The 144,179-nt window shown below is 41.7% G+C and overlaps 2 protein-coding genes across 5 annotated transcripts; one reads left to right on the forward strand and one right to left on the reverse strand.

Annotated features, from left to right (window-relative positions):
* The first annotated feature begins 24,922 nt into the window (after positions 1-24,922).
* LOC139562186 (transcription factor COE3-like) lies at positions 24,923-99,262 on the forward strand. 4 transcript variants are annotated; one of them, XM_071379606.1, is made up of 16 exons: positions 24,923-25,636; positions 25,892-26,048; positions 26,324-26,387; positions 26,656-26,711; positions 28,393-28,466; positions 30,149-30,217; positions 68,637-68,718; positions 70,706-70,823; positions 75,608-75,738; positions 75,941-76,067; positions 89,652-89,740; positions 94,861-94,926; positions 95,027-95,198; positions 95,325-95,510; positions 95,776-95,943; positions 97,523-99,262. In XM_071379606.1, the coding sequence occupies exons 1-16, from the start codon at positions 25,506-25,508 to the stop codon at positions 97,552-97,554; spliced, it is 1,722 nt and encodes a 573-aa protein (XP_071235707.1). In that variant the 5' UTR covers positions 24,923-25,505; the 3' UTR covers positions 97,555-99,262. The 4 variants fall into 4 exon arrangements, with proteins under 4 accessions (XP_071235707.1, XP_071235706.1, XP_071235709.1 ...); XM_071379605.1 differs by having other exon boundaries at positions 24,924-25,636; positions 75,605-75,738; XM_071379608.1 differs by having other exon boundaries at positions 24,925-25,636; positions 75,605-75,738; positions 95,776-95,865.
* A 16,038-nt stretch (positions 99,263-115,300) lies between these two features.
* mgmt (O-6-methylguanine-DNA methyltransferase) lies at positions 115,301-132,981 on the reverse strand. The gene is made up of 5 exons (XM_071380114.1): positions 132,891-132,981; positions 131,139-131,278; positions 123,510-123,676; positions 118,211-118,350; positions 115,301-115,901 (listed from the first exon to the last, which is right to left on the reverse strand). Exons 1-5 carry the CDS (start codon positions 132,897-132,899, stop codon positions 115,773-115,775), a joined length of 585 nt encoding a protein of 194 aa, XP_071236215.1. The 5' UTR covers positions 132,900-132,981; the 3' UTR covers positions 115,301-115,772.
* Positions 132,982-144,179: the final 11,198 nt, after the last annotated feature.

Below are 144,179 nucleotides of genomic sequence, written 5' to 3' on the forward strand. Positions count from 1 at the left end.
AAACCAGAGGTAAATTATTTCTGGATTTTAGGACTACAAGTTGGCGAGCTCTATTCATAGTCCTTATAGCCATAGCAGCCCTCATATAGCATACAGGCCATTTAGAAAGATCAGTCTAAAACAACGTGAACAACTTACTGTCTTAATTCACATGTGACTGGGTCAGTATGTATTCTAAGCATCAACTGCTTGTGTACCTGACATTGTATTGACTCATTGAGGAACTTTGCAAAAACAGGGAGGACCAATCAAGACACTCTTTAATCTTTACAAACCCATTATTTCTATGAAATGTTCAGATGAACAGATTACACACATGCAACCTATACATTTGGTTTGATCTCACTTACTTCCAAGACTATTTTTTTACAGGGAAAATGCAAACTTGTTTCTAGTGTTAACAATTATTCAATAGGATAATTACCTCTTTTTTGTTTCACAATCAAAATTAATATATATGAAGTGAAGATAAAACAAATATATCTTTGCTTACATTTTTCATGAATAACACCTGAATAGGCCATTCCCTGGCTTATTGGAATCCTTCTGTTATAACAACAGATAAGAGAGACAAAATTGCACTTGGATCTTCTCCTCTTCCTACAACCATGACCTCACTCTGGGGAAATGGTGGAGACTGTGCGTACCCCGACTCTCAATAAAGCTGGACAATGAAGCATTGGCTCATAACATGCCACACTATAGGACACGTTTAAAGGGCTTAGTACCTAATAAAGTACCAAGTCTTCAAATCAATGTCAGAAGATCAGGGGGCCACTGGGACCTTTCATAACATGTGTATGTGGAAGTTCAATTGCAGTGTAAAGGTTACACTTCCACATAGAACTGGTCCCTTCTGATGAGTTCATGTATGCCACAGATTTCAAGACCACATTTCTGACAGGATTTCAGGGAACAAACACTTATTTTGAATGGTTGTTTATTGAATAAATGCAGCTTTGATAAATCTGAGGCTGCAGGTGTTCGAACTTGAATATTTTCTGTAAAGTACAATAAGTTGCACTGTTAATTTGCCACCGATTTACTTAAACAAATAATGTAAATAACACCAATGTAAATATGTCACAGATGTTATACAGTTTTAATAATGTTGCTAATTGAATTCAGTAGCTTCAGGAGCACAAACACACTATCTCAGTAATGAATTACAGTTTCTCTGTCTGCGTTTCATAAACGCTGTCCCTCCCTCTCTGGTGAACGTCCTTTACTCGAACACAGACACTACTCCAGCATTTCCACCCACTTTGTTTGTCAGTCTTTGATCCACATGATTCCAGTTAAAGTTACACCCATGTGCCGCAGGTTGAAACTTTCATCGTTGCTCAGGGGAACCTTATACCCGTGGCGCCTTGTGCTCTTATCCTTCCCTTAAGCGGCAGAACTCTCCTATGGTGCGGGACAAAAGACTACTCACGACAACATGTTATGATCTCGGTGATGAAACCGTTTCTTTCTCCTAACATGTTACATAGATCTGTCCATTTAATCCAAGATGTAAAAGTCACAGCACCAGATACAGCATTCACATTATTTGTATTGTGACATGAAACAGCTACAGCAGCCTGATAAGTACTTCATACACTATGAATATTATAATTGAAAAATAGTAATCCAAAACAACCTGTGATTGTGTGTGCGTGCGTGTGCGCGTGGTTTGAGATAAAACACACAGACATGAGGCGTACAAAGCAGGACTAATGAGTTAGCCCGCTAACTTACTTAAATATTCTGAAATAACTTTACATGTTTTAGAAAGATACGCTTGAAATGGGCACCGTCTTTCCTGTAGTTTTTGTCTTGTCAACTTAGTGGTGCGCACACTAAACAATTTATCACAGAGGGGGATCACACACTACAAGATTCTTCAATTGGTCTTGACGATTCTCGATAACACGCTGTCTCGCTGAAACAATGATGTGATGATATGATTATATTGTTAACCTAGCTAGAACGAGCTGTGTCTCAAAGCAGCCTCATAAAGGTTTTCAGTCAAACATTCACGCTTGCCATACAGAGTTGAAATATCCAGCAAACATTTTGAACATTATGTAATTAGGTACTAGGGGGTAACTAGCCCCCCCCCCCCCCCCCCCCTGTAACTCACATTAAGACCACAATATGTCACCAAATTATTTCTCCAAAATTTTCATGGCTGCCACAGCTCTTACTCAACAAAAAATGTCCTCTGTGTCATCACAACTTTTGGAGATATTTCAACAAAACGATTTTGTGGTAAATTGATCAAATTCTTTGACATTTTGAAAAAGTTATATATATTCCAATGAAGTTAGATCTATAATAATATATTTTTTAAATATACAAGTAGGAAAGCCTTAAGATAAATAAACCATTTGTTTAGAGAGATAAATTGAGATCATTTTTTGTAAAGTAGTAATATGTTGGATGAGTGTGTTGGGGGAAACTTGCCCCCAATCTACCCCTTTAAGGTTATTAATGAGGAAAGCCATGAAGTGCTTTGAAAGGCTGGTCATGGCTCACATCAACACCATTATCCCAGAAACCCCAGACCCACTCCACTCTTGAATTCTGCCCAAACAGATCCACAGATGATGCAATCTCTAGTGCACTCCACACTGCCCTTTCCCACCTGGACAAAAGGAACACCTACGTGAGAATGCTATTCATTGACTACAGCTCAGCGTTCAACACCATATTACCCTCAAAGCTCATCACTAAGCTAAGGATCCAGGGACTAAACATCTCCCTCTGCAACTGGATCCTGGACTTCCTGACGAGCCGCCCCCAGGTGGTGAGGGTAGGTAGCAACACATCTGCCACGCTGATCCTCAACACTGGAGCCCCTCAGGGGTGCGTGCTCAGTCCCTTCCTGTACTCCCTGTTCATCCACGACTGCGTGGCCAGGCACGACTCCAACACCATCGCTAAGTTTGCAGACGACACAAAAGTGGTAGGCCTGATCACTGACAACGACGAGACAGCCTATAGGGAGGAGGTCAGAGACCTGGCCGGGTGGTGCCAGAATAACAACCTATCCCTCAACGTAACCAAGACTAAGGAGATGATTGTGGTCTACAGGAAACGGAGGACCGAGCACGCCCCCATTCTCATCGACGGGTTTGTAGTGGAGCAGGTTGAGAGCTTCAAGTTCCTTGGTGTCCACATCACCAACAAACTAGAATGGTCCAAACACACCAAGACAGTCGTAAAGCCGACAAAGCACGACAAGGCCTATTCCCCCTCGGGAAACTAAAAAGATTTGGCATGGGTCCTCAGATCCTCAAACGGTCCTACAGTTGCAACATCGAGAGCATCCTGACTGGTTGCATCACTGCCTGGTATGGCAACTGCTCGATCTCCGACCGCAATGCACTACAGTGGGTAGTGCGTATGGCACAGTACATCACTGGGGCTAAGCTGCCTGCCATCCAGGACCTCTACACCAGGTGGTGTCAGAGGAAGGCCCTAAAAATTGTCAAAGACCCCAGCCACCCCAGTCATAGACTGTTCTCTCTACTACCGCATGGCAAGCGGTACCAGAGCGCCAAGTCTAGGACCAAAAGGCTTCTCAACAGCTTTTACCCCCAAGCCATAAGACTCCTGAACAGGTAATCAAATGGCTACCCGGACTATCTGCATTGTGTCCCGCCACCTGCCACCCACCACCCGCCAATCCCTCTTTGACGCTACTGCTACTCTGTTTATCATATATGCATAGTCACTTTGCCCATACCTACATGTACATACTACCTCAATTAGCCTGACTAACTGGTGCCTGTATATAGCCTCGCCACTGTATATAGCCTTGCTACTGTTATTATTCACTGTCTTTTTAACTGTTGTTTTTTTTCTTTACTTATCTATTGTTCACCTAATACCTATTTTTTACTTTAAAATGTCACTGTTGGTTAGGACATGTAAGTAAGCATTTCACTGTAAGGTCTACACCTGTTGTATTCGGCGCACGTGACAAATAAACTTTGATTTGATTTAATGTGTTTCTACCTGTCATTTAGACAATGCATAGCCCAGTTAACGCTAGTTTATGCTAACTTGCTAGCTAGCAACTTCACTAGCAGTAAATGCTAGCCAGCTAGCTAGTTCGCATAATCTGCTAGGAGTGCTAGCTAGCAACCTTACTACCAGATCGTCTTGAGGTAAAATACATTAAAAAGATAATGTAACTTAATTGCAGTTGTTAATGTTTCTACTAGTGACTGATAGCTTTACAGTTAATGATACTTTATAGTCTTTTAGCTATTTTAAACAGCATTTTATGTCATATACAATTGAAGTCGGAGGTTTACATACACTTGGGTTGGCGTCATTAAAACTAGTTTTTCAACCACTCCACAAATTTCTTGTTAACAAACTATAGTGTTGGCAAGTCGGTTAGGACATCTACTTTGCGCATGACAAGTCATTTTTCCAACAATTGTTTACAGACACATTATTTCACTTATAATTCACTGTATCACAATTCCAGTGGGTCAGAAGTTTACATACACTAAGTTGACTGTACCTTTAAACAGCTTGGAAAATTACAGAAAATGATGTCAGGGCTTTAGAAGCTTCTGATAGGCTAATTGACATCATTTGAGTCGATTGGAGGTGTACCTGTGGATGTATTTCAAGGCCTACCTTCAAACTCGGTGCCTCTTTGCTTGACATCATGGGAAAATCAAAATAAATCAGCCAAGACCTCAGAAAAAAAATTGTAGACCTCCACAAGTCTGGTTCATCATTGGGAGCAATTTCCAAATGCCTGCAATGGATGCTTGCAAGCCGAGGAACACCATCCCAACTGTGAAGCATGGGGGTGGCAGCATCATGTTGTGGGGGTGCTTTGCTGCAGGAGGGACAGGTGCATTTCACAAAATAGATGGCATCATGAGGCAGGAAAATTATGTTGACATATTGAAGCAACATCTCAAGACATCAGTCAGGAAGTTAAAGCATGGTTTCAAATGGTTCTTCCAAATGGACAATGACCAAGCATACTTCCAAAGTTGTGGCAAAATGGCTTAAGGACAACAAAGTCAAGGTATTGGAGTGGCCATCACAAAGCCCTGACCTCAGCGTGTGCGAGCAAGGAGGCCTACAAATCTAACTCAGTTACATCAGCTCTGTCAGGAGGAATGGGCCAAAATTCACCCAACTTATTGTGGGAGGCTTGTGGAAGGCTACCCAAAATGTTTGACCCAAGTTAAACAATTTAAAGGCAATGCTACCAGATACTAATTGAGTGTATGTAAACTTCTGACCCACTGGGAATGTGATGAAAGAAATAAAAGCTGAAATAAATCATTCTCTCTACTATTATTCTGACATTTCACATTCTTAAAATAGTAGTGATCCTAACTGTCCTAAGACAGGGAATTTTTACTAGGATTAAATGTCAGGAATTGTGAAAAACTGAGTTTAAATGTATTTGGCTAAGGTGTATGTAAACTTCCGACTTCAACTGTAGCTAAATAGCTAGCTGCGTTTTTAAGAGAGAGGTATTCAATTGATATCTCTCCCCCTCTTTTCAGTCACAGAAGGGGACTGAATTAGGTGTGAGCAGTGCAGGAGGTGGGCTCATGAGTTGTACTCCAATTGTACTCCAACAACTGTATACACTAACGTTCAAAAGTTTGGGGTCACTTAGAAATGTCCTTGTTTTTGAAAGAAAAGCAAAAAAAATTTGGGGAAAATAAATGGTGGAAAACAATTGGAACCATTTCCTTGTTTGACCACTAGGTTTTATGAGTATTATGAATGACTCATACTGTGGTACTCTATATCTCCAATCAGGAACAAGCTAGAATCATGTGACTCAATGTACAGTCGTAGCCAAAAGTTTTGACAATGTCACAAATATTAATTTCCACAAAGTTTGCTGCTTCAATGTCTTTAGATACTTTTGTCAGATGTTACTATGGAATACTGAAGTATAATTACAAGCATTTAATAAGTGTCAAAGGCTTTTATTGACAAGTACATGAAGTTGATGCAAAGAGTCAATATTTACAGTATTGACCCTTCTTTTTCAAGACCTCTGCAATCCGCCCTGGCATGCTGTCAATTATCTTCTGGGCCACACCCTGACTGATGGCAGCCCATTCTTGCATAATCAATGCTTGGAGTTTGTCAGAATTTGTGGGTTTTTGTTTCTCCACCCGCCTCTTGAGGATTGACCACAAGTTCTCAATGGGATTAAGGTCTGGGAGGTTCCCTGGCAATGGACCCAAAATATCGATGTTTTGTTCCCTGAGCCACTTAGTTATCACTTTTGCCTTATGGCAAGGTGCTCCATCATGCTGGAAAAGGCATTGTTCGTCGCCAAACTGTTCCTGGATGGTTGGGAGAAGTTGCTCTGGGAGGATGTGTTGGTACCATTCTTTATTCATGGCTGTGCTCTTAGGCAAAATTGTGAGTGAGCCCACTCCCTTGGCTGAGAAGCAACCCCACACATGAATGCTCTCGGGATGCTTTACTGTTGGCATGACACAGGACTGATGGTAGCGCTCACCTTGTCTCCCCCGGACAAGCTTTTTTCCGGATGCCCCAAACAATCGGAAAGGGGATTCATCAGAGAAAATGACTTTACCCCAGTCCTCAGCAGTCCAATCCCTGTACCTTTTGCAGAATATCAGTCTGTCCCTGATGTTTTTCCTGGAGAGAAGTGGCTTCTTTGCTGCCCTTCTTGACACCAGGCCATCCTCCAAAAGTCTTCGCCTCACTGTGCGTGCAGATGCACTCACACCTGCCTGCTGCCATTCCTGAGCAAGCTCTGTACTGGTGGTGCCCCGATCCCGCAGCTGAATCAACTTTAGGAGATGGTCCTGGCGCTTCCTGGACTTTCTTGGGCACCCTGAAGCCTTCTTCACAACAATTGAACCGCTCTCCTTGAAGTTCTTGATGATCCGATAAATGGTTGATTTAGGTGCAATCTTACTGGCAGCAATATCCTTGCCTGTAAAGCCCTTTTTGTGCAAAGCAATGATGACGGCATGTGTTTCCTTGCAGGTAACCATGGCTGACAGAGGAAGAACAATGATTCCAAGCACCACCCTCCTTTTGAAGCTTCCAGTCTGTTATTCGAACTCAATCAGCATGACAGAGTGATCTCCAGCCTTGTCCTCGTCAACACTCACACCTGTGTTAACGAGAGAATCACTGACATGATGTCAGCTGGTCCTTTTGTGGCAGGGCTGAAATGCAGTGGAAATGTTTTTGGGGGGATTCAGTTCATTTTCATAGCAAAGAGGGACTTGCAATTAATCTGATCACTCTTCATAACATTCTGGAGTATATGCAAATTGCCATCATACAAACTGAGGCAGGAGACTTTGTGAAAATTAATATTTGTGTAATTCTCAAAACGTTTGGCCACGACTGTACACATGCTCAGTTTAGTCCTCAACCCTCATGCGAAGAAGCAAGACCTTGTGATAGACTGCAGATTTTATTGACAAAAATCCGATTTTGAGGTGAGAAAGTTCTTTTTTTGATCAATTTTGTTTTTGTGACGGCATCACCTGCTTTGCAGTTAGATTCACCAAACCTATATCAGGTTTATAACCAGTGTGTGTAGATACAGTGTATTTGATGTAAGTTAGCAATGCTAAAGTTATAATATGTAGCTAAAATTGAAGCTAGCTAATGGCTACAAGGGTCTGGGTTAGTTGTAACAAGCCTAAGGAAGTCTAGAAACAATACTGGGAATGGAAATTATTGGCCCACCAAGCCTGTACCCCAGAACTACCATACCACTGTCACAACTGTGACTCTGATTGAGCGAACATGTCCAACATTCACTCACTTACACACACACACACACACTTGTATTGCTATCCTTGTGGGGACCAAAGAATTGATTCCCATCCCAAATCCTATTTTCCCTAACCCCTAACCCTAAATCTCACCCTAACCCTAAACTTAACCTAACCATAACCTTAGCCTTAACCCTAAACCTAACCTTAACACCAAATCCCTAACCCTAAAACTATACCTAAACTCTAAACTATAACTAACCCTAACTCCTAACCCTAACCGTAATCCCTAACCCTAACCCTAACCCTAACCCTAACCTTAATTGTAACCCTAATTGCAACCGTAACCCTAAACCTAAATAATACTAAGGTAAACCATAGACATTTCAGCCCAAAGCTTGGTGAAACCAAGGTAAAAGGCAGTAACTGACGTGAGGAATGGCAGTTACTGCTTTTTTCCTTGGTTTCACTGTAACTTTTTGCAGTCACTGCAAACATGACCTCCCATTTTCTCCACAATGGAGGCAAGATATTTGTCCACATGATAAAGCATGTATGTAATGTATCAAAAACTCATTTTTCACCAAATGTGCAGTTACTGCTCTTTTGCTTGGTAGGGCAGTGTAGAGCATGCTCTCCTGAATGCTATTCCTCCTCTTCCCATATCCCTCTTCTACTACTGCTGCCGTCGAAAGTAGGCCAAGTGAGCACCAGGGCGTTGCTTTTTTAAGATGATCAGTTTGTCAGTGTGTTTTTGTGTGTGTGTGCTCAGGACGGCTATTCATGTGACTTGACTCTGTAGAACAAAGAGAAGCATTATACAATTTGCACCACTTCCAATAGCAAGGGAAAGGAAGAGATTGGACAATAGGTACTGAGCATGGATGATCCAATAAAAAATTGGGTTTTATTCAGTTCTTCAACTGTAATGTGTGATATACTATTTTCTAGCTCTGAGTCTCTACTTTTATCCAATGTAAAAAACACAATTTCAAATTTTGCTTCATAAGCCCGAATCGAGCCGGTCAGTCACATTTATGTTTGAGGCTTTACTGCTTTACTGAGCCGGTCAAACTTCTCTCTTCGACGAGCGCCTAAGCACTTCCCCAGTGTTTCTCCAGATCAAGTATGCAGACATTTGCGCATCTCCAGTCAGAACATAACTTTTTTCCCCTGGCACATTTTTCGGCTGGCACCTGCTTTGCATTCATTGTTGTTTTCCTTACTAATGATAACTTTGGACATGTTTGCCTTCCTAACAAAGTAAATACCTTATTATGTTATTATTATAGTTTCTGTATATTGTGTTGTCGTTTCTACTGTTTCTACTGTATGTATGTATGTATGTATGTATGTATGTATGTATGTATGTATGTATGTATGTATGTATGTATGTATGTATGGAGCATAATGTATTTACTGTTTTATTCACGTTTTCAAGTACTGATGACAAATCATGCATTCTCATTCTTGTATAGATTGTAATTGACACATATGATGCGTGTAAAATACTTTTTGGAATGTTGTATTGATTATGATGAGCTAATGCTAAGCTAAATGCCAGCTATGTGTGTTGCCTGTTTGTTGACATCATACAATGCATTGTGGTTGTCACGTAAATGTCTGTCAGACCAAAGATATCATAACAAAACGATGTGAAGGGATGGTTCACTTGACTATCGTTAATCAGGATTGCCAGCTCAGACCCCCCTTCCCAGGGATGACATTTTTTTAAACTCGTAAACTACTCCTGTGTTTGTCCCCTATTTATTGATAAATCCCCCATCATAGTAATATTTCCTGCATCATATCCCCCCACAATACCGTCCCCCATTTCTACCCCCCATGGACTTGAAATCACCCACAAATGAAATGAACCCCCCACAAACCCCCCAAAAATGGTTTTGTCTAAATCTGGCAAGCCTGTTTAGCGTTAACGCTATGGTTAGGCTAGGCAGTAGGCTTGTATTTGGGGTGATGATCTGTGGGGTGATAAAAAAAATGTGCTTTGTGATTTGTCAAAAACTGTAAACGACTTGTCAAGTCATGTGCTCCGGTTCTTGTATACACTGTAACAAGTATATAGAAGATTTGTAAAATGCTGAAAAGTGGCCAAACTAAGTTAATATTTTTCAGGCAATGGGCGCAGCCATCTTTGAATTTGACTTTGTTTATTTGCGTTTTTAATGAATGGTATTCTGGGATTAGGGAATTTTCGCTTGTCAAACATAAACAAAGATGGCTGACATAATAAAGAATTTAGCTGTTGTTACCTTAACTGACACGCATCTCTTTTCTAAACAATGTTACATTTCTCACTTATGCTCACCAAGATGTGATACATTGTAAACAACTCTAACTGTTAGGTCGCTAACTTACGTTTTGTGTTTTGTCAGCGCAACCTGTTATTTAAACTGGTTTATGGAATGAGTTTGGCTGTGGATATGTTCCGTGTGATGCTTGGATGATGAAGTTTGCTATAAAAGGTGAAATTGAGGAATAAAATTGTGAAGACCTTTATTTCCCATCAGAAGCTTTTCAGACAACAATGCTGTTTAGACTCATTTGTTGCATCATACTTTCTGTTGCTACTGTTCCAATCACATATGTGACCGACCGGCTTGTTGAGGAACAATGGGAAAGTAATTCTGCTTTGAAAGTTGATAAACTTGTAACCTCACTTTTGAGAAAATGTCCCTTGAATTTTTGGTAAACCTACTGGAGAGCTATTCTTTGTCTACATCCATTCAGCATCGTTCACACCCTCTTAAGCCTTAGTCCCACCCATCTCTTTAAGGATTCACGTGTGAGGCTATGTACTAAACAACTAAAGATTTCAAGACTAAAGGCTGGTTTATACTACGGGTTACAACGTAAATTCAATCTGGAGTCCCAGAGTGCACTCTGGGCGTTCGTAAACTCAGAGCGTTGTCAGATTGTCTGTTCGTAAATTCAGAGCGTTTCCCTCATGGAGCATTCAGAACGCACACTGGACGCTCTGGCCGAGAAGTAGGGTTGATCCAAGCATTCTGACCTAACAACAGCAGTCAAGCACCCAAGCTAACTGGCTACCATTGGCTAGCTTGCTAGCTACTTCCAGACACAAATGAGAGAACAGCTCACTCTGACCGTTTTACTCACCCTAGCAGAGCTGGTTAGGCTGTTTTTATGTTATCCTGAGCGTTGGTGACTGTGATTGTGCTCCTGGCAACAATTTAATTCCGCTTTTTTTGCCAACGTTTACTGACACGTGTGTTGAGCGTTCTTAAATTCGTCAGTTATTCTGTGCTCTGGCACACTCATATTAAATCGGAGTAGATAGCCAGAGCGAATTTACCAGCTACGTCTATCAACAGTTGTCGCAGTGACATCTTGAACATTCTATTGAAATAGTTACTTGCATAGTGGAGTCTCTTGTTTAGACATGTAGTTAGCTAGCTAAACAAACTCATAACATTACTACGCTGCATGAATCTGCAGGTAACTAACCAACCAGGTTCAATGTTAGCTAGCTTGCTATTAATATTACTACACAGATCATACACGTAACGTTAGCTTGCGAGCCAGCCAGGTAACGTTAGCTAGCTAGCTTTAACTTGAAATGAATGTGACTTCCTGACAAAATTAGAAACGTGCAATATCTGAAAATGTAGCTAGCTAGACTATCTGGATGGATGCTTCTCCCCCTTTGTCACAGATGCCATGGTTGCCCATAGTTTGAAGATGTAATCTGGAGACAGGTGTTTTATACAACAACAGCCTTCTGTGTGTTCTCTTTCCGACTCGCTCTGCATATTTACAATCAAACACCAGAATTTTCTCCATCTCCTTAGCTATCATACTCTAATTCCACTGTTTTCAAAACTCGGTCCACCAGAAAGTGGAGAGCAACACTTTTGCAGTTCTACTATGTGATATCTTTCAAAGAAGCCGCATTAGAAAGCTCATGTTATAGGCAGAAGCGTGCTACATGGCAGACCGATCGTAACTCGTCTCTCGGCATGTCCGGCCCACCATTATCTCAGCTAGCGGGAAGGTTCCTGTCTTTTCCGTGGCTAAACCAACTAGGCCCGTAATTTAACCATTTGATTTGTATTTACAAATGGCATGCAAGTTTGTTATTAAGTCACATGAAATTCACATGTTCCAGAAGGCATTTCTGCCAAAAAAATGCATATTGATAAAAAAAATAAAGTTTACGTTCAAATGGCTCTCCTGTGAAGTAGTTATGTGTGACATATGCCTAGTTTTCTGAAACGAGTGACAAATGTGGTTTCTACTGACAATTGAGATGTACAAACTATGGCATAAGGGAATGATGAGCGGATAAGAGGCAATCCGTAATTTTGATTAAGACATTAATGAGCGAGCTAAGACAGACGTAGTCAATATAACTATTTGTTCAGCACTTTTGAAATGTACAGTGCTAGAATTCAGAACATGGCCCGTTCTTACAGTATTCTCCATGTACACCAAGTCAGAATCGTAGGATAAATAAAGGGGGCATAGAAGCAGAAAATGAAAGCTCTTACAGAATTTGATGATGACATGTCTATAAAACAGGCTATAGGCTACATGTGCACCACAAAGTCAGAATAGTAGGCTAAGTTATGGGGGAAAGGGGGAAAGGGACTCAATTATTAGAGTGAGGCACATGTACTACTAACAGCTTACTACACAACATACACTTAGCATTACTTTCTTAGCTACAGAATACATAACTCCCTGGCCTATTACATAATTTTTGCAGCAGCATACAATACATTTTTTAACTCAACTTTGTGCTGTGCTCACTTGAACAGGAAAGTGGCCTGGCGGTCCCTCTTGTGGGCAAATTTTGTCATGAAACTTTATCATCAAAGTCTAGCATTCTCTAGATTTATGGTGCTTTCAAGACAACTGGGAACTCTGAAAAAACAACATTGAATCATGACGTCAGTGATCTTCAGGTCGGGGATCTAGAAAGAGGCCCTAATACCCAACTTGGAATTCTGAGTTGGATGATCTTTGAAAACATATTTTCCTAGTTGGAGCTAATTTTTTTCCGACTTCCCAAGTGCCTTGAACTCACTGACATCTGAGATTACCCAGTTCCGAGTTTCCAATTGTTTTGAACGTGTCTGAAGTCATGCTGGATTGACAGCATGGCCAATGTATTCAACCTTTTCTGGCCCATGGAATGTTTATCCTTTTAAGCTTGGAAAAGAGACCATTAAGCCCTTGGACCACACATCCTCTCCACCGAATAGCAGGCAGGGGAAGCAAAATAGTGATTGCTTATCAACGCTTGCAGTTAGCCACTGATTCCTTCCAAACCATTCATTATTGAATTTGCGATTCCCAACTTGTTGTGTAATGTTCATGTCCAATGGCCGATAAGCACAGATACTGTACGTTTTATCTATCATTTATCTTCATATGACAAGGATTGAAAAGGATTTGCCAGTAGATTGTGGACTTGATTTATGATGACTGCTTGTGTAGATTGCTAGCTAAGATTTTGAAAGTATGATGTTGACATGATCAGTCCAATCAAAGCTGTAGATATAACGTGATTTGACGTCATTTTATCTGTGGCCAATGACCTTGATCTTTCTTGGATGGGCACTTCTAATGTAAAGCACCCAAGGGGGTTTGAACTTTCTAGCTTTCCCTCTAGATTTTGCAGTAATATTGTGTCCCCATGAGTAACAGAACACTGAGCCAAACACAGCGCAACTAGAGAAGATTACCAACCCCTATGCTCTGTATTTTCCGCTGGCTGCCCCTTCACCTCAGATAGACTTACTCAACAAAGCAAAAAAGAGACCATGTTTGTATGCAGCTTTATTAACTCAATACAATATTTTTTACATTGTTTGCAAACTGGTATGTGACACGTATTAATGCCAAAGTACCATGCAAAACAGGCAACAAAAAATAACAAATATATACAGTAGCAGTCAAAAGTTTGGACATACCTACTCATTCCAGGGTTTTTCTTAATTTGTTACTATTTTCTACATTATAGAATAATAGTGAAGACATCAAAACTATGAAATAACACATATGGAATAATGTAGTGTTAAACAAAAACAAAAATTTGATTTGAGATTCTTCAAAGTATCATCAGATTCTTCAAAGTACCCTTTGCCTTGATGACAGCTTTGCACACTATTGTCATTCTCTCAACCAGCTTAACCTGGAATGCTTTTCCAACAGTCTTGAAGGAGTTCCCATATATGCTGAGCACTTGTGGAGGCCAGGTCATCTGATGCAGCACTCCATCACTCTCCTTATTGGTCAAATAGCCCTTACACAGCCTGGAGGTGTGTTTTGGGTCATTGTCCTGTTGAAAAACAAATGATAGTCCCACTAAGCGCAAACCAGATGGGATGGCTTATCGCTGCAGAATGCTGTGGTAGCCATGCTGGTTAAGAATGCCTTGAAATCTAAATAAATAACTGACAGTGTCACCAGCAAAGCACCCCCACACTATCACACCTCCTCAGCCAAGCTTCACGGTGGGAACCACACATGCGGAGATCATCCGTTTACCTACTCTGCGTCTCACAAAGACACAGCGGTTGGAACCCAAAATCTCAAATGTGGACTCATCAGACCAAAGGACAGATTTCCACCGGTCTAATGTCCATTGCTCGTGTTTCTTGGCCCAAGAACGTCTATTATTTTTTATTGGTGTCCTTTAGTAGGGGTTTCTTTGCAGCAATTTGACCATGAAGGCCTGATTCACGCAGTCTTCTCTGAACAGTTGATGTTGAGATGTGTGTGTTACTTGAACTCTGTGAAGCATTTATTTGGGCTGCAATTTCTGAGGCTGGTAACTCTAATGAACTTATCCTCTGCAGTAGAGGTAACTCTGGGTCTTACTTTCCTTTTTTTAAATGTTTATTTAACCAGGCAAGTTAGTTAAGAACAAATTATTATTTACAATGACGGCCTACCCTGGCCAAACACTAACCCGGATGACGCTGGGCCAATTGTGCGCCACCCTATTGGACTCCCAATCACGGCCAGTTGTGATACAGCCTGAAATCAAACCAGGGTCTGTAGTGACACATCTAACACTGAGATGCAGTGCCTTAGACCGCTGTGCCAGTTGGAGCCCCCGGCGGTCCACATAAGAGCCAGTTTCATCATAGCGCTTGATGGTTTTTGCGACAACACTTGAAGACAATTTCTTAAAGTAATGATGGACTGTCGTTTCTCTTTGCTTATTTGACCTGTTCTTGCCATAATATGGATGTGGTCTTTTACCAAATAGGGCTATCTTCTGTATAACACCCCTACCTTGTCATAACACAACTGACTGGCTCAAACGCATTAAAAAGAAAGAAATTCCACAAATTAACATTTAACAAGGCACACCTGTTAATTGAAATGCAATCCAGGTGACTACCCCATGAAGCTGGTTGAGCGAATGCCAAGAGTGTGCAAAGTTGTCATCAAGGCAAAGGATAGCTACTTTGAAGAATCTCAAATATATAATACATTTTGATTTGTTTAACACTTTTTTGGTTACTACATGATTCCATATGTGTTATTTCATAGTGTTGATGTCTTCACTATTTTTCAACAATGTAGAAAACAGTAAAAAAATTAAGAATCCCTGGAATGAGTAGGTGTATCCAAACTTATGACTGGTACTGTATGTACAGTATTTGTTGATTCATCTACTTCTACTTTATGCCTTTTGTTAAGTTTTACGATTGTGTTTTTGTTTTCGTGCATTCTGCGCTTTGAAGATCATTCAAAAAACAACAAATGTTGAAACGTCCCATCTTATTAGAGGGATGATTCGTGAAAATTTAACCTGCACCCCTCTCCCCATTCTGTTCCATCATCCTTTTTAGATCTGCTGGAAATGGATGATGTGTCCAAACCTTTGACTGGTACTGTATATATATTTGTTTGGCTAAACAGGTGGGGCTCAAAACAGCTGCCCTGAATGATGGGTCGCCACTGGGCCTGTGTATGTCACATAGTAATCGTAGCCTCTTTTCCCAGAGCCTTCGTAGCGATAAAGGGCCAGTGCAGTTAAAAACGTAATTTTCCTGTTTTGTTTTTGGTGATATTTCCACACTATGAGGTCGAAATTATACTTAGACTGATGATAAACAAAAGTATACACCTCACACACATTGTTATGGGCTTAAAAAAATAAGACACCTGTACCATTTCAGATATAGAGTTGGAATGTATTCAATTTTGAGTTTGCATCCCAATATTACACTTTATATACATCACAGAAGACTGAAATAAACAAAAGTGTTTGACATAGAAACAACGGCTTTTCATAGTTAAAAAATAATAATAATCTTTATTAATTATGAAATTATGGAAGATATTAATAATATTCCACCCATGATGCCAAAGAGGGCGCATATGGTCATTGACTGCAGCAAAGGGTTTTAAGATCATCATTAGAACCTTCTTACTATGAATCTTTAGTAGCCAAAGTGTTTCCCAGAGCCTTCCTTAGTAACTGGCTCTTAAAAAGCTTTGCACATCTATGAGTGATCCAGACCACTCGTAGAGCAGACAAAGTGTGTAGTTAGCTGCTTTTTTGCCCTTCCGCATCACTTTATTCACAGAAGATATCGCTAAACATAGCCTAAACATCTTGATTCTATCTGTCTGACTGTGACTGCCAAAAACTTCAGAAAGAGGTTGACTACAAATGCAAAGTTGCCAAAGTATTTGCAATTGTTACAAACAAGTGAAGGAAAAATTATGCTTCAAATGAAAACCGAGATGACTGCATTAAAAGATACATGCATACATATTGAAATCAATTTCATGTTAATTGAATTGAGTCATATTTTATGACTAGGCTGCCAGTGGCTTAATTAGGCCTGGTCTTCCGGGGCTACAGTCCAGAATTGTTTTGGTTCAGCCTTGAACCTTTTGATGGTCGAATTTTGAAATTGCAGGCTGTATATGATATGATATGATAATATGATACGATATATTATATAACTTCCCATCACAGCATATCACTTACATGCTAGGCGGTATGCCATAGAGAAAAACCGACCACCACTTTGTGACTGTCGTGGTTTCAGCATTACTTTACTGAAAACTGTGTGTCTCTAGCCCAAACTGTTCAAAAGATATGATACATTTTACCGAGTTATGATGTTTAATTCTATCGCGAATTTGCGGGAAACATTTGATAAATAAACCATGTCCAGGGCCATTTTAAAACTAGGCTACTAGCGAACAAACAAACGTGTTCAGCCATGTTACCTTAGGTAACAACCTGGTAACTGGACAAGCACAAATGTGGTTTAAGATGGTACATGGAGAAAGAAATTGTGAACCCAAATGTATGTTTTATCCTAGTGGGGGTAGTGGGAAAAAATAAATAGACTTAATTTGGGTAGGCTGTAGTCCTGGGTAGATTTAGGTTATGCCATGTTGTCTTCAGGAGATATTCTGTTTAATTTCTTTCTTTCACATTAGCTGATGTAAGTCAGTGGAACAGTTCCTATTCCTTATGATGGGCTATCATATTAGGCTATAGGTAAATAAGTGTGCTTATCAGCAAGAACAGTACTGTTATTCCTCATACTTATTTTATTATTCCTCTTTCTCCAAATTCTGCTGGCGTAACTACTTATTTGAAATCTAATATGGCTACTTACGAGAGGCTATGCATTTTTGTCGGCATTCACTAGGTAGGCTATGTATGTCAAGGACATGTTGATTGTAAGTTTTTTTTTAAAAGAAGGAGAATAGGCTATATTGAAATGCATATTAACTCAATTATTTTCTCATTTTAGTAGTGGGCACAAGCTGCTAGGCAGAAATGGCAAGGGAACTCCATCGTGCGCTATCGTGCATAAATGTATTTTGCCTCCCCACACCAAACGCGATCACGACATGCAGGTTAAAATATCAAAACAAACTCTGAACCAATGACATTAATTAGGGGACATGTCGAAAAGCATTAAACATGTATGGCAATTTAGCTAGCTAGCTTGCACTTGCTAGCTAACGTTAATTTGTCCTATTTAGCTAGCTTGCTGTTGCTAGCTAATTTGTCCTGGGATATAAACGTTGAGTTGTTATTTTACCTGAAATGCACAAGTACCACTACTCCGACAATTAATCCACACATAAAACGGCCAACCAAATCGTTTTTAGTCATCTCTCCTCCTTCCAGGCTTTTTCATCTTTGAACTTATATGGTGATCCATCTAAACTTTCATTGTATTACCACGACAACCGGCAACAAAGTTCGTCTTTCAATCACCCACGTGGGTATAACCAATGAGGAGATGGCACGTGGGTACCTGCTTCTATAAACCAATGAGGAGATGGGAGAGGCAGGACTTTCAGCGTGATCTGCGTCAGAAATAGGAACGACTTCTATTTTAGCCCTTGGCGTCACAGAGCTCGTTGGCGCGCGCGAGCAGTGTGGGTGCAATAATTGAATAACATGGATTTCTACATTTATTTTGCGACGCTCGCGCATGCGACGTGCCGGGTCTGGTCAGCATGTTAGCTGTTTACGCCCCCCCCCCACACACACACACAATGATGTTCCCCATCTGTGAGTTAGTGCATTATTATTGGGTAAGTATAATAAACCGACTGAATAGCCCATTTGGAGCCATAGGTGGTAATATCTCTCTAGGAGCTGATTCATTGTCAGTATTGTGGAATAATTATAATGTTAAGGTAAGATTTGAATGGAGGAAGCTGATCTGAGAGCAGCGCTGCTTTTCTTTCTTCTTATCAGTATCGACATGACCCTGGGCCTTGTTTCCCACAGCCATCGTAACGTTAAGATCATCACGAGAACAATTTTAAGATGTATCTTTAGTATCCGATCTGTTTCCCAGAGCCTTAGTTAGTAACGTTGCTCTTAAAAACCTTTGAACATTTATGTGTGATCCAGGGTCTCCTTTCCCAATTGCACTTTAACTTAAGCATTTCGATGATTGTACCAGTTGCATTTTTATTTATGTGCTAACTTTTTAAGAGTGTTTCCCAAACAAGCATGAATCGCTTCCTGGACTCAGGGGTAGAGGTAACATAGTGAATGTAAATCCGGGACACTCCAGTTAGTATGATATGTTACGCTTTGTATGGTATGTATTAATTTGTGGATTCCATCATCCATTTCGCATGATATGTTACGAATTGCAATTCGTACAAAATATGTTACAAACTTGCAAAACATGATATGTTATGAATTCCAATGTGTTGCAGCTAGCGTTAGCTAGGTGGCTAACGTTAGCTAGGCAAGGGGTTGGGAGTTAGGTTAAAGGGGTTAAGTAACCTATTTTATGTGACATATACTAATTTGAGTGTCCCAGATTTACTTTAAGCTACTATGTTAAGTCTAGTCTATATGGTATGGTTCCCCAAAAGCATCTTAAGGCTAAATTAATCGTTAAAACCTTCATAGGAGCATCTTTTAATCTCTGAGCTGTTTCCCAAAAGCCTTGAATTTAACGTTGCTCTTGAAAACGCTCCTAACGCCTGCTTCATACCACTTGTAGAACAGCTAAGGGCTTTGTTAGACGCTTCTTGCCCTCCTGCGTCACTTTATACACAGAAACAAATGGTTTATCCATCTCAATGTGACTGCTGATAACTTCAGAACAAAGTTGACTACAAATATACAAAGTTGCCGATGTCTTTGCAATTAAAACAAACAAGCGACTTGTAAAAATAAAAACCGAGATGGCTGCATTAAAATATCAACAGCAGGCCTAGGCTATTGGCCAATTTCAATCATATTGAAATACATCTCATGTTCAATCAATTGAGTTCTATTTTGTTTCTTGTAGGCTACTGTCTGTAATTTGTCTCAATATACTTAATGATGTGTAGCCTAACGTGCTCAATGATGTGCCAAATCGGTGATTTAGTGCATTCATTGGGTAAGCGTTATAATAAGCCGCTTGAATATTTCCAGCCATATGTGGTAATATCTCTCTAGGAGCTGATCCATCGTCAGTATTGTGAAATAATTATGATGTTAAAGTAAGATTTGAGTAGAGAGGCTGATCCGAGAGCAGCGTTGCTTTTCTTTCGATCCGATCAATATTGGTACATGGTTTGGTATATTGGTGTTCCAATATTGGTACAACACTTAAAAAGTTGGCTCGTAAATAATGATGCAACTAGTACAATCATCGTAATGTTTAAGTTACATCGCAACTAGGAAAGGAGGCCCTGGTCTGGTGATAAAGAGAGTACCCGAATAGACTCCTATTATGAGCGTTCATAGAGTGCCGTAAGAATCTTCCCTGAAAACTCTCAATTCCTTCCTAAAATCCTTGACAATTTCGCAGACTCCTGTAGGTGGGGCAATATCACCGTAGAACAGCTAGTCAATCAAGTGGCTCAATGAGCGAAACAAAGATCTCTAGATTCAAAGAGGGAACACTATCAATACATGGCAGCATCTCTTTGGCGTGAGGACTGTAAATTATTTGCTGGCATGCATTTATTTACATGTTCTCGATTGGCAATGGCAGTTACTATTGCCATGTAAAATGGTTAAGTCTGAGTTTTTCATTGTTTATTGCAGATGATTAAAAACAGATTTGAAGTAGGCTGGTACCTATATCATATTCATTACTCTTTATAAAGAAATCGAAATAACTGAAAGGTCAACTTTGTTGTGTGACAATTTCAGATGTAGGGCCTAGGCATATACTTCTAGTGATGGGGATTTTACAAGGGATTTTAGAACGGTGTAAATGGGGAATGGTCATGCTGTTTTTTTTGGCCTCAATTTCCAGGGGATATTTTAGATGTTAATAGCCCTGAAGTGGTCTCGGTTTCTTATTTAATTTATCTCGCCGTTTTAAAATGTGAATTGCCCGCAGACTGCGCCGCGAGGCTCTAACCGCGCAGCAACTCTCATCATTTCCAGCAGAATGGAAATGCAAATTGTGTGCGCGGCCAATGCCCTTGACAGAACTCACCATTGCATACAATTAACAAGACAACTCTCACTCAAGTTGGTGACGAAAATGTGAACTCGCTGTATCACTGTAAAATGCTATATAATAATAATAATAATAATAATTAATTTTACACTTAAATCGTCTCAATAAATTGCTCAGATTTTAGATTCAATCAAACTCGCAGTGCACATTTTACGCTCATGAATAAAGCCCATGTTTTCGCGTTGTGAAATAAAATTCTCAAATATTTTGGGGTGTTGAAATAAACTCCCCTTATATATGCCTCCATTTTCAGTAGTAAACAGTTACGGGCAATAGTTTGTAGGCTACTCAAAGAAAGACTATTAGGCCTACAAATAATGTAATCGAATCCATCTTCTTTTGCATACAATTGCCCGGGACCATTGGTTCAAACTCTTCTCATTCTGTTGGCGTGAAAAAATGTATTTTCGATTAATTTCATCACTGAGGAGAACAGATGCCCCCAATCGACAGAATGTCTCTATTTTAACCAACGAGGGGCGCTGTCTATCAACTCCTTTTGCGTCTCCACATGTGACTTCAGATACACTGAGTGTACAAAACATTAGGAACATAACAATGACTGACCAGGTGAATCCAGGTGAAAGCTATGATAATTTATTGAGGTCACTTGTTAAATCCACTTCATTCAGTGTATATGAAGCAGAGGAAACAGGTTAAATACGTTTTTTTAAGCCTTGAGACAATTGAGACATTGATTGTGTGTGCCATTCAGAGGGCCAATGAGCAAGACAAAAGATTGAAGTGCCTTTAAACGGGGTATGGTAGTAGGATTTGATTTGATTTGATTCGGAGGTGTCAGGCGCACTGGTTTGAGTGTGTCAAGAACTGCAACGCAGTTTCACGCTCAACAGTTTCCCGTGTGTATCAACAATAGTCCAGCACCCAAAGGACATCCAGCAAACTTGAGAAAACTGTGCAAAGCATTGGAGTCAACATGGGCCAGCATCCCTGTGGAACGCTTTCGACACCTTGTAGAGTCCACGCCCCGGCGAATTGAGGCTGTTCTGAGGGCAAAATTGGGTGCAACTCAATATTAGGAAGATGTTCCTAATTTGTTGTACACTCAGTCTATGTTCCTCTAATTTCTCTGTAAAATGCTGCATAGCCAATACTTGTTGTTGTTATGCTAAACTAATTATTTAAAACATTTGGGGAAACGGCTCAGAATGTGGTTTTCAAATGTCTGAAATGTATGCCTAGATGTAGACCCAATGCGTTTTTCGTTATGCCATTCAATGTATTTTTTTATGAGTACATTTTTCCTTGTCTTTCATAATATTGTATTTACGTTTTTATTATGATATCTGCCTATGTTACTCATTTGTGTCATATCATATTGACTTTTAAACAGTTGGTCTATAGGCTACATGAAGTCTACACAATCTAAGGCAAATAATTATGTTACAAGTGACATTTCTATAAAGAGTTTGATTCGTATGACCTATTTAGCCAATACAGCAATAAAGAACAGGCCGATGTGTGAACTCCTTGCAACTCTGAAACGAATTTTCTATTTCACATTCAGAAACCAGTTGATAAAGACACACATTTTTTGTAAAATAAATGCGAATTTTGCTTAGACTATATTTATCTTTCGAATCAAATTCATACGTGGGTTGTTTACTATATTTGACACTAGGCTTTTAGATCACAAAATAGTGCATGGCTTTTGTAAATGTGCATTAGGCCTATATTCATTTTTTATCATTAAAACGCTGAAAGTTCACAAAAGTGGCTTATCCGTGAATCAATAAAGTTAAAACATGATGTCTAATCAATGATTGTGATTATAATAGTTTTCCTAAAGTCCATAGTCTTCAGGACAGCTGGGCAGCGGGCGTCTGATTGACTTTGCCTTGACATCTGGGAGGCCCTCTGGCCTGTGGCATGCGCATCGGCTGATGTCGCCATTTACATGCAAATTTACGGAGATCATGAGGGCCTGGCCCTGTATATTCGTACAAAAAAGAAGACGTCACCATCAATACTGTGGAGACTCGTTCCTTCGAGACGGGAGGTCTTAGTCACAAGGCACAAAAGAGCCACGCGCCAATGATCTGAAGAAATTCAGCCTCATCACCATGTTAGTTTTTGGTAATCTAATAATATATATTTTTTAAATGAGAATTTCAATATGATCAAAAATATAGGCCATGATGAAGATGCTTGGGAGCAAACAACTGATGCACTTCCAGGAATCTTGTTTTCACTTACGTTCAATGTGGTAGGCCCATATATGCTACAAATAACTTTTTTCGATTAAGAAAATAGTTGTAGCCTATGTGGCAAGTTGATTAAGACCAATTGATTGATATAAATAATAGATCAATAATACATATCAGATTCTTCATCCGTAAACGTGCAGTGTTATCAAATGGGAGATCAACAAACAACATCATTTTATTTGGAACGTGTGATTGTAATATTCTCCAAATGATGGCGAGTGCATTTTCCACGCTGTATGCCCACCATGCAGATGATCCCGGAGAATGAGCCGAGACGGATTCAGGCTCCTCGCCTGTGTGTGGAGCAGCTGACTGCCTCTCGCCACGTCCAGATGGCTTCTGAACACAGATTTGCATTCATTTTCCTCTAATATCTTCTGAAATAGCGGGGCAGCTGCATTTGTTGTCAAATACGGTTTAAAGCCCCCTTTCAGGACAGCATCGTTACCTACGTGACGGGTGTGGAGATCCATTTTCCCTCTCAAGTCAACAGTATCAGATCTAAGAGGATTTGTCTCAAAGTCTCCTAATTTGATAATCAGATTTAAATCGAATTGGTGCGTGTAATTAGGGGTTAAGTTCTAATAAACGACTGAAGCCATGTTAAAAAAAACAGTATGGCTAGGTCAAAGTTCTGTAAAGAAAGATAGGTTGGCAATCTGAAATGAACAGACAAATTTGCTCCGTTCTGCTCCCCAGCCTGTTTTATATTTGCGTTCATAGAAGAATGACAGTAAAAAATAAAAATATTAACTGGTAAATGTGCATTTACTTGCTTGTCTGATCAAAATATGTACTGTCCATACATTTTAAAACATTTAATTTTAACGCATGTATAAGGATATATATCTTATTATGCGGAGTGGCAATAAGGCAATAGATCTTGAAAGAGGTGAAAGCAACAGCTTATTATTCACTTATCTTTGGCAGCAGCTATTAACCCTCAACACCAGATAGATTGCTGAGGATACATCTCTTCCTCTCTCCTCCCCCATTCCCTCCCCCCTCCTTCAAATATTCACCCTCAATAAGGGTTTTCTGAAGCCATGGCTCGGACATTGGCTCTCCCCCAATTAATCAAAACATTATACTACTTATGACGCCTACTGTCACGAGATGAAAATAAGACACGACACCTTATTGTCCCCGATAATGTTTAATACAAGGCAATCTGGATCTTGTTTACATTAGAGGTCAGGGAATATAAATGGAATGAAATTGCACTCATTATGTTTTCCTGATTCATAATATCATTTGGAACATACCCTAAATGAGTGGTGGTAATTTCCCAAACTCATTATCCACTTTCATTATTCTTGTCATTTTGTTTGATAAAAACTTTTAATATCTGCGTCGCAGTAGATTAATTAAAACACAGTCAGTTTACCTACTCGGCCTTATTCGAGATTCTTAGTCGATGTCGTTTTCGATTAAATATAGGCTACATTTGAGATTAAACAAAGATATGACACGAATTTCAATATTTTAATCTAAAACATGATTTATGTAGGCCTAACATATGGGCCTATTAAATATTTTCGTTAGCTTAGCACTCATTAGTGAATTCACTGCCGGCCATGTCAATCGTATGTGTCATAATACTCCCAATTAAATACCCTAATTAAAACATGAAAATGCTTAATTACAAATCTTCTGAAAAATATAATGTACCATAATTTAAGCAAGCGTTCACAATAGACAAATGACCATTACAGGAATAGCTTTTTAATATAGTGAATGGATGTTGTGTGACGGTCACACCTCGTTGGATTCATATCATTGAAAAAAAAATCAACTCACCACATTGCAAGAGGAAAGTAGAGCGAGTGTTCTCAGGTTGCTTCTAGGCTATACTCGTAGAGTATAGCGCCAAAGCATGACAGGAACCGTCAGAGCTCCATATATGGTAAAAGCTACGCCCCATGAGCGTCATATTCTGACTGAGCCTCTCCCGTGGGTTTAGAGTTTTGGCTCCCGGGAAAGATTTCAGTCCTCGGGGAAAGAGGGCTTAGTTTTGCATGTTCCCATCCATCCTGCACGACGCGAAAGGCCCCTTATCCACCTCTCCTGCGTACCGGGAACACCTCCACGGTGATCAGCTTCTGCGTGTGTTTGTCTTTTGGTGAAGCAGCACCTTTCCATTTCAGGAGTGGTTTATTCAACAGTGTCCTGAAGGTTTTGGATGTGGTGCTTCAGGGATGTCGCTACTTTGAGAGCATCATCCACACACAACAACCATCGAATTTTTTTTGTCAATAAGCATAACAAAAAGAAGGAACAATAGCCTAAAAAAATCATAGTCTGTTGAACAAGTCACTTTTCCGGTCTGTGGATACCACACCAACTAAGTAGAGTACTTTGAGAATTGTTCACATCGCTGCAACCCAGGACGGACTGAAGAGGGAGGCGAGACCTGAGGACCGGGTTTTTTCACCTTGCAAGGCTGATACCGCACTTACGACATCCCGTAAACCCTCAAGGATAACACTTTTGGACGTTTATTTACCCAATTTCACAGGAGGCTCATTGCACGTAAATTGTTCTAAATGTTCGGGATTCAGGAAACTATATCGCGGGGTGGGACAACGATGAAGGAGGAACCGCTGGGTGGGCTGAATTCAGTCCGCTCATGGATGCACACAGCTGGGGTGGTTGATGCGAACACAGCCGCCCAAAGGTACGCATGCCAAATCATCTGATTTTCTCACGCATTTTTCATATCGACCCTCACTACCCTGTATCAATTACCGTCTCCCAATGCCCCCCTTCGACTCTCCTCTCTTTCATTACATCATATTACCCTTATTGTAACAAATCAAGAAATCTCTCGTACTCTACCGTGCTTCCACGTCTTCACTGTTTTCATCAGCTCCATCATCTATCCCCCGTGTCTGATACTTAACCGATATGGTCTCTTGTTTTCTCCCCGCAGCGGTGTTGGCTTGGCGCGGGCACACTATGAAAAGCAGCCGCCTTCCAACCTCAGAAAATCCAATTTTTTCCATTTCGTCCTGGCACTGTACGACAGACAGGGTCAACCCGTTGAGATTGAAAGAACAGCTTATGTGGACTTTGTGGAGAAAGATAAAGTAAGCGCTTCATGAGAATATAATTTACTGAATTTCATAATCTGTACTTTGAAATTAACTTGATGTATTTAGAGATGTGTGTGGGTCAGTAAGGCAGGTCACGTGCAATATCGACGTTTTTAACCCCATTCGTCGATGACAGGAGAGTGGTTGTCAGAGCTAAATCTTATTTTTGACAAATTATACATTTTAAATGATGAAATATCAGACAGTTAGATATATAGATAGATGCTTTATTTTCAACTCACCATCATCTCATTGTTGATTGTTTTCAGGAACCAAACGGTGAAAAAACGAACAATGGGATCATTTACAAAGTACAGTTGTTGTACAGCAATGGTGAGTGAAACAATTATTTTCATCAATTCAGTATCACCCAAAAGATAAAGGCTATAAAAAATAATAATAAGGATAATAATAATTTACAAATAATTTATTTGCTAAATAATTATTTATATTTACAGGTAAAATGATGTATTATGAAGATTATAGTTTTAGAAATTGTCTCGGTTAAAAACAAACAAATAATTGTTTTGGTCATCAAATGTACATCTCATAGCCTATACAGCCCTACCTCTGTCTTAACTTGGCATATTTGTTCCCCCAGGCGTCAGAACAGAACAGGATATTTTCATACGGTTAATCGATTCCATGACGAAGCAGGTATAAGCTACTGTTACTCATATATTCATACAGCTTGCTTACGCTAGAGACTGCTTCTAAACTTCACCTGCATTCTTCACGCATGCATACTATAGGCTAGGCCTATTCACGAGAGCGTTTTCATTATGCAATCATGCATTGACTGAAATTGCATTATAGACAGCGTGTAGACAGACATATAGCATGTTTTTGCGCAACTCTTAAGTAAGAATTAATCAAGCACTAAGTTACCATAAGCTTAGCCTACAATTGTGTACCTATACAATATAAATTGATGGTTTGTAATGCTGGTGCTTTCTGCCGATACGGATAAAGTGTATCAATAGAATAATACATAAACGTTTGTTGTTTACATATGAGATATCATAGGCTATTGTGTAATAAAGTAGGCTATTTTATTGTGTTGGAGTTACAAGTAGGCCCAAGTCATGTTTACTTGTTGAGTCCCTTTTTCTAGTCTGTGACTTTTAGGCATGTTGCTAGGCTTGACCCATATTAGGCTAAACATAACTAGGCCTAATGTTTGGAAAGAGATTCTGAAATAGCTCGTATAGCTAAAGCATTTCCATTCTTATAAGAATTCTCGAAATTACACCCCTAATCTCCTTACATTAAGGTAACTACACATCTGTAAGAGACCTTATCTGATATTTTTCAACCATGGTGGTTGTTATTACTACTAATTTACCGAGGGTTACAGCAGATCATCTGAATAGAGCCGTTAAAGCTTCCACCACTCAGAGGGAAAATTCCTCTGCGAATGATCCGAATCAATGACGCAGAACAAGCAGTTTATGGATTTCTCTGTTTCTGTAGCTGCAAATGGCGACATAAATCAAATCAATATAGATAATCGCACAGTGCTCAACAAATAAAAACAGAGCCATCAAAGAAGTAAAGTGGGGTTCAATCCCAGTAAGAATATGACGTCAACATGTGTAAGTGTGTAATTGTGTATTTTTTCCTCCTAATCATATAGGCCCCACGTTTAATTCAAAATGTCTTCATTTAATAAGCAAGTGCTATACTGAAAATATGGCAAGTTACAGTGCCGTATAATATGCCAGGTAGCCTAGTTCACTAAAGGGGAGCAAAGTGTCTCTCTTCAAAATAGAGGGAGGGAGGAACCGAGGGAGCGAGAGCGGCACAACTGATAGCTGCACACCATCTGTTTCAGCCAATGCTTAAAAATTACTCAACCGTACCGCCAGACACCGCTTTCTATCCACGGAAAGATCATTGTTAGCAGCTCAAAATAAACAACAGATTGCCCATTAACACTTTCCCCCAAATATCCACAGATTATAACCATATTGATGACACTTCATTGAAACTTCCCATATAAAGCTTATTCACATAGGCTAATATGTTATTGCAAAAATATATAATAATACTAATACTTACAATGATAATACGTATTATTATCTGCTATTATCATTTGACAGACATTGTAACATGTTATCATTTTCGTGCCTTTGCAACATTACACTTGATGTTTTTTTTTCACCAATAACAATATAGCCTAGTTGTTTTTTGGACTCAATAGTTTTTGATTACGGCATTAACCATGAACCATAATGCCGTTTATATTTAGGCTACTGTAAAGTTGATTATATACAGTGGCTCATGTATTCAGATATTTAATGTAGACTACACATTTGTGTCTTTAATTTTTCCAAAGGCGATTATATATGAGGGTCAAGACAAAAACCCTGAAATGTGCAGATGTCTTCTTACACACGAAATTATGTGCAGGTAAGTGTTGCTTTTTTTCTCCACAAACTCAAAGTTGTTGAAGAAGTACAGAGTTATACATTTATATATTTTCTCCCCATACTTGTTTATTGTATTGGCATATGACACGGAGTAGGCCTACGAGGAGTGGAATACAAACAGACTGGTACCCGGCTAGTTGTAGCCTACAGGGCCTCTTAGTGAATCTATTAGTCTGATGCCAGCGAGTCTGCGCCTCAAAACATGGAGTCAAGTCTTGGTTGATCCCACCTATCATCAGTGACCAGCGAGCTTTTTAGCGTCATTTAACCACGCAAATCCAAGGTCTCATGTGTCATGTTCCTCTGCTATTCAACGGTGTCATTGATACTAAAATGAAAAACGTATTTTGTTGTTATTGTTGAGCTCAGCGTGAGCTTTGTGAGAAGTTACTCAATTCGGATACAATCGGTTAACCTTTCTTTTGTTGCACCGGCGCATTGTTAAAGTTTTTTGAGAGCAAGTGCACCGACCGAGAACTGAGAATGATTAGCCTTAAAAAACATTTTTTTAAACTCGTCACTCATACAACATTTTATACATGCATTTATCACTTATTTGTGACGCGTGGAATTTGGTGCGATCTAGATATAATTTTACTGTCAGTGTCAAAGAGAAAGTGTATTCTGTAGTGGGATGCAGGTAGCCTATAGCGTTGAGCCAATAACCGAAAGTTCGCTGGTTCGAATCCCAGAGACCACTAGGTGAAACATCTGTGGATGTGCCCTTGAGCAAGGCACTTAACCCTAATTGCTCCTGTAATTCGCTCTGCATAAGTGTGTCTGTAAAATGTAATAAGACTTACTGAAGGCTATCATCATTAAAGAGGCCATGGGGTTATAAGTAGCCTATAGGCCTGCTCCATGAGAGTATTCTTCTGATCCTTTTTGCTCTGGTAAAACATTAAGTTCATTGTTGCACTAATACGCAGTATTAGAGTAAAATACACTCAACCTATCCCTGTCTGCATGTTGTGGAAAATACACATCATGTGATTTGAACGATAGAATGAACTCACAGTAGCTTTTAAAATGCATTATCTTTCTTCCTTTGCCATATGGCGTTGATCCATCTCATTTAGACCTGTGGCCATTATACAAGTATACATTTTCATTTCAAATGGTAAGCAGCAGTATATTTGTGTTTGATTTCAGGTTTAATTCAATCTCCAATCAAAGAACTGGAGGTATACTATAGGTTTAGAGAAAAGATGGTGGAAACATGTGGTGGAGGATAGATTAGTGCTTTTGAGTCCATAATTGATAAATGCCCCGCAGAAATATTGGTTGAGGGTGGCATCTTGCATCTCCCCCAGAAATAGCAGCTTGGCAATTAGAGGTAAACAAAAGCTGAAGCTGTGAAAAGTGACTCCCCTGCCTCCTGGCCCAATCCCCCTTCTACTTTCCTTTCCCTCTTTTCCAGCGCTAAGGCAAACGCTGTACCACAAAATGTGTTTTTTTGCAATTTTAATTATCCATCAGAATCCATGACAGGATAGATTTAGTGTACTCTATTTCTCTATTATTTTTTGTGTTTGAATTTAACACAATGACGTGTTGCCTTAGAAGGCGGCATACATTTTGAAGGATCTAATATTTACTCTATGGTTTTATAAACAGTAACAGCCACTGTGGTGATCTCAAACACACTCTTTCTTCCCCTAGCCGGTGTTGTGATAAGAAGAGCTGTGGCAACAGGAACGAGACTCCGTCAGACCCTGTGATCATCGACAGGTAGGCCCTGCTCCATGTCTCCTTCATACTGCTGTGATTGTGATCTGTGTTAGATTCAGCTCTGTTGGGAAGTGAGTGAGAATTCCCCAGTGTTTGGGTGCCCAGGTGGGTTGACTCCAACCTTCTGGTCAACTCTACGGGAACTGTGGCTGATTGCTCTGTGAGCAGGTGAGGGAGGTCTTTCCTTTGCGCTCAGAGGGGCGGTCACCACCTGGAGAGGGGCGTTCAATCACAGGTGCATCACGCAGGGTATTCGTCTAATTAGCGAGGGGTTTATCATGATTTTTGTATCTCATCCATTTTGTTGTCTATTTAAGTAGTCATTACCCAGTGCTACGGTTGTGAGTAAAGGTGGTTAGGGCTCTGTTGTGATATAATAGGAGTTTGTGGCAGTGATTTTTATCATAACCTTTAGGTTTACAGTATGAAAAAAAAATATTAGAGTTTTTGGATATTCAGATAACATATTCAGTGAACATAAACTGCATATTGGCTACTTACATTCCTTACATTAAGTATTTCTGTTATTCAGACTCCTCTATCTCACGGCTGAAAAAGGAATATGCGTGCGTATGTGCGTGCCCCGTGTCTGTAGGAGGGACTGTCCTCAGCATTGAGCCCATGTAATTCTCACCATGGAGTACTGAGAGACAGCAATGCTAATGTTTGACTAGCCGGAATCACTGTTTGTTTAGCGGAGAATGCATGGTATCTGACAGAGGGGACAACTCTCTTATTAGTAATCAAATAGGGCTGAGCAGTTGTTGCCGCCACTCCAGAAGCTTCTCATGTATCAGGAAGTAGGGGCTGCCCAGGATGCCTGCCTGGCTGGATTACCACAGCTACTGCTTCTCTAGACACCTCTCTCTCTCTACTAGGAGAGCTGGTGTTCCTCTATTATGTAGGACTGAATGTAACATTACGTTGCGGCCATTATGTATGTGATTTATATTGAGCAGCTCAAGGCAACACTTATAATTCAAATAAATATATAAAGGGCTCTCATCATGTCCTTTATGAAGCTGATTGTATAATCTATTAGTATTTATTGGATGAAATGTTCACACAAAAACCTAAAGTATGACAGAGAAACATCTCACTTATTTCCACTTCTTTTAAGTTTGCTTTGTAGTACTGCCTTGCCGCCAGGGTTGGGGAGTAACTGATTAGATGAAACCAGTTACATGTAGTCTGATTACATAAAAAAAAAAAACGGTAATCAATTACGTTACCATCAAAAATATTGTAATCAGATTACAGGTACTTTTGAAAAACTAGATGATTACTTCTAGGATTCATTTTAAATTCAGAAAGGATGTTTGCAGAACAAAATACATTAAAACTACTTTTTTGTTTTGTTTAACGACATTCAATTTAGCATTGAAACAAGGTACAAGTTTGAGTTTGTTCTACCTGATTGAGTCTGACCACAAGTCAGAGACCACTATGATGACACACCAAATGCGTCAGACTTTTTGTCTTCTTCTAATGCCTCTTAAGAAGAATGTAATCCAAAAGTAACTGAAAGTAATCAGATTATGTTACTGAGTTTGGCTAATCCAAAAGTTATGTTACTCATTAAAATTTTGGACAAGTAACTAGTACCTGTAATAGATTACATTTAGAAAGAAACCTTTCCAACCCTGCTCGCCACTTCATTGCGTTGAGTTTCACACTCTATTATTCTTAATTCTGTGCAATAAAACATGTAACATAAGTACAATAGCCAAAATGAAAGCATGGAGAATTACCATCAAAGAGGAAAAAAGGAGAAGCGGATGGATATTGTAAATTCAACTGGCTCAGAAAAAAGGCTCAGATTTTCATTGTGACAGGAGTGAATGGGAGTAGAGTATCCTTTTCCTCACACAATGAGCCGGTCTGTTGAATCACAAAAGCATATGTTCCTCATTAGACCCTCCCATTGTCTCCATTCCATAACTATGAGCAGATCAGTTCACCCTCCTGGACCCACACTACTTCCCATTGACTTCACACTGACTAAAGGGGGGTGGCAGAAAGGCTAGTTCTGGAGTTTTGGGGTTTACACAAAATCACTGAAGTGTACTGTACTGGATGCACATGTCACCCAGTTTACCATCCTGATATAGTAATTTTCAGTGAACATATAAGTGAGATTTTATGGCGCCTCATTGTGTTAAACTCTCTTGTTACAGCTCTCAGTTTTTCATGCAAGTTGTGAGTAGCACCTGTGCTGCAGTTGCTTCTGGCTAAAAGTGATTACTTTCAATTGAAGAGACCTGAGAGTTTAGTATGTGAAAAACAGGAGAGAGGTCTGATTGTTAAATCAGTAATGTCTTAGGTATCTGCCTACATTACAGTATAAAACATATAGTTCAGCTCTGCCACATTTCCTAGAGAAACAGTAGCATTGCCCAACCGTTAAGAAACAGATTTGGAGTGAATCATGGACGGTGTTGCCTCACTGTTACATTTTCCCAGATGGTAAGAGGGGAAAGCGCACACAGCTAGCTGGCATGTAGCAAGATATTAACTGGCATTCCCATGGATCTGGCATATCCGACTGAGTTTGGGAAACTTATCATTCCAAATGTGTCCTATTTTCCTGTGGTCAAGCCAGACATCTGTTTACCCCATTTTCTCTCCCAGTTCGATGCAGATTTTCAGTAATTTTTTTGAAAGGAAAGAATTCTTTAAAAAAGTTTGTTAGATTTAAGCCTAACAGCTGTCACAGAGTTTCAATGCTGGTGGATCTTTAAAGCTGCAATATGTAACTTTTTGGGCGACCTGACCAAATCCACATAGAAATGTGTGGTATAGATCTGTCATTTTCATGGAAAGCAAGTCTAAGAAGCAGTAGATCTGTTCTATGTGCGCTATTTCAATGGTTCCCATTTTTTTGTTTCGGTTTTGTACACCAGCTTCAAACAGCTGAAAATACAAAGTTTTTGGTTTTGGAAAATATATTTCACAGCAGTTTAGATGGTACAATGACACTCTACACTATACTTGCTTGTTTTGTCACATAAACTGAAATTAGGCAAACTTTTGGATTTTTTGCAACCAGGAAATGGTGGAGAGATTTCTGCATATTGCATCTTTAAATATTTCAGATAACTTTTGATGTCATTGCATTATTCATATTTGTTTTATGGTGAAAGAAAGTAACTATTGTGTGTGTGAAGGGATGCTCTAAACTGCTGGGTAAAGGCTGGCCGTTTTCTGCTCTGACTGTACGTTTAAAGTCTATTGTGTTCTGTGTGTCTTTGCATACATACTTTTTTCTCTTCTAATCAGGAAATGAGAATGTTGGAAACTATGTTGGCCCTTGCAGAAACAAAAAGACGCTGACTGAATTTGGTCAATAATTGTATCACTATTGCTATGACTACAGTACTTCGCAGTTGGTTATAATCATATCTTCCCGTTAGGAAGTCAGTGGTGGAACGGATGTCACATCTATAAGCTAGTGGCGCCTTAAAGTGAGTGAGGGCGTGGGCTCATCCAGGCAGTAATTTGAGTATCGAGAGTTATAGTGATGAGGTGCCCAATATCTGATTAGCTGGTTTCCCCATTTAAAGTATGTGTAGAGCTGCGTGTGCCAAACATAACTCAATTTGTGATGACTCTCCTGCCCTGGTATCGGTCTTCACTCTCCTGCATATTGACTTTGTCTTCTCCTGTGTGAAAGATTATATACATGGTCCAGGCTTACGCGTGGATTTTGTAATAAGAAAGAGGAACATGCTGTTGGAAAAAAAGAGAGAAAATGACTCATTCTCTCTGTCAAAGTTCAAAGGTTGTGTGTATCACAGAGGAGATGCAGCAGATTAGGTGAGGATAGCAGAGGAGGGAGTGTGTTTTCAGAGCTCTGGCTGCCCATACATGAATTTTGAATCTAATGTATGTTCACACAGCTTAACATCCGTGTCAATTTACGCTCCCATCCAGAAAGGAGGACTGTGGACCAGACCAAATCATGTCAGCTCCGCTTATTCCAGCTTCAACTGCACTCCCTTTCACTTCCTGTCACAAAGGTCAAAGAGCGCTGACCTCTGGAGGCCGCTCAGCCACTGAATAATTCATGACATTGACTTATTATTTTTATTTTTTCAGTCATCAGCACACATGGTTGTGCTGTGGAAGGGTTTTATTAATTTAGCTCATTTATAAAGGCCTCCACACCTGTTCGCATGTTAATGCAATTACTTTTTTGGCCTAATGCAAATTTTGCACTATGTCGCTCATTAGTGCGCTGTATTTTCTAAATTACTGTGCGTTATTGTTCATTTGTGGAACACCTACGAGGTCATATCCCAGAGTGCAGTGCACTTGTTGTCGAGTTGTTTGTCAGCAACAAAAGACACCCGGGTCGGACCATCTCATATGTGGTTTCTCTTCTCTCTACCAACAAATACGAAAATTGGTGTGGTGGTGTGTTCCCATCTGGGTTTTGCAAAACCGTGATTAACTCCCAAGCTGAACAAATGCCAGTATTTATAAGGTCAGCTTTTTGCGTTGGAAATGCTATGTAAATGAGAATCAGCGAAAGGGGACATTAAGCAAAATTAAATTCATTGTCTCCTTTAATGTCATTTAAATTTTTGGCTAAGCCCTGGACTGTCAAAGAGGATTTCAGAGACCATTTTAATTACACATGAATAAAAGGGGGGTGTTCTCATAGAGGCAGTGTTTTGATAACCTGTAAAGAGAGGTCTGTTTATGATTGATTGATTGATGAACCACCTACAGTAAATGACATATTTCCACTGCATCTGCCAAGGTTTATTGCACCATAAACTGTATGTAGTGTTAGTTCACCATCCATCCACAAGTGAGAATTATGCAATGCAGAGGTGCAGAGCAATGCACAGGTTGTGTTGTTGTGTTCAATACTCGAGGTGTTTCTCATGGACTCTTTGTATCATTCAGAGGAGGAATTGGATTTGGTTCGGGGATGGTGAACATACAGTTTAGACATTCTAAACAGTGCAGTCGATTAAAGTAGCTGCCTTTGGGGAAAAACACACACACACACACACACACACACACACACACACACACACACACACACACACACACACACACACACACACACACACACACACACACACACACACACACACACACACACACACACACACACACACACACACACACACACACACACACTCAAACTTTTCATGTTCATGCCTCAACAATATTTCCATCTCCGTGTTTTATTTACGGCTGTTTTCAGTGTAATTTATTTGACAGATGTGAGTTTTTTGACACCCTGTGAGAAAGGAGAGAAGAAACTGGCCACTGCACCCTGGACTGGAGTGATGTTTGAGTGAAAGTGTCTCCTCTTGAGCCAGATTAGGAAAAGCAGGAAGTGTTGAGAGTGAAACCTGCACTTGGCAGCTCTCTGTTGGCTTGCACTTGCCGAAAAATGAAACCCAGACCCTCTTTGCAGCCTTGGAGCCAGAAACTCTTTCCCACTGTTCCAACATCCAGGATTGGGTAATACTGTTCACTAAGCAAAACATGACCTCAAATTATTCTGTTCTGTTTTTTATTCCCTCCTCCCTCATGTCGGTTTTATCACAGTTTGTAAATGTCAAGACATGTACAAAAACGCACAGTATAAATTATATTTTCCAAATGACGCTCTCATGTTTGGGTTCACATGAGTGGCGTCTGAAGGTAACATGGTGCCTGGCGTACACGGGGGAGACCCACCTCACTTGTGTAGGATTCCCCAGGGGCATCAGCTAATGGCAAGACTTGACAACAGCACAGAAGATGGGGGTGTTGTGTTTTACTAGTGCTGAGCAGGGGTGATGACTTTAACATGTGTGCAGAGAGAGCAGGAGATGTGTGTGTTTATTAAAGAGAGAGAGAGAGAGAAAGGAGAGAGAGAGAGAGAGAGAGGTGTGCTGTACAAGAAATAAGTCTGGACCAACAAAGTGAGGGATTCGGCTCCAGCTTGACTGCACTGAAAGACGAAACATGGTTCCACATGTGTTGAGAAAGAGCAGTCCATCTGTCCATGGAGACAACCCCTCTCCCCCTCTCCTTCTCTCCCCCTCTCTTCCCCCATTTTACTCCCTTGGTTCACTCCGTTGACAGAAAAAAGACCAGAGCTGGGGCTATGGAATGAAGGCATGGGCAAAGAGCAACACTGGACCTCACTCACACACACACATGCATGTGTACATATGCACCCCTGTGCACGCACACACATATTTTTGATTTATAAAATGAGTGATATTTTTTGTAACAATTTTGATAGTTTATATTTTCCAGCTTCGGTCAAGTTTCATTATCTCCTATTACATCCAATAACTCTGTGGAGTATCATGGTAACACTGTACATTAAGTTGCCCTAAAAGACGATTACAATCAAGCATAATATTTGGAAATGACTAAATAGTGTGATGCTGTAGAAATATAATTTATAAGTGTAATACAGTACACGATGAAAATGGTACTTTATTGAAAATGAAATCAAACCTAAATAAAATGTCGCTCCAGCTCCAATATTTAACAGCCGTCCTTTATAATTAGACTCTGTAGCTGTTTAGTCTTTGTTTGGTTTCTTAATGCGTTAATGGTACAAATGCTTTTTCAAACATCCTCGGATCCTATGATTCAAATTTAGGTCACCCGTCGCTCTGTTTTTACATGCTTCTTTTCCTTTAGAATTTTTTTTCCCTTTCTTTCTTTTGGCATGTTCTCACTCCCGTTAAATCCTTATTAGGTTCCCCCTAATTGTCAAACTAACTGTTGGGTCAACCTCAGTCGTATCTGGCCGTAAAACAGCACATTAGGCCCTGGTGAGGGATATATGTGGTATTTCATCGGAGATGGAGTAATGCTTGGGTTTTATGGTTAAGTACCAGTTCACGCCCACGCCATTTGTTTCGCATTAGGCTGGAGGTTTTGTAAATCAGATCAATATGTTTGCCGTGATGTGATTCCTCGCCGGGATCTCCTGAGTCGTTCTTTCCTCCACTACTTTTCTTATAGGACCGGTTGTCGATGCACACTCACTCCACCTACCCCTCCCATCCATCTCTCTCTCTCTCTCCATCCCTCCCTCCATCTCCACCTCAATCTATTTCCATTTTCTGAATGTAGCAATTTGTAGTGTGACATGGCTGAGATTAGGATGGGATGCAGTCGGAGGAGGATTGCATTGGACATGGTCCTGCTCCCATGGCGTGGGGTCACATGACAAAGATGGGGAATTGTGGGATGGGGTCATCAGTTACCTCGAGGAAACGAGCGGGTCTTCTGGTCGCTCCGATGGCCCCCAGGGGTGCCTGGGATGGATCCGAGGGAAAGCCCCAGAGAAAGTCCTGAACCAGTGTAATTTATTAAAAGTGACAAGTTATTTCTAAGTATAGCTCGTTTTTTGTTGTTGCCCTCTGTCCACAAATCACGTAGATTTGATAAATGTAAGGATGACCCCCTCTTTTTACATATACACATCTTCCATTCAGTCTGGGAACATTTGTATTCTGTTTAAGGAGCTAGTTCTTATTGTTTGAAATAAAGCAATCAAGGAATTATTTGACAACAGCTATGAAAATATTTCAATATGCGTTCAAAAGTTTGTTGTAAAATGTTTGTCTTTGTAAATGAAAACCATCTTGTTGCATTTAAAACAATCCACTTCAACATCTATTTTGGTGGCATAGTCAGATTCTCATAATTCTTATATTACTGTAAAGCGTAACATTAGATTTTCTTAAACGATATTATTGTATTCTACAATGAGCCTCCTTTCCCATGTGGAGTGGTGTGGTCCTTTTGACCCCCTCCCCCTTTACAGCCGGCCCCAACTGCGTTAATGATATATGACAGAAATTTCCTTGTGCTGGTTCAGTGGCAAGAAAGGTCCTGGCTAGTCTATATCAATCCATCTGTCTTATGTCCCCATGTCTTGAATTACCGCTTGATGGAAACCTGCTGCTGGCTCCTCTTGCCAATTGAAATCAGATCTCCTCTACAGCCCGGTGTAATATTGATCCATATTCAACACCCAAGCTGCCGATCAATCACTATTGATTTACAATAAAAAACACTCCTATGCTTGTTCAGCACCACATTCGATGCGGTGGAAGAAAAAACAGCATTGTGCCTTTACCATGCAGGGACCAGAGCAATATAAATATGTGAGGAAAGGAAAATGTATTCTTGGTTTGAAACCATGACAACATGGTTAGTGTACACCATCAAGTGCTACAACAGAAACAATGTTCCACTCCAGTCATGTGAAACGACGATCCATTCCAGTCATGTGAAACGACGATCCACTCCAGTCATGTGAAACGACGATCCACTCTAGTCATGTGAAACAAACCAATAACAATTGTTTAATGGGACAACACTTCTATTAGGAGTCATGTATTGAAGAAGTCCTGCCCTGTTTCTGAATTAGCATACATCTCTATTGCAGTGGGGAAGTATAACTGTCATGTCAAATCTGTTTGAAATTTAAATGGAAGGCTTTAAACGTGGGTTCAGCCATGTGCACTTCAGATTGATTTCTACATGTTAATACAATGACAAGACTTCCTGTGGCTTGATATGAATTGGCCTCTCATTATCCCACCCTCACACACAGACATGCTCTCTCCCTCCCACACCCTCACTACTAGAGCCCAGTGTTGAGTATAGAGCAGCCTTAGTAGCTCCTGATCATGTCTTAGTCCTCCCCCCGACCCTCTGTAAAATAACTGTTCCCATCCAGCGGGTCCGAGTCCCGGCGCAGGCCCATGGACATCTGAAATAAATTATCCCCAATCTCTGACATCCAGGAGTTTACAGTTTTATAATGATGGGGAAAACCACATGTCCCTGGAGGGAGCGCACATTTTTGGGATACCTCCCCATCTGTTTGGGTCTAAACTCAGGCCGGACCAACAGGACAGCACGGCACATTTTACCAGCCCTGGTCCAGCCAGTCTGGAACTCATTACATTGTGTGATAAAGCAAATTCAATAGAGTTCCCTCCTCAGTGATTGTGGCACCGTCTCTCGCCTGGTTGTCCCTGTGTATGTGCTGGTTGTTTGTTTGTCCTGGAGAGGCTGACTGAGGGTTAATGTAGGGACCGGGCCAGCCAGGTTGGAGGCGACGCTAAACCCGAGCTGCCTGGCATTGCTCTGCTCCCTCACCGCTGGCCTTGTTTGGACTGCAGCTCCGGTTTGCTTTCTTAGAGGGAAGCTGAGCCCTCATAATCACTGGCCCTTCCTTTGGATGGGGAGCGTTGCGCAGACCGGAGGGAGTGATGACATAGTCCGAGAGGCCTTGCCAGTCCACTGTCGTGCTCTTAGCATATTTATTTTCTCTGCTCATTGTATGGTTTAAGTCACATCGTATTATGTTCGGCCCTTATGCACGTGCAGATCACTCTGATGGGATGAGGTATATGCTATAGACCTGTGGGCTTTGTCTTCACAAATCATTGTGGGGATTACTGACTGGCTGACCTGAGTGTAATCTTTATCAGTCTAAATGACCATATCCTCTGCTTTTGGCGCCTTCATACGTGAACTGATAGATCCTGACAGACAGAGGAAACCTGACCATTTTCAGAGGATACTTGTAAGATCTAAACCTATTCAATATAAGAACAAGTGTTCTTGAGACCTCCCTATTGTTTTAGACTACTGAACGGGGCCGCCGGAAAACGTGTGGTGAGACGGCATTTGCCACAGCACTTTTCAATCAGGTGTGGCAGCGCCACACCACTTTTGATTTAGTTTAATAACACATATCGACACAAAATAAAATATATCAAGACAAAGCATTAAAAAGAGGGGCAAAGTGCTGTTTTTTAGACCAATTTGCCTCATGATTTGTCAACTCACACACACTTTCTCTGTCCTTCACATCGGAGTGCTGCTGCAGGCTCTTTGCATGTCTTGACCAATCAGATTAACGGAAATCACAGATCGTGCAGGCCGGGCACCCGCTCTCCACTTTCCTCCAGTATTTATTTAGCAAGCGTGATAACACATCACTCCCAACAGACACAAGCAAAAACTCTTCCATAAATGTAGCAGCCTATATTACATTTACATTACATTTAAGTCATTTAGCAGACGCTCTTATCCAGAGCGACTTACAAATTGGTGCATTCACCTTATGATATCCAGTGGAACAACCACTTTACAATATTGCATCTAACTATTTTAAGGGGGGGGGGGGTTAGAAGGATTACTTTATCCTATCCTAGGTATTCCTTAAAGAGGTGGGGTTTCAGGTGTCTCCGGAAGGTGGTGATTGACTCCGCTGACCTGGCGTCGTGAGGGAGTTTGTTCCACCATTGGGGTGCCAGAGCAGCGAACAGTTTTGACTGGGCTGAGCGGGAACTGTACTTCCTCAGAGGTAGGGAGGCGAGCAGGCCAGAGGTGGATGAACGCAGTGCCCTTGTTTGGGTGTAGGGCCTGATCAGAGCCTGAAGGTACGGAGGTGCCGTTCCCCTCACAGCTCCGTAGGCAAGCACCATGGTCTTGTAGCGGATGCGAGCTTCAACTGGAAGCCAGTGGAGAGAGCGGAGGAGCGGGGTGACGTGAGAGAACTTGGGAAAGTTGAACACCAGACGGGCTGCGGCGTTCTGGATGAGTTGTAGGGGTTTAATGGCACAGGCAGGGAGCCCAGCCAACAGCGAGTTGCAGTAATCCAGACGGGAGATGACAAGTGCCTGGATTAGGACCTGCGCCGCTTCCTGCGTGAGGCAGGGTCGTACTCTGCGAATGTTGTAGAGCATGAACCTACAGGAACGGGTCACCGCCTATATATACGTATATCTAAACATTAGAGATTTGACATGCTGTATTGCATGGAAATGAGACACATCTTTCATTCTGATCAATTGTAGGCTACTATCAACAGCAGCTGCATAGTCTAGCCTACTACAGTATGTGCCCTGTCCCTCTAGCCAGGGTAAACGAAGCGGTAACGCTGTGTATTTATAGTCCATTTGATTGTGAGAAAATGTGAATGGGATCAAATTTGGTTTATATTCAAACTTGGGCTGACTAGGCAACCTAGACTTTTTCAATCCAAAATGATTAACTGGAATTAATCAATAAACACAATAGCTGACATATTTGAGTAAATGTTTTATTAGGCCTACAGTTGCACAGGGCAGAACTACACAATGTCAACCTGGATGAAGCAAGCTCAGCCCTGTGAGTTTTATTGTCCAATCATGTTGCTTTCTCTGTGTCTATATATAGGAACCCACTAATCCTTCTTTATTAAAATAGAATTCATATGAACAAGTTCAAGGTTGCTGCAGTTTGACAGGTTTTTCATCCTCCCCAAGTTCAGGAGTTTTTCCAATATATATTTTTTAAAGGATGTGACCATGATTAGAAAAACTCTGGTCCCATCACAGCCCATGTTATAACTTTTTACAACAGATGAATCACGTAATACTGTATTAGGTACAACTTTTTACCTGGTTAGGTTACCAGATCAGGAAAAACTACTGGTCTCCGAATTGTTTTCCCGCCACACCACTCTGAGACCTGTTGTGCCACGTCTGCTACCGAGAATGTTTTATTCAAATGCCACTGTTGTGTTTTGTTATTGAAATGGCTTGTCGATTGGAATAGGGTCAACCTGGCCTGACAATACAATCTCATTGTATCCAGTGGAGAGTGAAAGACATAGCAGTAGTGTAGCCTCACCAGAACACACAGTGAAATTGAAGGAGGGCGGCAGAGTGAGTGGCTCCTCCAGATGGAGATCCAGGATAACAACCCCTTTCCAGAGATTCCATAATAGGAATCTACCCAGGCTCGCCTATTAAGTTGTGCAAACAACGAGGAATGAGCAGAGAGAGAGAGAGAGAGAGATAGGGGTAGAGGAGATTATGTGGAGTGAAATGGACAACCCACATGGCTTCACCTCTCTTGTGCAAGTGCCAAATAGACACTGTCGGGAAAGTCTCAGCTCATGCGGTCTACAATAGTCAAAGAACAGCCTTGCAAAAATGGCTCTTTTTTCAGTCACAGAGGTGCATGACAAGATTTGTTTTTGTTTTCTGTTGGGAAAGGGGAAAGTATGACATGCAGGTCAGGAAGGTCAGTGTTGGGGTTAAGAGGTCGCAACCTCTTTGGTACCTGAGCAACCTCATATGGCTTAGCCTTTTCTCAGGCTCCTCTAAAACGGGGTTGAAAGATGTGTGTTTGTGTGTGTGTTTGGTTGAATGGTAGGTTCCCTAGTGATCTATCATCAGCAGCAGAAACACAGATAGGATGGCAGCTACTGCAGCTAATCAGCGTAAGACAGATTGGCAGGACTTTCTCAGTTAAGATGCATAACACCAGGAACAGAAGGAGTCAGAAAGACTGAGTACAGTGGTTGTTGAACTTTGACCTCTCACACAAATAAAGAGTATGTAGAACAACTGTATAATCATCCAATGAAAATACTTTTTCCTAACCAAAGTGTTTTCTTCTTGTCATACATAACAATTGGCTATTATTTTTCTTGTGTCAGTTCTACCAAACATAACATAGTCCCCCAATGTCTCTAAAGCTGCATTTTTCTCAAAGATAGTCTATTTGTGTACAGATTGGCCTGTCACTTTGTGAAACAACATTCCTGATGTTTTATTGTTGCTCTGCCATCACCCTCTCTTCCTGTTTACAAAGTGGCTTTTTGTCGTTTGAGGGAAGTAAACTTCATCAGGTCGACACTGAGGTGTGCTTCTCATGTCACTCAGTGGAGCTTTCCCCTAATGAAATGCTGCATACAGATTTTTGCCTGCGGGCCCAGGGGGATAAGACCGTGGAAACAGAATGAAAAGAGCCCTTTTCCACATTCTCACTCACATTCTCACTCACATTCTCACTCACATTCTCACTCACACACACACACACACACACACACACACACACACACACACACACACACACACACACACACACACACACACACACACACACACACACACACACACACACACACACACACACACACACACACACACACACTTGCTTGAGTGCATCCATGTGAAGAGATCCAAATCTGCAATTTATTCAAATATTGATATTTCTACTTGTCAGGAGAAAGGTGCCTTGAAATTTCCTCTGAGTACTCCTGTCAGAAAAATTGCAAAAAATATGTCAGATCATTCATAAATGGAGTTCAGCACTCTGAAGTCAGCAGGGAACAGCAAAATATATATATATGCTTGTCAATGAAGAATAGGAGCAATATTAAAGAGACTAATGCTTCCTCTTCCATCATGTCAAGCAATCAGCCATTGTAGGCCCATAGTGTAAACTTGTGTAGCAGTTTGTGTGTGTATGTGCATAATGTATTTGAATGTGTACATATGTATGTATATTTATCTTCATGTGAATGAGTGTGTGTGTGCTGGCCACGTTGTGACTCCTGCTTAGATCTGTTTGTTGTCTCCTCTATCGGGACACACCATTTCCCATCCTGCATCAGCCTATGGGAGCGTGGCCCTCCTGCAGAGGTCCGTAACCGGACGCTGCCCTCCATGTGGTTTGAATTAGGGCCCCTGAAGCTGTGAAGGACGCCTCAAATGACGAGAGGCACTCACACACAAATTCCAATCTGCTGAACGGCGGAGGAAAATAGCTTTTTCGGGAAACCTCCACGATTTTTTGGCTCGGGCCCGGAGCGATTAAAACAAGGTGGAAACCAATAACTCAATGAATCATGACCATTTGTCCCATGAAGTCTGCCTCACTCAGTCACACCCATATGCACGTCCAAATCAGCTCTCTCAGATTAGAGCTTTTCAAACTCAACCAGAGAAAAGCCTTGTTCAGTATTCCCTTGGCTGAATGGAAGTCTCAACACTGGGAGCAGATTAGGCAGACAAGGTTCAGATGATGCATGGGGCAGCGAGGCTCCATTGTGCGAAGGCGATACAGAAAAGGACCCAGTATCTCTCTCCGTTGGTCATGTGACACTATAGTTCATAGCTGTTGACGAGGAGCGGTTTGGCACAGCTTGGGACCCATCTGGGTGGTGCAGATACCCAGACAGAGGAGCTATTTTACAGCTAGACATCTGTGTGGCTGAAGAGATATTTAGCATATGCTGCTATACCAGAGAATGTGCTTCCACATTGCCAGTCATAGATTAGTGCTTATTTCCTAAAGCCCCATGGAAACTCTGATAGATGCAGTACAATCCAAAGTTGGCTACGTGAATAATAATTTTTGTATCTTTGTTGCTTTAGAAGAAAACACATCCTATTCGACTTTGTAATGACTCCATCGATTAAAAAATAAATATATATAAAAAATAAATTAAACAATACAATTTTCATTATTTATTTCACTGTACCCTGCAATCACTCCTGCAACCCTGTACATGTGACTAATCAACACTGAATCTGAATCTCTGGATCTGAATCTGAATGGCTAATGTTAAGGCTAGGACCATGGCTGGCAGGTTGAGACAATGCCTGTCCATCTACCTGCATGCCACCTTTCATACAGTGTGTCCACAGTGGGGGGGGGGGATGCGCAGTTGTCTGGGCTGCAACACGGACCAGTGCTCTGCTGACAGGGAGAGGGTAAACGTTTACCACCTCAATCCTCCATTATCTCTGTGAAGGCACTTGAAAATAAGGATATGGATTGGGTTGGTTTTGGCAATGGCTTCCACAAAGGAAGGATTACTTGTTGATACAGTAATAATATAATTAGGGGTTATCGGAGTATGTGTGCATTTCTGAGTAGTCAAACTAGTCTGTATAGAAGAACTCTATCTGTCCATATATGTGTACGTGAAATGTGTGTGTCTCATAAGATTACACACCTCTTCCCACAATCAAACAGCGACATCTTCCTCAAACTATTCAAATGAAGGCATACTAAACTGGTGGTAACAACAACATTCACCCCCCACAGAGCGCTCTTCCACAGAGATCAGGAGCTCCGTTCCTGTCAGCGGTGCTTTGTCACGTAGCAGAGTAGCGTGGAACTCACCCAGAGCTGTTGAACAAACACCAGCTAGCCTGTCAATAGCACCTCTGCAAACTAATTGCCTGTTAAATTAACCATCCCCGAAGCTGCCCACACACACTTTGACTCTAAGCGCACCTTGTTAGAGGACAAGAGATACTCTTCTGTTTGACACCTTGTTTTTATTTTTACCATTTTTGTAGCTGTGCACAGTCCAGTGACCGTGAGATGGCTTTTTTGTAATTCATAAAGAAAACCTAGTGTACAATTAGGTTGGTGTGATTTTACTTCACAAAGCAAGGGTTACAGTATGTATCATTTTATTTTTCTTGTTTCACTTATTGCATGGTCATAGACAGTTCACCTTGGACCATCTGTTATTGTTGTGTTTTTTTCTGTTGTCATTAGACGGTAGTAGTGTAGTAGCCCGTTGGTTTGTCTGTAAGCCTGTATTAACAGTGCAGTGGGATTGACACAGCTGGGGAGAGCAGCTTGAGGCTCTACGCTCAGGTATACACAGCGGGGTTCAAAGCTCCTTCCTGAATCCTGATCAGAGCGCTACCTTGGCCAACCGATGGCCTATTAAATATACATGGGCAGGGGTCAGATCTGCAGGTCCCAGCTTCCTCCCAGTCATGTGCACTTAAGCGGAAGGGCTGGGCAACAATAAAAACCTCCTCTCGCTCCAGTGAGCTCTCCCCTGACACCTCCACCTCCAGTGTGTACGTCAAGGACAGTGCTCACCTAGCGCTGCATTACAACCCTGCCTTTGTGAATAGGCCAAATGGTGGATTTTCTTTACACTTGTCATGATATATTTATATTCAATAACACCCAAGACCACTCTGTTTCTCCATCTTCTAGACGTTGATACAAAGAGAAAGAGTTTTAACTGTAGTTTTACTGTGGTGTAATGGTTGGACATGTGATAAAGTAAGCTAGGAAGCAGAAACAGCGAGGAATGCTGCAGTGGTCCTTCATGCCCAGGCGTGATTAATATATTCAGAGTGACAGTCACTCTGTGTTGTTCGTTAAGCCTGCTCTGTCGGCCTAATGAAGTGGAGCAGCAGTTTATCAATTCACCCAGAGGTGAGCCGCTTGTGTCGGGGGGAACCCTTTTACCAGGCGTCTCAGTGATCAGGTTGGTGCCCCTTTCACCTCCAGCGAGTGTCCAACGAGACAGCGACTTTGACAACGACAGCGGGACACACAAGCTTTCAACGGGAGATCCACTAAGCAGGATCGGTGGGCAATGTTGTAATCCTATAAAAGAAGCAGATAGTGAAGAAGCAGAAAGATAGAAGAGAAAGGATGTTGACTGAATTGGAAAGAGGATCATGGAGATGTAAAAACTGTCTATGTGGTTGTTCATCTATAGAATCAGCACACAGCACAGTGTACATCATAACACACAACTTAGGGGTGTCTCCATCAACAATCCCCCCCCCCCCGCAACTACGTCCCATCCTCCCCCAAGGTTCCTTCCTCCATTCCACATTGCTTGTGTTCATTTAGACAGCAGTGACCTGCCTTATACACACATCAGCCCTTTCTCTCATGAGTAATTGCGATGGTCTCCTGGAGGATAATGTGGTTTAAACTCCACGTCGCCTGTCTATTAGGAGAGACATGATGGCAACCACAAATAATAAAATACATATTTATTCCTCTATATGTGACGCTAACTAGGCAACATATCAAGCGGGTGCTGCTGCTAATGGTCTCTCTCTGTCTGATATGGTACCCTCTATTCCATTTCCCAAGGGCCTCGCCTCCACATATCTTCTGCTTCATTTTCCACGGGAGCCCGGTCGTAAATGCACATACACCTCATATATATTTGATAGTTAATATTTATCCTCGCTAGGGAAGTGCACTTTACATGTGGTAACATACGATTACCTGTGATTCGTATGGCAAAGAAACAAAAAAATCGATGTGGATATATAATTCATGACAGAGGGGCTATCAGTTTTTATGGCTCTCTATCCAGGCTCATTAAATTTTTATCGTAATTGACTGGAAGCAGGAGTTTTTAAAGCATGTTTCATTCCCTCACTTTCTACCTTTAATAATTAAGTCAAGTTTAATTGGTTGTATTTTGAAGCACCTAGATGATAGCACTTTCCATATTCAGAATCATTAATTATAGACGATGATATGTTATGCATTAGTGTGTGAATTTATTTATTCAGTAAGGCAGAGAAGGTATGTCATTGCCTAAAAATAATAAGAAAAAAAAGCTATTATCTCACCCGCTTCAAACACCCCTTTTGGCTGTTTAATGCTATGATATGGTGCTGTCTCTCAAAACTCCCTCAAGAACTATGAACCCTGAATCGACTCCACTGATTGGTGGTCAAGTTGCTCTCTTGACGGCAGATTGACAGAAGAAAAATTGCTGTTTCAAATTTCACCCTTCATTCGCTGCAGTTGTTCTTCCACACATCAACTCTCTCCTCCGTGTCTGAGACAGACAGAGGCTTTATCCATTAGACGGTAGCAGCGCGGACGACTGGACAGATTGAGGTGGGATGGAGGACACAGGGCTGGAAGACAATCCTACATTTGAGCACTCTGAAGGAAAATCAATCATGTCATCATAAGTGAGAAGTATGGATGAATTTCATCAGCTGGTTTCTGTCCTGTTCACGCCACTGGCTCCCTGACTGGTCTGTCCTGCTGACTGGCTGCCTCAGTGACCCCTGGATTTAAGAAGGGGAGGATTCTGAGATCTGTTGTAATAAGAGAGATAAGTCAGTAGTCTCAGTGCAGTTCTCTAGTAGTGTGTTAAGTGGACTACTGCTGGGAACCTCTGGTGGTTTCACCTGACAATGTGGTAATGGTTTAACCATCTGATTTTAAACTAAACATATTGAAAGATTTCGTAAGAGGATGTTTCGCAACAATCTCCCGATATGAGGAAGTGTTTTAAAGGGCACCAGGACTTTGTCTCTTGACATCTTTACCCCATTCTTTCATGAGGTCACATATGAGCACTAAAAGCACTGTGGGTATAGGGTGTGAAACGATCCAAAATGGATGAAAGTGATGACATGGAAAGCAGCGAGGAGAAATCGACAGCTAGTTTACAGCCTTGTTGTTGATTCGAGCGACAGAGAGAGAGAGAGAGAGCGGGAGAGAGAGCGAGAGAGAGAGAGCGGGAGAGAGAGAGCGGGAGAGAGTGCGCGCGTGAGAGAGACAGAGAGAGAGAAGGGGTGGGTTAAAGTGGTGATAAATTTAATGGAAAAATCAAATACAAAACAAATTCATTCCTCTCCACTTGATGCTTGAGTCGTTCCTTTCTTGGCCTGTCTTAAGCCTTTAAAATAAACTGTCACTCCTTATCGATTGCATCTGAATTGTTACTGAGATTTCTGAAAAGTAGTCTTGACACACATCGTGCAAATGGTAATCTTGGGAGATGAGAACATGCAGACTGAACAGCTAACACTTCAGACTTCAAATAAAAGGGCTTTTCTTCTCGCCTTTCAAATCTAACTTAATGCACTTTGTAGGATTGCACATTTCATTGATTCATGTGTTGTACTACAGGATATACATATAGAGTATATCAACAGCATTGCTAATAAGGTGTCAAGTTTAACCCTTGCTTGCTGTTAGACAGAAGGAAGCCATGCCCTTGTGTCATAGTTTGTTTACCATTTGCGTCATATCAGTGATGGAGATGCCATGATCAAATTCAACTGATATCATATTAAATGTTCAACGACCAGATAAATGAACATTGTAAGTGACAGATAGTGAAATCAGCATCCCATGGTATGGTTCATTTTACAGTATGTGTAGAGTACGGTGTGTTAATTGAAGATAGAGAGGTTTGTGTTCAGCAGTGTAGCTGTGTGCCAGGCAGAGCTGGGAGAGACAGAGCTCTGCTTGTATCAACTCATCCTCTAGCTGACAGGCCTGCAGCAGGAGAAAAGGATTTCTCCAGATTGAGTGCCATTTTCTCTTCTTTAACAAGGAACTTAGTGTGTAAAGGAGATCTGTCAGGATGAAGTGCAGCTTGACTGCTGCCATCCTCCCTCTCTGTCTCTCTTCCACCCCTCCTCCACTCTGTCTCGCTCCCTCTCTCCGCCCGTACCCCTCTCCCACTCCCTCACTATCTCTCTCTTTCTTGCTCTCTCGCTCTCTCTCTCTCCACTCAATGGTTCCCTCAGGGGATCTTCCTTGAGCATTAGCAGAACACATCCAATGTCCCAGCTACATGATTTCATGATATGATTTGTACCGGGGATTGACAATAATCCCCAAATAAAGTTGAAAGTGAAAGACTCTCAATAAGAGACACAGAGAAGCAAAACCAAACCTTTTAGAGATTTTCGTTGTCTTCCAGAGCATGGAAAAGGAATTGGCTTTGCATTAGATAATGGCATTTTAGCAACAAATCCAGCATGATGTTTTGTCTTTTATGCTCATAATTAATTCCTACACAGGAACCTCATTGATATACATAATGCATCACACGCTCATTTAAATGTTCAGTTCCTCTGTTTTTGTAGTAGTCTCTCACTACTCTTTACCTCTGCGTGTTTGGAAGAGTATGTTACTCACTTGTAGACAACGATATCTGCTGGAGTTGCAGAATGTCATAAATTGACAATGCAATTATAGTTACTTCTTACCCCTCTCTCCACTTTCACCGTCCTTATGTTAATCCTTTTGGCTCAGCATTAGTAAGAGCTAACTTTTTACCTCAAGTGGACAGGGATGAGATTCACCCGCATGTTTTAATCAGTCTGCTAGCTTCAGAAGTTTGGGTTAAAGAAGAAAAACACATCCAGGGCTAATTTAAAATGTACTCTTGCATCCGCGATTGAAAACAGCCTTACAGGTGAGCAAGAGAAAGACAATTAGTGCATTTCCGCCAGAGAAGGAGCTGCATACTAAAACACACTGAGTACTATTTCTCCATCTGGCCCCTAGTGTGCAGGGAGCAGCAGCTGAGGTCTGGTTTCAGCCGTCAATCACCGCAGCCTCGCTGTGGGGTGTGTATCCTGGTGAGATAGCCTAGCGCCAGTCATTAGCCAGCGCTGCCAAACTGTACTGGGAACTGCCCTGCCCCACTCTTCACGGCGGTTTAAATATCCCCAGCACTGTGACAGGATCAGTTTAGCGATGTGTTGGATTGATCTCCTCTTTAAAGTTTGGCCTGAGGCGACTCTAATTGGGAACGAGGCTGACTCCCACTTCCCTCTCTCCCTCAACTGTCAGTCAGTGCTTTGTTTACTGAGGACATGCCCAGACCTATTTACTGAATAAAGAGGAGACGTGGTGAGGATGCTGCTGATCACACCGAGGCCCACAGCGGGATCTCACCACTCTGGGGAGGAAACTCCGTTTTGGACTTTTTCGGCTACTGACAGTTAGCTTCTACAGTAACCATCACATGGAAGAGAGGTTTGTTTTTTCTCTGTTTATCCTATGTACCCTACAAGGCATGGAGTGCAGACAAGGTGCTTGTATACCTCAGGGGAATTATTCTGACACCTTCCAACAGTATGCAACATATGAAGGGATGTTTACAAGGAAAAACAGAGGAGGAAATGTGTTTCACTTCCACCATCTTACATATGCTGCTTGTGGAAAATGAAAACCCAATTTGACAATCCTCCTGAGATATCTGGAGATTTCCTGATACACAGCAGCTTATTGTATTTGTTCAGCTTGCTGTAGGGCAGAAACCCTGAAATCTATAAGCCCCTAAAACCTTATAACCAAACCATCTGCAGGTGTCTTGGCTACTGCCTTCCAGTGGACCATTCTGGAGGAGAGAGCTTTCGCCCAATAGACCACTTCCTAGTCCCTTTGAATGAATGCCTCCTCAGATTAACATTCTCGTTTAGGATGTTTTCAGTGGCGGTGAATGACAGAGCCTTTGGTTGCGCTGGAGAGGCAGGTCCATTGATGCCCATAGGGATTTATGAATGATGAAGTGCAGGGCCAGCCACTATCAGAGGAACACAACACTGCTCTTAATAGAAAAGCATTTAACAGGGAGAGGGGAGGGGGGCTGGGGGGGGCTTTCTGACACTCTACTGATAAGAGGCAGCTCTTCAGAGGTGATGGCGGTTACAATGAAAGACGATGGGGTGATGGGAATACAATGACACACATGTTGCGTCTGACAGCCGGTGATTTAGACGTGGGGGAATAGCTGGGCCGGGAACACAGTTTCTCTACGAGCCCCCATTTAGCGCAATAGCATAGCATCGCCATAGTATCAACTAAGCTACGTGTATATGTAGATTCTACAGATATATATTGGGGCATTAAACTCTGGGCTCAAACAAAAAAATGATTGTCATGTGTACCTACTGTGCTGTATATTGTAGTATAAGCGAGGAGGAGACGAAGAGGGATAGAGAGGAGTGAGAGCAGTGTCTCAGAGAGAGAGAGCGAGAGAGAGAGAGAGAGAGCGAGAGAGAGAGAGAGAGAGAGAGAGAGAGAGAGAGAGAGAGAGAGAGAGAGAGAGAGAGAGAGAGAGAGAGAGAGAGAGAGAGAGAGAGAGAGAGAGAGAGAGAGAGAGAGAGAGAGAGAGAGAGAGAGAGAGAGAGAGAGAGAGAGAGAGAGAGAGAGAGAGAGAGAGAGAGAGAGAGAGAGAGAGAGAGAGAGAGAGAGAGAGAGAGAGAGAGAGAGAGAGAGAGAGAGAGAGAGAGAGAGAGAGCTGTCAGTTTGAGGAATGAGTAGGATAAGAGGAAGGGAACGACTTGGCAGATGGGCAGAAGAAACCGGGAGCGCACTTATCAATTAAACATGTAAACAGCGAAAGCAGGCAGAGACAGAGACAGTTAAATAAACATTACACCACACTGGCATTCTGAAAACGCCACCATTTTAAACTGTCTCCTCTCTCTATGCCTTCAAGATGAAGCCATTGGACTTGGCATAAAGGCTTGTTTAGTTAACCCAGCCTTAGTTCTCCATCCTTAACCCAGCCTTAGTTCCCCATCCTTAAGGTAATGAAACAGATTATTGTTTCAGGGCAGAACTAACAGTCTCCTACTGGAACAGACCTCCCTCGATGAAAAACTTTAAATCATGAATGAGAATCCCAATCCTGTTGACATTGTCCTCTTTTTGTTGTTGTTGTTAGGTCTTTGAAACATGATTGGTTAATTATGGACTCCTACTGTGGCAGGTTTGATGCACGCAGAGTTGGAGCTCACCAGGAGATCTGAGATGTATCTGTAGGAGAAGAAATGAGTAAAGGGAAATTGAATTAACATTCTGTCTCTTTTTCTTTCTGTCTTATCTCTCTCTACGTTGAGTGCATTTGTGGTAAAATGGGGGGCGAATATCCCCACTTTGACATTCAGCGCAGATGCTATCACGTAGCCGTAGTATTTAAGAACACAGAGAAGGCAGACAGACATCTGTCAGTTGTTGTGTTTGAAGTGAATGTGAGTCGGCCGCTGAAAAACACACTGGACACCAGCCCATTCAGACCACAACGTCTCAGGTGTTTACAAACGGAAGAGAGAGTGACAGCAGAAACCAGAGATGAATGGATGACTGGGGTTGATCTCCAGTCCTCATCCTGTGTGTTAAGTTATTCCTTAGCTGCTCCCCCAGTGGGGTGCAGGGGATCAGGAAGTGCTATCCAGGCAGCAGACAGCCCCTGATAGACTCCATATGAACACTATAGTATGCACAGAGAATTTGGGCTTGTCCCCGCCTATACATAACTTCTGACTGTATGTAGCAGCGTGAAGTAATATCATGCAAATGAGTGGATGACAACATTAACAGTGATTGCCAGTAATTATGATTCTCTGTAGTTGTTTAGTAGTATAGCAATGGCAGCAATAGTAAGGATAAGAGTTACCCAGTAGCAGTGGTTGTATAACAGTGTATTTTGATATCATTGTCAGAGGAGTGGCCATAGTCATGTATCTTCTGTCAGCGCTCCTCAGACCTTTATCTCTTTCATACCTGTATCTCTTTCAGACCTGTATCTATTTCAGACCTGTATCTCTTTCAGACCTGTATCTATTTCAGACCTGTATCTATTTCAGACCTGTATCTCTTTCAGACCTGTATCTCTTTCAGACCTGTATCTCTTTCAGACCTGTATCTATTTCAGACCTGTATCTTTTTCAGACCTGTATCTCTTTCAGACCTGTATTTCAGACCTGTATCTCTTTCAGACCTGTATCTATTTCAGACCTGTATCTCTTTCAGACCTGTATCTATTTCAGACCTGTATCTATTTCAGACCTGTATCTATTTCAGACCTGTATCTCTTTCAGACCTGTATTTCAGACCTGTATCTATTTCAGACCTGTATCTATTTCAGACCTGTATCTCTTTCAGACCTGTATTTCAGACCTGTATCTCTTTCAGACCTGTATCTATTTCAGACCTGTATCTCTTTCAGACCTGTATTTCAGACCTGTATCTATTTCAGACCTGTATCTATTTCAGACCTGTATCTCTTTCAGACCTGTATTTCAGACCTGTATCTATTTCAGGCCTGCATCTATTTCAGACGTGTATCTATTTCAGATCTGTATCTCTTTCAGACCTGTATTTCAGACCTGTATCTATATCAGACGTGTATCTATTTCAGACCTGTATCTATTTCAGATCTGTATCTCTTTCAGACCTGTATTTCAGACCTGTATCTATTTCAGACGTGTATCTATTTCAGACCTGTATCTATTTCAGATCTGTATCTCTTTCAGACCTGTATTTCAGACCTGTATCTCTTTCAGACCTGTATTTCAGACCTGTATCTCTTTCAGACCTGTATCTATTTCAGACCTGTATCTCTTTCAGACCTGTATCTATTTCAGACCTGTATCTATTTCAGACCTGTATCTATTTCAGACCTGTATCTCTTTCAGACCTGTATTTCAGACCTGTATCTATTTCAGACCTGTATCTATTTCAGACCTGTATCTCTTTCAGACCTGTATTTCAGACCTGTATCTCTTTCAGACCTGTATCTATTTCAGACCTGTATCTCTTTCAGACCTGTATTTCAGACCTGTATCTATTTCAGACCTGTATCTATTTCAGACCTGTATCTCTTTCAGACCTGTATTTCAGACCTGTATCTATTTCAGGCCTGCATCTATTTCAGACGTGTATCTATTTCAGATCTGTATCTCTTTCAGACCTGTATTTCAGACCTGTATCTATATCAGACGTGTATCTATTTCAGACCTGTATCTATTTCAGATCTGTATCTCTTTCAGACCTGTATTTCAGACCTGTATCTATTTCAGACGTGTATCTATTTCAGACCTGTATCTATTTCAGATCTGTATCTCTTTCAGACCTGTATTTCAGACCTGTATCTATTTCAGACGTGTATCTATTTCAGACGTGTATCTATTTCAGATCTGTATCTCTTTCAGACCTGTATTTCAGACCTGTATCTATTTCAGACGTGTATCTATTTCAGACCTGTATCTATTTGAGATCTGTATCTCTTTCAGACCTGTATTTCATACCTGTATCTATTTCAGACGTGTATCTATTTCAGACCTGTATCTATTTCAGATCTGTATCTCTTTCAGACCTTTATTTCAGACCTGTATCTATTTCAGACGTGTATCTATTTCAGACCTGTATCTATTTCAGGTGGCGTGTCAAGTGAGAGCAGCTATATCTGGCTGGCAATTAAGCTGGCCCTGCCTCCCCTTGATGCTTGATTAGTCCGATTGATGGAGGAGGCCATATGTGGTAGAGTCAAAACTTGGCATCCAGGCTCCATCCTCCCAAATGAGAGGCTGGCAATAAAGAGGCAGGCTGCCCAGGGACGCTGCACGTATGTGGGCCGGCAGCGCCGTGATGTGGGCCCCCTCTCTGGGGCCTTTCTCTGGAGGCCTAATGGCCGCTGTACTGTCCGGCCAAGTTCCAGTAAGGGCCAGAGGTGGAAACTGGCTGGGGGTGTCACTGTCACTGGACGACCCCTCTGGGGTGCGAGCTGCAGGCTAGAGGGGGGAGTGGGGTTGGTGGTGGAGAAGTGGAGAGAGCCGAAAGCCATGGCCTCCTTCCCAGTCTGGCTCGGAGACAACAAAAAGAGAATGCTTGAGAAGGGGGAAGCAGCGGGAGGAGAGCACAAAGACAAAGGCGCAGGCAAGGTCAGCCCAGCTAATGGGCCTGAGCTGTAGGCTGCCTGGGGCGAGGCACACTTCTGTTCTCTCTCCCACACCACATCAGGCCTTCAAACACCCCCAAGTCTACCTCTCCTCTCCTCTCCTCTCCTCTCCTCTCCTCTCCTCTCCTCTCCTCTCCTCTCCTCTCCTCTCTTCTCTTCTCTTCTCTTCTCTTCTCTTCTCTTCTCCTCTCTTCTCCTCTCCTCTCCACATCCTCAGGTGATGCACCCCAAAGATCCCATGTTGGTTCCTTGAACACACACCTATTTTAAAATACACACAAACACCTACATGGTATTTCCACGATGATGTGTGGGGGTATTGAAGTTCACTACTCTCCTTTCCACAACCCCCAACCCCCATAGCATAACCTAGTCCCCCCCCCATATAATTCTGTCAATCACTAAGGAGCTGAACTCTTCAGCTTGGTCTGCTATCCCCTATAGGGCATATTCTCAGTGAGCACAGGCAGGCAGAGAGGCAGGCAGGCTGGCAGGGGGTGGACTTGTTCAAGGAGGCACAGTGTTGTCAGGTTGGCTGCCGCTGCTTGGCTCCACTCACAGACTACTTTAATGTGCAGCGGAGTAGAATAAGTGAGTGGTTGTGGGCACCAGCTGAGCTCAGCCTCGTCTCTGCCTGGTCGCAGTGGGGCGAACTGCTGCCACCTGACACTGGGCACCCCGCTCAGGGCTCCTCTTGGCAACGTGGCACAGCACACATGTCCCCTCATTTGGATGAAGATTCAGACGCACAGCACACAAAAGCTTTGCTCCATCCCCCCTTGCCCCCTGCACCCCTCACTCCCTGTCTCCCTCAGTTTCTTTTTCTCTTTCAGTTTTGACAGCATCATAATAATCTGGGTATCTTCTTGATCATGCTCTGTATTTTTTATTCTTTTATCCCCCATCTTCTTCGAGACGAGTTGGAAATTGCCTGCGTCAGGACTTTGCTAATTAAAGTCATACTTTCAAAAATGTCATAATAACTGTTAATTAGCTTGATGCTATTTTCAGCATAATTTGCTAATTAGTGGAAAACCTGTACAGCGTTTCTCTCTAATTACAGTATGGCTCCGCACGGCGCATCTGTGCCTTGACTCCAAATGATACCATTACAAAGTCCCATATTACACATTCTCTCAAAACAGATAATTGCCTCCACAGATACTGAGAAACTTCAGTCAGCTGATTTGATGGTAATAAATGGACAGACACAAGCCTCCCCTAGTTCATGTTTACTCAATATGGAAAGGAAAACATCTTCTGGAAGAGATGCAGTGATTTGGGAATATAATCTAACTGGTGGAGTGATTTGGGTTGGGTGGGTAAAGCACATTTGACCGGAAACTGCCAAAATCAGATAATAGTTTCAACATGAAAACAATAGTGAAGCAAATTGCCTACCGATCAACCACCTGCCTAGTATAATCTAGCAAGTAGAGAATCACATAGAATCTCTACATGACCGAAGGATGACCCTAGAACATGTGTATACCAGAGACAAATTAGGACTCGTTACGTGTGGTGACGAGCATGATTGGCATGACCTTTGACCCCTCTCAGCTGTGTCCATCCTCCTCCATGCCCTGTGTCTGACAGCCACCAGCAGCCTGACAGTGGTAGCATCGGTGTTAGCTAATTAATGCACCACTCCAGAGCCCCTTTCATTTATGGCTTCTGAAAGGCATTATTAAATTAATTAAAGTACCAAGAGTTAGTCATTATGAAATCAGGAGGTTTACATGGATGATAGCGTTTATGAATTAAACATCCCAAAGTTCCTCGCAGGAGATACCCGGGGATGAGTGTGGGTACCTAGTGCGACAGATGTTTGCCCCCCCCCAAGCTAACCTGTATCACAAGCAATTTAGGTCTCGTTTGGGGGTTTCAAAACTGAGAAGGGGAGAAGGGAAGGTTCAGGGTAGCTAATGAGCAGAGAAAGAGAGGGGAAAAGGAGGTCACAGGCTCTGTTCATCTGTAGATTGTACAGATGGTACTTTTTTATACAATGCAACAATGAAATATATTCATTCTAAATATATTTTCAACACTGACACAAACAACAGTGGTTTCTTGAACCTGATCAGTTGAAAGAGCTACAGCTAGATGGTTGTTAGATCATTCTGGCCATGTGATCTTAAAGCTACAAACGCTAAGAGAAATAAGGTCCTTAAACTCTGGCTTAGTTGAAGTGCACAGAGCAGAGTTGAGTGGCTCACTCAAGAGCTTGGACGACACACTTCTTTTCATCTGTCGACTGGAATTCACAGAGAATCTCAAGAGGCTCTCTATCTCTGTCCTCTCTCTCTCCCTCTCTCGCCCCTCTCTATCTCTTCCCTCTCTCTCTCACCTCTCTATATCTCTGTCCTCTCTCTCTCTCCTTTTCTCTTCCCTCTCTCTCTCACCCCTCTCTATCTGTCCTCTCTTTCTCCTTTTCTCTTCTCTCTCTCTCACCCCTCTCTATCTCTGTCCTCTCTCTCTCCTTTTCTCTTCTCTCTCTATCACCCCTTTCTATCTCTGTCCTCTCTCTCTCCTTTTCTCTTCTCGCTCTCTCTCACCCCTCTATTCAGGAAGTTTGCCAGCAAGTGTCTTTGTTTACAATGCCAAGGGAAAATGTCAGAGATGTTGAAAAAATATTCTTAGACTCTTTTCTTTTTTCCTTTTTCATCTTCCTAATCTAACAGTTTACTGAATTTGATAAGTGTCCTGTCAACATGCTAATCAAATTACTTCGGAACCAAAATTGACAGTTTTCATTAATTATACAAGATTATTCTAATTGCAATTCAAATTTATTCATTCCGAACAGAAGGTATTCAGTAATATTTTACAAAATTTGCATATTAAATGGAGGGAGTAGTGCATTATGTATGGTAATGTATGCACAGTTTCTTATTTTTAACTTCACGGCCATATGTGGTGTCGTTGTAGGAGCAGGTGAAAAGTCTAAGTGTGTTTAATTTGCTTGACAAACATTGGGCTGGAGCTTGTCAAGGGGATTATTGTGAATGCCAATCTTTATTCCCTCTTTATTGATTACCCCAAACTCTAAACATCTGGATGTAAATGGCACTGAGAGAGATTAATTGAATCTTGGGATTAGTCAACGGCTGTATCACTATAAATTAATCTAATAGCATAATTGAAGTGTGCGGTATAAATAAATAATCTTACCTGGTTTCATCTGGGCTTATTGGCACATTTAAAATGGTTTGTAGAATTAAAGCATGGGGATTATAAGTAATGCAACCTACCATGTAACCTTGATTTAAATAATATACCACTATCTCAAAGTTTCTTCCTTTGTCCATTATTTACAGCTTTAGTTGAAATGCTCAAAGCGGGAGAAACATTATGTTTGAAAAAAGAATGGGTTCCTGGTGTAAACAGCCATATTTACGCAAAACCTCCCAATTTGCTCCTTGTTTTGACTTCCTAGAGTGGCCACTGAAGTGCAAACAGCTTACTGGGACGCTCTCTGCTATATAAGGAGGTGTGTGTGTGTCAGCTCCGCAGGCAGAGACTTGTACTGTAATGTAGGCGTGATAATTATCAAACAGCATCGGGGGCTCAGAGTATGGGCTTAACAGTGGGAAAGCATGTTTGATGTGTAGAGGCAGCCCATTGTGCATCCATACAGGGTGACTAAATCTCACGGTTCAGGGAGCACATTAGTATGGCACTACAGTACATCCACCCGCATTCTAAAGGTGATTTCCATTTAGACGCACATTTCCTCATGAAGATAAATATGACTTGAATTGTAATTTCCCTGAAGTAAATATAATACAAATACAACATAACACAGAGTCAGATCAAGCATCCTAATAGATTACTGCCATTTTCCATTTGCATGGTAAGTGGTGAACCTTGTGGTGGTCTAGCAAGTAACAAATTGAATGTTTAATCCATCTCAGGGCAGATTGAGGATCTCAACAGACTGGTGCGTAGCTGCTGTGACTTTTCCAGTGACTGCTGGTACATTAGATATTTTTTGGACATTTCAGCTCTTTAGGGGCTTTTGGAATGTCTTGGCATAGCTAGAAGTGCCATGTGGCAGATAAGTGTAATTTCTTATCGTTTCTAAAGGCGTCTGTTATTTCTCAAATAGGCATTTGGACTTGACATCACATCTAGTCATGCATGACTCTCTCTCTAAATGCTACTAAACAGCTTCTAAATACATATTTAGTTGTTTAGTCAATACTTGCCCTGGCACTCAGTGTAAGCAAGATTAACCCGAACCCTCTCAACATCTCTTCTAAAGTGTGACAAATTGATATTTCTATATGGCTTAATCTGTTAACTATGATGTTTATATGATACATTATTGCAAACTAATTAAAGAAATCACTTCAATATAATTAGTCAGGTTTCAGGAAGCTCATTAGTAGTAATTTGCATGAGAAATAAGCCCTGTATTGGTGCTTCTAGACGGAGGCCAGAACAGTGTTTTAGTTCCACATCAACCCCCATTGTTGGTTGTCTCGGCTGTCTGAAGCGCCCTGAGATGTTTTCAGTCATTGCCCCTAGAAGCAGCAGGGTGTCTTTCAACCGATTCCTCCCCTTAAGCAAGTCAACCTGTATAGGGAAGCAGACTAGTACACAAGCCAGGAAGAGTGAGAGGCAAAACATGATCTGTTTATCTGTCAGTGTTCCTGACAAAGAACTGAGCTGACAAGTCAGGGTTTCCCTCTGTGGAGAAGGTGGGAGGGGGCTTCTGCACACTTACATGCCCACTCTATGCCCAGCTTCATGTTATTTGCAAATCACACTCTTTTGAAACTCACACAAACGGGTTAGACATGGAACGCTAGGAGTTTGTCAGCTGCCTTCACAACAGCTAGTGATCGCTAACAGTGTGCGGTTCAGTAGGAAGCAGCTTTCTCTTAGCATTTGCCTCGCTGTCACTTTCCCAACACACACGATGCGTCTTGTTCATGCTGGGCTCAGCTAGCCTACTGCTCTGGGAGGCATCTCTCCTCCCTCAGAGACTTCTCATCCCCCCTTTGGACTGAAGGAATCAGAATCTTACAACGACATAAACTCCCCCAAGAAATCATACTCCAAATGGGAGCTAAATTAATAATGTAGAAACATCCATGAAAGGAATCCACATTTTATGATTAGCCCTCTCACCATGCACAGAGGAAAAATGGACGTAAAAAAGAAAATAAATGAAAAGGTTTGTTTATCCTCTATACTATTTTCCCACCACGGACAAAATCCTCTCCTAAACATCCTGACAGAGAAGCACTTGTGTAGCGCTGATGTCGCAGAGCTAGCTGGCCTCTCTCTCACAAAGGTTAAGGTATCATTAGCTTGCTCCATACAATGGCCATTCAAGCAGCTCACTGCACTCCTCAGGACCCCTGAACAATGTTATTATTTGTCTCAGAATTATAAAGACATGGTTTTGCAGGAAACCCGACAGGCAAAACCCTTTAGAGGTAAATGCTTCGGGCGGCTTGTGGGGTTTAATCTTGTTCCATTAGCATTAGCTTCTTTCTCTTGGACACAAAGACCATAACACATGTTCAAAAGTAAAGACTTTGGTTCAAAGTAAATACTTTGTGTCTCAGGAGCCATTGACTATGTGAATTAGTATAGAGGCAAATTATTTTATTTCTTATTCAAGAGTCAATATTTCCCATAGTTGACTCCTCAATATCCAGATTTTATACTATGAAATGTACACTGGGAGATGTGAAAAGAGGAACAATCACAAATGCCTAGAGTACTTCTAATGTTGTTCTAAAGAAGCTTCTATTGTGCAGAATGGTAGAAAATGAACATATTTCAAGCATGACCTGAAACACCCTTAAATATGGAATACGCAGTAGGGGGAAACAGCGCTACTGGCCGCCCCACCACCGTTGATATTGCTTTTGTTGTTGAGATGATGAGCTGCATGGTAAAAAAATTGCAGTACATATTGTGCTCTTCTATTGCGCGTGCCATGATGTCCGAGGGGAAAAACTGTGTTGGTTGTTTTCAGTGACTGCTTTGTTGTTGTAATATCGCAAACGGACATGGCTGTTTCACTATTAAGGATTCCAGATTTAACCAAAGAATATTATAGATCACACATGTAAGTAGGAGCAAATATTTTCCCTTTATTATTTTCTGGGTTTATAGTCATATTGTCAACAGTACAACAGCTGTGTGAAGTGTTCTTATGTACTAACTGTGTGTGTGTGTGTGTGTGACTCCATGTGTGTGATTCATTCCAGGGCGGTTTTAGTCCTTATAAAATATTCATTTTGGTTGTGCAGGGCCCTGTAATTGCCATCTCTCACCCTGAATTATTTATACCTCGCACAGACTGACAAAGCTTTGCCATACGGCCCCAGATGAATCAGAAAGCAGTCATCTCTGCTGCCAACAGCACTAGGCTTGCACACAAATATGGCAGCTACGTCTCTCAGCCTGGCCCGTCTTAATTTGACATTTTCTTTCCCCCCTGCTTTTTTCCTCGGAGCACAGAAAGGTTACCTGTTAGCTTTAAGCACACCAACCTGCTCCCTGTCTTCCTCCATCTCTCTCTCTCTCTCTCTCTCTCTCTCTCTCTCTCTCTCTCTCTCTCTCTCTCTCTCTCTCTCTCTCTCTCTCTCTCTCTCTCTCTCTCTCTCTCTCTCTCTCTCTCTCTCTCTCTCTCTCTCTCTCTCTCTCTCTCTCTCTCTCTCTCTCTGTGCCTTGCCTACATGACAGTCCACTGTGGCTGTGTTTTGAGACAGACTTAATGTGGCAGCAGCAGCAGAGTGTCTGCCTCATGCTTTATGATGACTGACCAGTCGTGACAGTCACTTTAGATACATGTATTATACATTAGTAATAATACCATGTAGAAGTATACACACACAAATATGCTTACGCACAGAACAAAGGCAATGCGTGCACGAAGACTCAAAGGCACACACACACACACACACACACACACACACACACACACACACACACACACACACACACACACACACACACACACACACACACACACACACACACACACACACACACACACACACACACACACACACACACACACACACACACACACACAACTCCACAATCACTATGCAGCTCTGTTGTCAGTGAACGGTCAAAGCTGCCCACGCTTGGCTCCTCTGTACAGCTTCTGGGTTCTACTGCGTCATTCTGCAGCCTGATCACTCCAAGGTGCCTGTGGAGGTGAAGGCAGGGGGAGCCTTCCAGGCCCTTCCAGGCACCCCAACAGTACGTCCAACACCCTAAATACTGCTATTCACTCCAGCATCTGCTTATCTTCCATCTCACCAGTGCAGGGAGGTGTTGACTGGTATTTCCTCAGGCCCCAAGCCCTGAATGCTAAGCAGTAATCAAAGCACAATATTCCCCCTAGAAATACCTCTTTTCACGCTGCTAGACCAGCTGGCTAGCAGTTTACACATTTAGGATAAATATAAACTCTATTGTTGATGTGCGTGAATATTTTATAATGTCAGCACCCTCCTCACCTGTATTGTGGATAAGGTGTAAGTAACAATAATCTATTCATAATAGTTATACATATAGATCAATAGAACTGGAATGTATCGAAATGACCTTTATAGTGTAGAAATAGTACTGGTTTTATCACTGAAACTAGCTGTTGATTCATTTTGAAAGTAAAGACAGAAATTATTATTATTTGAACTTTTTTTTTATCCGTTTATACAGATTTCCCAGATTCACTGTAAAACAAATAGTAGCAGACCCACTATACAGCTTCAATAGCTTGTTGTGTGGTGACGGCAGAGAGCTTTGGGCTAATCATGTTGTATGTGCTGAGTTAGACCTAAAGAATAGCCCTTGTCCACTGTTACCCAGTGATGGATAGTTAGCAGGGCCACTGAATCTCTATCTAACTTGCTACAGTAGACCCGGACTGGAACCTGAAGGGAATCAGCTGAAGATGGTTAGGGGTGTGTTTGATGTGAACCATTTGTGAGACGAGCATTGCTCTTGCTTGAACAAGAAACTGACAGAGTTCAGAGAGGGATAGACGGAGAGGTAAGAAAGGAGAGGGAGAGAAAGAGTTCTCTTCTGTAATGAGTCCTGCAGCCATGAACTAAATGAAGAGGGATTGACAGATCTGGGGATCCTCAAGTAAAATGTTGTCAATGCCACTCTGGCCATTAGAGAACAGGGGGATGGTGGAGGAAAGGGTATAGATGATAAAGGGATGAATGGGGTGGTTTTATTGTTTGTATGTCTCAACAGCCCACCTCCCCAGTTATGGGGAATTGTATATGTTGAACAGGAAAACAATGATAGTGAAATGTTTCAGCAATAGCAATCTCAGAGGAACAGCCCTGAGAGTGGAAAGGGTTAATTTTCGCCAACACAATAACATTAGATCGTAAGGAACTTGTTCCATGATAAAGAAGTGATATGATATGTTGGGCTGGTCCCTGGGCACTTATTGTTGTACAGGGGTAGGGCAAATATTGTTAATGTGGGGAAGGGGAGGAAAAACAGCTGTAGCTGATGAGAGAAGACAGCAAGCAACCAGCGTACGACAGCAATGTACAGATTACTCAAAATCACTCTGGAATTTTAGTCTCTCTCAACAGCATGGTAAATTAAGATGTGTCAGTACAGAACAAACCACAGGTAGACCAAAAAGCTTTCTCCTTTTTTATACAGGAATATTTGTATAATAACAAACCAGTGTAATGGAGCCTGGCCTGTCAGAACAGGGACTTGAGTGAGTACACTTCATAGTAGAGTGCCTTACATACTGGAGCTGGAAGGTATGCAGAAGGCTTGACATTAAGACCCTGGCGTTTTGGAAAGCCAATACGTTATTGACCTGTGTACTACCATCTCAGTGAGGAGCTGCTGTCAGCAGATTGTGTGAGACCCTGGTTCCAGGTCTCCTCCATCCTCACTGAGGCCCATCGCTAGGCTCATACTGGGGTCGGATTGGCTGTGGCTGGATGGTGGTCAATACGCACTGCCCTGCAACGATGACTTCACTGTCATGGCCGCCGGCTGTGGACACTCCTTGGTAGTCATTATTGCTGGGGCGCCAATCAGGATCTACGGACTGTCAATGCCTGACACTCATGGATGTTTCAGTCTATCTGTCAGTGGTGAACTTCTGAAGTAGGTGGTGTATAAAACACTGTGAAATAAACGCTGTATGATACCCTGTTAATATTGTAATAGTGCTGTAATAATACAATGGAGTCAATACTTCCCATTTTTCCCTGAATCAAAGGCAGAGATGTCAAGGAGTGGGAGACATCTCCCCCCTCCCAATTAGCTTAGCTCCTTAAATCAGGAAGCGTCTCCTCACTTCGTCTGCTTGTTTTCTCCATTTCTCCTCTATTTGATGGTGGGAGAGGGGCGAGCTAGAATTAGGCCGAATTAGGTCTCCCTTTGAGTGTCATCCTAAAATGATCACAGTAGAGATAAATCAGTCAAAGTACCAAAGTCTGCCTTTTTCTCTTCAATTACCAGGCATGTGAAGCACACGGAGTGGAAACCGCCGAGCCCGCTGCATTACTAAAGAGACAATCTATTTTCTCTTTGACCAGAGGGAGAGAAGCCATTATGGCATGATTAGTAGCTAGCCTCGGCAGTATGGCGAGCATGGAGGTACAGGCTACAGAAGAATCCTATTAATTGCCCTAGTCTCTGTTAGAAGGGGATTGTTTTAACGTTGATTTGTGGGCTTGTAACTCGGGGTGTCGGAAGATTAAAGCTGATGTCAGGTCGTGGTTATCCTGGCAGAATTCAGACAGGGAGAGGGTTGTGTCAAAATGAGCATTTCTCTCCAGTCTCTTTAAGCTTTCTTCCCACTTCATAGTTTTCTCTTCCCTTCCTCTCTCCTACTCTTTTCTCTCCCTCTCCCACCACCACTCTCTCTCTTTTCTCTCTCACCCTCTCTCTGATGAACTACAGCCCTTTCCTCTCTCTCTCCCTCCTCCAACTGATAGCTGGCTGGGCCGATGATTTCCTCCATGGCGGTCCGCTGAGAGCCTCGCTCGTCTCCCGGCTTTGGAGGAGTTGCTTTAATTAGCCACGTTAATATCCCCTTCATTGGCCTTAATATCACTCTACACCTTCCTCCATCTCCACGGCCACCAGGGTCCTCCTGTCCTGTCTCTAGCTCTGATTATTGAGAAGGATAGCTTTAATCAAACCTAATTGCAGTTCATTCTTTCTCTCGATCCCCCCTTTGCCCTCCGTTGCCAACATCTAATGGCGTCGTCGCCTTGATTTCCCATTAAAAAACAATTAAACAACCTCGTTTTGGTCTCTGAGCGTGCCAAAACACCAGCACAAAGTTCTGTAGATATTTAAGAAGTAAAAGAGAGAGGCTGGTCTTAATTGCTTGCCTTTTCACCAAGGACCAATTTACAGTGTGCTCATGTAGAATGTTAACCAACTCTAATGTAATGATGCTATACTGTTGCCACTAACATGGTCTACTGTTAAAATGAAGCTTATCTGTTAGCTGGGAGATTGTGGTTAATCGTCTTCATAACAGTAAACATAAAAGAGGTAGTTCACGATAGTACGGCTGATATCTATTCCCAAGTACCCTTTTCTGTTAATTGCTTACTTTTTGTTTTACTGCAGTTTTACAGTTTGTAATTGTACTACAACACAACAGAAGAAAGTACAGGAAAGCCCCATGTTAAAAATAACATGCGGCTTCAATAATGTCTACGTTTTGGCAAGAAAATGTATATTTATATATTAATTTTTTTCGCACAAGGTTCTAAACATTCAGAGCACATCAATCTTGGACACACACACGCACACGCACATGCACACGCACATGCACGCGCACACGCACACACACACACACACACACACACACACACACACACACACACACACACACACACACACACACACACACACACACACACACACACACACAGGCGCTTACCCACACACACACTCACACACTCACTAGTCTAACCCAATCTATATGAGAGGCGACAGACAAATAAAAGTCGTATTTCAGGTCTGCTTTCCGCAGATGTCTACTGCTCTACATTACGACTCTTTGGGGAAATAAAAACAGGGTCAGGGAATTAGAGTAGATAATGGTCATTTTGATGATTGGCCAACAGATGCAACCAAAAACACACTGAACACAATCAGGCAAAATGCACTAACGACAAGTCAGGTTTTTTATGGTCTCGCCGCACACCAACAGGCAATCAGGATTTTGGCGTGGCTTAAAACGTTTTTTTATTGATGTTGGGGCCAAAGCTCTTGGATGGTGAGTGAAAATATTTTCTCACCTCTCATGTTCTTTGGGGCTGACAGTGGTGCTGAGGGTTATTGGAGTCTATTGGAGAACGCTTCTAAATGACCAGTGCATGTATTAATGTGGCCAGGGTTAGGGGGTCGTTTCAAGCCACTAATTTACTGCATTGGCCCAGATCCCACTGTGGAGTGAGAAGGAGGAGGCTAAGTGTTGAGAAAGGACCCTCTTAAGCAGCAAGCTCTACACGAAGCATTCAATACATGGTAATGAAATAACTGGCAAAAGTGCCAATTTTGCTTTTCAATGGAAACCATGAAATTGTACATAAAACCAATGAATGGTGGTGACATATTAGCATTACTGTTAACATCAAACTTGGCGGGAGCCCAGTAGCAGGAATCTGTATGATTATGTATATACTGTACATGATAAGGAAGTCAATTAAGGTGTGTTGCAGTACATTCTGCTGATATAATCATTGATCCCACTGTCAGGTTTAGGACATGTTGTTGTCATCACTTGCAGTGGTAATAGGGAAGACATTTGTAGTCGGAGACAGTAAACCAAGTCAGGGACCGTTAAGCGTCCTCCACCTGTCTCCTTTGTCATGTTATCTACTGGAACACGGAAAGGTTATGTTTTAAAGGAGAGCTCACGATAGGAGGCTTTTTCAATAAAATCACAGGGACCTGACGTTCATTTGACGTTCACAGGCAAACACTTGGCAGCTGAAGCGCAGCGAGAGAGAGAGAGCGAGAGAGAGACAGACAGAGAAAGAAAGAGAGAGAGACAGAGACTCAAAGACTAAACAACCCTAGATCTCTCTCTCACACATGACATTTGTTCGGAGACAATTAGCCAGGTTGTAATTTGTGGCATAATTGCCTCACCCACCCATGTGTGCATGTGTGCATGTGTGCATGCGCGTGTGTGTGCTTGTGTGTGTGGCGTGAAGCGAAGGTCCCAGGAGTGGCCGCCTAATTGTCTGACAGGACTATAAGTTTTGTGGCACGCTCTCACCTTGTTAGGTCCTTTATCCCTGATGCTCATCAAACAAGACCTGGTCACAGGTGGGCCTCATTTGCCTCCCTATTGAACAGCACAACTTTAATTGCACAGGGGGTGTTCTGGGATTAAATAGGTGGGTGGAATATCAAGTGACTTCCTGTATTCTAGCAGCAGATGGGAGTAGGAGCAGGCTGTGAACTCAGGTGAGAGGATGGTATGACAAAGGGTTGCTGCTAAGGGATATTAGAAGCAACAGAAGATATCTACATTATTTTAAACAGATGAGTAATATCTATTGGTTTGATACTGGTGTAATATATTTGTAGTTAACAGGTTGAATGGCATGGACCTGTATTGGCTTTTTGAAATTCCATTCCATATGAATTCTTGAATGGCTCTACGCTTCAAGTATTATTATTTGTTTGACTATTTTGTAAAACACAAAATCACACCTTTCTACCTCCGCTTGTCATTTCTCGTCACATCTCTCTGGCTCACTTCCTCTAAATCTTCCTTTCTCTTTCCTCCTTTTCTGTCTATGGTGTTGAATGTACTGTACTGACTGACTGACTGTCTGACTGACTACACTGACTACACTGACTGACTGACTGTACTGACTGACTGTCTGACTGACTACACTGACTACACTGACTGACTGACTGACTGACTGACTGACTGTACTGACTACACTGACTGACTGTCTGACTGTACTGACTACACTGACTGTCTGACTGTACTGACTGACTGACTGTCTGACTGACTACACTGACTGACTGACTGACTGTACTGACTACACTGACTGTCTGACTGTACTGACTACACTGACTGACTGTCTGACTGTACTGACTAACTGACTGACTGACTGACTGACTGTAGTGACTGACTGACTGACTGACTGACTGACTGTACTGACTGACTGACTGACTGACTGACTACACTGACTGACTGACTGACTGGACTGACTGATTGTACTGTCCCCCATGCAAGACTGACAATACTTCTGTTCCGTTCTATTCTATTTAATTCTATTCCGTTCCATTCTAGTACTTTGTACTTAAATTCAATTTTTATTTTGTGTTCTTTTTCAGATTTTTCCTGAAGTTCTTCCTGAAGTGCAATCAGAACTGTCTGAAGAATGCAGGGAATCCAAGAGACATGCGCAGGTTCCAGGTAACTGAAATTTACAAAAAATTACACACACGCACACACACACACTCACAGGTTTCATGCACACAGGTTTACACGCACACATCCTTGCAGAGGGTGTCAGTGTGCTGCTGAACACATGTAAGGAATATTTATTGGGGAACACCATCTGACACAAATAAGGATATGGGATTTCAGAGGTGCTATCAATTGTGGTCCTGACAGCTTTCTGAACCACAGCACAGAAGGGAGGATGATCCCACCACATGTAACACCACTGTTAACTCAGGGTTAGCCCACACACATACACACACACACACACACACACACACACACACACACACACACACACACACACACACACACACACACACACACACACACACACACACACACACACACACACACACACACACACACACACACACACACACACACACCACTAGAGTTGTCACGATACCACGATTATTCACTGTGCAGCCAACGAGAACCATCTGAGAGGTGTTTTCCATTACACTGCGGCCAGTATGAGCAATGAAACGTCTATCTGGAGGTCTGGAATACTCCCCTGTCTAAGAGGCTACTAAAGCTAAAATACATGCTCTATTAAATGTGGAGGAGTGCCATTGAAGTTAGTAATCGACATATCCACCAACCACAGACCCGTATACCTCAGGAAGGAGGTCAGGCCTGAATAAAGTGGAGGTATCCTATCTGCCTTGCCACAAACTCCAGGGGCCATCAGTCACTGCCAATCATGGGCCATGACAGACACACCAACCTAGCTTTCTCCAGCAACCATCAGACATGAAACAGACAGACTGTTTCTGATGTCACCACTAGACCTCCCTGTTCTCCTTTTCCCTCAGGGGGGTAACTGGACTTAACAGAGTCAATGTCTTCACAAACAGCTCAGGTGTTCACTCTACCATTGCATTACTCCTAGATTCACAAGAGACTGGGACATACTGCCCCAGCTATGACAGCTACTGAGCTATCTTTAAAAACCATCTCCCCCAGGCATATGTAACAGGAGGTGTATGAGTTAGTGTTGTATAAAACTTCTACCCCATTTGTATCTTTAAACAAATCTAGATTTACTGTATTTATAGGGAATCAACTGGCAATTATTGTTGGAGTATTTTGGGATGGGAGAGGGGTATTGTAGGCCAAGGCTTACAATATTTTGGCTATCTTTTCTGGTCTCCGTTCTGGTGGCCAGAATGCCGTTTTTCCCAGATAGATTTACCAGATGCTCCACTGTAGGTGTTTCTCCAGCCAAGGTTGTGTATTCTGCCTTTCACTCTTATTACCCCGCCCCCCCTCCAAAACCAGCTTGAGGCCAGAGAGGGCCACATCCATCATGTGCAGCTTGGCCCAGCTCTGAACCTGTGAGCAAGAATGGAGCTCTTTCACCTCCCTACTCTGCCCCCCTACCTCTTTCCCAACTCCCCCTCTTTCCCCCCAAAACGAACCAAAAAAGCACCCCCCAAATTCCACAGCTACACCGAGGTCACTCACCGGCAAAGAGAACCTGAGAGGGGCTCTCTATTTCCTGCTCGGAAACACTTTCTCCATTCATGGCCTAGTTCACTGTTTGGAGATGTGGTCAAGAGAAAGCAAAACAACAAAAACAAGCGCTATGATATATTGAGGCTTTAAGAGCCGCAATGCCTTCAACCCACAATCGGATTGAATCTCAGCCGGAGTTAGACTTTGATCCAGGGGAAATGTTTGTTGAACAAAGAAGAGGTTGGTCCTTGTGGTTTGTGAGTTTGTCTAGTTTGTCCACCATATGGAACTAGATAGATGAGTCGTTCAAAGTGTTCTGTGAATCGAAGTCAAGACAACAATCGTCAGAGTGGTCAACAAAAGTGATTACAGAGAGTGCTAAATGTTGATGTGGAAATCTGAAAATAGCCAAGTGTGATTACGCTGATGTTTTGTACGTGATTGTGCCGCTTTCATACAGATTGCTAAATGACACGCTCTACCTTCACTCTTGTTGCAGGTTGTTGTCTCGACGACCGTCAATGTGGATGGCCATGTCTTGGCTGTCTCAGACAACATGTTTGTCCACAACAACTCCAAGCATGGGCGAAGGGCTCGCAGACTCGACCCTTCAGAAGGTACGCCTCCTTATCTAGAGAATGGTAGGCACATTTTACATCCTGTTCTTTGTCATTCCTTCCATTTGCCCTCTGTTCATACACTCTTCTAAGTCTGTGCTGTAAGTCGCTATTTGCCTCCGTCATGCATACTATTTGAAGTGGATTGGAAATTGTATACAATAATCATTCTAAGAATGCTAGTAATTCTGGTAATTTTAATGATTATAAAACGATATACTATTTCCAATCTTGTCCAAGTGTTTAATTGCACATAAAAGTTTTTAACCTATGCGAAACAGGATAAAATTGGCAAATAAGTCACAGTGAGGTCGATTTCCTGTTGCTGGGCACTGCAGTTTCAGCTGAGTGGAGAAATGAGGGGATGAAGAAGAGGGCAGGAGGAGGGAGGGGGGGGGGACTTTTTTTCTTCCAACTGATTCCATATGATAGACTGATTGCCTGCTCGGCCAAAAGAGAGGCAAGCAGGACCTCCAAACCATGGGAAATCCAAAAACTAAAATGCACTGAACATAACCTTCTGACCCCTCCTGGCCTCCTCTCGCAGATGAGAGCACACACAGCTCAGAGATTATGGAAAAAACAGAGCAGACCAATTGTGCAAATTGCTTATCTTCAGATTTCAAGAGGCAATTATGGCTTGGCAAACAGTCTATATACACACACCACTGCCTGAAACGGCCTTCTCTCCACTTTAATAACCATTAATGGTCCTATCACCAAAAGCAAATGTAACGTTTAACACAACAACAGTTCTAAAAAAAAAACTGACAAGACAATTAATATATCTTATGTAGTCCAGTCCTAGTGGGGGATAAGCTAATCTATTTGTTTTAGTCTTTATTAATGACTCCTCTACTAGAGGACAAAATCAAATAATTAAAGTCCTGCCTCAAGCATCGAAGTCATTATGCTCAGTGACGTTCTGTTGTGTTGGTGTCTGTGTCTCACGTTTATGACACGGTAGGTGTGGATCGCCTAGCAACCTGCGTCTAATGAGGAGAGCAATTAAAGAGGTTGAGCCCTCTCCTCCATGTTCCCCCCATCCCACGGGATAGTGTGTGTGTGTGTGTGTGTGTGTGTGTGTGTGTGTGTGTGTGTGTGTGTGTGTGTGTGTGTGTGTGTGCGTGTGTTATGAGGGTGCCACACAGATTTCCCCTGCCCACCCCTTTCTTTTCCTACTCATTCTTCAAAGCGCAAGAGCAGTAGGCTTGCCTCACATAGCCATCTTCTTTCAATAACACAATCTATCTTAGTATCTTTTGAGTGCCCAAATCACCAGATAACTTTCAATTATGGAGTTTGAGAAAATGGCACTTAACTATAATACACAAAATTTCACTTTCCAATATATCTCAATCTATTTTTCATCCCAACCTAATGTACATGAGTGTAGAAAACAAACACTTTGTGTGTATTAGCAATGTACCGTAGCTCTTTAGCTAAAATGTTGCTTGTTTGCCTCCACCACCCCCGACACTCATACACGTGACACATGAGAACAGGATACTCGGTCGTAAAACGTAATCGCATCCATGTCTTCCATAGAGTTCTGACACCAGGCAGGCAGACAGACAGCACCCTTTAAATTAGCAACACATTCTTCAATAGGTGTTCACTGGGTGAGAGCCTCAGACATGGCTTGACTGTCTGCCTGTGTCTGAGAAAGCAAGGCATACTCTCAGTTCATTGTCTCAACGCTGGGGTGACAGTGTCAGGCTGCTCAACAGGTGCTGCCCCCTATTGGTGCTGAATGGGAATTTATTTTACTGACACAACTGAACTGTGCATGTGTGAACAGTCAAACAAGCATATGCATTTAGACATGAATATAAAGAAAATCCTTCACTAATCTGGAATACTCGCAGACTCACACACACCCCCTCATACACACTCACTCCACCTGTTCCTTAGTCATGTTCCACCTCCACCATCGAGACTTGGAGAATATGGAAGACTCAACATAGAGCCTGCAACGCCCCAGTCATTTGCATGCTGTAAGTGGCTGTAATGCTGTTATGGTTTATGCAATAAAGACAAGTGAATCCAGTCTGCTCCATCTGAAAGATTGAGAGAGAGAGAGAGAGAGAGAGAGAGAGAGAGAGAGAGAGAGAGAGAGAGAGAGAGAGAGAGAGAGAGAGAGAGAGAGAGAGAGAGAGAGAGAGAGAGAGAGAGAGAGAGAGAGAGAGAGAGAGAGAGAGAGAGAGAGAGAGAGAGAGAGAAGAGATAGAGAGAGAGGGGTAACAGATGGCCCAGGGAGAGTTAAAAGGTATAATCCCATCAGCTGCACTATCATCCGACCATCTGGACATCCCACAGCACAATTACAACACATTTCAGCAGGCAGAACAAAGGACGCAACATCGACGGACACATCAGACCTGTTTGAGTGGCTCAGTAGGCCTACTAGAGCTTCAGACGGAAGTTGGCTTTTAGCTCAGATCTAAGATCAGTTTTCTGTACTCTAGTGCTAACTTTAACCATTAGGAAGTAAAGGAACCAAAATGTATGTTGAATCTGCACTTAGAGCCATTTGAAAACAGTAACATTATTTAAGAGAATGCTCACAGATAAACCCATATTGTTTTAAGCTACTTAAAGATGCATTATGTAGAAATCGCTCCGCCATTTCCTGAAAGTTCTAATAGTTCGCCTAATTTCAGTTTATGTGACAAAACAAGAAAGTATAGTGTAGAGAATTATTGTACCACATAAACCTTTGTGAAATATATTTTCCATAACCAAATATATTCTATTTTTAGCTGTTTGAAGCTGGTGTAATAAACCAAAAGTAAAATAAGCTAAAATTTGACTTAAGAACGGGAAGTATCGAAATAGTGCACATAGAACAGATCTACCGCTTCTTAGACTTGCTTTCAATGACAATGACAGATCTATAACACACATTTCTATGTGAATGTGGTCAGGTCACCCAAAAAGTTACATATTGCAGCTTTAAAAGTACAAAGTTTAGTGATGCACAGACAGGCCTTGTTTTAGCCATCCTCATTCCCTCCCTGCAATGTCTATCATCTGCTGCAGGGAATTGTGAGTGTCTATCATCAGATCGCCTGCGCTGCCTGTGTAATCCACTTGGCCACGGTTCCCATTCAGCACATGCTCCCCTCTCTGTCTGTGCATTGAGACATATGCAAATTTTCAGGCAGAAGGGTGGACGGCTTAGGGCCCCGGTCGCTCCCTCTCCATGGGTCCTTTCTGTGTGTGGGAGGGGGGCGTTGGGATTTCCGAGGTGGTGTGTGTGTGTGTGTATGTGTGTAGGTTTCTGGCTGCAGCTGCCCCCCAACAACCACCATCAACAATCCCCCCTCTCCCTCTCTCTCTCTCTCTCTCTCTCTCTCTCTCTCGCTCTGTCTCTTTCTGTCTCTCTCTCATTCTCTCGCTCTCTCCCTCTCTCCCGGGTCCAAAGTCAATTTGTGTACAGTCATTTTGAAGGGGGAATTATTTGCCGTAATCGGCAGCACTGATGAAGGTCAGCTCCTTTGAGGGGACACGGCGATCCCACAGAGAGATGGTCTTCTTTCAGATGCTCTGCTTAGCAATTAAGCAAAGCAAATGTCACTCGTCCAGACCTCAGAGATGAAATTCTGTAAGGGGTGATTAGCATGAAGTCAACAGTGCCTGTTAAAGTCCGATTTCCCGTAGTGTGTGTGTGTGTGTGTGTGTGTGTGTGTGTGTGTGTGTGTGTGTGTGTGTGTGTGTGTGTGTGTGTGTGTGTGTGTGTGTGTGTGTGTGTGTGTGTGTGTGTGTGTGTGTGTGTGTGTGTGTGTGTGTGTGCGCGCTTGTGCGCTTGTGCGTGTGTGCATGTGCGCTTCATGGGGAGAAAGCAAACATAACCTGCACAGCCCCAACAGCAAAGCAAACAAAGGGAGATGTCTTGTCTGTAGTGATCCATACAACAAAGGCAGATGGGGATTTACTTACTGAACTGGAGTGATAATAGGAGTTCAGCAATGTGCTCATATAAATAGTGAAACACGTTAAAAGAACAAGACTGTGTGCAGTTCACATTGTATTCACAAAATATAGATGTAAAAAGATTGCATGTAATATCGCTGTTTTATGGTTAGCTTTCATGCTATGCCTGATGTAAACGTGGTGTCAGGGTGAGCATATTAAGGTAATGCATCAAATGACAGGAAGAGTTTGATTAGATTATAATAACTCACAGCCCTCTGATGAATGGCAAAGTTATGTAGCAAAAGTCAATGCAGATGAAAAGCATTGTAATAAACAATGTGAAATGGATTGAATCGATCACAAAAGGCAAAACTGAGCCTGAATAATTCATGAATTTATTCATGTTGTGAAACTGCATTCTAAACAACATGCCAGAACGCAGGGAACAAAGACAATGGCATGACATGAAACCAACAACATAGCTTTGGCTTGTCATTTACATTCTACAGCTTTATTCTGGACTCATATGAGATGTGTTTAACTTTCAAATTCTACTGTACATGCAGGGCTACGCCTAATCAATTTTGATAGCTACATTTGCACTGACACATAATTTGCTACACCAAATCATTTCCCCTCACGAGCCCAGCGCTTAGCCTTTGTGAAGCGGACCATTTGAAGGGTCTGCTTACATCACTCCAACATGCTGATGAATGATTTTTATTCTCGCGCCTAAAAGGACAAATCCATCATTCTTTCTCTCTCCAGGCTTATTTCCATGATATGTCTTTCTATTGGGATAAAGACATCAGGCTATGTCGAAGTATAGGTACTGAATAGGCTCTTCTTTCCTCTGTGTTAAGCAGCCACCCCTTGCATCAAGGCCATCAGCCCCAGTGAGGGATGGACCACAGGAGGGGCCACTGTCATCATCATTGGGGACAACTTCTTTGACGGCCTGCAGGTCGTCTTCGGGACCATGCTTGTCTGGAGTGAGGTACAGTATTTTTTGTCACACCATTGAGTTGATTGAATTTCAGCCTAGGTTTTAAGTATCTTACCGTTTTTACAAAAAATATCCTATTAGAAACTGAAGCCTTTACTATAAAAACTAGTAACAATAGCCATTCTTTTGTATGTTTGTACGAGACCTTAGTAGGTATGGTCAGACTCAATGGTTCCTGTGCCCTGTCATCCAGCTCATCACCCCCCATGCCATCCGCGTCCAGACCCCTCCCAGGCACATCCCTGGTGTGGTGGAGGTCACGCTGTCCTACAAGTCCAAGCAGTTCTGCAAGGGGGCTCCTGGAAGATTTGTCTACACCGGTGAGTCAGAATGCTTAATGCTTCTTTCAGTCTCTCCTCCCTGGGTTTAGTCCCCTGACTATGCATCCTCTCTGGATGAAACACAAACTCTGTTCAAAATCGTGCACACTTACTTCCTCACTTCCTTAAAGTAGTCACTGATCTGATACATTTGGATTAAAAAAACAAGGGTTCCCTGACATACATAACTTTTACCCATCCAGTCATTTTGCATCTATGGTTAGGCTGGAAGTAAGGATACATTTTCACAGTATTGGAACAGGGTCCCAGTGTCAAGGCAGTAATGATGGACTAACCAGGCCCCTGCTTTCTGGGTCTGGAATGTTCAATGTGTGAGAACTGCACCGCTAGCTAAAGGTGTTTGGTGGAAGGACTTCTATGAGTGCAACTTGATCTCTCCCTGAACTGCCATTAGAAGTCTGCGCTGCCAAGCTCTGTTAAATTCAATCTGTCAGGATAATTCACTCTGCCAATTATATTTCTCTCCTCACTTGTCAGATATGCATCTACTAATTTGCAGATTTTTTCAATATATTGTAATTTTAATGAAAGTAGTGACTGAACTAGAGAGAAATAGAAGGATGCAGTTAAGGGTATTTGTGACCGTGTGTGTGTGTGTGTGTGTGTGTGTGTGTGTGTGTGTGTGTGTGTGTGTGTGTGTGTGTGTGTGTGTGTGTGTGTGTGAGTGTGAGTGTGTGTGTGCCCGTGTGTGTGTGCGTGTGCCCGTGTGTGTGTGTGTGTGAGTCTTGTGTGAGTGTGTCACACCATAAGTATAGGTGGATTATCTTGGCTAACAGAGGGATGTGGTGGTCTTATCTGTCATCATTGGTGAGGAGGCAGAGGTCATGAGGGTCAGGGGCTGTCTGACCTGGAAGCCTCCGTCTGTTCTAACACCGATGGCTAGAATGAGACGAGGCGCGTCAAAGCACTCTCCCTCAAAAAAGTGGAGGGGTGTGGGTGAAGGGGGGGGGGGGGGTGGACCCCTTAACCCCGCCCCCCAGACCCCTTCCATCCTGGGCAGCTGTTTCTCATCAAGCCCCCCCCCCCAAGCCACCCGTTCCCTTCCCCTCCAACCGTGCAGTCTGGCCTAGCACTCCTGCGTTTAACCTCCCTAGCAGAAGCAGAGCAGAGGCCAACAAGGCACTGGGATAATGAAACAAGAGTGCAGTGTGCTGAGTGTGTGAGCGTATGTGCATATGTGTGAAGCCTGGGAAGGTGTATAAGTTAAGAGACATTATTGGCTTCTATAGCACCCCGGTAAATGTGCCAGGTCTCTTAAGAACAGACCCCATTAGTCACACGGGCTAAGCGGATTGGGATGATTACCATCAGGTTTTACTGGGGGAACCTGTCCCCTTTTGGATCTATGTTGATTTCGTTCCTTTTTCCTTCTCTGGTTCCTGCTCTGTTCCAGTTAGTCGAAAGATACAATTAACCTGGGAGGCAACGGCAGTACAATTGATTAGTGTGGTGAATTAAAAGAGAGGGCCCACCAATAAGACAAGTCTAGCTCCTCAGCCTACTGCTATTCCCAGATTGGATCACCCTGATTGTACCAGGGTCGAAATGAAACTGTTAACGAGCTCCGGGAACTTAACGACAGAATTAACATGGACTCCAGATGTACAGTAATTGCGAGTTGATAGGGGGACATTACCTCTCGGACAGTTAAGTACAACGTGGACTGGCAACAAAAAGAGGACATTCTCTTGTCATTGTGCATATCAAAGGTCCATTTATCAAAGCTACCCTTCAAGCGTGACTTTGCGTCATGTCGTTGAGAGAAGCGCTTTTAGACCTTTCCATGTTGACTCTTCTCGCCCGACAGGCCCTAATTGTGGAGATTTAACTCGCTCAATTTAATAAATTATCACAAATTACCAAGAGTCAACATAGAGTACATTGCAGTCAATTCTAACGGCAGAGAGTGGTGTCTTGTTGGATTAGTATTCTGGACCACCTCCAAAACTAACAATTCAGTCAGAGGATGTGAGCACCCTGTAATGTACATCAATAATCATGTATGCATTGAGTATGTTCAATCATGGAAACACCAGCTACAGAGACACATAATGCTGCAAAACTTGAGAGTATGCTTTATTAAGCTATGCACTGTAGATAGCAATGTATATTTCACTGTGGCCACAGGCCTATTATCAGTAATACAACAACTGCTTCATAATCCACACATGCTTAATGTATCAATGTTTACCGAATTGTTCTACTTTAGGGAAAGGACATAGTATCCCGAAAACTGGTTTAATCAACGTTGTTTCCACATAATTTCAACCCAAAAAATCGATGTGATGAGGTTGAATCAACGCGGAAAACTGATTGGATTTGCAAAAAGTCATCAACATAATAGCATTTCGTATTTTTTTCCACACAACCATTAACCTAAATAGAATGACATGGTGACAGTTTTTGTGGATTTCACGTTGAATTCACATTAGTTGACAACTCAACCAAATGTAAATCAAAACTAGACGTTGAAGTGACATCTGTTCCCAGTGGGTTGTTGTGGTTTGTCCTGTATCTGATCCATGTATTGGTTATCAATTGGTCAGGGGGACTGGAGGATCAAACTAGGTTAGCAAGGTTAGCAAATCAAAACGGGACAGGTCCAGCTGTCCTCTCGTCAATACTTCACACTTTATTAACTACTGCATAGAGGATCTGTGTTTGTTCTTAAAGGGCTTTTATAATGGGCCGTATGTGACTTCAATTGGGTAAAACTTATGTGATGGCTTTTTACCATAAAGTTACTATAGGCCGACGCCAGTGCAAAAGAGTAAACTATCAGTAAAAACATTGACTTTGAAACCCTAATTGCATGAGAGCTTTTGGTTTCTAGCTAGACTTGATTTCTATAAGAGCTACCCTCCCAGGACCACTCCCTATGGAGACCCTTAGTAATATGAAGTGCTGGCACTGCTGCTAACACACTCAGCTACTATTTATCCTAATCAGTGACATCCCTATACCCGGGAATTGTGTTCAAATGAACCCCTAGCTCGCCCCAGAAATAGCACATTAACCGGGACCCCATTTGTCATGGGTAAATTGAGGGTCAGTAAACGTCGCCTGTATATTCTATTGGGGATCCGGGACATGCATCATAACGTTAGGAGAGAATGATAGATGAAGGGTAGCTGTCATACATTTGTCAGCGGGAAAGGAACATTATTTGCTAATTTCCCAAGCTGGGAAATGACAGAGTGCTTCGTTTTCAGACCTTTGGTGAGCAGTTTGGTTTCTGTGTTATTAGTACAAGTCAAGTGTTTTTTTTTCTCCCTATAAGGCTGACTGTAACGAGTGCCATTTATCTGATCTCACAGAGGGCTGCTATGTAACACACTGGGTCTGGGTGAAGGGTTTTGGATGATGCTGATGATGCCCCATACAGTGAGCATCTCTTGCCAGGTATGAGTTGAGGCTAGACAGCCTTGAAGGCTGATGAATCACAAAGTTTTCTTGTCAAGGTGACAGTATCGACTCCACTGCACCAGAATCTGACAAAATGGCTATACGGCAGTCATTCATCAACATAAGGACAAAGGGGTCATGGGTGATTCACTGAATACTGTTGGAGATCAAGACATGTCAGTCTGGTAGGGGATGGAAAATAAAGGCGTTAATACTGTATGTACCTTCAGAAAGTATTCATACCCCTTGACTTTTTCCACATTTTGTTGTGTTACAGCCCGAACACATTAACAAATTAATAAAAACATATATAATTCTCACCAACTACACATACAGTGGGAAGAATCTGATCTTCGTCTAGGTCCCAACAATAGACAAACACAGTCTGCTTACACTAATAACACACAAACAATTATAATTTTTCATGTCTTTATTGAACACACCATGTAAACATTCACAGTGCAGGTTGGAAAAAGTATGTGAATCCTTGTATTTAATAACAGGTTGACCCTCCTTTGGCAGCAATAACCTCAACCAAATGTTTTCTGTAGTTGCGGATCAGACCTGCACAACAGTCAGGAGAAATTCTGGACCATTCCTCTTTACAAAACAGTTTCAGTTCCACAGTATTCTTGGGATGTCTGGTGTGAACTGCTCTCTTGAGGTCATGCCACAGCATCTCAATCGGGTTGAGGTTAGGCCTCTGACTGGGCCACTCCAGAAGGCGTATTTTCTTCTGTTGTTGATTTACTTTGTCTTTTGGGTCGTTGTCCTGTTGCATGACCTAACTTCTGTTGAGCTTCAATTGGAGGACAGATAGCCTTACGTTCTCCTGCAAAATGTCTTGAGAAACTTGGGAATTAATTTTTCCGTCGATGATAGCAAGCTGTCCAGGCCCTGAGGCAACAAAGCAGCCCCAAACCATGATGCTCCCGCCACCATAGTTTACAGTTGGGATGAGGTTTTGATGTTGGTGTGCTGTGCCTTTTTTTCTCCACACATAGTGTTGTATGTTCCTTCCAAACAACACAACTTAAGTTTAATCTGTCCACAGAATATTTTGGAACATCCAGGTGCTTTTTTAGAGAACTCCAGACGTGCAGCAATGTCTTTTTGGACAGCAGTGGCTTCTTCCATGGTGTCCTCCCATGAACACCATTCTTGTTTAGTGTTTTACGTATTGTAGACTCGTCAACAGAGATGTTAGCATCTTTAGCTGACAGAGGTTTCTTCTTAACCTCATTGAGCATTCTGTGCTGTGCTCTTGCAGTCATCTTTGCAGGACGGCCACTCCTAGGGAGAGTAGCAACAGTGCTGAAATTTCTACATTTATAGACAATTTGTCTTACAGTGGACTGACTTTTAGAGATACTTTTGTAACCCTTTCCAGCTTTATGCAAGGCAACAATTCTTAATCTTAGGTCTTCTGAGATCTCTTTTGTTCGAGACATGGTTCACATCAGGCAATGCTTCTTGTGAATAGCAAACTCAAATGTTGTGAGTGTTTTTTATAGGGCAAGACAGCTCTAACCAACATCTCCAATCTCGTCTCATTGATTGGACTCCAGGTTAGTTGACTCCTGACTCCAATTAGCTTTTGGAGATGTCATTAGCCTAGGGGTTCACATACTTTTTCCAACCTACACTGTGAATGTTTAAATGATGTATTCAATATAGACAAGAAAAATACAATAATTTGTGTGTTATTAGTTTATGCACACTGTGTTTGTTTATTGTTGTGAAAAGATGAAGATCAAATCAAATGTTATGTCAAATGTATGCAGAAAGTTCACATACTTGTTCTTGCCACTGTAATACCCCATCATGACAATGTGAAAACATGTTTTTAGACATTTTTGCTAATTTATTGAAAATGAAATACAGAAATATCTAATTGACATAAATACTCACACTCCTGAGTCAATACTTTGCAGAAGCACATTTGGCAGCAATTACAGCTGTGAGTCTTTCTGGGTACGTCTCTAAGAGCTTTCCACATCTGGATTGTACAACATTTGCCCATTATTCTTAAAAAAATTCTTCAAGCTCTGTTAAATTGGTTGATTGGTTGATCATTGCTAGACAACCATTTTCAGGTCTTGCCATAGATTTCCAAGTAGATCTGTAACTCAGCCACTCAGGAACATTCACTGTTTTCTTGGTGACTAACTCCAGTGTAGGGCCTTGTGCTTTAGGTTATTGTCCTGCTGAAAGGTGAATTAATCTCCCAGTGTCTGGTGGAAAGCAGACTGAAGCAGGTATTCCTCTAGAATTTTGCCTGTGCTTAGCTCCATTCTGTTAATTTTTTATCCTGAAAAACTCCCCAGTCCTTAATGATTTAAAGCATATCCATAACATGATGCAGCCATCACTATGCTTGAAAATATGGAAAATGGTACTCAGTAATGTGTTGTATTGGATTTGTACCAAACATAACACTTTGTATTCAGGACATAAAGTTAATTGCTTTGCCACATTTTTTGCAGTATTACTTTAGTGCCTTGTTGCAGGATGCATGTTTTGGAATATTGTTATTCTGTAAAGGCATCTTTCTTTTCACTCTGTCAATTAGGTTTTGTGGAGTAACCACAGTGTTGTTGCTCCATCCTCAGTTTTCTCCTATCACAGCCATTAAACTTTGTAACTGTTTTAAAGTCACCATTGGCCTCATGGTGAAATCCCTGAGCAGTTTCCTTCCACTTCGGCAACTGAGTTAGGAAGGATGCCTGTATCTTTGTAGTGACTGGGTGTATTGATACACCAGCCAAAGTGTAATTAATAACTTCACCATGCTCAAAGGGATATGGTCTTTGTGGTTGAATCTGTGTTTACCTTACAGATAATTGTATGTGTGGGGTACAAAGATGAGGTAGTCATAAAAAAATGATGTTAAACACTATTATTGCGCACAGAGTGAGTCCATGAAACGTATTATGTTACTTGTTAAACAAGTTTTACTCCTGAACTTATTTATGGCTTGCCATAAAAATAGGGTTGAATACTTATTGACTCAAGACCTTTCAGCTTTTCATGTTGTATTAATTTGTAAAAATGTCTAAAAACATAATTCCACTTTGACATTATGGGGTATTGTGTGTAGGCCACTGACCCAAAAAATCTAAATGTAATCCATGTTAAATCCAGGCTGTAACACAACAATATGTGGAAAAAGTCAAGGGGTGTGAGTACTTTCTGAAGGCACTGTATATTGTTAAAAGTAACGCTATCCTACACCGCAAAGCTCACAATTACGAACATTTATGTTGAGTGTTGATATTTACTGTAATGCTTGTCAATCAATCAATCAATCAATCAAATGTATTTCTAAAGCCCTTTTCACATCAGCCGATGTCACAAAGTGCTGTACAGAAACCCAGCCTAAAACCCCAAACAGCAAGCAATGCAGATCAAGATGCTATGCATTGTACATGTAATGCAATGAATATTGATGTGTACCTTGACTGACCTCTTTATCCTCACTCAGTTGGACAGAGATCCAAAGTGATATAGTCTTCAAATCTAAAATTAAGCCCTTTGCCGCACTCCAAGCAGAAATGGTTGGCTCTTGACAAAAAAACTGCTGTTCAGTAAACATGGACTCCTTTATCAAAGCACATCAGTCTGGGCCTTGTGCTGTTCAGTCTGTGTATCGGGTCTAACCTTACAGCTCCCCTCCGCCCTTCAGCCCAGACTCTCTTTGAAGTCCCGGATTTGGAGCAGATCAGATACAGAGCCTCCTCACGGTTTCCTCCCCTGCAGGGCAGGGTTTGGTAGCAGCTAGTCAGGGATGGGGTGTGGCCTAGACACACTGTAAGATACACTGTAATCAAAGGCATTCACAGAGGAATGTAAACAATGTCAACATATCTGTATAAGAGGGGTTTCCAATGGCATCTCTTATAACCTAAGAGTGTAGTGTAGTAATATGAGCAATGTATAGATAGCTGATGTTGCCATCACTGTTACTCAGTTCCCCTGTCTGTCTCATTACAAGCCTGGTATTTAGCTGTAGCTCCTCATGAGTGACTGAGACACTCGTCACCTAGTTACACAATCTCAGCCAGAGAGCCTTTGTGAACGTGTGCAATGTTTCATGAGAGGAAGGTCCTTTCGTCCAATTAGAGGGCTGACTTGACACACACTTTCCCACTCCTTCGTTTTCAAGCAGTTTGTCAGGTAGACTTTGAGGAGCACACTGTGACATTATTTCACACAGTGGAATCATTAACAGTCCTGGGAAATCCTGCGCTGGAAAATGTATCGAAATAAGTGGCGGCAGATGAGCATGTCTTTTACCGCATTGCATCCCTCTGTAGAATGTATTGCAAGGAGTGGCTTTACAGTTTAAAGGATAGTATCGGTACAGGGGTGTTTCTCTATAAGGATGATAGGCCTATTCATTGATTTGGATTTAATTGGCACCTCTATAAATTGTACTGCATTGTAAGATACAGGGGTGGCAGGTAGACTAGCGATCAGAGAGGCGAGCCAGCAACTGGAGGGTTACCAGTTCCAATCCTGGGTCTGATGGGAAAAATCTGGTGGGAAGTGAGCTGGTATCAAATCCTAGATGCCATTGCGTGCCCTTGAGCACGGCACTTTACTCCACAGAACAACTACTCCACGGGTGCCCAGTGTGACAACCCCCTGCTCCAGCCTGTATATGTAGAGGGGGTTGGAATAAAAGCAGAAGTCAAATACCAGTTGGACCTTGTGTACAATTGATGAATAAAGTGATCTTAATCTTAGATGATGTCTGTTTGGTAACTGTTCTCCATTTTGATATTCCTCACTAAGGCACAGTATTAGTCCTGTGCAGCAAGATAGATGAGGTTTCTCTCCTCCCTCCCCTCTTCACTATGTTCCACACCCAACGGGCTTTAAAATAACTCCATCCCCATCCCCCTATTCCCCATCCCCATCCACACACACCCACCGCCACCACTGCCTTTGATTGAAATTCATCTCAAGTTTATTGAGAAATGAATGAGAGATGCTGCACGGTATTGACTTTGAGAGGAAAACACAACTCATCTTGAATGAGGGGGAAAACGCAGCGGTAATTTAGCCGTCATCGATTTGGCCCCGTCCATGTATTGATCTTCATTTTACAATATTAATTTGCGGCTGCAATCAGCTGTGAAGGGAGGCCATTTGATTTCTGTTGGACGGGAATGTGTTAAAGTCCCCCTCTATGTCCTTTGAGGAGGGTACCACTCACTTTAGATGTCGTCGAAGGGGAGCGAACAGGTGTCTCCACTAATTTCCAATACAGAGATTAAGGGAATTTTGAGAGTATGGAATTGTGAACTGATACAGTACATCCCTTCCATTTAACCTGTGTTAATTACATTTGATCTGTTGCAGAAGCAATATCTTGTGGAATTGTAACTGTCGTTTTATCTCGCTGTATGTATCAGCTCAAAGTTCATGAAATTTCAATGAACATTGATTTCTCTCTATTGATTCATCTTACCGGCAGATCTTTGAAATGTTAATTTCCTGCTCAACCTGAGACTCCTGGAGATGGAATAACTCCCTGTTAGCTTGGCTTGGATGGAGAGCATAATGGTCAGTGTTAAATGCACTGGTTTGGTTTGCTCGGGTTTGCCGTGAGTTAAGATCGGTTGGTTTGGTTTGAAGTTGGGTTCTGACTGTATGCTTCTTTTAGATCTCTCTCCACAGTGGAAATCTACAGTATATTGCTGAACAGCAAGACCTCTAAATGTCTCATGTTATCCGTGCAGCTGTATCACCTGTTTAAGTTCACCTATTTAACTTCAATAACACCGAGTGATATTGGCCTTTTTCATCCCTGTTTGATCCTATTCATGTCAGTAAAATTATGTAATTTCCTGTTGTGATTGTGATACTATCTGTGACCCATATCTGTGTTGCAGCTTTAAGATGATCTCAGGTGCCCATGAGGCTTCAGGTGGATACTATCACAAGTTACAAACTCACTAAAACTTTGTTCACCTTGTTCTGTTTATCTGCTCCCTCTACACCTCAGTATAATCTGTGGTAGAGGGAAAGGAAATAAAGACGTGTAGGACGAGTGGAGATAGGCTCCAAGCAGTTAAGGATAATTAGTAATAGCTGGCAAATGGCAACAAGACTAGTATTTATCTCCAGGAAATATAGAGTTGTCGTAATAACCAATAATGGCTGGCAAGAATGCTAGCGCTCTTTGCAAACTTCCATTCCAAGACCACAGACTTAACAATGAACCATTTCCCTTAAATGTACTGCTTTGCCCAAACATTTTCCCCTGTTACTGACTGTTACTGCAAGCCAATACAGTACATGACTTCAGTACACTGCCACATACTGAGAGCATGCAGGCGTATTGCCATATAAGCATTTTCATCTGCCAACGGCAGCCATGTTACATTGCTCCTCTAGAGCGGTTACTCATGTCCTATTTCTAGAGTACATGGAGAAGGAGCAGTAGACCGTGCTCAGATGCATGTTTGGCCATCCACTCTGCATTTTAAGCAAAGACACTGGGCTCGGAGCCTTCTGGAGTGAATGTGTTAGGAGCATGAACGGATGACAGAGTAGATTAAGGGCATTAGATCAAAATAAGATCGGGAAGTACACATGCCAGGGAGAGGAATTCCATTGAAATCCTGCCATAGATTGTGGATGTGTGTGTGTGTGTGTGTGTGTAGTGCTTGAAATTAGATTTGATATGGTCACAGCTGCACACCAACTCATGCATTCAATTTTTTCATTCTGAAACATGACCATTCACTAACTAGAGTGAAGAAATTACTGAAATATTCATCAAGTTTCCACTCAGCTTTTGCATCCAAAGAATGAACTCTGCTGGGCATTTCTTTTTTTAAATCCTGTGCACCCTATTCAAAAGTGACAGTAATTTTGCTTCTTCAGCTGTAAACTATACATCAAATAAAACGCTATAATGATTGGCATGACTTTATTGTTAAGTGCTAAACATTTTATTATGAACACAAAACAATTATAGCTTCTCATAAGTGATGAGGACAATATGAAGTAGAGCTGAACAAGGTGTTTCAAGCTGAATTGCTAGTTCAGAAGACGAGAACATTTTATCAGTCTATTTCATTCACTCTTCTTTTTCACACACTTTCTTTATTCTCGCTCTTTATAACTGGCAAAGTATTGAAATGCAGCCCTTGCCTTACCTCGCTGTGTCTCTTTCTCTCTAATTATCCGTGAGGTCAGTAGGCAAAATGGGGAAGAAGCCAGGAGATCAATACAAATTATCCCTGAGCAAACCAGTGCTGACAGTTTGAATTGCAGCATATGTTTACCCAAAATCAGGCAATTTATCTTAATATCAGCCGAGTAATGCAGCAGGGGTGAGAGGTCAGACAATCTCTCCACCTCATAATTACCCGCCTCTAAAACAGGAAAGTGGTATTGATTGGCCGCGGGCCGGGAAGCGGTCGTGACTGGAACGTGCCAGCCCCCCCCCACTCTCCAGCCAGACTTCCACCCAGAGCAGGATTTATGGGATGTGTGTGGAGGGTTTCATGTTTCCTCACCGTGGCTGAGAACCCTCGCAGGGGGGCCAGCTCCCCTCCCTAGTCTACTCCAGCTCTCCTCTCCTCCTTAGCTTACCTCTCACAACACTGCACTGGGCTAGTAGAATGATGGAGATGAAGCTCTTCCTGGCATACATGCTGGCGGTCCAAGGGCATCCTAGAGTTCAGAGCTACAATATACTAAAGGGTTAGAAGAAGGTGGTGGGAAGTAGGTAAGTTGGGGGTGTTTGAGAGAGTATAGTGGTGTATGTATAGTAAAACGGACCTCAAGTTTGATTGTTAAGAAATCAACCTAAATTAGATGGAATTTATTCAGCTCAAATATGATACATACTATAATACAATGTAATCATATATTTAATGTACAGAATGAATACAAGTGCTCAGTATATGTCGTCATCAGTCCTTATAGGATTATTGACAGTTTTTGTCTCTGTGTGTACACGGTCGACTACAGAACTGTCAACTCATCAACTGACAGCACCGTTTAGCTCTAATGCAAGTCTCCATCAGCTGTCAACGTCATTTGCATGAAATCGATAGCAGATGGAGGTCTGTGTCACCAATTTCATTACGCGGGGTTGTTACAAAGATCATCTCCATGATAGATGAGATTGCGACACGTCGACATGCGCTGCTCATGGCCCAGAGTTGCACCCCAATCACAGAACCTTGAGACATGCTTTAATCCATATCTTAAAGAGCAAGAGAGAAGAGACATCTTGTTTACTATCTGTGGTATGTGATGCTCATGTTCTAGGCCCCCTTTCCCCCTAGACGCCATAGCAGTTAAAGTAATTTAGTGTTTTCAAACAGATATGATAGAGAATTAAACGTCAACTATGTTTAAATGTGTATGACATATCAAGATGCTCAAAAAGTTTTCAAACTACATCAGGCTGCATTACTTCAGGATTACTATAATTGTAAATACTTCCAAAATACCCATACTTCTCCTTTATTACCCTGGTCTTGTGGTGTAGCTAGCTACTGTATCTGTACCCAGCATGCCCGGCTGCAGTGTTGAGTGTAGTGTGTTGTGCAGTGTAGGCCCCAGCTGAGGCAGAGGGCAGGAGAGCATGATGCATCACCCAGCGAGAGCCTACTGACAGCCGGGGATGATTGATGGCCTGATTATGGAGTGTTTTTTACAGATACACAATTTACATCACACTGGGCAGCGGGGTCTGGCAGGGCTACAACACACACACACACACACACACACACACACACACACACACACACACACACACACACACACACACACACACACACACACACACACACACACACACACACACACACACACACACACACACACACACACACACACACACACACACACACACACACACACACACATACATGCATGCGCCTTGCGGTGTGTACAGAAATAACAAAAGAAAGAGGGCAAAATCCCAGCTAGGGCCTTGTCATGTGAGATCAATAACACGGATCAATCCTTTATCGTGGAGAAAATGGCGTTCCCTCACGTTCTGAAGCGGACCTTTGTCGTTCCGGGATGCATGATGAGATGTCAAATCAGATTTCCAGGAGTGTATGTTGTGACGGGCGGTGTGTGGTGCGTTTGGTTGTTGGGAGTTCACTTTATGTGGTGAACAGCCCTGTACCTGTCTAGCAACGATTTGGTAGGTTGTGTGTGCGTGTGTGTGGCTCCCTGGTCTGTGTGTCAGTGTCCCTGGCTGTACGTTTGGCGTTTGCGTTTATGTCCTCTTGTGTTCAGCAGGTTCTGCGAGCCTTATTCCGTTAATGCTGAAATTACATGCTGAGTAATGAGTGATGGGCCAAATTACAGGCTGAACAATGAATAGAGGCAGGCAGCTCTTATTAGTCTCCACAGAAAGCCATTGATTTATGATGCACCGCCGCACTCGTCTGAGTTACTCTGCCGAAAATTATATCTACATTGAGAAGTGATGTTCTCTATTAAGTCGTTCCTTCCCCCGTTACCCCTCCTCCCCCTTCCCTCTCTCCCTCCTCTCTCCTTCCTCCCTCCTGGCCTACGGGTGTACATGATTGTTTAGAATCAGCGAGCGCTGTAAGGAAGCCTTAAATTACCCATTATGACTGTCAGACATAAAACGCCTTAGTCTTACCAAAGTCTGGCTTATGATTCATTTACTTTGTGCCTCTGATTCATAGCCCAATACGGCTCGCTGCTCCAGATGACTATTTGAGGGGTGGGTGAGATTGATCGCTCTGTGTGATCTGCTGTAGTATTTCAGCAGAGCAGCGGGGTGGTACAGTAGGTGCAGCGTTGGAGTGACAGCAACTCACGCTAGATCAATTTGTGGACAAGCCTTTCACAGATTATTAAAGCTTGGTTTGATTAACACACCCCACTATGTCGTTTGCACTCAATATTCCCTAGAAGATAAAAAGAAGAGCGCCCTGTGAGAGATATGAGACCTGCTCTAGACTGATGTACTGCATCATGTCATCATGGCTATTTTGCTAAATTAAAATGTAACTGGATGCAGGGGATTTGTGACACTTGTGACAGAGTATTCCTACTAGTTGCTGTGCATTGCAGACATTGGTTTATAGAGTAGTTATTTACTTCACTACACATTGTCTAACCATTGGATTTTTTCTTTTTTAGCCCTCAATGAGCCAACCATCGACTATGGATTCCAGAGGCTGCAGAAGGTCATCCCCAGGCACCCGGGTGACCCTGAGAGGTTACCAAAGGTCAGTGTTACATCTCATCTTCACAAAAACAGACAAAACAACACCACAGACACAACAAACCACACCATACACACACCAAAGCTGCTAACCCAACAACACCACAGACACAACAAACCACACCATACACACACCAAAGCTGCTAACCCAACAACACCACAGACACAACAAACCACACCATACACACACCAAAGCTGCTAAACCAACAACACCACAGACACAACAAACCACACCATACACACACCAAAGCTGCTAACCCAACAACACCACAGACACAACAAACCACACCATACACACACCAAAGCTGCTAAACCAACAACACCACAGACACAACAAACCACACCATATACACACCAAAGCTGCTAACCCAAAACATAATCAAAGACCAAGAAACAAAACAACATCAAAAGAAGTTCAAACCTTTTAACCAAATAGAAATACAATACACAAACACTCTGGTGCCTCCATCTAGCATTGATTCGGGATTGTATTGGTTTAGTGAGAAGCGAGAGAGGGAGGCATACGTGTGGTAAAATAGCTCAATCAGACATCTTTCCTCTGCAGTAGTCTGTGGAGATGATAATCTCCTGGTCGTCTGGGCCGTCATTACCCCACTCATGTTTCCCTTTCATTCTACACAGCTCCATTTGGTTTAATCTGTTGTTTACATGACTACGCTCGTAAACCCCCCCCCCCCCCCCCCGTCTTAGTGTGGCTAATAAGGCCAGGGACACATTATAATGCGTTAGGTCTCACTGCTTTCTTTAGAACTCAGTAAAGGTGTTGAAAGACTCTTTATTTACAAATGCTCGTGACACTTTTTGGCATATTTCAACATGAAAACGAAACTACATATTTCAGCCATTCTTTGATTCCTTAGTATTTCGATTTACTCTGATAAAATCTATTACTGGGCTCATCTGATTGCGACCCTGCTAATTCCCAATGGGTATAACTGGCATTCCAGTTGCGCCAAGTGTAATATTATGACTGATTAGTTTGCACAGACTCCCTTGGCATGTAGTAAAGTGGTGACCACCTCAGAGTTTTAATATTACCATAAAGCCTTTTAAGACCTTATCTATTAAAGCCCAGCATGCAACACTGCAATATCATTAACGTCCAACGGACAATTTAATAAAGACCAGGCTGTGGGGTGTAGTATGGACACTGGGCTAAGTCAATGGGAAGATATACGACATCGCAGCCAGCAGTCTCTGGTGCACAATATGAAGTGTTTCAATTAGACTTTGGTCCCCGTGGAAAAACAACACCTGGACATGAAATGTAACTCTAATTTCAACAGAACATTTGTAAGACCAAAGGAAAGGTTCACTTAGTTTTTATGGCTGTGAGTTTCTCTCCAAGTCTCCCTGCCCTGGGTATCTGTCTGCACACTCAATTTAGTCAGTACATTTCTGTAAAATCTACAATTTGAATATAACAAGGAATACAGTGATGCATACTTGTTTTACAGCATCCATTTTTTGTTCTTGGAGAACAAAGTGCCTTTTGGCGATAAAACAATCTTTCACTCAGAATCTGAGATGAGTTTCCTCAGTGTGCTTACTTACTTAATATAGCAGGGTCTCCCCCCAGCCCTCACATGGCCCAAGCTCAGAGTGAAATGAAACCCTGCACTTCTAATAAACAATATACATATTTGATTTGCTCTCTAATGGACCCAAATATGGGGTTCAGGGGGCCAAGTAAATGATCCTACAGAGTGATTCATCATTGTTAAGCTTGCCATCTGAGGGTCGCCTCTCGGGTTCAACAGCAAATTCTCAATATAAGAGCCTCAGGCTAGCTAGCATGTACATTGTGAACGAGAAGAGATACGGCGTGAAGAGAACAGCCATTATGGGCTGCAGGTGAAGCGAAGAGACTCTATAAAAAGGAGATAAAGCTGGAGGAGGTGAAGTATGCATTAGCAGAAAGGCAAATCGACACCGGCCCCCCTCCCTCAATGACTTCACCCTCCAGTTGATAATATTATGGCGCTATTGATTTCCACCAGCCTTTTCCCCAGGACCAGTAAGACACGTGGTAATTGTGAGGAGACAGAAAGCCAATATGGGAGTGCTCATGGATTGCAAGGGATGCACGCTAATATTGTTGCTACACTGAGAAAAAAGGGGGGAAGTGTGCTCTGATTGAAGTTTACCTTGTAATTTTAAGACAACATTGCAGATGACAGACTGACCCTAAGGGACAAGCAGCGATATAAAAATCCAATGCAGAGTCCAGAGTGAATATGAAAGTAACAAGTGTGAACAGTCAAGTGATGCGAAAGGAGATTAGTTTGTGGGCATGGCGTTAAGTGAACAGAGACTTAGGAATTCACCCTCCTTTTTAAGATCTTGTTATAAAACAATTTTAGATTCCTCCCATAAAAAAATACAATTTATAATACCATTTTGTGCCCTGTGGCAGTAATGGACAAATAGACTGGATATCACATTATAACACACTCAATTTCTCCTTTCTTCTGTAACAAATTAGATTCATTACAAAATTAAAAGCAGAAACCCAATATTGTTTTATTATTACATTGATTGCATTCGCTTCTCTCTTTTCCCCCCAAAATGAACACAAACCTATTCTTTTCCAATTCTTTGTGAAATCCACAAGGAGAAAATAAATATTACAAATGTGTTCATGTCAAGCAATTATCCATGTATTTAAATGAATGTCTATTCTTGTGCTCTTTGAAGTACCTACATCTAATAGCCCTATCCTTCTGAATGTATTCATTACCTCAGGCTAGAGCTAACACAGTAATTGCCTTACAGTTTTATAATGGCATTACCACTCCAAGCTACATAACCTGGGCCCCCTTTTATTAACTGTGATAACATAAATACACAATCCTAGCTAATCTACCATGTGGAGAATCACATTTAGACAGGTTTTAGGCTACCGTGTAAAACATGCAATACCTCAACATTTCTCAAGCCTTTGTCAGGTAACAACAGAGTTCATTTGGTGGTTTTAATGGCGTCTAGATCTTGGCTGATCTGTGATCAGTTGTTGAGCATGTGTAAAACGTGTAGAACAAGGAATACCAGAAAAGCTGTCATGCCTTTGTCACAAAACAAGAGATCATCTACGGCTTTAATTGTTTTCAATTTAACATGGTGTTCTGATATGTCTGTCTCCATGACAAGAAAGCCAATTACATTTTATGCTGAAGCAGTATCCAGATTTACATGGAAATGCCCTCAGAACGCCATTCGGTGCTAATCGTATTCACAGCGTGAGCCGATACGCGTGAAAGTGTCTCGTCGGAAACAAAACAAACTCCTTGGTTGATTGGGTATCACACTTCCCATCATCCTTGGATATGACTAGGCTACCACTTAAGCATAGCCCTGCGAGTGAGCTTGGTTAGTTAAGACGCCACGCGGTAAACGACAGATTAAGGATGAGAGGCAATATCGTTTTCTCTCTTTTTTCCAAGCTGTCCTTATGTTGCTGCTGCAAAGTACCATATGGACAAGGATGGAGAGGAGGTTTTCAGAGAATGAAACATGGCTTGCGAACGTGACAGTCTTAATTGCTTTAATTGTTGTTTGAAATTGAGAGGCATGTAGAAGATCTTCAAATATGATAGAATAGATTATTGGTAATTATTAACTGCAGGAAAATGGAAAGAAAAAACACTTTGTCTCACTCATCGAGCAAGAGAGGAATCTGTTCTGCCTGATGAGAACACAGCAAGACAGCTGGTCCTCTCATTTAGTGAACCTGTTTCATGACAACCATAATTCTTTATTTGTATGCAAACTAGATGCATGCAACGTTGAGCATACACACCAATTTCAGAGGTAAATGCTCATTTTAAAGAGAGCCACCCATCCGGTAACTTGGTGGATTAAGCTCTATGTTTCCATAAGAGCATGGCACATGCTAGAAGTGGCTTCTACAGCGTTTCATCTTGATAAATCAAGGATTTTAGGAAGATATGGCTCTTCAGGATGAAAGGAGGCCCATACACACTCCATACACGCTCCATACGCGCTGCCTTGGAAACGCAGGCCAAGTCTTGGAGGCCGCTGTTTGAAGGCGCGATGGCTGTGTTTACATTCATTTACGGCAGCTGCCGTCTTAATCCCAGATTGCTATTGCCAAGTGATGGAACACTTCACACAAATGACTGAGGCCCGCGAAGGAAAACACGCAATGTGGGAAGACAACAAGCGCCATCTGAGATGTTTCTTGTGACAGATTTGCATCGCTTTTAACCGGGGTTCTGACGGAAAGTCAACATACTGCTGCAATACAGCAGGTGACAGTAAAGAAGCATTCAAATAAAACACCACGGCACTAGCTCAAGCGTGTCTTTGTGAGAATAAATGCTCCTAAGTGGAGGAGATGCTTTTCCTAACATATTGCTTGGAGCATCACACTAAACAAAGCAGTGCCGTGCTCCATGAATGATTTCATTAAGTGCTCAATTCAAAGAGCAGATAAAAGCACACTAACACGCTCTATTCTGAAGTAGAGCAGGGAACAGGATCCAGGGCCAACTCCTTCTCAGTGTTAAGAACCAAAGCAACATGGCTAATCCTTATTGGTGAAGCAGGGACAAGCATGCAGACATGGATAAGAATACATCTCATGCATCCATGTCCCCGAGGCACAAGCACCCAGACTCTCGCTGGATGGGAAGTCATTTGTGAAGTCCTTTACAACAGCCAGTCAAAGAGGTTAATTGAAAAATGTCTTAATGTCATTACGGCAGAACTAGATTAACCCAAGCTAATTCACTTTATTGTTCGAAAGAAAGGAGACTCCAGTGCTGAACTCTTGTGCAAACGCGAGCCCAGAATTAGAGGGTGAGGTGTTGTTTTTAAGGCCTACGCTGGTTTAATTAAGAGATGGGACATTATTCATTGTTCCCAGTGGTTCTAGGAAGAGTTGGTGGCCTAATGCAGTGTTGGTGCCTCTCAATACAGGGTCATTTTTATTTACCCACCTAACAAATACCTCTTATTGTATGTGTAAAAATAATGACTCTTATTGTTACATTCCATGTCATGGAATGACATGGAATGTCATTGAACATAGTCTGTCATCAGCATTTCAATAATGTCTGTCTTTCCTATTTTTTTAATCAGGAGGTATTGCTGAAGAGAGCAGCTGACCTTGTTGAAGCATTGTATGGGATGCCCCACAATAACCAGGTATGCAGACTGACAGACACACACACGTCTTACAAACGAAGCTACCATAATGGATGACTGAGGGAGAGCAGCTCTTAACTTCTCCCTCCATGTTTCACAGGAGATCATTCTGAAGAGGGCAGCGGACATAGCGGAAGCCCTGTACAGCGTTCCCCGTAACCACAACCAGATCCCCTCCCTCGCCAACACAGCCTCCCACGGCATGATGGGAGTCAACTCCTTCAGCAGCCAGCTAGCCGTCAACGTGTCCGAGTCCCAGGGAAACGACCAGGGTAAGTGGAACTTATGCTTAGTGGTCAAGAATCATTCACAGTCAGCTAAGTAAGTCATGAATTAAAGAATAAATGAATCCTATAGACCTCGAACCACCCCATCCTCCTCTTCCTCTTCGTCGGTAGGCTACAGCCGGAACACTAGCAGTGTGTCTCCACGAGGGTACATCACCAGCAGCACCCCACAGCAGTCCAGCTACAACACCGTCAGTAACAGTATGAATGGCTACGGTAACTCTGGCATGTCCAACCTGGGAGTTTCCAGCTCCCCTGGGTTCCTCAACGGATCCTCTGCCAACTCTCCATATGGAAGTGAGTAGAGCTGCCATCTCAGACTTGTTCAGGAGGGAGCAAAGTTACACAATGTTCAGATGTAAATGTATTGTGTAGGGCAGTTATACTTGTCTGTCAGGTAGCGAATCAGAATCATGTTAGACTCAATTCTTTACATTTCTATAGGCAATGTTCTGAACGTTTCACCTCACTGAATTACAGCCCAGTTTAGTCCGATAGCATGTTCTTACCCCCCCCCCCCCCACCCCCCACCCCACACCCCGCCCCCATATCTTGTGTGCAGTTAAACAAAAGAGCGCCTTCGCCCCTGTGGTCCGACCCCAGGCCTCCCCACCCCCTTCCTGCACCAGCGCAAATGGCAACGGACTGCAAGGTGAGCCCCCCTCACCCCCTCATCCCTTCCCTTCGGACTACTGGGCAGATACCGCGGCTCATGCCTCTGTCCGGTTTGGTGAGGGACTAATCATTACAAATATGCATTTTAACAGGCTGCAATTTATTATTTACACCTTTGAGGTTACATTCAAATACACAAGCAAGCATGAGGGCACACACATGTACACACACACACACACACACATGTACACACACACACACACACACGCACATAAGCAGACATGCAAACACACCACACACACAACCCATCCAGTATAGCAAATTATATATTTCAAGATCTAAGGACAACACCTTCGCAGAATTGTTTTAGTAATTATGTTTATTAGGTTTTGTGTGTGTCATGACCAACATGATTGCTTTGAAAACAAGCTTAGCCGTAGTGTGCGCCCCAAGATTAATAACATTGAGCTTAATGAAGTGGGAAATTAAAGTTCATCTTGCTACACGATCATACTTATTAATACATGTTGTGCAGAAATTAATGAGCAATGCCTTGCCATCATCTGTGCTGGCAAACTTAAAAGCATTCCAACCATGACACTACAAATACTCAATGATTTTTCATCCTGGCACTTTACTAGCCACCTAATTGTTCAAAATGTGTGAAATACTGAGTATATTAACTCTCTGTATAAGCTAGAGTTGCTAATGATATCCTAGCAGATGGTCTGGGTAAAAGAATGGAAACTACCTTTGATCTCTGTCTAAGCTTGTGGATAATGATTTTGAAATAGGAGTAGTGTAGTGACTGTGGAAATAAGAGTGTAATGCAGTGGCTCCATCTTCAGTATGGAGAATGGTTGAGTCTGAGGGGAGTCTGATCAGTCTGAGGGGAGTCAGCTGAGTCTGAGGGGAGTCTGATCAGTCTGAGGGGAGTCAGCTGAGTCTGAGGGGAGTCAGCTGAGTCTGATGAGTCTGAGGGGAGTCTGATCAGTCTGAGGGGAGTCAGCTGAGTCTGAGGGGAGTCAGATCAGTCTGAAGGGAGTCAGCTGAGTCTGAGGGGAGTCAGCTGAGTCTGATGAGTCTGAGGGGAGTCAGCTGAGTCTGATGAGTCTGAGGGGAGTCAGCTGAGTCTGAGGGAGTCAGCTGAGTCTGAGGGGAGTCAGCTGAATTTGAGGGGAGTCAGCTGAATTTGAGGGGAGTCAACTGAGTCTGAGGGGAGTCAGCTGAGTCTGATCAGCCTGAGGGAAGCCAGTTGAGTCCTTAAGTGACGAAGGTGGGGGTTGTAGCACAGCATTGTGGGTAGTGGCCGTGTTGTTGTTCCATGTTCGGCAGGGCCGTCTCTCCTAGGAGTCTGGTTCACTGTTTGCCATTACCTCAACACCAGGAGGAATATCACACGTAGCCACGCTGGCCTGCTGGGGCCTGAAATGTCAGAGCAAGAGGGAGGCTTTTAAAACTATCCTGTTAGAGAGGTTTGCACTCAGACATGCACAGACACACCACACATACACACGCACGCACATCACACAGGCGCACATGCACACATACACACAATCTCACATACAACATCATAACTTAACATCTGTTTTAAAGTTCCAAGATGTAAATAGCTTAAATGTTTTGCTTATCCAATTGAATACATTGGAAAGGGTGAATTTGCTAAATACAATTTCTCTCTCTCTCTTTTCCAGCTATGTCCGGTCTGGTTGTACCTCCAATGTAAATGCACTTTCATCGTCTCAAGCACCAATCTTCTCACCACGATACAGGACACCCCTTTATCACACAGCAAAGACACTGGCGTAATCTAAAATACTGAGGATATAGTCAACATCTTATTCTGTTTTTAATGAAGATAAAAACATGATTTTCTTTTAAAAGACTATTTCAAGAGTTAAGATTTGGACATTTGGACAAAGCATTTCATTAGGAACTCAACAATTGTAGCTTTTTTTGCAATTTTTTTTTCTCCATTTGATCAACCTGGAAGAAGACAAAAGACGATGGAGTGTACGTTTTGCATACCTATCGGGTTGAACTTGGGCTTTGTCCAGTGAACCATATACTGGAAGAAACTCTGTGGACTCATCATTTGGTTTTAATGTAAACACTGATGTACATTTACCTATGAACTTGTTTGCCTCAGAAAATGTTTTTTGTTTTAACTCTCTTTCAATAGATTCACAATTGTGTGTCTTTATAATGTGACTTTTTTGTATTTTTATGTGTGAGAAAATACAGTGGGGCCAAGAAGGTTTAAGATTTTCAACTGGAAAATATATGAGATATATAATGTAGAAATCAATCATAAAATACAGCAAATGCAAGTAAATGGGTGCGGCTGGGTGGGTGGGTAAGATTGTGTCATGTTTCATTCATACATCTTAAATTAAATTAGTAATTTATTGTAGCTAGAAATTCATCTTCGAAAGTGAAAATTATCTTGGATTCAACAAGTACACTGGCGTACGTAGAACGCCTGGCTAGAGCTTCCTTTTAAGCAAGTGTGTTTTGCCACGTTTATTTTGACTTTTTTGCTAGCACTGTATATTAATGCATTCCTAGGCTACTGTGAAGTCTGTTTCTTGTTGAAGAGGGCCATCCTCTTCCTTCTAGCTCCAAATCCCCTTATGTGTTTTATATGTGGTTATAAACTTGTAGACTATTGTGATATTGCCAAAATTGTGCTAAATATTTATGCATCTGTCTTTTTTCCATGTTATTTTAGATCAACAACATTTAAAGCAAAATTAAACTCCATCTAAAATGGAAAGTAGTTCATTGTCATATTTCCGTTCCAATACACACTTGCGCTCACTTGAGGGAAATTTTGTAACATATCAACTATAAATATTGTATTTATCTCTGATATTTTGTATATTGCTTTTCATTATGTATGTATTAATTGTCATGCCCTTAATAGTGATGCAGCACAGAATTTCAGCCAAGAACTGTTGCCTTCATGTTTTTTTTGTATTTGATAAAATGCAATGTCCATATATTTCACATGTATCTTCAAAGTTTTGTTACTCTGTCAAGACTCTCTGTCCATTTTTTAAAAGGGAAGTCAAACTTCATTGTTTATTTTTATATTGATTTTAAATTATCTATACAGACCATTTTTTGGAGAAAACTTTGTTGGTTGTATTGTCAAATAAATAGTTTGTGACCCATATGATAGTTGTTAAGATACAATAGAAACAATGTGCATGAGGGACAACCTTGGAGGAAGGGACTCCATTTGTGGTAGTATTTTCTTTCTGTTTTGTAGAATGTATACAAGTCACTTTTACTCACCACTAATGACTCTGCCACATAGCTTAAATGTGTTTACAGGGAACAAAAATTCAAAATGTCAAAATTTGGAATGGAAACAGAAATGAACAAGTCATGTTTTATTAAAATTTTCAGTAAAAAAAAAACTAAAAAAACTTGCTACTGCCTGTGGATTTCTTCAGTTGTTATCTTTACCTGAAATACGACAGCAAAAGACAATGATAAAATACACAGAACACTTTTGTACATGAAACCTTGGATTGCCCCTGTAAGAACCAGGGATGTCCACTCTCTCCATGGTAGTTTCTAGCCTTTTCGATTCAGAAACAGGTTGCAACAGGAAGCTGGGCCAATAGAACAGAACTGCACACAGATTTGTTTTGACAATTTTTGGGGAAGATTAGAAATACGTTTTAAAAGAAACGTAAAACGTATTTCCAATCTTCCCTAAATAGTCAACAACAAATCTGTGTGCAGTTCTGTTTTACTCTATTGACACAGCAATTTGACTTTGAGGCACATTCATATTGATCTTTATATCGGCATCGCTCTCTACTGCCATGCTTTAAAATAGCCTGTTAAATGCATTGTAGCCTTTCATAAATGGCGTGAGCTTTTTATTCAAAGCACCCTAAAGAGGCTCCATTAAAATCCCTCATTTCATCGCATTAGGCCGCCTAGTTAATAAAGAATCAATACATTGAAAGAGCAAGGTTATCCTTTGTCTATAAGGGGTTGGTATTGTTTTGAAACTCACTAGTTTGAACGCTGAAAGGGGGCCCTGTGAAATCTATACTCATCAAGTGGGTCAAACAGAGATAGAGAAGCGACGGGGAAGAATAGCGCCTCTCCTGTAAAACAACTAAACATCTTATCTGGCTTTCTGAGTGGTCCTGGAGACCAGGTCACAAAATGTCAATTTCTCATCAAGGCAACAGTGTCCATGACCATCTCACCCTATAATCACGTTTAAGTGAATGCAAGTTGAGCAGGAATCAGCGAATCCCAGCTTATTATGCCAGCGGAATGCATAGATGTCATGGCACATAAGATAATGCAGGTGATGCTGATAGTGTGAGGTCAGATACACCAGAGAATGATACAATTTTCAACTGCGATCGCTGTGTGCGTCAAAAGATTCCCTCGTTAATCTGACGTGTCTGATAACAATAGTCACATACCTGCTTCCTGATATAGTATTATCTGTTTCTGGCCTTTTTTTTCTTAAAAAATGTAAAAACCTAGTTAAAAGGAAAAACTGAATCCATCTATTCCATATAAACATTTGTTATAATTTCTAGTCTTAGCATACATTAAGTGTTATATTTACAGTATGTCTGGGATGGGCAACTTTGATGGGGGGTGGGGCCTCAAAAAAACGGAACTCATCATATGGGCCGCAGTGGCTCATGGGTCGAAATTGCACCTTATGTATTCTATTATTCTAACTCTCAACAGCAAGTTGAGACCCTGACTGGCCTACAAAAGGGGGGCCGCGGGCTGCCAGTTGCCCATCCCTTATCTATGTCTATCAATGAACAATGATTTAATGTGCATGTGGGACCTTTAATAGGATAACAAACATAGTAAGCAAGCATTTTGGTGCATGCCAAGTAATGCCAGGCAGGAATATACTAATGCTTGGAAATCAGAGCAGGCTCTCTCTGTACCAAAAGCCAGTCCATAGCCACAACACTCAATCATAGTGAGAGCCTCTTTATTGGAGAACTCTAATGGCCTGGCCGCCCTCCACCATGCTCTTAATGTGTGCATTCAATATTTATAAATCCTGAGTCAATAACGCCCTATAACCAGGGCCTGACAGACACTCACACTCTCCAACACAGGCTGGGGTCAAAAGGTCATGCAATCAAAGGAGGCCAAGGCTCACCACATCCATACAGTATGTTGCTACTCTTATCAATACTTTCCTCAGTAGTGGTTATCTGTCAATGAGAGAAATCTTAACAGCTCACATATGGTTACATTTTAAAATACCCCCTCTTCATTACACAAATAAGAAGGTAACGTTGAATATATCTATTCAATGTTTATGAACTGACTATTTAATTTGCTACTACTGACACAGCTCCTGTTGTTCTAGATATTTTGTCTCTACCATTGCTTTATTCCTCTCAGATGTGGTTGCCTCAGATGCTATACCTGGCCATATCACTGCAATGTTCCTATAGTGTTCAGGTGAAAGATGGCACTCCAGTGATAGCGCCACACAAAAGCCTGCCTGGACAATGCGCCAGTCAATGGAGAGATCCAGTTGAAAGAGTCACAATGGCTGTGCATGCTGGGAATTGGGCTGGACGATATAAAGGACTGAAACCTTCATTGAGGCCATGGAGGACAAGCATTCAGAAAAGGGGTTTTGTTCGGTCTTTATCAATCCACAGTTTCCCATGAGGAAAAACAATTCAAAATGACCTTAAAAGAGAATATTGCCTTACACATATTCAGGTGCTTATATGTTCACTTTCAGGGGTACTGATGTAATGGCTTTGTAGCCTCATGTGTATAATATCAAGATGTTCATTTATACAGTAAATATTATTCAACCTGGGATTTGAACTCACAACCTCTTGGTTCACAGAATTCCGGCATTCTTCCTGCTACGCCACCATGTATATGTCAATGAATGATTTCACCTGTATTCCTACACTTTGACTTCAAAGTAAATCTCAGTTTTGTAAAAATACACTCAAGAAAAACAAGTATTTATCATTGTGATTCAGAAGTAACATTAAAAGGTCCAATGCAGCTGTTTTTATCTCACTGTGATTGTTTTCAATTAATATGGTCAAAAAGAAACAAAAACAGCTTCTTAGCAAAGATACATTTCTCAAGCAAGAATTTTCCCGGGAGTGGTTGGAGTTGGGCGGGGAAAACTGTTATTTGGCATTTCATTCATTCATTTACCACCTGGTGATGTCACCAGGCAGGCCAAAAAAATCCATCATACCAAAACAGGCTGAAATTTCAGGCGGTCTTTTCAAACAGCTCTTACACTAAAAGGGCATTATCATAATTTTCACAAGTTCACAGTATTATTCTATCAATCAATCAATTAAATTGTATTTGTCACATGCTTCATAAACAACAGGTGTAGACTAACAGTGAAATGCTTACTTACGGGCTCTTCCCAAAAACGCAGAGAGAAAAATAGAAATATTATTGAAAAATAATAACATGAGGAATAAACGCACAATGAGTAACGGTACCTTGGCTATATACACAGGGTACCAGTACCGAGTCGATGTGCTGGGGTACTAGGTCATTTAGGTAGATATGTACATTTAGGTTGGGGTAAAGTGACTAGGCAACATGATAGATAATAAACAGCAGCAGCGTATGTAATGAGCAAAAAGGGTCAATGCAGATAGTCTGGGTAGCTATTTGGTTAACTATTTAACTAACTATTTAGCAGTCTTATGGCTGGGGGGTAGAAGCTGTTAAAGGTCCTGTTGGTTCCAGACTTGGTGCATCGGTACTGCTTGCCATTCAACAGCAGAGAGAACAGTCTATGACTTGGGTGGCCGGAGTCTTTAGACAATTTTTCTATACCGCCTGGTATAGAGGTCTTGGATGGCAGGGAGCTTGGCCCCAGTGATGTACTGGGCCATACGCACTACCCTCTGTAGTGTCTTGTGGTCAGATGCCAAGCAGTTGCCATACCAACCATTGATGCAGCCAGTCAAGATGCTCTCAATGGTGCAGCCAAATATTTTCAGCCTCCTAAGGCATTGTCGTACCTTTTTCATGACTGTGTTGGTGTGTGTGGACTGGTACTCTATACCCTATGTCAGTGATATTCAAAGGAGCTGATTGTGGACTACAGGAAACAGAGGGGCGAGCACGCCTCCCATCCACATCGATGGGGCCACAGCGGAGCGGATTGAGAGCTTCAAGTTCCTCGGTGTCCACATCACTAAGGAATTAACATGGTCCACACATACAGTTGTGAAGAGGGCACATCAGTGCCTCTTCCCCCTCAGGAGGCTGAAAAGATTTGGCATTGGCCCTCAGAGCCTCAAAAAGTTGTACAGCTGCACCATTGAGAGCATCTTGACTGGTTGCATCACCACTTGGTACAGCAACTGCAAGGCACGCGACTGCAAGGTGTTACAGAGGGTGGTGAGTACGGCCCAGTACATCACTGGGGCCAAGCTCCCTGCCATCCAGGACCTCTATACCAGGCGGTGTCAGACGATATTGTCAAAGACTCCAGCTACCCAAGCATAGACTATTCTCTCTGCTACCACAAGGCAAGCTGTACCAGTGCACCAAGTCTGGAACCAGCAGAACCCTGAACAGTTTCTACCTCCAAGCCATAAGACTACTAAACAAGACTGCTAAATAGCTAATCAAATTACGACCTGAGTTGACCTTTTTCTGCACTAAGTCTCTTCCACTGACCCTGCACACACACATGCAGTACTTCCACTGACATCCCAACACACACCTACGCACACACCACATACGCCACATAGGCTGCTGCTACTGTCTATTATCGATTCTGTTGCCTAGTCACTGTTGGAAGACCTGCTGTACAGTGCCTCAGCGACCTGGAGAACGGAAAGGAGACCAGAGAGGGGGATAAAACGGCAAGATTTGGAAAATCTGTCCACAACAACCATAACAGTGGTGAAACCATCAGAAAGGGGAAGATCAGCAACAAAATCTATGGACAGATTGGACCAAGGCCGCTGAGGCACGGGAACGAGTTTCCCTGCTGGAGCGTGCCGGGGAGATTTGGATTGGGTACATATGGAGCATGAATTGACATAGTGGGTGACGTCCTGCGCCAAGGTGGGCCACCAGTAATTCTTGGAGAGGGATTGGATGGTGCGGGTGATACCTGGGTGTCCAGCGGCAAGGGATGCATGTGCCCAGGTCAACAGCCAATCTCTCACCCCCGTGGGGACGTAGATGTGTTCTGGAGGGCAGGTGGCAGGAGCGGGTTCCCTCTCCAGAGCCTGGCGGATGTCCACATCTATGTCCCAAAACACAGGGCCAACGATACGGGAGGACCGATTGATGGGCTGGGGGGCACTTACAGGACTCTCAACCGGCGTGGAACCACAGGGTATGGGGAAGCAGGTCCCCCAAAAGCCCGGTTCCAGGCGGTGATTTTCATGCTCGACCATGATAAGGTGGGGTTGTGACGCTGGAGCCACAGAAGTTGGAGGATTACCTTGTTTCCTGGTGTATGGGTCCCACAGTGAGGGTGAGTGGTAAGGTGATGCGCGTAATTGTGCCAGATGCCAATGGTCGCGTATCTAGGGCATGGACAGGAAAAGGAGAGAAGAGCGGGGTATGAGGTTAAGTTAAGGGAGGAGGCGAGGGCCTGGTCGATTAAGTTCCCAGCGGCACCAGAGTCCACTAGAGCTGTAGAGACAACACTTGAGGGACAGCCAGCCAGTGAAATAGGAACCATAAAGGGTTTGGTGGAAAACGATGATAATGGAATACTCACGCCTACCCTGGGAGATGTAAGGTCACAGGGCTGTCCCTCTGCTCTAGTGGACCCTGGGTTAGGGCGCACCGGACACCGCTGAAGCTGGTGCTCCTCCTGGACGCGATAGAGACAGAGCCCCAGCCATCTCTGGCGACGCTGCTCTGTCGCGGAGAGGTGTGTGGCCCCTACCTCCATGGGTTCAGGCTCTGCCTCAGGACAGCCAAAGGAGGGAGGCGAGTGGCGAGGTGTACACCGGCGCTCCCATGAAGGTTATCCAGATGGATGGTCATCGAGATGAGAGCGTACAAGGATAGGTTGTCATCCCGACATGCCAACTCCATCTGGACCTCCTCGCGCACACCACTGTGGAATAGAGTGCAGAGCGCCGGCTCAATCCATCCACCTCAGGCTGCCACAGTGTGAAAGGTGAGGGCGCACTGAGCAGCAGTTTGGCCATCCTGCCGGAGCTGGAAAAGTAGCTCGCCTCCCTTTCTACCCTCTGGAGGATGATCGAAGACCGTCCTGAACAATGCCAGGAACCTCTCATTCAAACCCAGCTCCTCTTCTCTTCTCTCCCAGGTGGTTGTAGCCCACTCCAATGCCCGTCCGGTCAGCAGGGAAATGACCGTGGCAACCTTGGAGCTCTCGGTGAAGTTTGCCAGGTATGCGTAATGATGGGTTGCCAGGACCAGTGGTTAGTAGACCGGTGACGTCGACCGCCGGAGAGGGGGAGTGGGAGTAGACGTGACAGGTCCCCGTTGAAAAAGTTTGAATACCACTGCTCATCAAGTGTCCTTGAGCACTGTTAGTTTTACGTTGATGTTACGCTGGTGGTGATAATTGAACAATTATTTACTTGATTCTGGGCAGCTTTCAGCATAGTGCAGAAATACATTCTTGCCAATAACTCTGTGGCCATATCTGTTTTACAATCTGATACTGTAGCAGGAAATTTCAGGTTGATAAGAGGTTGTGAGTTCAAATCCCAGGTAAGGCTGAGTCACAAGTGTGGTCACAGTGCAACATTTTAGAAGATTGTACAGCATTGAAATCAGAATACAGCAGCATACTGTCATTTTATAAAAATAACATCTTGAAGTTGTCGTATATATTTACTTTATTTTTACTGTAGCTTTCGGCAAAGTGCAGAAACATATTCTTGGCAATAAATGTACAGACATAGTGGCGCAGGAGGAATTTCAGGTAGCTAACAACCAAAAGATTGTGAGTTAAAATCCTAAGTGAGGTTGAGTCGCGACTAATCAACATACAGCAGCATACTGTCCTTTAACATTAACACCTTAATTTAGGTGTTAAAACACAGTAACTGGTTGTAGATTTATCGTATTTTCACCGCAACTAGACACAAACCTCCAGTGTACCATGACACAACATTCTGAGAAACGTTGAAATGTTGCATCCCCATGGTGTAAAAAAATTCACAAGATCATGTTTTCACATGTTGTTTTTACATGTTGCTTCACATGTTGTCATGTTATCACATTAACTTTACATAAAACCATGTGTTCACATGGGTGACCATTGGTCTGTCTATCTGCAATCCAGTCTGCTTGAAAAAAACAGATAAAGTTAGGTCAGCAGAAATAAATCTACTTCATTCACTGTGGAATAGCAAAGTATCCTAATGGTAAAAAATCCATTCAAACTTGTATTTGGGTGTCATTTGATACTATATTAATGATCTAGTGTATTTCAGACCCACTATATTTTTCTTCCATAAAGAACACTCAACTAAGAACAGTCATAGTACAGAAACCCAGGTCAGAAAGTGAGAGACGACAGTGATAAAATAATATCACTTCAACTGCATTTTAATGCCATACTCTGACACATAGAACTCCCTTCATAGTACCCCTCAGTAGTGCTTTGTCCACTACTTCTGGATATGATATCATCTATTAATAATGTATTGGCAATGGATTACATAAAAAGAGACCAGAAATAACATCCAATATTCATGCCCCCTGAGCTTGACTGTGTCCATTCCTTTTGGCCCATAAAACCTTACCCCATTTCCATATCCGCTGAGGGTCGCGACAGGTTTGCCGCACAAAGACTCACAGAACAGCTCAACTCAGGAAAAGGGCTGTAAAAATTGGTGGATTTCTGAACCCTTATGAAACCGTACTCCTAGAAAAAAATGTTTTGCATTTCAGTGCCTGTGAAACACCTGGTACTGTATTTCTCCCTTTAATTGTGCCACTTCAGAAATTGATGTGACTCTGAAACATTGCATGAATCACACAGTTATTGTAGTCCCCTTGTCTGGGAATGTTGTTACAACATCTGCATATTATAGAAAGTAATGGAAGTAGCAGAGGTGGCAGCTGCAAAGCAACAGGAAGCGTGCCATTTTCAGTCAGAACCGCTGTACAAACCACTAACTGTCTGCCAGCCATGGTCTTACAGTCGACACTGAGTGGGAGACACTGTGACAAACAGGCAGGGTCTGAGAGCTGTGCGTCCTAGGGGGGTGACAGCACCAGTTTGACTGTCAATGAGGATCATTAACAGTGTGTTTTAAAGAAACCTGAACAGGGATTAGGAAGCTTGAAACAGGGTCCTCGATCAACCGACATGAAGTTCCAAAATTGTTAAAATAATCTTACCCCATATCCCTGAACTCCTCAGAGTATGTGCCTGGACCCTTACCTGTATCTTACTGTTCAGCCTTAAAACCTTTCTCAGCACCCAGCATGTAATCCCCCCCCCATTCACTCAAAAAAACTAGGGCACTATAAAAACATTATAATTTACATCCTCTAAAAGAACATGTCTCATAAATTGTCTACACGCTACAGAAAATACTATCCTTCATGGCCTTATGAAGACGTCTCCCTCTAGCCTCCACCTAACAGAGCGATGGCCAACAAAAGCCTGCGTATAAGGGCCTTTCCTGAAGAGTCCTTGTCACACGCAGGTTAGCGTTTTTCGTCATGAATCTTGTTCTGGAGGCTTTCGTGGTCACCAGCTAGCACGTCGTAAAATCTGATTTAAATCCGAACCTGAAAAAGCAACAACAAAAAAAATCCATACATTTTTACACTATAGCCAATTTTCCCTTCGCAGCTGGCCTATCTAAGGAGAAATTCCTCAGTACTGCCTCCAGGACAAGATTCATGACAATAAACGTCAACACCGCGCCAAACCTCTGTGATTATCGTTGCTTTTTAGCAGAGTGTCCAGGCCTGCCAATACTGCTGTTCCATAAATGAATTTGGCCCTTCGTCAACAAATTACCTAACACGCAGAACTGTGTATGTGTCAGATTCAATTCCAACCCACAGGCTTTTGTAGTGCCATGGCAGGTTGACTTAATTATAAATCATCAATCATAATAAAATAATCACATCTATATTATTTTAAATAAAATATCTCAAACATTTTAAAGATACTGAGTTGTTACATGTTGTCATGTTTGATTGGGCCAGGTGTATTTCTTATCAATGGACAATAATTAATCATGACTAGTCAGAGCTTTCCTGTAAGAGGAAACTCCAGCTCCACCAATCAAACACATATAACTGATCAACAATTATCTCTGGATGAGTCCAGAGCTTGACACATACAGTAGACCTGCATGAGTATTTGTATGAACATGGAATCCAATTTGTAACACACTTTACAACACAGTATAAATACTGTATACACTAATGTTATTGACTACTACTACATTCAGACAGACTTGTATATTACATCCAGACGCCATAGATACCCCCACTCCAATTTAAAATATAATTAAACTGATAGAATTACAGAAAAACAAGACACTAGACATTGGTCAATATCTACAGTGCATCTTCTCGAGTCATACAGAACTTCTAATAGGTAAAGTGTATTTCTCACAAGGCTGCAGACAGTATTTGGCACCAAGGCTCTTATTTTCCCTCTCCCTGATCCAGTCCACTCCTGTCCCAGACTCATCATATAGATCGCAGTCTGCGGGGGCCAGAGGTGCTGACGGAGCCCAGATGCTCCCAGTCTGTCTGGGGGACTGGGGAGACTGGTGCCAGGGGGTCCTGGAGCCTCTGAAGTGCCACCCCTTCGTCAACAGAACAAGGCTAGACCTGCACTTTCTGAGACACTCTGGTTCCCACTCTCTAAAAACTAGGCTGTAGTCATAGGTTAATAATACGTGAAGGAATACACACACTCAGTCACACTCACCCCATGTCTCTCCCTGCAGTGCATACAGCACCACACACGTTCACAAGTTCACACGGACACTCACACACAAACACAAGTCTGAGTGTTCTGGACTATATGCTACCTTTTGGAAAAAATCTTGTGATCTTATGTGAAGTTAATGATAACATGAAACTACACATGTGAAAACATTTGAGCCCATGTGAAAACATGATCTCCTGTGAAATAAATGTGACAACATGGGGATACAAAATTTCAACATGTGATACACTATATATACAAAAGTTTGTGGACACCCCTTCAAATTAGTGGATTTGGCTATTTCAGCCACACCCGTTGCTGACAGCACACAGCCATGTAATCTCCATAGACATACATTGGCAGTAGAATAGCCTTATTTGAAGAAGTCAGTGATTTTCAACGTGGCACCGTCATTGGATGCCACCTTTTCAACAACTCAGTTCATAACATTTCTGCCCTGCTAGAGCTGCCTCAACTGTAAGTGCTGTTATTGTGAAGTGGAAACGTCTAGGAGCAACAACGGCTCAGCTGCGAAGTAGTAGGCCACGCAAGCTCACAGACAGAACAACCGAGTGCTGAAGCGCGTAGTGCGTAAAAATGGTCTGTCCTCGGTCGCAACACTCACTACCGAGTTCCAAACTGCCTCTGGAAGCAACGTCAGCACAAGAACTGTTCGCCGGGAGCTTCATGAAATGGGTTTCCATGGCCGAGATCAGTGTGGAAGAACTTGACTGGCCTGCACAGAGCCCTGACCTCAACCCCATCGAACACCTTTGGGATGAATTGTAACTAGGTCTGTTGCGTATTACCGCCACACCGGTGGTCACGAGTCATGAAGGAAGTCAAATTCCACGTGACCGTTTAGTCACGTAATTAGGCTTCTCCAAACTCTGATGCTGCTGGTGGTCATTAGTAGCCTACCAAACTTGCTAACTGCCTGGTACTCAGCACTCTATTGTCCCGCTAATCACTCTGACATCAATGCAAATGTAATCGAAAATCTAATCAAACACTTCATGAGTGCCCATGGCCTCATGTTGCGAAACATTTCTATAGGCTATGCAATTGCGCGAGAAAACAGAGTGATGGTCTCTACTAAAAGGAGGATCCCATCAGCTTTCTATAGACTAGGCCTACTTTCTCAACTTTCATAATATTAAGTACATTGTTTATCTTTACAACAGGAGCATAGCCTACCTGGCTGGCATGACAGGAAAAGCATCCTCCATTCGTTACTTAAGTGCATAGATTATGTATTTTTTCCGCTGTCCCTGTATCGAGACAGGTGCATGATAATGGTCCATTCTAAATCAAAACAAATGTCACACATATATTATTTAGTATATGTAAAGACAATATTAAATCAAGAATAGTCTGATGGGTGACAATATTAGCCTATCACTTGTGAATTACCTATTACTTGTGAATTACCTATCACTTGTGAATTACCTATCACTTGTGAATTACCTATCACTTGTGAATTACTTATCACTTGTGAATTACCTATCACTTGTGAATTATCTATCACTTGTGAATTACCTATTACTTGTGAATTACCTATCACTTGTGAATTACCTATCACTTGTGAATTACCTATCACTTGTGAATTACATATCACTTGTGAATTACCTATCACTTGTGAATTACATATCACTTGTGAATTACATATCACTTGTGAATAATGTCCAGCTTAAGAAACTGCTTTTTTTTTCTCTTAGACTTTTTCAAATCACACCTCATGTAGTCTAGCCCATAGACCTATAGGTTTTGATAAGGTTTGTATCACAACTAAAGTGTCCAAATAACTTCTTAAAATTAAGGACGTTAATCCACTTTATAACGGGTGTAGAGCCTAACTGGCATACATAAGCAGCATGTGAGTTTCAAGTTTGGGGAAGTACATTTTCACAATAACAATGCACCTTTATAATAAAAGCATTACATGAGTAATCGCATTTGCAGTCACTTGATAGTGGTGTTTTCCCGCTAATGGACTGTGTGAGCATTGCTGCACTTATAATGTGAAGAAATAGCCTAATAGTTTATCAACATTTTAAGCTAAACGTTCAGATCTGTTGTCAGCCACATTGTGCAAAAAAAATGTTTTTGATGCTAGTGGCTATATTAATTTGGTATCTATTGCATCCCACAACTGTCCCAGACTATGTTTGGAATATTTATTTACTGCAGAGAATAAAATAGGTAGACTTTTGTACTATGGTGATAATAGATTTACATAGTCTAGTGCTTTTGCTGTTCGTTAGACCTACTCATCTTGTTGGCTGACAAAAAGTAAATGTGGACAGTTCTTCCAATATCTTCGATATGCACCTCGAAATTGGATAAGGACGCGTGCAGTTGTGTCACTGATGTGTCTGTCTTCACTTGTAGCCTGTGAGAAAGACCCGATCATGTGATGGAGAGCCATGTGAGTGAGAGGCGCTTCTGGCCGCAAAAGGCATACATTTTTTTAGGGTGCATTATGGACACAAATGGGATGCTGCTGTGAAATTCGAGCAATTATCAAGTGCTTGTCAAATTGTGAATGAGAGACTATTGAAATGTATACAGCCTGCGCAAAAAAACAAAGCAGAGCTTATGCCTTTTAAGCAACTTTAAAAAAAATCATCATCAGAGTCTCATCATGCAGCCTTACAATGTATTAAAAAAACAAAACATATAGTCCAAAGTTTGTAGAACACATGTTTCACACACATGTGAAAATGCAAATTAGATTTTCACATGAAAGTTTTTCACATGTAAATCTGCAATTCACATGAGGTAAAAATCTTTTATCCTACTGTGAAAAGGTGGTGAGCTCAACATTTTATACATGTGAACATACGGTTTCACATGAGAACAACTGACCTCACATGTGTCTCTTTTGTTTTCACATGAACATTTCAGCATAATATGTGAAAACAGCTATTTCACATGTGAAAATGTGAAAATCACATTTTCACATGTGAAATAGCTGTTTTCACAAACAAGAGACACATGTGAGGTCAGTTGTTCTCATGTAACTTTTGTAAGAGAAGTAATTAAATGGTATGGGTGTTTTAAGGTAAGTGGTACACTGTTAAGCTAAAATAGTGTAAATGTCTTTATTCAACATGATCACTTAGTGCAAACTTTTCAATATGATCCAACCTGGGACTTGAACTCACAACCTCTGGATTTAGGGTATGCTGATCTTTCTGCTGAGCCACAAAGTATGTAGCACTCACTGAAGTCGCCTACAGATTCAATACCTATAATACATATCTGCCCTTAGCAACAGAGTGCCATCTGCACTGCAATTTTAGTTATCAGCTGATCTGACTATTCTCTCATCATTGCTTTCATTTACTTATTTCAGCAATTTGAGGGTTTTCTGTATAGTTGTCTAATGTTGGTGGGACATATTGTTTTGTTTTAATGTTACTCCTGAATCACTATGATAAATATAACAGCTTTTCTTGAGTGTATTTTATAACAAAGCTGAGGTTTACTTTAAAGTCCAAAGTGTAGGAATACAGGTGAAATCAGTCATTGACGCAGACATGGTGGCGTAGCAGGAAGATCGGGATACTATGAACCACGAGGTTGTGAGTTCAAATCCCAGATGAAGACAAGCTGAATAATAATCACTGTTTGAATAATAAAAACTGTGTGAATTAACATGCACAACATGTTGAAAACACTGCAACTGCGTGACATCCTAACAACATATTTTGGTTTGCAAATATCATCACATGTTAAGTGTTCCAAAACCACATGATTTCACATGTGAAGTAAAACTTTACATGTGCAAAATATGGACATCTTCACATGTGAAATCATGTGGTTTTTCCATAAGGGTTAACATTATGTGTGACATTGCAGATGATACAATGTGCCCACTGCCAAACTCAGACCACATCTGCATGGCCTTGCTCCTGCCTAGTTACATCCGCAGTGTATTAGACTGCTGTAGCAGCAGCTGTGGAAGCTGGTCTGGCTGCATGGTGCCTTGGTGTCAGGGCTTCGGAGAGGCATCATGACAGAGGGGCAGGGAACATGATAGGGCAGTGGAGCCCAGTATAATATCGGTCTGTTGGTCAATGTTTATCTGCATGTGTAATTCTCTGGAATCACAAAGGCATTATACTGCCTCTTGCTGGGTGCTGTGTTGTAGTTCTACTAACATGTTGAGGCACTAGAATACACAACCAAACGGTATGTGTAAGCCTACCGTGTAAAATGAGGCTGCTGGACTGATGTACATATTGCATGATGGGTAAGCAGAGAAGGACTTTTATAGAAATTGCCGATGTGAGTTGTGACTACACTGGTATGTGATGGATTAGTATAGGGAGTAACTATGGTCGACTGTGTGAGGTTGGAGCACAGAGTGTCTGTATTTGATGTGGGGGCAGACAATTACTGTGTTATGAGGAGGGATGGCAGGATATGAGATGGGAAGTAGGGAGTTACATTAGAGACAGCATATAACTTATGAAATGGAAATGGTGCGAAATATTGTTACAGAAGCCAAAATACATCTTAACAGTATCAGCAATGATTAATTCAGCCTGACTTGGTCACATCCTTGTAATAACGATGTGAATGCCACCGACCCTTTCCTCGGTCCTCCAGAAGCTCTTTTGAGTGTGTGTGTGTGTGCACGTGTGTGTTTGAGGGCGTTAATAAATGTTGAATCAAACGCTGCACGAGACACCCACACTCCTTAAGGGTTGCCCATTAGCGGTGTGTGGGTGTATGGGGAGTTTATCAGTGTCTGGGTGATTTATGAAGTCAGACTCAATATCATCCACTTTACCCCCACACACATGCCTGCACACACACACACACACACATACACACACACACATACACACACACACACACGCATGCACACAGAAGCAAATATTAGGACAAAATTCGAGGTTTCACAGAGATTAACAGAGCGGATAATAAAATAGTCTCAACCGCTTTTAATGGTGTCCATAATTCCATTATAATTCCATTGAATCACATGGCCAGGATGATACTAAAACAGAGTACTTGCACATGCATGATACTAATAAGTTATCAAAGTGCATACCGCATTCTTCTCTGATCCCTGAACTGTACCGGCCAAACTACTCACACATCTGCTAATCTGTCAGCCTGTCTCACTGACTAAATACATAGAACGTATCGTTTACCTTTTACTCCCCTCTGTTGTGTGGTGTAGCCTATTACACAGACTTGACTTAGCCACAAGCAAAGAGGGAGCTTACAGTGCACTTCAGAGTGTGCTCCTTTTAAATATGATCCCCTGGTGGCTCTGTCACAGCAACCTTGGTTACGGGCTGACTGTAGCCTGTAGCCACCACAGGCATCATTAGTCCTGTGTGAAACCACACACTGAAATGCATTCTTCATCTGCCGGTCTACAGCCTTCTGCCTGCCTGCTTCAACATCGAGGCTGGAATTGTGCTCTGATGGCACAGTGCTGTAAGTGAGTCAAACAGTACGGCAGAGATGCATTCAAAGATACTTCAAAATGTACTACAGTTCAGTAAACATTGATTCATCAGTAAAAGTCGGTGAGATACTGGTTTGCAAAAATAGAATAGCAGAAATGATATAATGCATAGATTAAAATGACTGTCAATCTAATCCTCACAGAAAAATGTCCATGCACTCTTTACAGGGCTGCTTTCATATACCTCGCTGTCAGGAAAAATATATAATTCAAATTGGAAATTGATCCCATTGTTCAACTGAAGAATTGAAAGCTGAATTTGTGTGTCTGTTTCCCGTTCTACACTGCCCTCTAATGGAAATCATCATTTTTACAAGAAAGAAGCTGATATTATTCTCTGAATGGTGCTTCAAATTTCAGCCATATTTGAGATGGCTAACTGAACACAATAACATCTATTGCAAACTATATCTCCAGTTTGTTCCGGTATAACTACAACATTTAAAATAATTAAGTGACTGGTTATGCAAGATGAAGCTTTTGAAACTTTAAATGTATTTATGAAAAATTTAAATACATTTCAACACTGTCGTTGTAGGTGAATCTTAAATGAAGAAAAACTAATGACTCACAAACAATTTCAAGCCTTTTTCCTGGATGTTGAACAAAGCATTCACTTGGCAGGAAATACAATAACCAATGAAAGGTACAAAGAGTGATTTAGCATAGGGAGGAAAACGATTCAAGTGACATATTTTTTGGGAAATAATTATTTAGAGAAACCATTCCAACAATAACTGGCAACCCAAACTGGCACCCATGGGAACATATGTTTGTAATTCCTAATGTTCAATGTTAAAGTTATTTTAGTGCCTTCTAATTTCAGACCAACATTAACTATACAGTATGATTAGTAGAACATAAGAGTAGTAGTATTGGCATAAACATATGGGTGTGATTGTCTTGTCTTGTCCCGCTGCAGTATAGTTAGAATCTATTTCACTGTGCTGCCGGAATGCAGAATGCGTTGTTACCGCCGTTCTAAAACTGAGGGCCCACTAGGGGGGTAGACTGAGGCCTCTACACTAACTCGCATAACACCGCCACTCCCTTAAACCTCCACTTTATTCTTTCACATGAATTCAATTAGAACACAGACTGGACAGTTGGACAAAGCAGAACAGAAGCAGATATAAAATCAAAACATGAAAGCTCTCCCTTGGGTTATAGACAGCATTTTCAAAATAAGGCACAGCTGACACACATTTCAATTGTGAAGCCGCCCCATGTGCACATGTCACGCAACTATGTACAGGTTTCCTCAGCTGTGGTTCATTGTTGACATCGCATCTTGCTTACTGTTGTATTTCACAAAGCAGGATAAAGGAGTTAGCTTGCTTACTGTGATAAACAGTCAGAAATAATAGTTGGTTTTCACCCATATAACACAAAGAAAGCTCTTAACTGTTTCAGGAAGTACAGTGTTCAGAATGGATATAGAAGTTGTCTGGATAACACGTCAACCCTGCTTTGTAAAATATAATCCCACACTGGTCTTACTATATCACTTCATTATGCTTCAGTCTTCCTCTTTGACCTTCTCGTGGGTGAGCAGCCATTGTTTGAGATGGTTACCTTTGCCGCCCATGTACATCCCACTCTGACCACTGCTGGAGATGACGCGGTGGCAGGGGATGAGAAGAGGCACCTGAGGTGAAGAGATTAATAAAATTGCATGTTACGGCAATATTGGGGGTACAATTGGTTGAGCAAGCCTCTCCTTATGTTTCACACCACTAGTTATGAAGATAATACGTCCATGTCATAACAACGTTTAGTCAAGTGACGTGACAATTCAGGGACTGCATTCTCATGTTGACACAGACAGACACTGTGAATGTAGCATAATTGTTGATGCTTTGATAACACAGAACCACTGAGGCATCCCTGATTTGCTATATATGAAAACATGAATCTACAACATTTTCCCTTCATTTGATCATGTAAAAAAGCCACGTCAAGAGTGTCTTGGTTTGATCCTGAACGGATCCACATTGAACGTGAACTCTCAGTCTTTGGTTATAAATGATTTTTGACTCTTTAATAGTATAAAGCAAAGCAGCAATCAAAAATTAATGGGCAAAAACACCAGCAGGATGAATATTCAATGGAGACGGTGTCAACATTAAGATCTGATAACCCTGTGATCATTAAAAAGAGGAAGTCGATGGTGCGTTTACTCTTGTTGCAGATGACTGCCAGGGGGTCTGGAGTTCTTTGTAAACTAAATGACTGGTGAAGGATAAAACAAGCGAGATTACACAAGTTCATTCATTGTGGAATCCCAACAAGAATAGTGGCAATAGGGCGGGCACTTCATAACAGTTGTTTGCATTTTCAAACGTTAGCCTAGCTTACATCGAGTTGCTCTTACGCCGCCTGGATATTACCTGGATTTTGCTGTCATGATCAAATATTAAAAACATGTTATTATTAATTACATATTAGCTGGCATAGCCCTGTAATTGAACTAGATTTCACTAGTTCAGGGTTGGTTGTCACGGTTTGATGGCTGTACCTTCAGCCCTTCTCTTACTGTAGGAAATCCTATGTGTTTTAAATCGATCATTAAAACCACTCTCATGTCAACAGCAATAAAACTTTCAGACCCCAGATTAACCTTACTGACAGAGGGAAGCTTCAACGCTATGTGGATCGATACTGGGTTCCCCGGGTTTGAAGAGCAGTCTAGGTAGGGTACTCTCAAGGCCTTTGGATCAGCCTCTTCACTCGGGGAAAGAACACTAAAGCTTATCAATACTCAAATCCTGGTAAAGAAGTGCCACAGAGAGGCAAAAATCAATACTTTCCAGAGCTTTTCACAGCTGAAGCCCAAGTGTATCAGCAGTACTGACAAGTAATTGACATTGAGAGGATCTGATTCTAGATCATGAGACAAAAGGCTAGACTCTTTATTGTTTAACTGGAAGGTATTACTCTAGAATGTAATCGTGAGTAAGGGTACTTTCAGTGCATATTACAGAGTAACATAACACATAATATTGTACTTATTTGACCATACATTTAGACTTTAAAACATACATTGGTTACTTTGTAAAAACACAATGTGTGTGTCTTCACAAAACTTCTATTACTACTACTGCTGTGCAGTGCCTCCAACACATGCCCACAGCTAGCCGATTAAACTCAACTCCACGATTTACGATGGAGTTGACTGGCGACTAGTGTGGGCCGACTGGAGCTCCGATGTCACAAAAAAATGAACGACATTGTTCTGTGATATTGCGGCTATTCTTTGGGTGCTGAAATCAGTAGTTTTTGATTTAAAAAAGTAATCTTATGTGAAGTTGGAGCTCCAGTCGGCCTACACTAGTCTCCGCCCAACTCCATCGCAAATCGTGGAGTTTAGTCGACTAGCCCACAGCACTACATGGGCAGAGCTAAACGGGCTTTGATCAAAGGTTCTGATCAAAAGCAGACACAGCGTTTTCCCTCTAGCTTTTCATTTTGTACAGACTGAATAAAATCACCAGTAAAAAAGATAGAGGGTATGACTGCTTTCCTACAAGAGCCATACATTTGAACATAGCCTTTACAATAATGCAGATACTCAGAATAAAATTCATGATTGAGTTAAATTATTATTTTGAATAAATCATAATTGTATTTAAATGTAACCTTTATTTAACTAGGCAAGTCCGTTAAGAACAAAAAGAACAAATTCTTATTTACAATGACGGCCTACACCGGCCAAACAATGCTGGGCCAATTGTGAGCCACCCCATGGGACTCCCGATCATGGCTGGATGCTAAAGCTGTCTGTGCCTTACTGAAGCTGTAACAGGTATGTACTTGTACTTCATACCCATGTACTTGATACTCACTACTAAAAGAGGTATACCTTTGGTAAAACTAAAGCCAACTGTGGTGTGGTCCTGACTACCTATGGCTAATCTCAGAGCAGTGTACGTGTCAATCAAAGAGAGCCCTACTGACCGGGTTCCTCCTCATGGCCCCTCCCACAGCTCTCACGGCCCTGGGGTTTCCTGCCATCTCAGCCAGCCGCTTATACGACACCGTCTCTCCCACCTTCACGTCCCGCACAAGAGTCTGCAGAACCCGGCTGGTGAAGGCATCTGCAAGATAAAAGAGAAAGAGAGACAAATAGAGGGAGTGAGTTGGAGGTATAAAGGTAGAGACTGACGCTTAATCAGTCACAGTGCAGTAAAAAAAAGTGATTTTCCTGTATTTTATATACAGAATATGTCACACTATAATGTTGGAATAATACAGTGAAATTGTGAAAATTATGATAATGCCCTTTTAGCTGTTTGAAAAGACAACCTGAAATTTCAGCCTGTTTTGGTGACATCACCAGGCAGTAAATTAGTTAAAACTGCAATATGGTAGTGCGTACGGCCCAGTCCATCACTGGGGCCAAGCTTCCTGCCATCCTGGACATCTATACCAGGCGGTGTCTGAGGAAGGCCCTAAAATTTGTCAAAAAGACTCCAGCCACCCTAGTCATAAGACTGTTCGCTCTGCTACCGCATGGCAAGCGGTACCGGAGCGCCATGTCTATGTCCAAAAGACTTCTTAACAGCTTCTATCCACAAGCCATGAGAATCCTGAACAGCTAATCAAATGGCTACCCAGACTATTTGCATTGCCCCTCCCTTTTACGCTGCTGCTACTCTCTGTTAATTATCCATGCAAAGTCACTTTACCTCTACCTACATGTACATATTACCTCAATTCCCTCGACTAACCTGTGACCCCGCACATTGACTCTGTTCCGGTACCACCTGTATATAGCCTCACTACTGCTCTTTAATTATTTGTTATATATATTCTACTTTATTTATTTATTTTTTACTTCAGTTAATTTTAGTAAATACTTTCATAACACTTGTTTTTCTTAAAACTGCATTGTTGGTTAAGGACTTGTAGTAAGCATTTCACTGTAAGGTCTACGCATGTTGTATTCCACGCATGTGACAAATAAAATGTGATTTTATGTAACTTTTTGGGTGACCTGCTCAAATTCACACAGAAATGTGATTTAGAGATCTGTCATTCTCATTGAAAGCAAGTCTAAGCGGTAGATCTGTTCCATGTGCTCAATTTCTATGCTTCCTGTGCTTAAGTTTTGTTTTTGCGTATTTTACATTCAGTTTTGTACACCAGCTTCAAACAGCTAAAATTACTTTATTTTTGGGTATGGAAATAAAATGCTTCACCGAGGTTTAGATGGTGCAATGATTCTCTACACTATTCTTGCTTGTTTTGTAACATAAACTGAATTAGGCAAACTAATAGATTTTAGCAACCAGGAAATGGCAGAGCGATTTCTGAATAGTGCATCTTTAATAGACAACTAAGAAAGAGCTTTCCAAACCTTTCTGCCAATACCAGCTACAAAAGAGAAAGAGTTTTACATGAAGGAAATTATTTCTGAAGAAGGACAATCTAGGTTATATTAGATAAGGTCACAGCTACAATTATAAGGTCGCTCTTTCATTTAAAAGGATTAAGAGAGGCCAAATAGACACCAAATCTGTTCTAATTTTTTAAATAAAAATAATTTGAATGTTGCACACCATTTGTGGCAGTGGGATGACTTCGAGGTTAATAAGACTAATTTGTCCTTTTAATTGCTTTCTATTGAGAGTAGATTCATTATATCAGGCTCTCTTAAATGGTGGAATTCAGAAATTATTTGCAGTTTAAGAAGCCACATTAACAGCTTTGATTTCATTAACACTTTAGCGGTAGCATTATATTTAGCTGTACTACCAGACTACTCTGATTACTTACAGTAGAAATGCAATATATTCAAATCTGATCTATTTTTACTCTGAACATTGACTAGCTGTGTACAATTGAACCGTACCTTTGTAAAGTGAAATAGTGAACAGCTTAAGCTTATTGGTCCTTTAATTCATGCATCCTACACAGTCAATTAGCCATCTAGCATGCCATCTCATTCTGGTCTAAGAGAGCACATGACAAGTGATCTACAGTATGTGAAATCACTCTAAATTGGCATTGTGTGAAAACATGTAACCCCCCCAGTATCTCTTCTACAGAGCGAACATCCTTCACTCCCTAGGCTCTCACCTTATAGTCACTCTCCGCTACACAAAGCCACGCCAACAAGGCAATTTGCCTAAACTGGGGGGAATAAGTGTAACACCTGAAGGGGATATATTTGATTGATGCGTACCCATGTGAGTTCTTTGTCTTCAACGAGGCCCGTAGGTACTGTTTAATAATTTTTCAGGTAATAATCACGCTGTCAACGAGCTGATGGGTTCTTACGAAGGCAGACTTCATGTAAAGAGGAGAGAGGAAGCTTTATCCTCAATTTTTAAATAGATTATTCTTGCTTGTAAATGATGGATTCGCGTGCATGGCGTGTGTGTTACATATTGATACCGCTGTGACTCTGGTGGCTAAACAGCACCACTTCCTGACTACAGATACAAATCAGTGTTTATGTACACATTATCGACAAACAACTAGTCAATGTCAAATTGACAGACTCTACATCATGTCCAAGGCTATGTTAACTTGCACTATATGTCTTAAGTGAGTCTACACCCCCAGTTTCTTGGTCAAACAAGAAAAAGGTTTATACTGGTTCCACAGACATAAACCTACACATCTAGAGGTTAAACAACTCCGGCCTCAACAGTGTTGGAGAGTTTCATGAGGGTCAACTCAGGTGACCAGCAATGATTTGAGAGCGGTCCCTTAGCCCCATACTTCATAAAGGGCTTAATATGGTGTGTCTGGGGTCAAGACCCTGTTTAGATTGGGTCACACCGATGTCAATTGTTTAAATAAAAGTTGAGGGGCACCACTTACACCTTTACAGACTTCCCATAATGATGTCACAGGTCATTACCTACCATAAGTGCAGGTGACAGGGACATTGGAGAGGCCAGGTTGGCTGCGACTAAAATCGATGGGTAGGAATGGATTATATGATTTTAAATCTATTGACGTAATTGTTCTTTTTAAATGTAATACTGTACATAAAATAATAAATCCAGTAGTTTATTAGCCGTTCATAATGTTGTGTAGGTGACTGTGTGGAACATTTGCAGACACTACATGAGCCTAGCTAACTAACAATGAGATTTGGAGAGATCATTTTCCAGTTGCTACCCAACCCTCTGTAGTTGTGAGCATAAAGTATAATAGTGGAAATGCGGCCCCCTCATTATCCTTTGTGTCTAATGGCAGGGAGGAGAGAATTTGGCTCCTAGTCAAAGTGTCTCCTGAGTCTTAGGGGATCCATACTTTTGAAGGCTGACGGGGGTGTTCATGATTCTCTGATTATTCGATATTCTGAAAACGTTCATTTCCCTAATTCCTCTCCACATCACAGGGGCGGGTCCTGGAGAGTCTCATCTCGCGCTGCGCTGTGCACAGAGGGAGGTTCAGACTCCTGCAGGAACCCAGTCATATGGGCTTTGAAGAGGGCCCTTCCCCCCTCCCCACACGTTCCCCGTGCCGCTTACCCAGACTAAGATCCTCTCGTCTTTTACATATGGATGTATAATTAATGAAAGAATATGCATCATTCTGAGAACCTGTGGTGTCTGTGTTTGAGGAGACACACACTCACATTCTCCATCTCTTCTCGACCAACCAAAGTTTGTGTGTGATGTGGTGCATGACAGCGAGTGAAGGAAAACAAGTTCCACATCTTGTTTCATGTCACCTCAACTGGGTTGCTACTTTACGCAAAGAAGCTTAATATTAAAAGTGGTTCCATTTTATATGAACAGAGCAAATGAATGTGACAACATTGAAAAAGTAGAGGCAATGATTCCTATGTGAAGCTGTAAGTAATGTGACATTCAGCTTTTTTCACCCCAAAAAAACAAAGCCTTTATGTTGGACATGAATCATTCTAATTACAATATGCATTTCATAAATATCCTGAGGGCACTTAACAGGTTAGTATAACTAGCAATTCATTCAAACTATCCGTACCCTGCTCATAACCAGAAGAAAATTTAAAAATTCTGATGATCATCAAAAATATAGAAAGTGCATTTTCTTCCCTCAATAGACAAATACTCATGCTGCCTGCATTTAACATGTCTTCACTGACAACCGTTACAGCTATTGGACCACTGAGAGCAATTCACTCCTAGGCTACCATCTATTTACCCAACCTCAGAACAACAGAGATGTGTGTGTGTGTGTGTGTGTGTGGGTGGGGGGGGTTAACAGAGCACAATCATTTATTCAGATCAGGTACTAATGAAGAATTCCATCTATCCAGAAATTTAATTAAAACCCCAAAGACTTCAGATGAGATGCGATTTGAAAGAGCCCGGGGCGGGTACACAAGCACTTGGTGGTGGAGGGAATCACGCTGGAAGTTGATATCGTAATTGCTCCTGATGTATTTCTGCATTGCCTTTGCGGGAGCGTGGGACTCGTTGCAGTATACAGAGTCTCAATGGAGTACCTACTCATTGAAAATGCCATCACTCAAGCACTGTGTGGATCTGCATGAAATTAGACTGCAACTAAAACCTAATAGCAGGGGAAGAGTAGCACGGTTGTTGAGTACATGCAATGGAGTGGATTTGAGTGCTGTCATATTTTTTGGGTGTAGGTGCGCTTTATTTCCTCCTAAATTAAACCGCTTCGGAAAATTATCAGCTTCAATACAATAAGCATTCAGACTTAAAAGTCTAACTGACTTATATTTACATTTTCTTGGAAATGATTTTGTCCTCCAAAGTGTGTCATTTTAACAATGTCTTATGGCATTATGATACTCATTTATTCTTGCAGAAAATGCTCTAATAATTGCCTACCTATCTTCGGTCAAATGTACTGCTGCCTATAAACTATGAAATCACAGCTATTTCTTGAAAGCACACTAACTGTCCATTGTGAAGGCTCTCTTGTCCCCTGCTGTGGGTGACTGGTCAAGCCAACAATGCCCTCATTGAAACTTTACTAACATTCACATGTTCTCATTAAAAAAAGCTTCCTGTCTGAACATGTCAAGAGTGGAATTTGATCAGTTTTCAAGAATGTGCCAAGAATCATGGGAACAGCGGCCAAGACTAACACGCATGGTAAGGGCTGCCACAGATTACTGAACCAAGTTACAGCTCCGGGTTCTGTTCTCTCTCTCTGCCATAAAATACTTCATTATAACACAGTGAGCCAGAGAGTGTAAGTGAGGTAACTGACAATTAAGAGTGAAAGCCTGATTCCAGTCATGGCTCTGAAAAAGTATTTATCCATGGCGACAGACCTCCATGCAGGGTGGGGTGGTGAAAGACTGGGAGTGGGAGCCTCCCCACGGTCCACGGCTCGCTGAAGTAGGCCCGAAGCCATTCCACGCAGTGCTGCAACTCTGGGCCCATTTGCTCTTGGCCATTGCTAACAGTGACCACACAGCTTAGGGAGGCATCACCACTCCTGTGAGAGATATGAGAAGCACCCCCCCCCAAAAAGAAGATTAATAAGAGACCATTCTCAGTTAGACAGTATCATAGCATGTCATGTGTGTAATAAAAGTCCTGAATGAAAGGGCATGAATGATAGAGTAATGACAAAAGTGTTTCATTGTATGCAAACTGACAGACGTTGTTGATGTGAATGAAACAGCTGAATAGTTTGGCATTACATCAAAAGTTAAGTATTTCATGCAACTGTGTTATTGCATGTCAGTCGTCGAAAATAACAGGATTTACAATTATTCTTATGGCAGCAAGGCTCTAAAACGAGTTTAGTCCCAGTAAAAAATGGCAGCATATCAATATAAAGGGGTGCCTACAAGCAACAAACAAAACTTGGACTTGCATCTGGAAAAGCACTTTGCCTATGGTTGAGCTAGCATCACTTAACAAAGATGAGGTTGCTCTGTGATGCTGACCAGCCTCTAGGTCCGTGCAAGTGGACTGACCCATATTGGACATGTAAAGACCCTACTGGGATAGCCATTTCGTAACATGTGCATTTCAGTAAAGTAGACCCCAAGCTGTGTTGCAGCTCAACACCGCCAATTCCATTAACTGGTGTACGGACGTGTAAATAAATAATGACACCATTTAAGTGCCTTTTTGGAAGATTGGTTTATCCTGTATAGTATTAATAATACACATTTAGTTTGTTAAACACAAAGAGCATATTTTTTTCGAACCCACAATACGTAAGTCAACATGGTGTACTTTTTAACACTGCTGCAGGAAACAGTTTGTGCAAAAAAAATAAAAATAAACGAATTCAACATCCTTGGCTGAGGTTTACTAGCTAGTGTGTTATGGTGCAGTTCAGTTTTCAGAAAGCAGCATAGCCTAGGTGTTTGTGGTTGTAATGAAACTCTCAGGGGTGCTATTTTACAGTAGGTGTGAACACTGTAAAAGGTGTAAATACTCATATCAAAATACACCAAACCACAGTTGAGTTTATAGTCAAGTGCTGACAACTCAGACACCTAGCCCTGGTCCAAGCCGAGACCCAGTCAAACAATGGCTAAGGCTCATAGCAATCTCTTTCGGCATGGGTGAGCGCCCAGCCAGCCCCTACTTTTCATTGTCTCTCCCTCACCCCCTTCTCCCCCTCCCCAATCGCCGCTCCCCCCTTCTCTACTCATTTCTCCCTTCTCTGAATTTCTCTATTCCCTCTCCAGACCCCCCCCATCCCTCTCTTTCTCTCAGTGAGGATGTTCCAGCCACTGCACACTGACAGCTCAGGGATATTGTTTGTGGAAATGTTCCTGTTGGACCCGCAGGCCTTACAATCTACTGGACAGAGGCTAGAGCACCTTTGCTTAAGGCATGGGACCTTTAACCTCCACTCACACTTTAGACCTGTCACTATGGCTGTTATCCCACAGGCCTCTGCTATATACCCTCACAATGAGGGTGTATGAGTGATCCTACATTGAGATTTACATTTAGTACAAGTCAATATAATACAGTCAGCAAACATACATGTTATTGTGTAAAAGTTACAAAGTTAGTTTAGCTGAAGACATATTGGGAGAGGCTGGGCGTTTGTACTCTTTATCGTTTTTTTTTTTTTTACTTTATAGGAGGAAGATTAGAAACCATGACCTTGAAATGTGAGATCAGAGATATCCAATCAATGTCTTCAATGTTCTTCCAATTACAATAACACTCTCCCAGGAGAAATACTTGTGTCTTGAGATAAACAAAAAGAAAGCCAAATCGCATACAGCTTTTGTATACCGACCAACCCACAAATGAAGTGTTCAATTCCTGAAGGCCCTTTTAAAATCGCACAATTTTAATGTTACTTTTCCATAGTTTAGAACAGAATATTTTTAGCATCCTGTGACCTGTGTTTTCCATCGGTTATTCGTTTCCACACAGGCAAGGGTATGCGTCAGAGGACAACATATTTCCCTTGATAGTGGATTGTGAGTTGAAAGAATTTCTAATATTGTGCTCCTGTCACAATCGATTTGCAATTACCATAAATCATTGCTGTGCAGTGTGAGAGTCGTTTAGCACTCTACCTATTTTATTTGAGCTAATACAAATAATGAATTGAGCATGTATATAGTTATTAGGATGGCTATTTCATTTACCCTAGGATGAACATAAAAAAATAAATCAGGGAGCGATACCGCATCAACAAAAATATTGTTGCCATGTTTTGTCAAAACTAATTATAGGTCTTCTACAGTATGACTTATGCTATCTACTGCACAGTGTGTATCAGGGACATACTTTGGTGGGAGTATCTACTGTCATTAAAAGGAATTGCTTTCATCTAATTGTCGACATTGTTGTCAGAGTATTTTTGAAGGAGGAAAAACCTTCAGCTTTCATGCCTCCATCCTGTGAAGTGTGATCTTGCTCATCCTGTCTCGATTGGCAGCCACGTTTGGCACCACTTACCAGAGTTCTCCTTCACCAATCATGGCTAACATGGCGGGTCAGAGGATGAAACAGAAAAGGGCAAGACCGGTCCATATTTTCCTTAGCCTTACAGTAGCAGATACTTAACTCTGAGATGTTAGGACTCGAGAGAGCATGAAAACAGCCTGAAATTACTATCTAAAAAAGGAAGATCTTGATAGGCTTCAAGGCAAAGGGTGTGTTACAATTGTATGCCACTTGCTCAATGAAGCAGTTGAAATTCCGCTGGTAGCCCACTACAGTATCTAGCTACAATAGCCACAGAGACAGTGAGGTACTTCAAGCTGGCTGTAACACACGGCTTAGTAACCATGGACTCTAAGTAGACACACATTACCAGTGGCTTATTTCTTACTCTATCATCCATATACAACCCACTCAGCAATATGTATCTACATGGGACTAGTGAGCAGTTTTAAATAGTGTTTTCAGCCTCTAGTCTCCAGTGTCTTCCAAGGAGATTCTAATTACCAGAGTGGTACAGTAACAAGGCAGTGAGGGAGTAAATGTATTAAGGATCTCCTGGAATGAGGACCTTTGGAGCCACAACTGTCTATCCTGGGCTGAGAGAGAGGGACAGTGACCCTGCATGGATAGCCTCTGTCAAAATTTGACCATGTCAAGCACAAAGGCATTATGGGAATCCAGTGTCACCAAGTCCTAATTGCCGTCTGTGTTCGGAGCAAATGACTGCCTTGTTCCTCTGATTAGTGAGGAGGGTAATCTTCACCTGTGTATGCCAGCCCTGCTGAGGGCCCTTGAGTGTTAGCGCTTCGTCTTCTGTAATTTATTTTTAAATCAGTGCCCGTTCCCAGGAGTTTTGAGTGTTTTGTTGTGAACCGCTTACCATGATCCCCACCACCGCCCCCCTCACCCCTAAATCCTTGACTAAATCCTTGTTTGGTGCCGCAGGAAGATAAGCAAGAACAACACTTGGCCATAATTGACTCATACTTCTCTTCAAGATGTCAGAACACAACCATTTTCCTGCCTCAGTACACCATACACTGTACAGTGTTGAATAGCACAAATGTAGAATACGTTCAGTCTCAAAAACAAGCCACATGGCATCATGCTACCATCAAAAGTTTTCAGATAATAATAGAACATTCTGATCTAGAACGGCTTAAAAAAATACAGCTTCCCTGGGTGAAATAAATCCAACATGAATCCAAACCGGCCTAACTTGAGATCTGTGCTCCCATTTTCACACAGATCTCAAGTTAGGATTCAGCCCTGGGTGAATCTACATTCACAAATGAATGGCTGTGTTGGGTTGTTTACAGGTAGTGTGTCAACACAGGTGTTGGTTTCCACAGGAAATGACACAGGCAGCCTGATTGGGGAAAGAGTCCCAGGAGACAGAGCTATAGGCACAGAGCACAGATGGGTCCAAGGGCCACGGGGAACTGCACCTTAATGAACCTGCAGCTGAGCACTAGGCCAGATAAACAAAATACATCTACAGTACCTAAGGCCATTATAAAATCTAAATGCAAAATGATGACATAGTTTAACCAGCGTTTCCCAAACTCGGTTCTCGGGACCCCAAGGGGTGGAAGTTTTGTTTTTTGCCCTAACACTACACAGCTGATTCAAAAGCTTGATGATTAGTTGTGTAGTGCTAGGGCAAAAACCAAAACATGCACCCCTTGAGGTCTCGAGGACCGAGTCTGCGAACTAGTGTTAGTAGTATTAGTAGTGTGTTAAAACTGCTGTGACAGCTGGGGTATTAGACAGAATATAGCAGGCATGCTTAGACAGTTTGACAGTGAACATTGAGGGAGAACAGTTACAAATCAAACACTCGGCCTCATGTGGTCTATGACAATGGAGAGTATAGGTTATACTAGCTGGGGCTAAATAGACTAAAACACTGACAATATCCATTCCTCTTGTGTGTAACACAGTCTTCCTCTCTTATGCTTTACTATAACAAGTATGGTGAGCACATTCATACAAAATACTAATTACTCGTGTACTGTAAGGTTTTCTTGTCTCTTTCTCCTCTCAATGGGTGTTTCTTTTACAAGCAGGCCTGATGCTGAACAAAAGCATTTAAAAATCAGTGATTGCTTTCATCCATTTTAATTACATTCAGAAATGGCATTTCTGCCACATAATACACCCCTATTGTTTCAGAATTATCTGGCTCGGAAAGGAAAATCTACAATTTTGATGATATTCCCGAGTTAAATCGCCTCTTGAAATTGAAATATGCTGTTGAAATATAAAATAAAGACAGCCTTTCCTGCTGATATACCACAAGCTCCTTGGTTTTGTGCAGGGTGCTGCTATTATTATGCATATCCAGGTAGAAAGTTAATTAACCCAAAGCTTAAGCTAATTATGGTAGCAGAATGCTATCAACCAAATGCTTTCAGTCAGACAGCTGTCCAGAATTTCATTTGCTAATCATTTGTCTTTTGGAAGAGCATATGGTAGATTTCCCTGCTATCAGAGGCAAAACAAACAGATGAAAACAATTAGCTAAAAACAATGTGCATTGTTGAAAAATCAGACACAGATTTATACAGCTTTGTGAGAGAGGAAAAAAGCTGGATTTATGGCATAGGGAAGTATAATGACAATTTTGGTTTGAGCCACTTAGGATTTCCGGCGCATCACATGATCCATGTGTGATGGGAATTCAGATGCACAAATATATTGTTTATATCTATATGCAAATGAGACCGAGTGTTCATTGTTTATCCGTGTAGTATTAATGAGAATATCTATGGAACCATACGCGGGCCGGCCGACAGTATTTCTAACAGTTTCTGTTAGAGCACCACATTTTCTGGTTGTCCTACTGTATGTTTTTTTTTTGTTAAAGCAGGAATATATCACTTTAATACTTTACCTTTGAATTAAATCAATTATTGTATGCATTATTTTTGTCACAAAATTGCAGCATACTGGTAGCTGTTAAAGAATGATTGATATCAGTATCGCCTTGCAACATTATCAGGCAATAAAGACTACTCAAGAACTAATGCAACATGTCACACACAGGCATCTGCACTACATTTCTATTGAGGACCTCACAAGCTAAATTGCTTTTTCCAGCTCTCCCACATCTCAGTAAGGTTGACAGAAAAATTGATCAAAGCATTGTAAAATAATATGCCCACAAAATGTCTTGGGGCCAAAAGTCCAGCCTTTTTCCATTTTTCACCCTAACAAAAAAAGTAGTCTGTGTTTTTCCTCTGTATAACATGTCTCTGTTTTGGGGTGAGAAGCATCATATTTCAGATAATAGTAATCTCCTGTAAACAAAATGTGTATCATTTTTCAGTGAACAATGTTATGGCCATGTTAAAAAGGGAATGCTGGTTAACAGTGTGTTGGGTGACTTAGTCCCCAACAGGGGTTGTTGAGATATAATGAATTTGTTCATCTGACGCTGCCTTCAGGGCTGTCGTTAGACTGGTAGAGGTTTATTTCAGCAAATGTTGCCTAGCCATATCAGTTAGGAAGCAAAAGGGGCTTGAGACGTTTCTATTAGAAAAGCTGACGGTCATGGTGTGTAAGCAATGCTTCAAGTGCATTTGTGTAAGTATAATGTCATTTATCAATCACACTTTTTCAATATGGCAAATGCTTTGTTACCACTGCTGTTGTTTTGCACTGAACAATGCTAACCCTAGGCTTCAACCAAGCACACATCTTTGGTTGTCAACTCTTCTAGTGCAAAACACTCCTGGACCAAAACCAAAAATGATACACTTTTTGGAGAATTATAAATCTTGAGGAAGACTGGCTTAGGCAATTGGATTCTTGTTGCTTTGTTTTGCCATTTTGATGCTAATTGTATAGGCTACTTTACAATTAAGTTGTTGCTGACATACTCAAATAATTTATCAATGCCAGTATCTAACTGATCGTGATAGCATTCAAACATTATCCAAATTAAATCCTTACTTGTTCTTACATTTGGGAAGATACATTGCAGCCTAATAGAAACTACTCTGATGACCGACATAGTAAATTATATTAAACGCAGCATCTACTGATGCAAATCATTAAATTCATTTGCATATTCTCACTGAACCTGAACACACAAATTAAACCACATCCAGAACGAGGGGCAGAAAATGTGCTTGTGCATGGTTACAGGACATATTCGATAATCACATTCCATATTATTAATTTCTACCCTTCTGCTGATTAACAAGTATAATGTTTTTACTGCTTGATGAATTTTAGGGGATGGGAGACAGCTAGGTAGCAGACATATTGATTTAAAATATACAAGGGCATTAATATGTTTCCATAAATTACAGTTTTCCATACATTACTAAAAGGATGACTTCCTTTTTGGTGAATGTGAAAAAGCTTTAATTTCCCAAACCAATCAAGTTGATCAAATTTGAATCTGTGATACAGGGATATTTAATTTCCATCTAATCAAAACCAATTTGAAATGTAGGGCATGGACCTGAAAATTGGAATTTGTTGAAAATTAAAGAGTACATACTTATTTATGCAGATTTTAATCTGTTCCAATCATTCAAGATTGCAAATAGTCAATTTTATTGAGCAATGATTGCTCTGAAATCCCACTGTACCAGAGTGTAAAAGGGTTTTCTAGAACTGACAAATATCAGTTCTAACTAGGAAGCAAAATACATACCGGTATACAGTACAGAAAAGGCCATGTTCTCTATGCCCTTAGCTGACCCTAGCCTTCCACTCTAATACTCACCCCTGTTGGTAATAAACAGTTAGATTTCAGAAGATCTCAAATATACTGCAGGAATAATGTGCCATCAGAAATCAAATGTCAACCGCAACTATTCTAGTGCCCCTCATATTTCTAGTGTCTCCTATATTTTGCCCAACTTTCTTTGGGATATTTCTTAGGGGATCAACAAAAATGCCCCTGCTTCCAATGAGGAATAGGGAGCACTCGATCACACGGGTGGATGCTGTCTGCCTGTAAATTGCACACCTTTGTTTAGAATGTCGGTGGCTGTACAGTACAATACCTTTCTGCAGGTGGAACATCCATTAGGATCTGGATGGTGTGCACACCATTTTCACATCCGCTGATTTGGATCTTTCCCAGGGGACTTTGCAACGAGATGGTCCTCTGTCTGCACTGACTCGGACTCTTCATGTCATTGCCCTGGTAGGGAAACATATGCAATGTTGTATTCATGTAGGTGGCTAAATTTCAGAATTTGACACATTCTATATTGAAGGAATTGTTGAAAAGCAAGCAAACCACGTAAGAGTCAAATGTTCATGATTTGTACACCTACCCTTGAAACAATGTCATGATGTGACATGATCCTTACATTAAAATCCTGTATTTCTTTGTTTTATGGAGAAAAAAAACTATCTGCCCATCTAACCAATAAATCGCTCGTTTTTTCCCCGCATTTCTTTTCTATATATCATATAAATGAGAAAAACAATGCAGTATGTTCCCTTGTCTGGTGAGGGATTCCCTAGATAGCTCAACATTATTTTCAATCCATCATTTTTGGTTGATGGCCGGGATGTTTTCCTAGCATTAAATTTGTTCCTTAGGGTGCAACTCCAAGGGGATTCCGGTTTCCAGCCCTTAACAACAGTGAAAACGTGCAGCTTTTCTGACGACTGAGATGGATTTTGGCAATAACCAGACAGCACTTTATTTTTTATTTTTACTTTGAGGGAAGGAGAGATGATTGACTATGTTATATTGCGACTTTTTGAGGTATGGGGGTTATAATACATAAAGGTCACATTGATTCCAAGAAATCTCTATTTTCTATACAGGCCTGCACATCAGTTATAAAGTCTAGAAATAACAATGGGTTTACATTTCCCCATTATCATCATGCACTTGTTAAAGTAAACAGGAGGTACAGACAAAAACACAACCATGATACAATAATTTGTTGCTGTCATAATAATTTAAGTGATTTAGATCTGTTTAACTGGACCTACAGCTCAATTCCCTTCCTCTCTATCTACAGTAACCACATAATAGCTTCCAGGAAAAAGGAGAGCACGTAAACTCCTCCCTAACTATTCCAGCAACTCCCAGGTTGGGGGAGGGGAGAGGGGGGGGGTGCTATGAACTAAGACAATCAAGCTGCAATGTTGCAGAGCAGCGCCCACAATGGCAAACCAAGCATTGAAACAGCTTTGACACTGGGGTACTTTACACATATGACAAACGTACAATATTTTAATCCTAAACAAACTAGATAAGGGTATCGTAACCAAAACATTTAAATGATGAGGAATATAGAGTTCAGCTGTTTGATGTGCTGATTAGGTCTAATAGACATTTTTATAAATTTGGTGCAAATAACTGTGTATGCATTTAAGTATAGCTTACAGTATACTATGTTTATTTAGCATATTTGTACACATAATGAACAGACAAAGCCATACAACTATTCTAACAGTCTGTCAGTGGTCAGCGAGACGAGATTTGGATGGCCTCGCGAGACTAAATAATGCGCAAACTACTCTGGAATTCGCGCGCATACTGTCCCTACCCTGAACATGACCCTAACCATTTTAAATCTCAACTTCAACGTGATAGAGATGCAGATATTAGCTAGTAAATGAGGCGCGCAGCACACGTTGATATCTTCTAACAACAAAAACATTTGCAAACATGTATGGCATGTGTTGGTGTAGTAATATTGACAGTAGCCTAATATATTGTCAGGAAAATAACAAACAAGAACGTAGCCTACAACTTTTTATATAATGCCCAAATGCTTCCAAATACTTGCCTGCTCCATGTAACAATGTGTAGTTGTTTCTCTTCCTGGTTTATTCCACAACGTGTATGAGGCAGCCAATCAAAAGAGGCAAACGGCTGCATCTACTTTATCTTTACTCCGTATTTGGACAGACATGCTTCCCCCTATGCCCCACAGCAAATAATGCAGCTATACTACTAAAATCACACATGCACTATAGTATTCAGTTAATATACAATTTGTCATCCTTATGAAGGCTGTATGCCTAATCAAATTTTTAAAAGCAGGTAGGAAAAAAGATAGTTAAACAAATCTCACCCACTAGAATACTTAAATGAAAATATTTGTAACACCCACAACTTTCCTGCTGCTTCTTTTAATCCACTCATTAATCATTTATCTCCATGAGCTTGCCGCAGCTAGGTAGCCTACTCTCTACACTTTCTCTGTACTATATTTCCATACAAGTTTCCAATTGAGCTTCTGTGGGTGGCAAGCCAGGCAAGGCCCACACCCCACTCAGTGGTAAGGGTGGGAGCGGGGAGAAAACGCCACCCCTGCAGAGAACATTTTCAAATCTTTGAGGATTTCCGTGCCATCTGGACCCTCTGCCAGTCTGCCCCAGATAGCAAGGGTTGGCAGCGCTACCCGACGGTGCAATATGGCTCTCTCTAATGAACTACTAACTGTCCCCCGTTTTAATTGATGTGACATTTGAGCCATTTATCTCTGACATTTCAATGAAAGATGATTCTCAGCCTTGCCATTTACTTTTTTGTGCAATTTCTAAGTCATTTGCATTTTGCTGCTCTAAACCTGCTTTTTGTCTCTCGTTAGCTAATTAGAGGAACATGCACAATTAGACCTAATAAAAATGAACATAACCTGGTTTGATATTAGCTTGCATGAGTGATAATATAAATTACACTTTTCTTAATTCTGCATGTGATTCTGATGTAGGCTATAAGTAAGTGAGTTAGGGATTATTAGAGGCATTGCGACCTTTATTCACATAACTTCATGTAGGACAGCTTATGTTCACAGCATGGTGAGAATCAAGCTCAATTAATCACCATATGATTGCAGTAAGCAGCCCCCTCTGCTGGAAATGCTGGGCCATGATGCCATGACTTCTGGTTTAATGATAATGTGCCAACAAAAATATAGGCCTACCTTGCTCTTACAACAGTTTACATTGGAGTTTTACAATTTGAGCAAACAAAGATGTTGTAGTAACTAAAATGAGCTTTAAGAACTTTTGTTTTTTATCTGTTATATTTACTCCTGCTTTTGCCCTCACCCATTGTATTGGCTCAATGCTGTATTGAAACATCCAGGTCACATACATGATGTATTGGTTTAAGCATCACCGCAGTGGTATTCATTCAAATCAAATGAGTGGAAATATTTAACAAAACAGGAAAAACTCTGACCATGGTGGGGTCAAATGAATAATGTGTGTGTGTGTGTGTGTGTGTGTGTGTGTGTGTGTGTGTGTGTGTGTGTGTGTGTGTGTGTGTGTGTGTGTGTGTGTGTGTGTGTGTGTGTGTGTGTGTGTGTGTGTGTGTGTGTGTGTGTGTGTGTGTGTGTGTGTGTGTGTGTGTGTGTGTGTGTGAGAATGACCTGTACAGTAAAGCTTCCAGTCCCAATTGTTTTCCATCAGTGGCACACAATTTAATCTTTTTAAGATATCCTTTAAAAACACAGTTCCACTGGTGACGGCTGTTCCTTTGATTGTGAGCAGCATCAGTGTAAAGGTGTGGTGCCCTGTCTGTGTTGGCAGCAAGGCTGATCTCTTTTGTTTGAAACTCAAAGAGCTCCTTTTCCTGTTCAGTTTCCCTCACTATATTTGTTTGTGTGAGGTGTTGATGGACTTAAAGTACAGCTTCCTTTTAGTGTAGCCTATGGCACCAGATGTTTGTGAGAATAACAGGACCTTCTTCATTAACACAGAAATTGTTTATGAGCAATTTCTTCCATCCACTCCTGTACGTATGATTGTCATGGCTCTGTCCTATACTGTGTGTCTCTGTCTCGCCCTTTTCCTTTGTTCGCAGACTTCTCCTGATATTGACGTGGGAGGAGCTGCTGTTTATAATACCCAGCATGCTTGAGGAGTAGAGGAAAGTCCTGGGAGATATGAACACCATCATTCTTTCACAGGTATGTGAGTGAATTTTCATCAGGAAGAAATGCTTCCCGGGCCTCACACTGGAGTTCCTGGGCTCTGTATTGTTCGTAATGTACAGTACGTGTGAACTGTTTGTATTAAACCCATTATAGTTGAAGTACTGTATGAGAGACATATATTTTTTTGTTAGTTGTATGCTTAATTCTAATTTATTCTTTACATCCTTCTACCAAATAAGCTTGACAACTGCATTACACCCCCCCCCCCCCTCACACACAATTCTTCATACCCACTGGTGTACACTTATTCAGTGCCTCTGTACTGCTATCCCCCTTTTTCTGGAATGTTGTGGATTTTCCTATTTTACTGTTGACAGTGTTAACAACGTCTGAGCACTTTGCAAATGAAGAGGCTTGAACTCCTGACAGGCTCTGTCGCCGGCGCTGTGATACACTGGCCCGCACATGCTGCGCGGCATAATGATGACATTAGGATCCAGTGATAATATCAGGACACTCTTCAGATAAATGACTGATAAACCAGGGGTTGTACCTCTCGTATTACACGTTTGACAGAGCAGCTAATCATTGTCCAAGTGACTGCTATTACATAAATCATGAGCTCGACTTTGATGCATATTCCATCAGTGTTCCCTATTCATCACGTCATCTGGAGAAGACTGACTGGCTGCACAGGGGGACAGACATTTTAAGAGAATGTTATGTTTTCATTAGAATGTGATATGATCTATTTTACTGTTGGATTGATAATGTTTTCTGTGTCAGGCCATTTGATATGAAATTAAAAGGACATTTCCAAAATGTTCAACTTCATATTCATCATCTCCAGCACCACCGTCAACATCAACATATGTGAAAATGATGCGTTTCTATGTTTTGTAGTAAAAAATATATAGGAAGATAAGTGTTTCCAATGACATCATCAACCACTTAGTAGACCATTATTAGGCAATACCTACTCATAATTAGTTAAAATCACACGATGCACACCGATGATATCAATGGAAACACTTATCTTCCTATCTTTTTTTCTATAAAACATAGAAACACAATGTTCACATATATTGATGTTGGGTTTGGGCTGGAGATTATGAAGATTTTAGAAATGTCTCTTTAAATAGTACTGCTACATTATGTAAAGTTTGTGGCAGTGGGTGTCCTTTACCACTAATTTACAGTACCTATATGAAAGATGTATGTTGATTTTACAACATTATGAGTGGTACGTAATGAATGGTTATATCAACTGTTTCATGGTGTTTTTTTGCAGTAAAGTTTCAAAGGTGTCTGAAGATGACAAATATGTCAGATAGGGAAATAATGCACATTCTAGAATGCCCTTCAATCAGAAACAATTATTCAACAATGCCATGGTATAAGTCGGTTATATTATACAATATTGTTTAGTATCATTCAATTTAGTATCATTCAATAAGAATTTGTTATTAACTGACTTGCCTAGTTAAATATAAAAATCTATTACAACATGTAGAAAACAAAACAAAACCCCATCTTTTTAGAAGACCAAGTCCATAAAATGAGGTCTGAAGCATGAAGTAGTCTTTGATTCAGTCATGGTGTATGTTTTATTCTGCACTATTGGGGTCACAAGATGTGGGGGTGTTAATGTAATCCCCATTCTTACCCAGAGCATGGCCACACTCTCTAAGGAGCTTTATATCTGACAACTGTGTCAAATTAGAGAGACCACGACTCTCTTATAAAGAATATATCTGTCAGAGCACATTGTTCCTGGCTCTTAAAATTGTATATGAGGCTAGAAACAAAAACAATCAGTAACACCATAGTTGGACTTCAACATGATACAATCATTTTAGGCCATGTAGGCCTGTCACAGAGACAAACCACTAATCCAACAAATGTTATACATTTTTGTAGGTTTGGCTACTCTGAGGATCCAATGCATCATTTTTTTTGTTAACCACATGTGACAGGATAATATGCTGCAGCAATGCAGTTCCAATTCACTTCAATTTATAACTATAATTCTCCAATGGTTGTGGTGTCTAAACCGAATTAGTCCAGTATGATAAGTACCCATCATGTATCTCTCTGGTATCATTGCTGTCCTGCAGTCAAACATGTTAAACAACTCTTAATGTTCTCTCCAGTCCCCTATAGGTGTTTTCTATTGTCATTGTTGGTCCTATTCTAATGGGACTTCCTCTAGAGACAACATTCCCACCGACCTCAGAACAAAACAATATTTTCCATTCAAATGGTTTGACTAGTGAATATTTACAAGCATGTTTAATGTATAATAGATCGCATCTATGGATATCAGGGGCCATTTTCTGCTCAGTCAGCCTTAGCCTGATGCCCTGAGGTAATGGGTGACCCGAGCCTCATTTAGACCAAATAGCATGCACACGTATTTTAACAGTCCTTAGGGTATAGGCTACATGTTCATAACAAGTAAAGCTGCCTGTCTCTCAAATGTAAACATCTTAGCACTGTAATATGATTATATCGCTAAAGTCCCAGAAGGTGAAAGATTTAATAAAGGGGGTGGATTATATTAGAGAAAATAAAGTAATAATTTGAAATTGTTAAGAGACCCTTTGTGTCAATGGGTATATAGAGACTAGGGGACAATTTCAGTCCCTTAGGCCCGTGTTAAAAAGCAATAGCTTTTCTTTCCGTACATGCACAGCATTTTGAAATCAACATGCATTGCTACCACCAAAGGCTATAATCGTGATTAGTAATACATAACACATCTGATGCCATTATCATGTTAAGGAGAATGAATTAAGGTTGTGGAAATAATACATTTTCTGTATTGAAAACAGAACTGCAGTTTGAATATATGCGTATTACGGAAAAAGTCATGGTTTGCAACTCTGGTGCTTATACAACCACAAGGGTTTTTAATCTCTTTTCTTGCCGATGAAAGTCCCAGTAATTGCTATATTTCCCGTTTTTGTTTCAAGGACCTTTGCCGATCCCTTGGCTTGCATCAGGGGGCAAAGTCATTAGTGGCGAAATGAGCTCAAGTGAAGAGAACGAGATTGCTGGGCTCCCAGCGTGGTTTGAAACTTTACCACACAGTGCATTCTAATTTGAATTTAATTCCCAATGTACAGTATGTGTGTGTCATAAAGACAATTATAAAAACATATATTTGGGCCTATACAATGCTATTTTTATTGTCTTTATTATCCTTGCCAGTAATATTGAACTCTTGACAGCCCTGTTCATGTTCTCCATGAATTTCTGTTGCAGTTGCTAATGTGACCAATTTTAATTGTATCCCTGCAATTACAATGTCGGCCTGATTTTGCTATCACCCCAATTCCTTGTTTACTTATTGTCGTGAATATTGTTCTAAAGCCTATTCAGTTGTCAATTTTGATTCTCATTTTGATTTTATATCTAACTTTGATTATATGTTTCTTTGATTAGTAGCTATAATAATAGTTTGGAAGAAAACTACAGCTGTGTCTGTTTTCTTTAAGCATCTTAGGTTCATTAAGACATAATGCTGTTCAATCACATAAAAATATGCACACTTTTCTTGTGAATGTGTTATAGGGATTCTGTGACATATCATTGATATTCCAATTAAAAGATAGCCCTGTTGAATAGTTGTACATGCACTGTGTGAGTCGATAGCCTAGCATGTGTTGCTCTCTTCGTAGTCGCTCTCTTGTGTGGAGTCACTGTCCCCTGAGTCCCACCACCGGTCCCCAGGGTGCACTGCATATAATTACCCACAATCCACCCTGAAACAGCTCTCATTTACAGTAATCAACAGTCTGCACCTCAAAGGATCCATGTGGCATCCGACACAGCGAGTCAGCGTGTGTTATAACAAATTATTATTACAGATTCACAATTACCTTTGTGCTGAGGGTGAACACTTTGTTTAATATGTAGACTATGAAATCTCTGCATGGATATTATCCATTATGAGGCTAATGATTGTACACTGTATGGTGCTAACAACTTCAAAAGACCAACATAGGTTCAGTATTATAGGTTTGAATAGTGATAACATAGAAATCTAGATAACATCACAACCACATGACTAAAAATTAAGTCACATAGTCGCAAGTAAGAAATGCATGGTAATTTGGCAGATAGGGTAGTCACTGTGATAATGGTCATTAACATAAAACTTTGCAATCATTACGGTTGATTTCAGATAATGGTCAGCATAGAAACCCTTTTAAATAGTTGTACCCCTTTCCCCATTAAAGACGTATTAAGAAAATTACCACATTCTGAAATGGGAATCACTATGGTGCAGTGCCTGATAGGTAATGTGGTTATAATGTCAGGGGATTTCTCCAGACTGAAAACACTCTGTTTGCATTCACAATGCTTATGTTTATTATATTGCATTAATTTTGGAATAGAGCGTTCTCTTTACTTTAAGCTAGTATTGTACAGGTATACCATGTTTTGATAATGGTGCACTTTTAGTTCATCTTCCATTCACCCCTAATAGTGGCAAAATATCTTCTACATCCAAAGAGACCATCTTCACACAATGCATAGTCTGTATCCCAGTGTGTGCTGTGTAGTGTCCTCCGCTGAAGCTGCCTTTGACCCTCTGGCACTGCTGGGTCTCATCATTGCCGGTCCATTAGGGATGCTAGAGTAGGTCTCCAAATGGGCATGCTTCTGCTGCACCACATTACTCCTCCCCATCACTGTTGGCCTGCATGGTCCCCTAGTGGCCAGGTCATGTCATGGCATGGGTGCCCTGTGAGTGAGCTTGTACCGGGGCTGCCCTTGACATGCCCCCCCCCCCCCTTCGGCAGAGAGGAGAGAGCAGACCGTCCGGATAGGGCATCAGGGGTACCAGCTGGTGCCAGCTGCGTGGGGAGGTTTCCAAGGTGGCAGACACCTGTCCTAACTTGCGCCCCCCAGCTCCCAGAATGCGTCAGCTGCTGCCCGGCAGACCCATCGTGGGGAAATGAGGCGCTAACCTTGAGGAGAAATGTTCCCAGCGTCACATTAAGAGAGAGCCTAATTGCCCAGTGCTACCACTGCCAAACGACATTAGGAAGTGCTGTCGTTTACTTTAACATAATGGCTCAGTGTGTTCTTTGGCCGAAGCTACTTTGCCTCTCTTAGATGCATCAACGTGACATCCATTTTGTCCCATCTTGACCAATCAACATGGAACTTGAGGACAATACTACAACTGCAGTTTTCTGAAAACTTTTAGGAGTACATCTAAAGGAACCAGTGGGACTAATGTCAGCATAAGAGAACATGCCACAGTAAAAAATAACTTCCAGTAACAGCATAGGTCTATGGGACTGCCATTCTTAAACTACTAACATCATTCATCCGATTTAGTAATTGTATTATTTATTTCCCTTTACCAGACCACATGGCGATACGACTGGGTCGGTAAATGACACATTAATACAGAATGCACTCAGTGTGATTAAATTAAACAAGCACACCCATTACATTATGCATACAGTAATAAGAATAGCCCTGACCGCTCTGCAGAGGTACAGTAGGCTCCGCTGAGACTGATCACATGTCTCGCTGCTGCATCAGATTTTGGGGCGCCCATTAGCAGAACAAAAATCACCTTTGATTTAATGAAAGGTCCTCATTTGCTTACCGGCTCCCCTCACTTATGGGCCGATGGCTGAATTAAGCCCTCCCCCATCGTATAAGGGGGTGGAGACCTTCAGCGTCCTCACTCCTGCAGTATAATGTTGTGATAATTCTATGATCTGGTGTTTCAAGTCTGCAGGAGTGTCAGGAATCCACTGCAAGGTGCTTCTAATTGCAGATACACCTCAGCACTTGAAAGTAATGAATGTGAGCACGGTGAAACCTCCAAGGATCCACCGCTAGTAATATATCATCAGTTCTGAAAAGGGTAATTCGTTTCCCTTCGCCAAGCAAAATATTAGAAGTTCACATAGGGGGTTTATTATTAATTTATTCCTTCCCTCAATACATGATTTTGTAATTGAAGTGCTATGAATAAAGTGACCCATATATCTTAGTGAGCTCCTTGCCTTGACTAGACGTGGGATTTGAGCGTGTAAATATTGGTTGTAATGAGGAGCAACAAGGATGCTTGTTCTTCAAACAGACAGATGAAATGTTTGATTTGGAATGAAATATCTCCTAAGACATTTACAAACCATTTACAACTGTGTCTCAACTTCAAATCAGAGTTCTATCCTGAAGGTGCATATGGAAACCATAAAATATTAAGTAAAAAAATAATTAAGTAAAAAAGATTGTTATGATAACAATCTTCATGTACAATATGTTTCAAATCCAAGCGTACATGCACCATTCATTGGGCTCTTCACAGTATGTGTACCTTGGCTATATCTATGCATCTAATCTAAGTTATTCCTAAATCCCACTACACCAGATACCTCCTCAATACTTCACCTCCAGCCCCTAGGAGGTAATCGTGCCATAGGGACTTTGTGAAAACAGTCCAGGAGTTCACTTGAAGACCGCCTCTTACAGCAGGTCGACCTTTGCGGCCACCAAGCTGTTGACCCCAGCAACGTCAGGGGTAACAAGTTCAAAGCCCAGCTGTCTGTCCGTGATCTCCCCCGTATATGCCATGGTCGTTCACCATGGGGCTACTTCCCCGCTGCTTGAGACTGAAGTAAAAAAAAAAAAGGGACATGCCATGCTCTCCAAATGGTGCATTAAATTGCTGGAGTGCAGTTGAGTGAAGAGTGTGTTTGTGTGTTCACTAGATGTAATTTACAGCCTTGTGTTGAATGCTATAACTTCCAACCTTGCGCTGAGTGTGGCGACTGCACATGTCTTATGTGCTCTAACCTCCGCTGTAGAGTGAGCTTAACAATGTGCCTTTCACGGGCCAGATGATATCCTGCTGTGAAGAAGAGCTGGGACAGGAAGGTTAAGAGAAGGGCAAAAGAGAGGTATTTTAGATAGCCTTTTACGAGGTTCAGATAAAACAGAAATAGTTAAACCATCAAGTCAAAAGAAGTAGGAGAGATTTATAAAATGGTAATTGTTAAAAACACATATGGAAACATAATTTTTTTTCATTGTATGTCATACTTCTACTTTTTGATCTAATTAAATCATCATACAGTAGCTCTATTTCTCACATCCACTCCTCTCTCATGTAATTTACAAAGAGAGCAGTGAGATGGGCGGCTGTTGAACCAGGGCCTCGGCAACCTGTCATCTGCACCGACCGGTGAGGAGGTGAGTTCCTTCTGGGGGAGTGATAGGGGAATGGAGGGGTCCGAGGGGCTGATAAATGAGTCTCTCCCTAACTCCATATGGTATGTGTTTTAAACTGTCTCCCCCTTGGCCGCTCCTCGTAGCGAGCCATCCTTCATGGAGATTTGAGGGGAATTCTGCCTTACGTGGGGCCCCCTTTGTTGCCAGACCAGGCCCCCTGCATAGGCTCCATATGGATCTGTGTGTGTGCAGGTTGGCTGCTTTTCATAGATCGTTATGGCAGTCTTAGTTTTGGCTTTACGACAAGCAATATCAGGGGTTACACTGTGGCAATTTACCATTGGTGCATTATTATGGTATTTATGTGTATGGTGCTGTCAGCCTTACATTGTAAACAAGTCACTCTGGTCAACCTTCTGTTCCAGCAGGACAAAAAAAACATAGTTATACACACCCCAGTGCTTAAATCCATTTTCAGAAACAAATTCCAATAAATTCCACTCCTTTACCAAACACCCTCTCACGAAATCTCCTTTCTGTAGGAGTCAATGCAGTAAGATTTCATATAATCCCGCAATACATTGAAGCAAATACATGCAGAGCATCACACCTGCAATGCTAGTAAACTTCATAATGACAATACAGGGATGTGACCTTTGACACAAGGAGGAGCATCTTATAGCTCATTCTTCCATCTTATAGCCCATATTGCCATGGTGGGTGCTCAGCTCACCAAGCTACTCAGCACTCTTTAACCATCCAGCCGGACACATATGCCCTGCGGTTATTCCACTGGACCCTCACCGCTTCCTCATAATAGCCCCCCCCCCCAGCCTCTCACTCTTTCCAATGTATTCTACTCATTGTTTACAGTACATGTGGGTCTAGAGTAATAATAAATAAGGAACGTGTGTGCCGTGCCAACATGATTGATTACGACAGGGAGGCAAGGTCAGGATGGAGGAACAGGCTAGGGCTGTCCGACTCATTGAGTTAACACTGTATCTGTGTTGTATGAATGTCACCAGCGATCCCGTGATTTATTACTACAACCACTGCTCCATTCTCTTTCTATCCCCAGTTTTATTTTTTTGGGGTGTCTGACCAAGATACATGATTTTCGTAAAAATTAAGTCAATAGAATATAGACGTAATACATTTGTATACATTCATATTCTGTAGATTTGCTATAAAATGTGAAAGAGATTGCAAATATATGAAGAATGGAGGAGCAAAGTACATTTTTCACCCATTTTCTTCGTGGTAACATATTACATTTGATATGAAGTAAAGTATACACTCTAAGTATTCATTCATTTGACTTATTTAACCAGGTTTGTCCTCTTAGTAACAGGAATAACAGACAGGCGTAGGATCTGCAAACAATGGCATTACAAAGTTTTAAAAAGATAATTGATTTGAATATCCAATAAATCCTATTATCAACTTCAACAGCAGTCCTTCAAAAACAAATCTCTCTCTTGTATTCCTATTTATGCATTTTGATAGGATATAACCTTAAGTCTGTGGCTGGAAAAACAATGGCCCTTAGGACCTCTGGACTGCTCACTGTTTAGTGCATGTCAAGATGCCACCAGTCTGGACTGTTTCCTCTGGGAAGAGTGTAAGCAAGCTCCACGCTCTGTCAGTCATCCTAAAATGTTTCAGTCTGAAGATGGATGGTGACGACGTGTCACTGTTGCCTACCGGACTTTCACTGCCGTGCCCATGTCCTGTTCCTATCAACCCAGCAACTGAATCGCTAGATATTGTCCATTTCGAGTTCCACAGCAGAATGACACAATATAATTATTTCACTGGAGTAGCTCGTACTTGTTACAACACTGATCCATAGCGACATTATTGGTTCTCCAAATACTTACATTTATTTCATATTATGGATGAATGTGGTAGCTAAAAGGCTGCATCATTTGGAAATGCTAAATATCAAGAAGCACATGTAAATTCAAATAGCCTAAGGAT

The sequence above is a fragment of the Salvelinus alpinus genome, chromosome 32 (genome assembly GCF_045679555.1).
Source record: "Salvelinus alpinus chromosome 32, SLU_Salpinus.1, whole genome shotgun sequence".
In the NCBI taxonomy this organism is placed as follows: Eukaryota; Metazoa; Chordata; class Actinopteri; order Salmoniformes; family Salmonidae; genus Salvelinus; species Salvelinus alpinus.

Excerpts from the sequence above, each read along its gene's own strand:
- LOC139562186 (XM_071379605.1), top strand. The coding sequence starts at position 25,506 with ATGTTCGGGATTCAGGAAACTATATCGCGGGGTGGGACAACGATGAAG. Across the intron at positions 70,824-75,604 it reads CAGACTCGACCCTTCAGAAG|CAGCCACCCCTTGCATCAAG; the intron begins GTACGCCTCCTT and ends CTCTGTGTTAAG. Across the intron at positions 95,944-97,522 it reads TCATGCCTCTGTCCGGTTTG|CTATGTCCGGTCTGGTTGTA; the intron begins GTGAGGGACTAA and ends TCTCTTTTCCAG.
- mgmt (XM_071380114.1), bottom strand. Across the intron at positions 123,677-131,138 it reads GATGTTCCACCTGCAGAAAG|GAGTGGTGATGCCTCCCTAA; the intron begins GTATTGTACTGT and ends TATCTCTCACAG. Across the intron at positions 118,351-123,509 it reads CCACCCCACCCTGCATGGAG|ATGCCTTCACCAGCCGGGTT; the intron begins GTCTGTCGCCAT and ends TTTATCTTGCAG.